This window comes from Arachis hypogaea, chromosome 7 (genome assembly GCF_003086295.3).
Source record: "Arachis hypogaea cultivar Tifrunner chromosome 7, arahy.Tifrunner.gnm2.J5K5, whole genome shotgun sequence".
NCBI lineage: Eukaryota > Viridiplantae > Streptophyta > Magnoliopsida > Fabales > Fabaceae > Arachis > Arachis hypogaea.
Window position 1 is genome coordinate 17,216,608 of NC_092042.1, and position 144,179 is coordinate 17,360,786.

At 36.5% G+C, this 144,179-nt stretch overlaps 3 protein-coding genes, 2 long non-coding RNA genes and 4 pseudogenes across 9 annotated transcripts; 6 read left to right on the forward strand and 3 right to left on the reverse strand.

The window, feature by feature from the left end:
- Window positions 1-1,658: 1,658 nt before the first annotated feature.
- On the reverse strand, window positions 1,659-4,780 carry LOC112702674 (uncharacterized). The gene is made up of 4 exons (XR_011863790.1): window positions 3,834-4,780; window positions 3,695-3,766; window positions 3,296-3,449; window positions 1,659-1,870 (listed from the first exon to the last, which is right to left on the reverse strand). It is a non-coding gene; the product is annotated as an uncharacterized lncRNA (long non-coding RNA).
- Window positions 4,781-22,773: 17,993 nt separating this feature from the next.
- Window positions 22,774-25,834, forward strand: LOC112701220 (uncharacterized; annotated as a pseudogene).
- Window positions 25,835-28,295: 2,461 nt separating this feature from the next.
- LOC112701221 (uncharacterized) lies at window positions 28,296-61,171 on the forward strand (annotated as a pseudogene).
- An 806-nt stretch (window positions 61,172-61,977) lies between these two features.
- Window positions 61,978-79,589, forward strand: LOC140174302 (uncharacterized; annotated as a pseudogene).
- A 3,907-nt stretch (window positions 79,590-83,496) lies between these two features.
- Window positions 83,497-89,680, forward strand: LOC112701222 (uncharacterized). 3 transcript variants are annotated; one of them, XM_072199235.1, is made up of 11 exons: window positions 83,518-83,949; window positions 84,145-84,544; window positions 84,636-84,880; window positions 85,325-85,410; window positions 85,496-85,681; window positions 85,761-85,928; window positions 86,074-86,292; window positions 86,901-87,072; window positions 87,155-87,325; window positions 89,113-89,275; window positions 89,471-89,680. In XM_072199235.1, the coding sequence occupies exons 3-9, from the start codon at window positions 84,745-84,747 to the stop codon at window positions 87,244-87,246; spliced, it is 1,059 nt and encodes a 352-aa protein (XP_072055336.1). In that variant the 5' UTR covers window positions 83,518-83,949; window positions 84,145-84,544; window positions 84,636-84,744; the 3' UTR covers window positions 87,247-87,325; window positions 89,113-89,275; window positions 89,471-89,680. The 3 variants fall into 3 exon arrangements, with proteins under 3 accessions (XP_072055338.1, XP_072055336.1, XP_072055337.1); XM_072199237.1 differs by lacking the exons at window positions 89,113-89,275; window positions 89,471-89,680 and adding an exon at window positions 87,472-88,070 and having other exon boundaries at window positions 83,497-83,949; window positions 84,135-84,544; XM_072199236.1 differs by lacking the exons at window positions 89,113-89,275; window positions 89,471-89,680 and adding an exon at window positions 87,472-88,070.
- LOC112702676 (uncharacterized) lies at window positions 89,499-93,058 on the forward strand (annotated as a pseudogene).
- Window positions 93,059-94,290: 1,232 nt separating this feature from the next.
- Window positions 94,291-99,705, forward strand: LOC112702675 (uncharacterized). Of its 2 annotated transcripts, none has more exons than XM_025753807.3 (4): window positions 94,291-94,692; window positions 95,200-95,273; window positions 95,564-95,735; window positions 96,740-99,705. In XM_025753807.3, exon 4 carries the CDS (start codon window positions 97,024-97,026, stop codon window positions 99,418-99,420), a length of 2,397 nt encoding a protein of 798 aa, XP_025609592.1. In that variant the 5' UTR covers window positions 94,291-94,692; window positions 95,200-95,273; window positions 95,564-95,735; window positions 96,740-97,023; the 3' UTR covers window positions 99,421-99,705. The 2 variants fall into 2 exon arrangements, with proteins under 2 accessions (XP_025609592.1, XP_025609593.1); XM_025753808.3 differs by having other exon boundaries at window positions 94,300-94,633.
- A 1,788-nt stretch (window positions 99,706-101,493) lies between these two features.
- Window positions 101,494-104,226, reverse strand: LOC114924210 (uncharacterized). 2 transcript variants are annotated; one of them, XR_011863793.1, is made up of 5 exons: window positions 104,148-104,226; window positions 103,670-103,921; window positions 103,531-103,602; window positions 103,132-103,285; window positions 101,494-101,705 (listed from the first exon to the last, which is right to left on the reverse strand). It is a non-coding gene; the product is annotated as an uncharacterized lncRNA (long non-coding RNA). The 2 variants fall into 2 exon arrangements; XR_011863792.1 differs by lacking the exon at window positions 104,148-104,226 and having other exon boundaries at window positions 103,670-103,970.
- An 8,746-nt stretch (window positions 104,227-112,972) lies between these two features.
- Window positions 112,973-115,000, reverse strand: LOC140174303 (zinc finger BED domain-containing protein RICESLEEPER 3-like). Its single transcript, XM_072198730.1, has 3 exons — window positions 114,904-115,000; window positions 114,325-114,556; window positions 112,973-113,792 (listed from the first exon to the last, which is right to left on the reverse strand). The coding sequence occupies exons 1-3, from the start codon at window positions 114,998-115,000 to the stop codon at window positions 112,973-112,975; spliced, it is 1,149 nt and encodes a 382-aa protein (XP_072054831.1).
- Between the last annotated feature and the right edge of the window lie 29,179 nt (window positions 115,001-144,179).

Consider the following 144,179-nt stretch of genomic DNA (forward strand, 5'->3'; position numbering starts at 1 on the left):
AGATCCGTTCAAGTGACAATCTGGCAGATTTATTTACAAAGTCACTCCCAAAATCCTCCTTTGAAAGATTGGTACATGAGATTGGGATGCGCCGATTTCGAGACGTTAAATGATGTCGGCAAGAGGGGGAGACTGTACTCTTTTTTCCTTGGTCAGGTTTTTTCCCATTGGGTTTTTCTTGACAAGGTTTTTAATGAGGCAGTCCCCATCACTAAAGGATATTGTACTCTTTTTCCTTCACTAAGGTTTTTTCCCACTGGGTTTTTCTTTAGTAAGGTTTTAATGAGGCAATAATCCTAAATGGTCATCCAAGGGGGAGTGTTATGACGAGGATGGATAAGGGTGATGGATGCCCATTTATGAGGGCACATTTTCCCTATGTTGAAAGAAATAAATGAAGTTTGAAATGTAAACTTTGTATGCCTATAAATACATGTGCTGAGGCAAAGAGGAATACACACAGCAATAAAAAGAAAGCTAATATACTCTCTCTCTCTCTTCTTACTAATACTTCTCTCTTTTATGTTGCAATCAAATACCCTTCTTCTTATATTACTATTACAATTCTTTCTCTTCTTTTATTTTATAAGTATTTTAAATTCTATTTTCTATTACTCTTTACATATAATATTAATAGCAATATTAACCATCTTTATTATATTGAGATAGTATCAAATGCAAATCTCTCTCTCTTTATTTTTAATACTTTTTCTTATCTTTGTATATATATACACAATACAACATATAATATTATTATATATATATATAATAATTATTGAGCTAATTATATTAATAATAAAGTCTTCTATTTATACATCTCTATTTTATATCTTTTATTTATTTTATAACATCTTTAATCAATATAAGCTCATGTATTCTCTTTTCTATCTAGAATACATTTTTTTTTTCAATAGGCATTTTCTTTAGGGGTTTTGATGAGACATGTTATGTTTTTGGACAAGAGATGAGATTTTTGAATCTTGATGATATTTTGTTTTTCTTATTAGCTTACCCAATTTGACTTTAAGCCGATCATTATTTTATTAAAAAATATCTCTCATCAATATATACTTCTAATCATAATAATAATCAATATCAAATTTAACGAACTACATATATGCAAATCAGCAAATGGAATAAAAGTAATAAACTAATAATATTCAGATGCAATATTGACAACTTGATAGTAATTTTCGTTAGTTTAAATATATAAACAAATGACATAAGCACTTTGGATCCGATACTAGGTGATTGTCTCCTCAAGCTTATGTAAACAAGAGAGGAGATATTATAATAATATCAGCTCTTCTATAGCATTCAGTATACAAGACAACAGTCTTATTTATAGCTATGCTAAGATTGTGATACATCATATATGCTGCCGTGATGAAATATAAATCAAAAGAAATGCAACCTCACGGGAAAATCTCACGAGCTTGTCATGTTTTAATTTTTTTTAACCTAAGCATCACAACCCGCAAGGTCATATGAGATTTTTAGCATCTGAGTATCCATATCCATGAATGTACTCAAGCTTATAAACCAAGTCAATTACTACAATGCTTCATAATATCTAAATTAAAATGAAAATGAGAGAAAATTGACATGCAAATATTGGAATCCTAGGCAAAAATAGAAGTTTATCCAAAAACAAGATAAAAGAGAAACATTTTTTTCTTAATTATTCAGATTACTATAGCCTCCTACAAACCTTGGCCAATCCAGGTGACTCCAAGAGTATGTTACGTTTATCGTAAATAACAAAGCAAGCCTCATCCTTCTCTATTTAAATTTCATCAAAAACACACTAGGATGAACAAGAGATTTCTCATCAACTCAAATTAAGACCCCCACCTGAATATTCCACTTCCTGTAGATAAGCAGAAGCAAGGTTATAATAGGCACACAGAACAAAGAATACTGAATACATAGAATAGCATCACAACGATGAACATGGTGCAACTAAATCACAAAAGATTGGAATCAGGAGAGTATCAATCATCATAGATCTATTTTCAACATCAATAATCACATTTTAAATTGAAAAAATATCAATATCCAGTTTTACAAAGTGAACTTAAAAGAGCATGTAGAACCTCATAGAATCTGTTTCGTTTCATCTTTTGTTTTTTTAAATCCAATCTACAGTTTTTGTATATTGATGATGCTAATATCGACACCACAGAAAGACTTGGAAGCATAACTTAGTTAATCCTGATAACAGTTTCAGCCTATAAAAGGAAAACTGACTTAATTTGTAGAATCAAGAAGCATGTGAGAAGAGAAGAGAGGAGAAGAATGAAGGAACTAGCAAATTTATAATTTAACAAAATTCATTACCAGCACTCTAACAAACACAATAGAATGGGTCCAAGGAAATGAATCAGTTTCTATAATTAAACCTTGAACAGAGAAAAGATAGCATGCCTATCTTTTTAGGCTATCGTTTTAAGATGGCTCAACACATAACCTAGACCAAAATAGAAAATATTATGGAAATGTAATGAGAAAAAAAAAAAAGAAAAGAGAATTATCATCAATTCCAGAAGAAAATGACTTCTAATAAAGGCTTTTACATTAGGCCATGACTGGTTAAGTTTGAGGAAAGACCAGAAAAGGGAAAATAAAACAACAAAATATCAAATCACCAGAGATAGGGAACAGGATCTATAGGGTCAAATATTCAGCAAACGCATTTCCAACTACAACTCAGTCTACTAGTTTCAGATATAAATTACTATGGCCTTCAGTTGGTTAAATTTATTCCTTGCAAACATTTCCATCATCAAATGATATGATGAATAGATAATCCTTTAAGCGAAAACAATATGCACATTTACTGGCTTACTGCTAATAATTAGCAACATGCATAAGAATTAGGAAAGTGAAACAAAAGGATACAGTACACAAACAGAACAATGCATTATAAAAATGATACTGATATACCCTATCATGGCTGGAGCAAATTATCAATCCACATAAGAGAAGGAGGGGAATAATAGACATAATGGAATTCTAATACAATGCTCTAATCAGAGTCAGTAGTTACAAAAGTTTTCTGTTATTGTAGTTAGATAGGCATCACGTACAACCATGGTTTTAAATTGCAGCTGACGACCACAATTGCAGGTGCAACATTACTGTAGCAATACTCTCCACATCTGCGTTGCAGCGGTTTTTCCCGCAATTTTTGGCATCACGGTGCAACTGCAACCAGAGTCACAGCTAAAAGCATGCACTAAACTAACACATGCTTTACATCATACAGGATTCAATTCAAGGATCTGAATCTTACTCTTGCCAACGCTTTGCAAGGCGCTGATAGGCTGCCAAAGAGCTGAGAAGGTGATAGCAATGCTGAACAGGTGCACTGTACTTCCAGCCAACCACATCATAAACCCCATCATTAGCTAGTTCTTGAAAGGGGCTTGTGCTACTTCCCAAGCTTTCTGTCATGTTCCCCAAAATGTAAAACTTTCTTTTAAAAAGGATCTATAACTTCCACGCACTATCAAATTCTTAAACAGTAATTCAATCGTAAACTACTTCCACAGTTAGAATATGCAATACTATTTCAAAGTGAATGTTGATCCAGATCCAATAGCATAGTATAAGCAATAGTTAAAGTAAATAAGTTCTTAGCAACCAGATTATTACCCAAAATTGAAAACTAAAATGTTAAAAAGAGGCGAACCTGTGCTTTCCAGTTTGATTCAGCATCCTTCTTCTGGCGACTGAGGGTTGAATCGTCCTACGAAATTTAACTCTTTTTTTTTTTTTTCAGAAAATTGCGTTCTTAATTTTTAAAATTAATGTCAACAAAAAAAGAGTACCTGATCAATGGAAGCACGAGAGAAAGCGGGAGGATCAGGAACGTCGCGAGAGGAAGGAGAGGTTGAATTGTCGGAGAAGTCAACGGCCCATCTTCGAGCGTTGGATCCCATGACTCCCTTTCCTTTATCCATTCGATGATTCACTGATTCAGTGGTTTTAGTAAAGAAGAGAATGGAGGACCTTTCTCGATGATTGATTAGGGCTTCCAACCCAAACTTCAATCTTCAATTACTGAAGGCTACTCCTTACTCCTAATCATAAGTACTAATTCTTATTATTATTTCCATTATACTAATTCTGGGAAGAGGTATACTTTAAATTTGAAAATATAATAAAATAATAAGATAAAAAAATTACTATTAAATTTTTAATTTTTATTATATATCAATCTCATTATGTTAACTTAAAACTAATTAAATATTTGCTTTTTATTTTACAAAATAAACTCTCATTCACTATTGCTACTAAATTATTTTTTGAAATATTTGACAGAAATTAAGTTAGGGTTTCTATCTTAATTATGAGAAGATTAAATAAGATTATTAATCTTAGTTTCTTATAAAAATTAACAAATTTTGTTGAGAGAAAAGGAACTGTGCAAACAAAATGTGTTTTGCTTTAGTTTTTATTTATGTTGTTTAAATATGTTTAGTTATTCCCTTGTTTGTATTATTCCTTTTCTCTTGGCCTAGTAAATATTTTAATCCAACAAATAATACAAGAGAAGACAAACATTAACTAAAATCTAAATAAATAAAAAATATATTTAAATAAAAAACAACAAACAGAAAATAAGAGAGTGATACAATAAGAAAGGGAAATAAATGTTAATTCTTTTTATACATGGATTAAAATATAGTCTAATCTAAGACAATAACAATTCATACATGGAAAGAGTAATACAACTTAACAATTTAATTCACATAATTTTATCTATGCAGGTCACACAAATATACAAGTTTTTATAATTTATATTCGACTTGATTTAGAGAGTAAATCAAAATTTTTTTTATCATTTCAATTATCGTTATTTGAGTAATAATCACCTCAAATAGGGAATAATTTTGCATTTTATTATAAGAGAATAATCTCCTATAATCTTCTGAAGTTACTCTCTAAAAATGATTAAATTTTATCTAAAATTCTATAAATATTTTATCAGATATTTTTTTAATTTAATTTTATTTTAAACTACTAAAACTCTTGCTAACTTAAACATTAAAATCTCAATAAATATTTTTCACTCTGTTAGAGTGGTTACCAAGTTTTATAACTTTGTTATATTAAATTTATTTAGTAAAAAAATTGGTATTTTTTTGTGTCAATAGTATAAAGAGAAAGTCTAAGAAGCAGCACTTTCATTAAAATTTGGCCAACACTTAATCATTAAAAAGAAAATGAGAAATCTTATACTATTAAATATCATCTCACACCATTAAAAATATTGATGATGGCTAATTGATAATTAAACATCACAAATTTTGTTAGTCCCCTAACACTCCTCATAGTATAAATTTTATATTTTCGCTCGCATGTCTTATTTTCTAATAATGATATCAAAACTCTAGGTTGAGTTCTGGCTAATTTGTTTAAAAATATTTTTTATGGAGTTTGAGATTCAATAATTCAATAGCCGCATCAATTTTAAAATTTATAAAGTTCATACGACGATAATGCTTACATAATAAGGTGTTAATGGAGTACTTGATGACAAAGAAAAAATCTAAAATTGTTAAAGATAATGCAAAATAAAAAATAATAATTACAAAACTCTTTCCACCATTCATTTAGCATTATAGGTGATATTTTACAGAAAGTCTTTTTAGAAAAAATAAGTGTTGTTCTATGGATCAATTAGAGTTATTACACATGACCAAGATGATAATCAATCGTCTTGGTGTTTTACAACGTCTTTATATGTTTTGTATAATATAAGAAACTTTAGTAAAATCACATATTGCTAAGTTCATATATTTAGTGACGGAGTTGAATAATACGGATAAGATTTTCTTTGAAAAACAACAAGCTATGATATTTTATTCATTACCTCATTTATTCGAATATTTTCGTAAAATGTTCATTTATGGTCATAAAAATCTAAATATTGATGAGATTAATGGAGAGATAGGAATGATCATTATGATTCTACAATTATTTTGGTTAGTAGAGATAATGGAGAGATATTGGATCTAATAACAATAACAAAAAAAAAAAAATCTAAATTTGGTTTTAAATATTATGATGGAAGATGTAGATATACCAACAGGGTCATTGAAAGAGAGATTATTCTAAACTAAAAAAAATCACTTAAATATTTTGACAAATATTATTAGAGATACCGAAGATATTTTCTAGATTTTAACCAGATTAGTTGATTATTCGTAAGGCCTTGATTTTGATGTTTCTATTAAATAAATTTATGTATTAATATTTTATTTTAGATAGAGCTTTTGAAGATATTATCAAATTAATTTTGAAGTGAAGATGGTGAGGAAGTTAAAACCAATTTGAATTGTTAAAGAAGATTCTAAAATAATCATAAAATCAAGTAGTTAGTATCTAGCCACACATGTCATATTGTGATATATGGTCAACAATATACAATTTGTATTATCCAACTTATATACAAGTTATAAAGAAAGGATAATTATAGAAGAATCAAGAATCAAGAATCAAGAATTAAAAGTTACATGGCTAATAGAGTTGCATGGCTAATACAGTCTTGATTTCTCCACAAAAATAATATAAATAGGTAGTTTGACCATCAAGTTTAGATGTATTATTTTAGTTAATTATCGGTCATAATTAGCGAGTGTTTGGAGAAAATTATTAGTTTTTTTTGTGTTTTCACTTTTATTCAGTGTATTAAATTATTAGTCACTCTTTTAATTAATTTTTTTATATTTTATGTAATTTTTTTATATTTAGATTGAGTGTTTTATTTAGTTTAATATTTTAAATATAATTAGAACTTAATTTTAGATAAAATATCACAAATGGCCACTTTATATCTTTGAATTGAAAATTTAATTTAGATAAAATGATTATCCATTTAGAAATTTTTAAAAAAATTATTTTAAACAAAATAATTATCCAATTTTATAATTTTATTATATCATATTTATTTAATAAAAAAATATATATTTTTTTATGTCAATAATGTAAATTTCACGCTTTCGGTCGCATGCTTCACTTTCTAACATCATTGTCTCCAATTTCTCCACGGTACCCGAAATTCACCACTGTTACAGGCCTACAGGCCAGTGAGACCACAATCACAACCACAACCTCCACCTCCAACTCTTTTCTGTGTCCAAGGTGAGAATCGAAAATCTTCAACACCTAATTGTCATAATGCATTTTGATTAATTAATTATTTCTATAATATAATAATTACCAAGAATTAAATATATTTTATTCAGAGCACATATATAGTTATGCTCTCTTTTTTTTTCACCCGGTCGTAGGTTATATAATACATATACTGATATACACTTGTTGCTACTCTTTACACTAATGACACATATTTTCTCCCGCATAATTGTATTGAATTCTCGGATTTAATATACACAATTAATTAGTAAGCTTGATTCTTATAACATCATGAGGTTAACTCTGCATCATTCCTTAAAAACTTATCCGAAATGTTTGCTACTTGCTAGAGTAAATCCTGCAAAGACTTGTATTTACAACACAACCATATGATAATAATGGATGTTTATTATTAATAATGAAATGTATAATAATAATATAAACAAATATCAATGAAAAATGAAAGTTATACAAAAAAAAAAGGGATAAAAATATAACCTGAATGCATCCACAGATGTAAATTGCTAAGTACTTGCTACCATATATATGTATATCAGCTACCATTGCGACATGAATATTCAATAACATGCCCAATGTAGCTATCAATGGAGCAGTCCAAACTATTGAAAGAGCCATATTAAATATAGTATTCATCCTAGTTATTTAAAACATTTTTCAGTCTAGTCATAATTTCCTAATAATAATCAAACAAAAAAAAAATTGTAATCAATTATTTTGAAGTTCTTATAGTTTCATTTAGATTTTAATTAGGTCTCTAGATTGCACAAATAATTTTAAAAAAAAATACTACAAACTTTTAAATTATAAGTCCATAATAATTTGATGTTTATTATTGTGATATATTAATAATGAACATAATTCTCTCAAAAAATGATAAAATAATCGGAATAAATCTTTTTATATAAAAAAATTTACTTTGCTTGATTGTTGTTATTATGTGTAATTTTTACAATTTTTTATGAGTTTTAGATTGAATGACATAGTTTTATGATCAATGATAAAAATTTGTATACAACTAATATATAAACTATGTACAGTTTTTTATTAATACTATTTAAACACTAAATACTTTAATATTCATATAAAAATATAGCATATATATATTAAATTAATAAAACAAGAAAGAACGTATTAATTGTTTTTTTTTTACTGGAAACGTATTAATTGTTAAGAAAACACTAACGTTAAATAAATTCCACTATAAAAAAGTGAATGCATAAGATAATTGAAAATTTGTACTTATTTCAAGTTATCAAAAGTAATCTAAAATAACGCTTGACCAAATACTATTTGCATTTTGCAATAACAATTTTTGTTGTGATGATGAACTTGGATATTTGAAAATAGGTTCAATTTCCACTGCATTTAACGGCCATGCTGCAAGGAAGTAAGAAGAGTATAAGAAAATGCATTCACTCATTGAAACTAATTAACAGAAAATAAGTGAAAATCCAAACCTAGCCACCAAAAGCCAAGAAGACAATAGAGACCAATACACCCAAATATCTTTTGCATGTCAACTTTGTTCCTTGATCCAGCATAACTCTTCAGAAGCACTGCAATTAATTCACCAAATAAATTAATACATTGTGATTAGTGTTAACTATATGTGTGTATCTTTATAAATTAGAAGTGAATTTGATGTTATAAAATTGACCTACTTGGTTGAAATTATCCGACCTTATTTAGAGGATTAATCCTCAAATAGTTTTTGTGAGACTATACGCACATCAATTTAATTAAGGTGGACACTTACGCAAATAATAAAAAACCGCAAGACAATATAACAGTTTTCAACTAATAGATTTATATAAAGACAAGTGCATATGAATTTCATTTTTAATTAATTGTTATTTCTTTTAAAAACTAGTTTGAGACATCTAATTTAAGAACTATTTTTGTCACCCTTAGTTAGAGTGTGAGTCATCTAGACATTTGCACACCTGTGTATAAGCCACAACATACTGCTAAAAATAGAGCGATGTCTCCAGCTATGGAATAAATTCTAGTCTTCCTAAGCCACAAGAATAAATTTCCATTTTAAGAAATTCAAACAATAATGACAACATATATAATATAAAGATAAATGTTGAAGTTGCAGCAAAATTAGACTGATGCACTGTTAGGCCAACCGTGAGGAGCTCTCGACTACCAGGGAGACTTCGGGGAGGAATCAAGCGAGAGAACATAAGATGAGATGACACCAAATCCAACTCAAAACCTTAAGGTGTTAAGTTAATGGGTCTTTAATCTTATAAACTCCTCACTCTTCCTTACTTTCTTTGATGTTGGACTAACTTCATGCACTCCTCACACTTGTAACATTAATAATCTCCCCCTCAAGTGTGAGCCTCCACATCAAGCATCAACTCCCCCTCTTTCTAGCTCCTCCACCACGAGTATTCATCCATAACACCACCGCAAAACACCGCGGGACACGCCGCCCGGACCACCTTTGCCGGGAAGACTTTCGATGCTTCACCTTGAATACCCCTTAAAACCAGACCGATTAAACCATTGGCACTGATACCACTTGTTGGGCCAACCGTGAGGAGCTCTCGACCACCGGAGAGACTTCGTGGAGGAATCAAGCGAGAGAACATAAGATGAGATGACACCACATCCAACTCAAAATCTTAAGGTGTTAAGTTAATGGGTCTCTAATTTTATAAACTCCTCACTATTCCTTGCTTTCTTTGATGTGGGACTAGCTTCATGCACTCTTCATACTTGTAACATTAACAATCTCCCCCTCAAGTGTGAGCCTCCACATCAAGCATCAACTCCCCCTCTTTCTAGCTCCTCCACCACGAGTATTCATCTATCACACCGCTGCAAAATACCGTGGGACACACCGCCCGGACCACCTTTGCCGGGAAGACCTTTGATGCTTCACCTTGAATACCCCTTAAAACCAGACCGATTAAACCATTGGCACTGATACCATTTGTTGGGCCAACCGTGAGGAGCTCTCGACCACCAGGGAGACTTTAGAGAGGAATCAAGTGAGAGAACATAAGATGAGATGACACCACATCCAACTCAAAACCTTACGGTGTTAAGTTAATGGGTCTCTAGTCTTATAAACTCCTCACTCTTCCTTGCTTTCTTTGATGTGGGACTAACTTCATGTACTCCTCACACTTGCAACATTAACATGCACAACACGTGGGGCAGTTCCGTAGTAGGTCATCTTCCATAACGGCCCATGTTTCACCAAAAAGCTATAGCTCCTTGGGAGTTGATTGAATGGCCAAGGAGTGTGATCGGTCCATAAATCAGTAACAAACACCTATGTCACGAAATCCACATTGAGAACACAACTAGGGACAGGAGAAGAAAGAACAGAAACTAAAAAGAACACATGTAATCTCATACCCAACAACTAGATTACTAAATTTTCCATCAATCCATCCCACAAAAGAAAATGCAAACGAAAAATATGAACACTCATTTTATACTCCAAATAAAGTTTACATCAATTAGTTCCTCAGTTATGAATGTCATAAAAAGTGTTTGGCAGTTTGTTCATCAAGAAAAGAGATAGTGGCATCGGTTTATTTCCTTTCTTAAAATTATGCCCTGATACCAATCCATTTGCTCAATCAAAATGACCCTACTATAGTACAAAGTGGAATCATTTTGATGCCAAATCAGAAGATCCATCAACGTTCTAATTTCTCATTATTAAGGAAGAACAATGTTGATGTCATTTTCTGTAATTTAAAGTAAAGGTATTTCAACACCGACTTCCTTTTGAACAGTCAAAGTGAAGTCAAAGCATGTATTTTGTTTGTATTTTTTAATGAAAAGAGAAAGATAAGCATTCCAATGAACACTTTACAAAAGGAAGATGACTCTTCCTTTGAAGGAAAGGCCTATTATTAGCATTGTAAACCAAACCTCATTAAAAATGTGTGTTTTCTCTTAACACAGAAAGTAGAATAATTATAAGGAGATGCAGAATAATGATCCTTCATACAGGAGCAAGAAAACCATTAAAAGAAGAGCTATCTATAAACCATAGCTTTCCAATCTCTAAAATATGTCTGAGAGGGGAAGTCTCTAATCAAGCTTTACACCAAATAGATGCCAAATATCTAATCCTATACCATAAAGCATGCTTGTCAAAGTAGGGGAAAATATAGAAGTAACCTTGTAATCGTCCTAAAATTATTCATACATAAAAAGAAACCAGTAAAAAGTTACAAAACTAGAATAAAGTTAGTTAACAGTAAAGTGAGAAAAAAGAATGATCAAAGTAGAATAGTTCTAGCCACCAATTAACTTGCTTACTAAAGCATCTTAATTTCTTCTTCTAATTAGACAAAGTAACCAAGTGCAAGGTGAAAGTGTTACGCACATGTGTATCAAAATTAGTTAGAGATATCTAATCATGTATTGTTACATCGATAAGAGTGTTCGACACAATCAATCACCATTAAATTCAAGAAAGAAAGAAAGTAACCTGGTAATGATCGCCAAATTCTTCATAGAAAGCAGCTTTGATAGCTTCAGCAGAAGCCTTATGTCCACCACCAGTGTCACTCATGAGAATCAAAACCTTCTTGGGACCCACACCTTCTCCACCATTAAACTACAATCCTTCACCTTCCACAACACCGTTGCTATCATCTTCCCTGACTCCATTTCCATTCCCATCGTCACCACTCCCAACACGCCCTCCATTCCCATCACAACTTCTATTGCCATTGGTGCCTTGGAACGAATCAATCCTCAACCAAGCAAAGTCATTCGGAACACTATCATAGTAGAACGCAACTGCACGGTTGAAGTCGTTGACGAAGGTAGCGAAGGCGAAAGCCCTGACCTTCAAAATGGTACGTTTTGGTGCACGTGCGTTGAAGTGGAGGAAGGAAGAAGAGGAGCAGGTGTCTGGTCCAGGGGGAGTGGAATTGAAGGTGAAGCGACAGATTTGAGTTCCTAAATCGAAGGGGATTATGCATGATGAATAGTAAAAGTGTGAAAAAATGTGTGAATATTTCTATTTTAGGATAATGTTACAGGTTGTAGAAGGAAAACTGATAGTCTGATACTTTGATGTTGGAGAAACACAGAAAGAGGGGCACGAATTCCATGAACTGTGCGTGTTTGACTGACCAGTGCACATAGCGCTTAATTTTGGCTGATTTGTGCGCCTAATGATTAGGGCTGTTGGATCTTTTTTGTTTTTTAATTTAAGGATAGAGATAATTCTGTTACTTCTCTTTTTTAATTAGTTAGTGAATATTTTTTGTTGTTTTTGTGTCAAATAAGTTCTTTTATAAAATTTATTTTGTTGTTGGTTATTTTTCTTAAATCCCTAAACTATCTGAATTTATATAGAAAAAGTTTATGATTTTTTAAAATAAAATTAATTATGGTTAATGATTGTGTATTTCGTTAAATAAGAGACAACGGAGTCAGACTAGGAAGGAAGGAGATGCGTCGTGAACGAGGTTTAACGCATACAAGAAACACTTTGATGTTTACGTTTCCGTCACTGACCATCATTCAAGTTGCAGGAAGTTTTCCTCGTGGAATCACGGTGCAAAGTTGCCTACTCTCTGAATGGCGCACCTACCGCGATTCATGCATTCGGAGGATGACTAGACATTAGTGTCATCGTTGGAACGGAATTCAATTCCTATTGGATAATAAGGAGCGTTGTTTCGGGTAGATGTCTGACTTTGCCGGAGACGATCAACAACGAATGAGAGAAGCGGAATGGAGATGGTGGGCGAGAGACTGGCGAAGGAAAGTCAGAAGATATTTTGGGTCGGGCGGGTCATGCTGGCACACGGTTGGGTTGAACTTGGTTGCATGCAATACCTATCTAAAAAAATAATGGACCTGTATAGTATAATTTTTTTTATATGGAGATGTATGTTTTTTCTGAAACAAATGTTGGGTGATGGGTTGGGTTATTGATAATGTTGTTAAAACTAGACCAATCTTTTAGTATGATCCTCTTTGCTATACCAAAAAAAAAAACTCACATGCTTGAACAAAGAAGAGAAAAACCAAAATAGTTATTTCATGTATAATTAGTAATTGAACAATTTAACACCAGTATTAAATTATTGCAAGATATAATAATTAAAATATTCTATAAAACCAACTTAGTTGATTAATGTAAGATTTTATCATATGTGCACTAAAAATTGATGATGGTTTATAAAATGAATAGAAAAATTAAATAATGAACATGCATATATGTACCAATTGAATATGGGATTTTATTCGTATAATATAAATGGCAACAACTAGTTTAGAGATTCTTTATTTGTCCGTTAAAATTCAGTATTTAGTGAAGGATTTGTTATTATTTAATTGCACTAATTGATTTATTATAACGTCTGAGATAAGTACTTTGAAATTTTTTTAAATCAGTCCTTCCGTATTCTTTGTTCATCCAAGTAATTTAATTGGAAAGATGTTTCTCTTTTATAATTTGACATAATATTAGGGTATGCTAAAAAGGATAATATGATGACATTCTTTTGTTTTATTATCTAGTGTAAAATAATAGTATGTTAAAAAATATATAATTTTTGTTGGAAGGCTAGAAAATATTCTTGACAATCAAATGTGTTGCTTGTGCTAATATAGGACACGACAAAATGTTAATAGTTAACTGCATCGGGATTAAACAATGTGAATACTTATTCTACATAATTACACGATTTGTTTTTCGCAATAAAAACAAGGTTATATTGGATGTCACATAACCTTCCATACTTAAAATAGTTAAGTTTTGCAAACAAAAGGATCGGGGGATAGGACATCTATATAGAAGTGCTCCTTGGGCCGAATATATACTGACTACTCAGCATAGAATATTAATCTTCCGAATCAAAATGAAAATAACTCAGAAAGTTTCATCTTGTGGTGTAATACTACTTTGCCCAGAAAGGAAGGATAAACCGATAAACAGGTTTTTGATCATGCACACGTAAATAGTTGCCGATATGTTCCGGAGTCATGATTTGGGAATGGTAATTGGCACCAACGTAACATAAATCCCTAATTATCAGTAAGTTAAAATAATTTAAGATAACAGACTTAAGAACGAACTAAAAGTAGATATAATTATTGTCTCCAAGTTTTAAGTAGCATTCCAGAAAATCAAAAGGGCGACTAAACAAACTAAACAAATAAATCATTCATACAGACCTCGACAAAAAACAACATAACATAAAGATATCAAACATATGCACCAAGTCAAATACCTCCGACATCGTCTTCATTCTGCCTGGCGGGCTCCTGATCGTTGCAGCTATGTGCCGTCTGCTCCGCTTCAACACCAGTGCCACCAAGCAAGACTTTACGCTTGTCCTCCAAAGCATCGACCCTGTGTGCTAGTCCATGCCACTTTGCCCCCTCATGCTGTTCCCATTGATGAAGCTTGGCGATCTCTGCCGTCAATGTATCTGCTTTTTTATCCATTTGGTGAACTGTCATTTTATTCTTGTGCCACGCCATCCGCAACATCATTTCCAGTCATAGCCATGCCTTCTCTCCTTTCTCCACTTCCATCTCCTTTGTCTTCAACCTGGCATCGACGGTTAACTGCGTGACCCTCTCCACCCTGAGTTGTTCTGCAGTCGCTTGAAGTTTAGCCTTCAAATTCTCCTTCCTTTTGACCAGTGCGGCCTCAACGAGATCACAGATTGCGCATTTTTCATCTCTATGGATGATGTCGATCAGATCAGCGATCGACAGTTTTGCGAGGTCGTCAGCACTAATGGTATGGTCCGTGACGGATTCCTATGACATTCTCTCAGAAGAAGACGACGACGTATGGCCGACGATGACGATGCTTCAAGCAACGATTTTTCTTCTGGTGACTGATGAAGAGATAATTTGATGGTAAAGAATTTCTCAAATGAAATCTCGTTACAAGTATAGTTCTAAACTAACAAACAATCTTCACATCTAAATTTAATTTGTTTGTCACAAGTACAAACCCCAATAAAAATAACCGAAGTATTTAAACCTCGGGTCGTCTCTCAAGGAATTGCAGGGAAACATGCTCAATCATTGGTTATGGATTGTATCTTTTGGGGAATTTGGAGTAAGGGACAATAAATGTAAATTGCAAGAAAGTAAATGAAACTCAAATGATGAGAAGGTCCTGGCAAGGGTTGATCATTAAGGATCTCTATCCTTATTACTAACCACAACATGATAATTGCAAGGATCAATCCCATTAAGTAATCCTCTAACAAGTAAAGGAAAGTCAAATGAGCTTTATCAATCCTAGTCCATAAGTCCTAGCTACTCACTAATTGAATTAATGAAAGCTAGAGTCAATGGATATCAATTATCAAACATTTGGACATTAGTAACTCAAGGGTTCCTAAGTTACCATCCCAATCCAATAACATAAAAACCTACTCTAACATCCTTCCAAGCATTTTGTCAAACACTTGGAAGGCATAAAAGGAAAGCATAGTAGATTGCAAGAATTAATAAAATCTACTACTACCTAATACAAATAATCAACAACAACAACTAAAGAAGGCAAAATTAACATGAAATACCTCAAATTGCATTAAAGGAAGTTGAAATTGACAAGAGTGTTCATAACATAAAACATAACCAAAACGAAAAATTAACAAGAGAAGATAGAAAAATCAAGACACTACAACAAGGAATTGTAAAGAGAAAGTAAATGGCAACAAGAAATTAAATCTAGATCTAAGAGAGATTAACCTAATCATAACCTAATTCTAGAGAGAAGATGGAGCTTCTCTCTCTAGAAAACTAACTAAAGACTCATCATAACTACACTAAATGCTTCCCCCCTTGACCCATCATCAATTCTGCATAAAATAGCCTCAGAAAGGAGTTCGATCTGGGCCTGGGAAGCTTAGAAATCGCCCCCAGCATTTTCACTTTAATGAGGTCACGTGCGAGCTGTGACGCGTACGCATGGGTCACACGTACGCGTCACTTGGCATTTTCCTCTCACGCGTACGCGTCATGTCACGCGTCCGCGTCGCCATGCGACTTCATATTCACGCGTGCGCATCGATGAATGCACTATAAATCCTTAATTTTTCATGAATTCTCCACTTTGCATGCTTTTCTCTTCACCCTTTTGATCAATTCCTAGCCTTTTCAACCTGAATTCACTAACAAACACATCAAGGCATCTAGTGGAATCAATGGTGAATTAAAATTAGCAATTTAAGGCCTAAAAAGCATGTTTTCACACTTAAGCACAAATTAGGAGAAAGTCATGAAACCATGCCTTTTCATTGAATAAATATGAAAAAAGTTGATACAATCCCCTAAGTTAAGCACAAGATAAACCCTAAAAATGGGAGGATATAAGTGTGACAGTCTGGCAGACAGTAGTGAGAGCAGAGGAGGGTGACCGAAAGAAGGGGCGGGAGAAGGAGAGGCAGAGAGGTGAGAGAAGGAGTTACGACAGAGAAGAACTGAAGAAGGTGTTATGAGAAATAGGGTTTGTCAATAACATACATACATACATACATACATATATACATACATACATACATATATATATATATATATATATATATATATATATATGCTTCTCCTTCTGTAGTAAGGAAGACCTTATGACTATCAAGCATCCGATTTCGTTTTCTATTGAGTTAGGAAATGCAACAGGTCTACTAACATCAAAGAGAAGGGTTGGACTCATCGATGGTAGGAAAAGCTGAGATAGCTGTATCCGAAATATCATACATACATAAGATGATCTTACTCTGATCAGACCGAGGCGAAGACAGACAGAGAAGGTGGTTATCCTATTTTTATGATATCTTACCCCGGCATATAATAAGGCTTATGCTACTTCTTTAGCAAAGTTGCCGTATACACACTAGAAAGAGTTGGCGAAAGCCAGGGATTCCAATCTTGAAAGCATTAATTCTATTAAGCAACGGGCAAAGAAAGAATGTTTGAGCTGAGACGGATAGATTGAGAATGTCTTAGAAGAGAGATGATAAGCCCCTTCTTCCTATGAGGGGTGAAGAAGACCAATTGTTGCTATCTCCTTAGCTCAGATTGACTTTCTAACCTTCCTTGATTCAGAAAGCTTATCATTGAGGGGCAGGGAAGTCAGATTAATGCGTTCGGATGGCTAAGATCACTCGCCAAAGAATAGAGGAGAGTTAAGAGGTTTGAATCCGGAGACAATGCCATATAAGACAACTCAGGTAAGCAATTCTAAAGGCCGAAGTCTTTGAAAGACCTTACTGCTAAAAGGTAGGCAAGTAAGTAGGCTCTGAAAGCCGGATTCTATTCAGCAGGTGCTAACAGCTATATCCTAATATTGAGTTTGACATCGCCCTGCCCTTCTATGCCATGGATTAAGAGTTCTATGGAGTTAAGAGTCCCCGGAGTTTAGTGTAGTTAGATTGCCGTTGCCATAGCAGCAGGAGAGAAGTCTAACTTCAAACCTCCAAGAAGCCTGGGGAAAAAAGCCATGGATTCTCTTATTCTTCCTTCACAGAACTTCCTAAAGGGAGCCGTTGAATTACCAGAAGTGTGATCCCTAAGGAGGAAAGCCGGACTTTCACTTTACTGATATGAAATTCGTCTTTCTATTTTGATTAGAATACCAGCCCTACTGGAATCTTTTCTATTTACAGGTCTGCATGCATCTGAGAAGTCCAGTCAGGCAGAAAGGAAGAAAGAACAACCATAACTTTAACGAGAAAGAAATCCGGGGCGAAAGAAAGTCATCCTTTCTTACCGGAGCAAGCGAGAATTCCTAAGATAGACTTAGACGTCCTGTCAGAATAGATCTTTCCGGGGGATTCCGACCTCCCCCTCAGAATGAATGAAATGACATATAAGAAAAGATGATCGCTACTTATGATGAAAGGCCATAAAAGCCCAGTCCTGCATCTGAAAAGCTAGGAAATTCAGTTTGATCTGACCTAGGCTGATCCGTATATGACCTTGTATTCTCATTCAAGACCTGGTGGGGAATCCCTACCAGAAGAAGATCCTGTAGGCGAGGCAGTAACTAAGGAAAAAAAAAGCCAGTAATCCCTAAGAATCTCTTATCCTTTTCCCTGGGAACGAGGACTAGTTCCAGAATTCAGGAAAGCACTAAAACCGGAGATTGAGCTCCTCTAAATCCGATAAATCCGAAGTCAGGAGTTAACTCCTTCGAAATAGTAGTTTCCCTGGGAGAGAGTTCCATTGATTTACCGATGCAGCAAAGAAGGAAATAGTCTGATATCGTTCGTGAGAAATAGCCATTCTTTACTCTTCATTCGCGGGAAGGTAGTTCTGAGGCATAGCTTAGGGGGAATGCTAGAGGAGGAAAAGGTCTTTATTCTCTCTTTCAGTAAAGACCAATCGTAGGCAGGGGTTACGTGGTAGTAATTAGTCCTACTAGCCCTACTGAAAGAAAGTTTACATGTTGGGCCAGGCATAGTTTACTTACTAAGCCCGATAAGACCTCTTACTATTACTAGCTAGACTGTTTACCTACCAATAGATAGGCATGCGCATACTGGTTTACCTAGACTTAAGACTGTGAGATTCTATTCTTAGCCATATTCTTAGATATTTCCTAGGAGAAAAAAGCTCTATACACTGACTAGCGGAGATTGACCTTACCCGCATTGACTTACTTACCATACTGTACTTACCTTACTGCACAGACAATACAGAAGGTTTTTCCTTCTTTAATCTGTCCCTCATCTCTGTCTTCAATGTCAGGTCAACAAGTTCACTGCCCTAAACCTAATACAAGGACAGACTGTTCTAAGAGTTTCTTTGTGCATATCCCTATAAGAAGAAGTTGAATTAGGTAGTAGCTTCAGCGCTTTATACTCTCTCTCAAACCTGAACTAAGTCCAAACAGTTCCCTGTAAGAAAGCCTATCTCAGGATACTGACATCAAGAAGTTCCACCTAATCTAAGGACACAGAGTTAACTAACAGACCTGTAAGAAACCTCATCTAAGTCCAATTCATTCCAATAGTTTATTAAGGTTTTCCTTTTTCTCTGTCTCAAATCTCTTTCATCCAAGTAACCCCAGATTTCCAGATATTAGGAACTACGGAATGAAGTCTTATTGGAACTAGCGGGACTCATACAATCTCAGGCTTTGGCTCGCTCCTCGCTTTTGTTCAATTAGAAATATAAGATAAGTACAAGTTTGATAGGGAATGAGCCCTCAAGAATGGGACGGCAGCGGACCGCACTCAGAGACAATTTGGGCTTCATCTTGGTTTCGGATGGCAAGATGCTTTGCCGTGCAAAATCTATGTTGTTGGCTACCTTCTTGTGGGCTAGTTGAGACTTGTCCTACTTGTTGGCTACGTTCAGCAGCTACAGAGCAGTCTTTCGAGTTCGGATTAGTTGATGGCTTGGTTTGAGCTTGGTGCACGGTTGAATGAGGTATTCAGGGGCGCGCTTCTTTCAGAGACTGAGTTATCAGCAAAACATCGGGATGCTAGGAAACTTCCAGTATATCCTTCTTAGTCTTTGGTTACCCATGTGAACCTACAGGACATGTTGGCAAAGAAAACGCCAAGTGGCAAGTGGTGAGGGGAAAAGCCTAAAGATCTGAAGCTGGATGCTAGCAGCAGGGGAAAGTAGATAGGCATTGCTTCCAAGGGAGGTTAATAACAGGGTTTCTACTTCAATACTGGACTACGGCTCAGTTAGAAGCTAATGTTGCTGAATCCCTTCCACGGCAGAAGTTCCCGGGATCAGTAGATCTTCAGCTCAGGGTGATTGGAGGATTGATTTACGGTTGCTTTGATCTATAGTACCTCTACCGGCTTGCGTAAGTCCAATATAACTCCAGAGAGCAAAGAAAGGAATCAACAGCAAGATCATCTTATGATCTTTGCGCCTACTTCATCTTACTTAGGCTTCGGGAAGTTAATAAAGACTTTAATTAGGTCTGGCAACGCATTCTATATCTCTTTTTAAGTCAATGCAGGTATGAAACTAGAATGAACTCCTGTACGGCGGCGTATTAGCCTAAGCAGCCGCTTGATTTAGTGTTACCCCTTAAACAGCATTTACTACGAAGTAGCTTCCCACGTAGGCTAAATAATAGGCTTCTTTAGGTCTGGAGTCCCCGATCTCGGAAGGGATTGAACCATAAGGCTAGTCTTAGCAACAGCAAGAGAATGACTTACCTCCGGCTTTCTCGGTCGGGCTGGTAACACAACAGAAATAAGAAAGAGGAAGCTTCTATTCTGACTTTCTGGCCTAGCGCATTAAGAGCTTAGAAGGACTTAGATGACGGATGCTGTATAGCTGCTCTTTCGAGTTCGTAGTGCCTACTACCCAAATCTCAAATATATAGAAGAAGTCAAGGCCAGAAACATCAATTCAGACTTTCTTCCTTCTGAAAAAGATAAAGAGTCTGACTTCGTTTACCAGGCTGCCCTCTCCTTTGAAGATGAAACAGGGGCTTGAAAAAGACTTAGAAGAAGCTAACTTGTGATCTTTCTAAGAAAGGAAGGGCTTTCTTTCATACTTTACATTCCTGGGGAAACTCTAGAGTTTAGTTTTTCATCCTTAGTTACAGCCTTTTCTGCCTTCTTATGGCTGATCCTACCTCCACATTCTGACCAGATTAGGCCTATAGCAGAAAGATCAAAGCTTAACTATCAAGACTATAGGTCCCACAAAGAAAAACTCCAAACTACCAATAAACCTAGACCTCAACCTTAAAGAACATAAAGGCTGAATGAGAAGGCAAAGCTAGCAGCCTCTAAGTCATTCTCAATCCCAGGGGCCAGTCAGAAGTTTCCGATTCCTATTTAGATAGTGTTGAAAGGCCTTCCTTTATGGATTCTTCTGTCTATTGAGTCCCCATCCAGTCAGCGACTGACTAAGATTCAGTCTCAAGCTCGGTATGAAATGCCACTCTTAGTGAGTAGGCTAGCTAGGACAGTTAAGACTTTGATCTTGATACTAGCCCCCCCATGAACAAAGTCCTGATACAGAAAAGCCTAAGATTCCTCTGTCTATATACACTGAGACGCCCTTTCAGTAGAAAACTTGTAAGTATTTATTTAGTTAGAGTCCAGCTGTGATTGAGACAGAAAAGAATGGTTTAGACTCCTATTTACCGGGTATTTAGAAAGGAAAGTCTTTGAAAGCCTTTACAGCAGTGGGATATGCAGCAGTAAATTTAAGTAAGTCAGGGATTTCCTTCTCCTCAGCTGTGTCGGATGCAACTGATGAAAGACCAGCAAGAAAGCAAGCAGTCATTACTTACTATCAAGTCCGGAAGAAAACCATTTGGAAGGGACCGGAAAGCCTAAGAATTTACTAATCCCGCCTTTGATTCACTTTCCACGCACTCATATTATCTTCGCCTGTGAATCACCTCATCATCAAAGAGATTATCTTAAAATGCCCTTCAAATCCCTCCGGGTAATTAATTAATTCCGAAAGCCCTTAAAGCGCAGTTCCTAGTTCCTGCCTAGTCCCTAACTTCCTCGAGTGCTACACTACAGGTTATATATATATATATATATATATATATATATTATATATATATATATATATATATATATATATATATATGTATCTGAGGGATATTTTTTACATTTCCTATACATTGACTGTGCGTTACTAGTGGAAAGTTGTTTCGTATTCTTTTTTTGTAATTAGCATGTTTTAACTTTTTTTATCTAACATTTAAGTTTTCAAAATATTAATTAATCACTTTTAACATGTGTAAAAAATTTATTTCGTTTATTTTTGAAAAACTAAAAGATGAATTTAAACTACTTTAGTGAACAAAAAAAAGAAAAAATAACCGTTATTCTATGATTAATTCAAATAAACAATTAAATTAAGAACAATAAAACATTAAAGTAGATTAAACCATTCAGTACATGAACAGTCAAACAGAAACATTAAATTATTGCTTTGTAAAACCAAAGTATTTAAATATGATAGAACAGAAGTATAAATAGGATAGATATGGCACGTTTTTAATTAAATATAACACATACTATTACGATATGTTTAAATTATAATAATATAATATTCTGTGCTTTTATTAATATCTGGTTTAACTTAGAAGCATCCGTAAAGAAAGAAAATGTCTAGGGAAACGTATGTGGCATTGAACCCCCTAATGCCAGCATATTAAAATTTTTAAAAGATATATTAGGGACAAAGAGAGCACATCGTTGGCGCTCGTCTCTCCTCTTGATATTCTCCAATAATCCCACCCCCTATGGCTTGCAAATGGTTGGAACATCCAAGAAGAACAAAAAGAACATAAAGAAAGGGACCGTATCCGTTGAGTACCAATGTCCGCTGAATCTTCTTCTGTGTGACATGTGGGTTAAGATTGCCATGAATGTTGCACCGAATTCGATTCAGGATCTGTTCAACATGCAGGCAACTTGCAAAGTGTTTCTGGATGCAGCGAGGTCCGACTTTGTCTACAAGCATGCATCGATGCTGGAGTTACGGATTGCGTCCTTTTTATATTACGCTTGCCGGCCTGCAAAGAGGTTCATATATTGCTACGCGAGAGCAGAAAATCTGGTTGCTCTACTCTGGGTGGGGATGATTGATTTCTTCTGAGTTGGCCATTCCATCGGTGGAATGGAGACTCTAACTATGGCTGCAACAGAGGGTGACGTTGAAGCCTGTTACATGTGTGCGATGCTGCTACTATCTAATGGTAAGAAAAATGAAAAGCTCATTCGAAGGGGACTTGAATTTTTTGAAACTGTATGTGCTTCTGGGGTAGTCGAAAGGTGCAGACAGGTGTTCAGTCAGTTATTCTAGCCGCGGTGGGTGGAGGTGAAACCGACAGATCCTGGACAACACGTGGTTTGTCTGTCAACAAGTTGCCCTACCCGCAACACCATGGGTGTTGTGGAAGATTTGTCCCGTGTCTCGTGTGTGCAATGACTGGCCATAATTTATGGTTTGTTTTTCTTATTGTGTTAAATTAAGATACTATTATAGTAGTACCGAGTACCGACTAAGTGACTATTGTTCAAATGTTATTAAGATACTAGGTGACTATTGTTATAAAATTTGCAGCTGATTTTAGAGGGATGTAATTCAAAATCCCAGCAATCAACGATGTTGTTTCGGTGTCATCATGAGCTGTGAGCCTAGCGCAAAAAGACAATACCACAATCGCAGGGCGCATACTCCATCTTCGATTCTTCTTTCTATTTCATCCAAAGCTTCCATTAATTGTGAATCGCACCAACCAATCCTTTTCAAATTCAAAAATATAGGTACCTGCACTTCTTCATAATTGAATCAAAGTTGGTTTTGTATTCTTCATGTTGTGAAAAACATTACCTTCCTGCATCTTACGGCACTGAGCTTCAAATTGTGAAAGAGTTTACAATATAGATTATTGAGCTATTTCTATGATTATTCTTTATGTTGTGTTGATCTGAAATTGTGCTCTTCATAATTGCCGGCAAAAAGTTTTGTTTCTAATTTTGGGGATCAAGGTTAGGGTAAACGTGAAAATCATAGTTTTAGGTTTTCAGGGGAATTGCGTGTTACTGCTGATGATAATGGTCAGAACTTCAATTTTGGTAGTCTTGATACACCAAGTGATGATGAAGAGGAAGATGATGGTGATGGTGATGGAAAAGGTTCTAGTGATGGTGATGATGAAGGTTTTGAGTTTATGAGCTCCTCTAATAGCAATGATAATCGTGCTTATGGAGAAAGTATTAGTAGAGTTGAAATTGATGAATATGAATTCAGACATCCTTTGGTTAAGGAAGTTTGTAGGTTGATTACATATAGGTCATCTTAGAACCCTAGACTTAAAGGATATTTCAGGTACTTGTTAAGAAGATTGAAGCCCCCACATGTTTGTGCTGTCTTATGCTCTCAAGAAGACGAACAAATTTCTTTGAATTTCTTCTATTCGGTTGATCTGCAGTGGCGCTACAAACACGGCGCTATTGTTTACTATACATTGTTAGATGTTCTTAGCAAGACTAAATTGTGCCAGGGTGCTAAGCGAATTCTTAAGCTTATGTTGCGCTGTGGAATCAAATGTTCCTCTGAAGCTTTTAGCTATGTGATGGTGTCTTATAGTCGAGCAAGCATGTTGAGGTAAGCCATGCAAGTTTTGACCGTGATACAGAAAGCTGGATTTGAACTTAATTTATCTATATGTAACTTTGTTATCTATACTTTAGTTAAGGGTAGCAAATTGGAGAAGGCACTGAGATTCTTGATCAAGGGTTACTGTGATCTGAATCGAGTTAAAGATGCATTGGAGCTTATTGGGAAAATGCCATCCAAGGGATGTCCCCCTGACATGGTTAATTATTATACTGTGATGGCTTTCCACTGCAAGAAGAAAATAATTGAAGAAGTGAAGCTGCCGATGGAGAAAATGGTGGTGAATAGTGAATTAATTTCAGATCAGGTTACATATGATACACTTATTCACACGCTATCCAAGCATGGACATGCAGATGATGCTTTGGCTTACTTAAAAGAAGTAGAAGACAAGGGCTTCCACATTGATAAAGTTGGGCATAATGCAGTAGTTAACTCCTTTAGTAAGAATGGAAAAATAGATGAGATAAAGAGTTTAGTGAACGAGATGTACTCGAAGGGTTGTATTCCAAGTGTTGTGACATATATTGCTATTATTGATAGATTTTTTTGCATGGGGAAGATAGATGAAGTGAAAAAGATGTGGTAGCAGATGTACAAACATGGGTGCAAGCCAAATACCGTTTTATACACAATTTTGTTAAATGGCCTGTGTCACAATGGAAAATTGTTAGAGACAAAGGAGATGCTGAATATAGGTAAGAAGCATTGGTGGATGCCAAATGCCATAAGTTACAGCGTTGTGATGCATGGTTTTCGTAGGGAAGAAAACTTGTCCACAGCTTGTGATTAGGTTAGAGAAATGGTTGGAAAGGGATTTTTTGCATCTCCAGTTAAAATTAACCTGTTAATACAGTCCTTGTGTCTAAATCAGGAAGTATTTGAAGCTAAAATATTTTTAGAAGAATGCATGAATAAAGGTTGTGCCATTAATGTCGTAAAATTTACTAAAAGAGATGTACTTCATCAACAAATATCCTAATGTTGTCACATTTACAACAGTGTTTGATGCATTGGGGAGGATATATAGGTAGATTGGACGAGGCTGTTAAGTTAATAACGAAGATGCTATGTAAAAGTTTGGATCTAACTCCGGTAATATATAGGACAGTCATCCACTATTATTGTAAATGGGAGCAAGTGGATGATATGTTGAAATTATTGGAAAAAATGCTTGTTAGTAAGCCATTAAGAACATTATACAATCAAGTAATTGAGAAGCTTTGTGCTTTTGGAAAACCTGAGGAGGCTGAGAAGCTTCTAGGAAAGGTTTTGAGAACAACATCAAACCTTGTTGTTAATACATGCCATGTTCTCATTGAAAGCTATTTGAATAAAAGGCTTCCTCTATCAGCAAATCGAGTGACTTCTAGAATGTTTAGCCGTAATTTGATTCCTGATTTGAAGTTGTGTCAGAAAGAAACTAATGTCGGATGGAAAGTTGCTTGAGGTTGATAACCTTATGTTGCAACTTGTTGAGCTTAGAATACAACAAAATGTGACAAATTTGTGGTATGTTATCACTTTCTTTCGTTGGAGATCCAATACATCTTGCATTTTATTATGGTAAGGCCATTCTTTGTTCTAGAAAAAATGGTTCTGATTTTTGAAAAAGCAAAATTCATTCATGTTATCTTAACTATAGTTTAGATAATTGTCTTTTTTAAGTTTGACACATATGTATTTCTCTTTTATGATGATGATGATAGGCATATCAATTTCATGCTAGTGTTGTGCTTTATATATTTCAGTTTGATAACAAGAATTTAGGGGTAGAGTATGCATCTTTTTCTGAATATTGTTTACATGATATATTATCTTACAAGATGTGCATGAAAATAAATCCTGACAATCGCATGCTTCTTTCCCAAACAGAGTTCTCCCAATCATTTCGAAGAGAACTTAGCACATTGACTACTCTTGTTGCTGAAATTGTTTCCTCATTTGAAGTCCCTAGGATCTCTTTCTTTGAAAAATTTTTAGCATTTGAATAACTAGCCATCTTGGTTACCAAGCTGCTAATTAGATTAATTTTTTTTATGAATAAACTGGAAAAATCACTTATTCTTCTCTTTTTTTTTTATCTTTCTACTCTCTACAAAACTTTTTTTCTACCAATGCCAACTATCTTTCATTTCCATAACCATTAAAGGGTAATATATATAATGTATGTAGAGTATATTTTCATATATAAATATGTGTGTAAATAACATTTCATGTTAATGAAAGGCAATGATGGATACTTTTAAGGTACTATTTTGTATAATTCCTTTTGACTGATGGATTTGCTCAACAGCTAAATTGAATATGCAAGACACATTTTGCAATAGAATTGTGTAGATATTGTGAAATAATGTGCTACCTACTCACATGCTATTTGGTGTGCACTCTCAAGTCTTAACCAGGCCAATCTCAGTTAGTTTCGCTTTTTTAAAATTGCTTATAAATAGACCTATGTATTTGACTGCCTTCTCATGTCCAGACATGAAATTTAAAAAAATATTAACTAGCTTACAAATTAGATAGGAAAAAGAAACTAGAGAGATGGAGTTGAAAGACACGATGGTAATGAAAGTGGTTGTGATTATTCTATTACTTTTAGCAATCATTACCATTGTTGATGCTTGCAAAATCCAATTCTGGTCTCCTTTAAGAAGGTGCTACATTCAAATAGAGGTGGCAATCACTTTGTCAAATCTAAATGCCTTTCACATACAACTGTATGGATGTTGGATATCACTGTTACCAAACTTGCAATAGTTGTCATTACTCTCATTTCCTCAAAAGTGTCAATATTTAGAAGAAATGGAATCTTGCTATCCCCTATGTACAATCTAGATGACTGATTAAGAATATCAATAAAGTTTAAATTAAGATACTATTATAGTAGTACTGAGACCCGACTAAGTGACTATTGTTGAAATGGTAGTTAAGGCATGCATTTCAAATTTTAATTTTTAAGATTTCGAGTTTTTATATTTTTATTTAAATAAGACCGGTTCAACCTATTGAACCAAAAATCCAGTGGCCCAGTAATATTTAGTTATTAGTGGTGATAAAAAAATTGTATGGTAAATAAATAATAAAAATATAAAATTAAATTATTATCTCAATTTTAAATCAAATTAATTTTTACTTTACATAACAAATTTGTATAATAATACTTCATTTTCAATTCATCTCAAATTAAATTAAATTGTGGGTTTAACAAGGTTCAGGTCGAAATGGATCCAAAAACCTCTTTGGACTTCTGTCACAACGGTGCTAATTCTCATTCATCCGTGCCCTTTGTTGCTCTCATTCAGAAGTTGATGAAAAATGTCGGTCCTTAACTTGCAATCACGTCAAATTGTTGTACTGATGCATTAGTTAAGTTGGGGAATAGTCACCCTACTCTTTATGTTGTTTATGAGTCTTTTCTTAGTGTAGTTTTTTATTTTTTAAATTTGCAGCTACTTTTAGAGGAATGTAATTCAAAATTCCAGTAATTAACGATGTTGTTAAGGTGTCATCATGAGCGGTGATCCAATCGTAGAAAGATAACAACACAGTCGCAGAGCGCATATTGCATCTCTGATTCCTCCCTCTATTTCATCCAAAGCTTCTATTAATTATGAATCGCATCAACCAATCCTTTTCAATTGGAAAAATGCAGGTACCTGCACTTCTTTATAATTGAATCAAAGTTCCTTTTGTATTCTTCATGTCGTGAAAAATATTGCCTTCCTACACCTTATGGCACTGAGTTTCAATCCATTGCAAAAAGGTTTCCAATATAGGTTCTTGATGAGCTATTTCTATGATTATTCTTTATGTTATGTTGATCTGAACTGTGCTCTTTATCATTGCTTGCAAAAAAATTCTATTTCTAGTTTTGGAGCTCAAGGTCAGGGTAAACGTGAAAATCATAGTTTTAGGTTTCGAGGAAAATTACGTGTTACCACCAATGATGATGGTCAGAACTTCAATTTTGGTAGTTTTGATACAATGAGAGATGATGAAGAGGAAGAAGACAGTAATGGTGATGTAAAAGGTTCTAGTGATGGTGATGATGAAGGTCTTGAGTTTATGAGCTCCTCTAATAGTAATGACAATCATGCTTATGGAGAGAGTATTGGTAGAATTAAAATTGATGAACATGAATTCAGGTACCCTTTGGTTAAGAAATTTGTAGGATGATTACGTATAGGTCAGTTTGGAACCCTAGACTTGAAGGATATTTGAAGTACATATTGAAAAGATTGAAGCCCCTACATGTTTGTGCTATCTTACTTTCTTAAGAATATGAATGAATTGCTTTAAATTTTTTCTATTGGGATGATTGGCAGTGGCGCGACAAACACAATGCTATTGTTTACTATACATTGTTAGATGTGCTTAGCAAGACTAAATTGTGTCGGGATGCTAAGCGGATTCTTAGGCTTATGATGTGCCGTGGAATCAAATGTTTCCCTGAAGCTTTTGGCTATGTGATGGTGTCTTATAGTCGAGCAGGCATGTTGAGGCATGTCGTGTAGGTTTTGACTGTGATGAAGAAAGCTAGAGTTAATTTATCTATATGTAACATTGCTATCTATGTTTTAGTTAAGGGTTGTAAATTGGAGAAGGCACTGAGATTCTTGAATCGAATGGAGCTGGTTGGAATCAAACCTAATGTTGTCACTTATAATTGCTTGATCAAGGGTTACTGTGATCTGAATTGGGTTAAAGATGCATTGGAGCTTATTATGGAAATTTCATCAAAGGGATGTCCCCCTGACAAGGTTTGTTATTATACTGTGATGGTTTTTCTCTACAAGGAGAAAAGAATTGAAGTGAAGCTGTTGATGAAAAAAATGATGGTGAATAGTGAATTAATTCCAAATCAGGATACATATGATACGCTTATTCAATGCTATCCAAGCATGGACATGCAGACGATGCTTTGGCTTACTTAAGAGAAGGATATTATCACTTTTAGTAATCATTACCATTGTTGATGCTTGCAAAATCCAATTCCAGTCTCCTTCAAGATGGTGCTGCATTCAAATAGTTGTGGCAATCACTTTGTCAAATCTAAATCAAATTATGTGTTTTGATAATTGTTTTTGCATAGAGTCAACGCCTCCCACATGCAACTGTATGGATGTTGGATATCATTGCCACCAATCTTGCAATAGTTGCTATTGCTCTCATTTTCGCAAAAGTGTCAATATTTAGATGAAATGGAATCTTGCTATCCTCTATGTACAATCTAGATGTCTAATTAAGAATACCAACAAAGTTTAAATTAAAATACTATTGTAATCGTATTGGCTAATTTTATGTTTATTAAGATACTATTGTAGTAGTACCGAGTACCGACTAAGTGACTATTGTTCAAATGTTAGTTAACACATGCATCTCAAATTTTACATTTAAGATTTTAGCTGTTTATATTTTTATTTAAATAAGACTGGTTCAACCTGTAATCTACCGATTGAACAATAAATCCAGTGACCCAGTAATATATAATTATTAGTGGTGATAAAAAAATTGTATGGTAAATAAATAATAAAAAATATAAAATCAAATTATTATCTCAATTTTAAATCATATTCATTTTTATTTTACATAACAAATTTGTATAATAATACTTCATTTTCAGTTCATTTCAAATTAAATTAAATCGTGGGTTAACAAGGTGGTGCACGAATTTGTGATTCGCACAACTAACCAGCAAGTGCACTGGGTCGTCCAAGTAATACCTTACGTGAGTAAGGGTCGATCCCACGGAGATTATTGGTTTGAAGCAATCAATGTTTATTTTATTAATCTTAGTCAGGAGGCCAATAAGATTATTTGGATTTAATTGTAAGAAGTCAAAGTATTTAAAATTGTAAGAAAAATAATAGAGAATAATAGCGTTACTTGTTGTGCAGTAATGGGGAATATGTTGGAGTTTTGGAGATGCTTTGTCCTTTGAACTTCAACTCTTCCTTGAAATCCTTCAACACACGCAAGGCTCCTTCCATGGCAAGCTCTATGTAGGGTGTCACCGTTGTCAGTGGCTACTTCCCATCCTCTCAGTGAAAACGTTCCTATGCTCTGTCACAGCACGGCTAATAATCTGTCGGTTCTCAATCAGGTTGGAATAGAATCCATTGATTCTTTTGCGTCTGTCACTAACGCCCAGCCCTCAGGAGTTTGAAGCACGTCACAGTCATTCAATCCCAGAATCCTACTCGGAATACCACAGACAAGGTTTAGACTTTCCGGATTCTCATGAATGCCGCCATCAATCCGGCTTATACCACGAAGATTCTGATTAAGGAATCTAAGAGATATTCATTCAATCTGATGTAGAACGGAGGTGGTTGTCAGGCACACGTTCATGGATTGAGGAAGGTGATGAGTGTCACGGATCATCACCTTCTTCATAATTAAGCGCGAATAAACATCTTAGATAAGAACAAGCGTGTTTGAATGGAAAACAAAGGAATTGTATTAAATCATCGAGACGCTGCAGAGCTCCTCACCCCCAACAATGGAGTTTAGAGACTCATGCCGTCACAAAGTATGTAATTCATATCTGAAAATGTCATGATGTACAAGATAAGTCTCTAAAAGTTATTTAAATAGTAAACTAGTAACCTAGGTTTACAGAAAATGAGTAAACTGAGATAATTGGTGCAGAAATCCACTTCTGGGGCCCACTTGGTGTGTGCTGGGGCTGAGACTAAAGCTATCCACGAGTTGAGGTCTTTCTTGGAGTTGAACTCCAAGTTATGACATGTTTTGGGCGTTCAACTCCGGATCATGACGTTTTTCTGGCGTTTAACTCCAGACAGCAGCATGTACTAGGCGTTCAACGCCAAGTTACGTCATCTATCTTCATGCAAAGTATGGACTATTATATATTGCTGGAAAGCCCTGGATGTCTACTTTCCAACTCCGTTGAGAGCGCGCCAATTGGACTTCTGTAGCTCCAGAAAATCCATTTCGAGTACAGGGAGGTCAGGATCCAACAACATCAGCAGTCCTTTTTCAGCCTAACTCAGATTTTTGCTCAACTCCCTCAATTTCAGCCAGAAATTACCTGAAATCACAGAAAAACACACAAACTCATAGTAAAGTCCAGAAATATGACTTTTGCCTAAAAACTAATAATATTCTACTAAAAACTAATTAAAACATACTAAAATCTACATGAAATTACCTCCAAAAAGCGTATAAAATATCCGCTCATCACAACACCAAACTTAAACTGTTGCTTGTCCCCAAGCAACTAGATGAATAAAATAGGTTTTAACAGAAATTAAGAAGTAATAATATTTTAGAGTTTTAAATGAAGCTTAGAGTCTTATTTAGATGAGCGGGGCTTGTAGCTTTTTGTTTCTGAACAGTTTTGGCATCTCCCTTTATCCTTTGAATTTCAGAATGATTGGCATCCATAGGAACTCAGAATTCAGATAGTATTATTGATTCTCCTAGTGTAGTATGTTGATTCTTGAACACAGTTATTTTATGAGTCTTGGCCGTGGCCCTAAGCACTTTGTTTTCCAGTATTACCACCAGATACATAAATGCCACAGACACATGACTAGGTGAACCTTTTCAGATTGTGACTCAGCTTTGCTAGAGTCCCCAGTCAGAGGTGTCCAGATCTCTTGAGCACACTCTTTTTGCCTTGGATCACGACTTTAACCACTCAGTCTCAAGTTTGTAACTTGAACCTGCATGCCACAAGCACATGGTTAGGGACAGCTTGGTTTAGCCGCTTAGGCCTGGAACTATTTCCTTGGGCCCTCCTATCCACTGATGCTCAAAGCCTTGGATCCTTTTTACCCTTGCCTTTTGGTTTTAAGGGCTATTGGCTTTTTCTACTGCTCCTTCTTTTTTTTTTTAATAGACTGCTTTTTCTTGCTTCAAGAATCAATTTCATGATTTTTCAGATCATCAATAATATTTTTCGTGTTCCTCATTCTTTCAGGAGCCAATATTCATCAAATTCAAAGTACAAGTTATGCACTGTTCAAGCATTCATTCAGAGAACAAAAAGTATTGTCACCACACATAATTAATTATAATTTTTATTATTAAGAACTCGAAAAATACAGATTACTTCTTTATTCTAAAAAAAATCTACTACTTTATTCATGCCTGATGATGATGAGAAAAATAAATTATAGCTTAATTGGAAATAAAATCAAAATAGATATATACTACTACTACTATATATCTCCTAAGGTAAATTTCTAAAATAATAACGCTATCACTAAGTTAAACAGAAAAATTGGAACTCAACAACCTGTTGTTTTTGAGGAGTAGATGTTCCTCTAATCTGTGGGGTGTTGTTCAAGGATTAATTTTTGGCGCTTCAGCTCCCTTAGATCACGCCCTTGCTCTTCCTGTTCCTTAAGCAGTTTGCAAAGCATGCTACTTTGATTATTCTGTTCTTCCTTTATTTGGTCCATAGCTTCTTGCAATTTGGAAATAGAAGCCTCAAGATGTTCCCAATATTCGAATTGAGGCAGTTCTGGGAGGGCTTCCTGTGCTCTCCTCTTGGCTGAATCATCTTGTTGCTGTTGTCTGACCATTGATATTCCAGTGATTGGCCTTTCAACTGGGATATACTCTGTTATTCCCATCTTCACTCCAGCATCTTTTCAGAGCATAGAAATTAGGCTGGGGTAGGCCAATCTGGCGTCCTTGGAGTTCCTGTTTGCTATTTTGTATAGCTCACATGAGATCAGTTGATGGACCTCTACTTCTTTTCCCAACATGATGCAGTGAATCATTACTGCTCTTTTAATAGTAACTTCAGAGCGGTTGCTGGTGGGCAATATGGAACGCCCTATGAAGTCTAGCCAACCTCTGGCTGCTGGTTTTAGATCTTCTCTTTTGAGTTGAACTGGGATGCCAGTCGTGCTGGTGGTCCACTTGGCTTCAGGGATGCATATATCCTCCAGAATCTTGTCCAGACCTTTGTTCACCCTCATCATTCTCCTATTAAAAGAGTCTGGGTCATCTTTCAGTTGAGGAAGCTTAAATATCTCCCTGATCCTGTCAGGATGGGTATGAACAATCTTCCCTCTAACTAAGGTCCGATGGTCAAAGAGAGCAGCTCCAATTATTCTTTGCCTGTCTGTCTGCCATAGATTAGCGTAGAACTCCTGAACCATATTCCTTCCCACTTTCATTTCAGGATTGGCCAGAATTTCCCAATTCCTGTTTCGAATTTGCTCTTGGATCTCCGGATACTCATCTTCTTTCAGATCAAATTTGACTTCCGGGATCACTGATCTGTGACTCATTATTTTGTAATAATGGTCTGAATGTTCTTTAGTTAAGAACTTCCCTTGATTCCAAAGTGGCTTTGGATTGCTTTCTTTCTTTCCTCTTGGGGTGGTTTGCTTTCCTTTAGGAGCCATGATCTTTAATGAATATGTTTTTGTGATCACGGATAAACACACCAAACTTAGAGCTTTGCTTGTCCTCAAGCAAAAGAGAAGAAAGAAGAGGGAAAAGAGGAGAGCAAGTGTGGAATGGTGATGATGAGAGGGGCGCCGAATTCAATATATAGGGAGGGGGTGGGAAATTTTCGAAAATAAGAAAGAGATAAGATAGAAGATATGATTTATAAAAGATAGATATGATAAGAAAAAGATATAGTTTAAAAAGAGAAAGATATGAATGATAATTTAAAAGGTAAATCTGAAATTTTTAATTTTGAAAAAGATTTTAAAAAGATAATTGAGTTTTGAAAACAAACTTAAAAGAGTTGGATTGGATTGGAAAACGATTTGGCTTTATGGATTAAGATATATTTAAAATTTTAAAACATGGATTTTTAGAAATTAGGGATTTTAGAAATTAGGATTGAAATTTTTGGAATTGAAAGATGATATTTTGAAACATGTTTATGCAAGAAATCATGAATTGAAACATAAAAATTTTGAAAAATTAATAAGAAAAACGAATTTGTACCTCCTCCCACCATCCTGGCGTTAAACGCCCACATGATGCATGTTTTGGGCGTTTAACGCCCAAATGCTGCTTCTCCTGGGCGTTCAATGCCCAGCTAATGCATCTTTCTGGCGTTGAACGCCAGGAAGTCCTTTGTCACTGGGCGTTTTTCTGAACGCCCAGGATGCTAACAATCTGGCGTTAAACGCCCAGAAGGTGCTTCCTTCTGGCGTTCAACGCCCAGAGGATGCTCCTTTCTGGTGTTTAACGCCCAGAGGATGCTCCTTTCTGGCGTTTAACGCCCAGATGGCTACCCTTACTGGCGTTGAACGCCCAGTGGGTGCTTCTTATGGGCGTTCAACGCCCAAATTGTTTCTTACTGACTTTTTCATGCCAGTGAGCTTCCAATTTTCCCTGTAACTCTGTGACTTCAATCAATTGCTAGTTCACCTTTTGAAGATACTCTAGCATCTACCTGTAAAACTTGATCAATTAGAAAAACGAATAAAATTAAATTTTGTGATTTGGCTGGGTTGCCTCCCAGCAAGCGCTTCTTTTATGTCATTAGCTGGACTGTTACTGAGTTTCAATTAAGTCTCAGTTTTGAGTAGTCTTACTCAAAATTACCTTCAAGATAATGTTTAACTCTTTGTCCATTAACAATGAACTTTTTGTTAGAGTCATTATCCTGAAGCTCTATGTATCCATATGGTGATACACTTGTAATTACATATGGACCTCTCCACCGGGATTTTAATTTCCCGGGGAATAATTTGAGCCTAGAATTAAATAGCAGAACTTTCTGCCCCGGCTCAAAGACTCTGGATGACAATTTCTTATCATGCCATCTCTTTGCTTTCTCCTTGTATATTTTTGCATTCTCGAAAGCATTGAGTCTAAATTCCTCTAGCTCATTTAACTGGAGTAAACGTTTTTCTCCAGCTAGTTTGGCATCAAGGTTTAGGAATCTGGTTGCGCAGTAGGCCTTGTGTTCCAGTTCCACTGGCAAGTGACATGCCTTTCCATACACAAGCTGGTATGGAGAGGTCCCTATAGGGGTCTTGAACGCTGTTCTGTATGCCCACAGAGCATCATCCAAGCTTCTTGCCCAATCCCTTCTACGGTTAATTACAGTCCGTTCCAGGATTCTTTTAAGTTCTCTATTTGAGACTTCAGCTTGCCCATTAGTTTGTGGATGATATGGAGTAGCTACCCTGTGGCTAACTCCATAACGTACCAGAGCAGAGTAAAGCTGTTTATTGCAGAAATGAGTATCCCCATCACTGATTAATACTCTAGGGATACCAAATCTGCTGAAGATGTGTTTCTGGAGGAATTTTAGCACTGTTTTAGTGTCATTAGTGGGTGTTGCAATAGCCTCCACCCATTTGGATACATAATCCACTGCCACCAGAATATAAGTGTTTGAGTATGATGGTGGGAAAGGTCCCATGAAATCAATGCCCCATACATCAAACAACTCAATCTCCAAGATTCCTTGTTGAGGCATGGCATAACTGTGAGGCAGATTGCCGGATCTTTGGCAACTGTCACAATTAAGTACAAAAGCTCGGGAATCTTTATAGAGAGTAGGCCAGTAGAAGCCACATTGGAGAACTCTTGTGGCTGTTCGCTCACTCCCAAAATGTCCTCCATACTGTGATCCATGGCAATGCCATAGAATTTTTTGCGCTTCTTCTTTAGGTACACATCTACGGATTACTCCGTCTGCACATCTCTTAAAGAGATATGGTTCATCCCAAAGATAATACTTTGCATCTGTGATTAATTTCTTTGATTGCACCCTACTGTACTCTTTGGGTATGAATCTCACTGCCTTGTAGTTTGCAATGTCTGCAAACCACGGCACTTCCTGGATGGCAAACAGTTGCTCATCCGGAAAGGTTTCAGAGATCTCAGTGAGAGGGAGGGACGCCCCTTCCACTGGTTCTATTCGGGACAGGTGATCTGCTACTTGATTCTCTGTCTCTTTTCTGTCTCTTATTTCTATATCAAACTCTTGCAGAAGCAATACCCATCTTATGAGTCTGGGTTTTGAATCCTGCTTTGTGAGTAGATATTTAAGAGCAGCATGATCAGTGTACACAATCACTTTTGATCCTACTAAATAGGATCTGAATTTATCAATGGCGTAAACCACTGCAAGTAGCTCTTTTTCTGTGGTTGTGTAATTCTTCTGTGCATCATTTAGAACACGGCTGGCATAATAAATGACGTGCAGAAGTTTGTCATGCCTTTGTCCCAACACTGCACCAATGGCATGGTCACTGGCATCACACATCAATTCAAATGGTAATGTCCAGTCTGGTGCAGAGATGATTGGTGCTGTAACCAATTTAGCTTTCAGAGTCTCAAATGCCTGCAGACACTCTTTATCAAAGATAAATGGCGTGTCAGCAGCTAGCAGGTTGCTTAGAGGTTTGGCGATTTTTGAAAAATCCTTTATAAACCTCCTATAGAATCCTGCATGCCCCAGAAAGCTTCTGATTGCCTTAACATTAGCAGGTGGTGGCAATTTTTCGATCACTTCTACCTTAGCTTGATCCACCTCTATTCCCTTGTTCGAAATTTTGTGCCCAAGGACAATTCCTTCAGTCACCATAAAGTGACATTTTTCCCAGTTTAAAACCAGGTTAGTCTCTTGGCATCTTTTCAGAACAAGTGCTAAATGGTTAAGGCAGGAGCTGAATGAGTCTCCAAATACTGAAAAGTCATCCATGAAGACTTCCAGAAATGTTTCCACCATATCAGAGAAAATTGAGAGCATGCACCTCTGAAAGGTTGCAGGTGCATTGCATAGGCCAAATGGCATCCTTCTGTATGCAAATACTCCAGATGGGCATGTGAATGCCGTTTTCTCCTGATCCTGGGGATCTACTGCAATTTGATTATAACCTGAATATCCATCCAGGAAGCAGTAGTACATGACCTGCTAGTCTTTCTAGCATCTGGTCTATGAATGGTAAAGGAAAATGATCCTTTCTGGTGGCTGTATTGAGCCTTCTATAATCAATGCACATACGCCACCCTGTAACTGTTCTTGTAGGAACCAGTTCATTTTTTTCATTATGAACCACTGTCATGCCACCTTTCTTAGGGACAACTTGGACAGGGCTCACCCAGGGGCTGTCAGAAATAGGATAAATAATCCCAGCCTCTAGTAATTTAGTGACCTCCTTCTACACCACTTCTTTCATAGCTGGATTCAGCCGCCTTTGTGGTTGAACCACTGGCTTGGCGTCATCCTCCAGTAAGATCTTGTGCATGCATCTGGCTGGGCTAATGCCCTTAAGATCACTGATGGACCACCCAAGAGCTGTCTTGTGTGTCCTTAGCACTTGAATTAGTGCTTTCTCTTCCTGTGGCTCTAAGGTAGAGCTTATAATTACAGGGAAGGTATCACCTTCTCCCAGAAATGCATATTTCAGGGATGGTGGTAATGGTTTGAGCTCGGGTTTAGGAGGCTTCTCCTCTTCTTGAGGGATTTTCAGAGGTTCTATTATTCTCTCTGATTCCTCCAAATCAGGCTGAACATCTTTAAAGATGTCCTCTAACTCTGATTCGAGACTCTCAGCCATATTGACCTCTCTTACCAGAGAGTCAATAATATCAACGCTCATACAGTCATTTGGTGTGTCTGGATGTTGCATAGCTTTGACAACATTCAACTTGAACTCCTTCTCATTGACTCTTAAGGTTACTTCCCCTTTTTGGACATCAATGAGGGTTCGGCCAGTTGCTAGGAAAGGTCTTCCTAGAATGAGAGTTGCACTCTTGTGCTCCTCCATTTCCAGCACCACAAAGTCAGTAAGAAAGGCAAATGGCCCAACCTTGACAATCATGTCTTCAATCACGCCTGATGGGTATTTAATGGAGCCATCAGCAAGTTGAAGACATATCCTGGTTGGTTTGATTTCTTCAGTTAAACCAAGCTTTCTGATAGTAGATGCAGGTATTAGGTTGATACTTGCCCCAAGATCACATAAAGCTTGCTTGGTACAAGTATCCTCTAATGTGCATGGTATCATAAAGCTCCCAGGATCTTTAAGCTTCTCAGGTAAGCTTTTCAGAATGACTGCACTGCATTCTTCAGTAAGGTAAACTTTTTCAGTTTCCCTCCAATCCTTCTTATGACTTAAGATCTCTTTCATGAACTTAGCATAAGAGGGTATTTGCTCAAGTGCTTCTGCAAACGAAATCTTTATTTCAAGAGTCCTGAGATAGTCTGCAAAGCGGGCAAATTGCTTATCCTGTTCCGCTTGGCGGAGTTTTTGAGGATAAGGCATTTTGGCTTTGTATTCCTCAACCTTAGTTGCTGCAGGTTTATTACCTACAGGAGTGGATTGGGAAGCCTTTTTAGAAGGGTTGTCATCAGCACTTGCATGTGACTGATCCCCCACTGGCATTTGAATGCCAGGGGTGGAAGCTGGAGTGGCGTTAGACGCCACCTCCTTGTTTGTTACTGGCGTTTGAACGCCAGAACCATGTTCCCTTTGGGCGTTCAACGCCAGATCCATGCTTGTTTCTGGCGTTGAACGCCAGGAATGAGCATGGGCTGGGCGTTCAGCGCTAGCATTATTCCTCTCTGGGCTCTGATTGTCCTCAGAGGGATTTTGATTGGCCATCTGTTCATTTCTTAGCTTCCTGCTGCTTTGAAGTGAGGTATTTAATGTTTTCCCACTTCTTAATTGAACTGCTCGGCATTCTTCTGCTATTTGTTTTGACAGTTGCTTTTCTGTCTGCTTTAATTGCACTTCCATATTCCTGTTAGCCATTCTTGGTTCCTGTAATATTTCCTTGAATTCGGCTAGCTGCTTGGTTAGAAAGTCTAATTGCTGATTGAATTCATTAGCCTGATCCACCGGACTGAGTTCAACAGTTACTGTTTTAGCTTCTTCTTTCATAGAAGATTCACTACTTAGGTACAGATGCTGATTTCTGGCAACTGTATCAATAAGCTCTTGAGCTTCTTCAATTGTTTTTCTCATATGTATAGATCCATCAGCTGAGTGGTCTAGAGAAATCTGAGCTTTTTCTGTAAGCCCATAGTAGAAGATGTCTAATTGCACCCATTCTGAAAACATTTCAGAGGGGCATTTTCTTAGCATCTCTCTGTATCTCTCCCAGGCATCATAAAGGGATTCATTATCTCCTTGTTTGAAGCCTTGGATGTTTAGCCTTAGCTGTGTCATCCGTTTGGGAGGGAAATAGTGATTCAGGAATTTTTCTGACAGCTGTTTCCATGTTTTTATGCTGTTCTTAGGCTGGTTATTTAACCACCTCTTAGCTTGATCTTTTACAGTAAATGGAAACAGTAATAATCTGTAGACATCCTGATCCACTTCTTTATCATGTACTGTGTCAGCAATTTGTAGGAATTGTGCCAGAAACTCTGTAGGTTCTTCATGTGGAAGACCAGAATACTGGCAGTTTTGCTGCACCATGATAATGAGCTGAGGATTCAGCTCAAAGCTACTAACTCCAATGGAGGGTAGACAGATATCACTCCCATATGAAGCAGTAGCGGGGTTAGCGTATGACCCCAAAGTCCTCTTGGACTGTTCATTCCTACTTGCTTCCATGATGGAATACAAGAGAGATGATATGTATGTTGATATTATTTATTTTATAATAGTGGAATAAATAAAAATGGAATGTATAAAAAATATTTTGAAAATATTTTGTGAAAAAAAATTTTTTCGAAAAAGTTTTGAAATTGAAATCTGAACTTTATAAAAAAAATTTCGAAAAATTAGTTCAAAATTAGTTAGAAAATATAAATTTTTTTGAATTTTGAATTTTATGATGAAAGAGAAAAACACACAAAAGACACAAGACTTAAAATTTTTAGATCTAGTGCTCCTTATTTTCAAAAATTTTTGGAGGGAAAACACCAAGGAACACCAAACTTAAAAATTTTAAGATCAAGACACAAGAAAAACTCAAGAACACCTTGAAGATTCACAAGAACACCAAGAACAAAAGGAAGAACACCAAACTTAAAATTTTTTAGAAAACTTTAATAAAATTTTCGAAAATTATAAAAAGATTAACAAGAAAACACCAAACTTAAAGTTTGGCACAAGATTAAATCCAAGAAAAATTATTTTTGAAAAAGGTTCCAAAGGGGATAACCAATTATCAAGAACAACTTAAAAATCAAGGAAGAACCAAGAACACTAACACGAGATTTTTAGAGAAGATATAAAATATGCAATTAACACCAAACTTAGGATAAGACACTAAACTCACGAAAGATTAACAATTAATTAAGAAAAATAATATTTTATAAAAGAAACTATCCTATCAAAATTTGATGACTCTATAACAACAAAAATAAATTATTCCTAATCTAAGAAATAAAATAAACCTTCAATTGTTCAAACTCAACAATCCCCGGCAACGGCGCCAAAAACTTGGTGCACGAATTTGTGATTCGCACAACTAACCAGCAAGTGCACTGGGTCGTCCAAGTAATACCTTACGTGAGTAAGGGTCGATCCCACGGAGATTATTGGTTTGAAGCAATCAATGTTTATTTTATTAATCTTAGTCAGGAGGCCAATAAGGTTATTTGGATTTAATTGTAAGAAGTCAAAGTATTTAAAATTGTAAGAAAAATAATAGAGAATAATAGCGTTACTTGTTGTGCAGTAATGGGGAATATGTTGGAGTTTTGGAGATGCTTTGTCCTTTGAACTTCAACTCTTCCTTGAAATCCTTCAACACACGCAAGGCTCCTTCCATGGCAAGCTCTATGTAGGGTGTCACCGTTGTCAGTGGCTACTTCCCATCCTCTTAGTGAAAACGTTCATATGCTCTGTCACAGCACGGCTAATCATCTGTCGGTTCTCAATCAGGTTGGAATAGAATCCATTGATTCTTTTGCGTCTGTCACTAACGCCCAGCCCTCAGGAGTTTGAAGCATGTCATAGTCATTCAATCCCAGAATCCTACTCGGAATACCACAGACAAGGTTTAGACTTTCCAGATTCTCATGAATGCCGACATCAATCCGGCTTATACCACGAAGATTCTGATTAAGGAATCTAAGAGATATTCATTCAATCTGATGTAGAACGGAGGTGGTTGTCAGGCACACGTTCATGGATTGAGGAAGGTGATGAGTGTCACGGATCATCACCTTCTTCATAATTAAGCGCGAATAAACATCTTAGATAAGAACAAGCGTGTTTGAATGGAAAACAAAGGAATTGTATTAAATCATCGAGACGCTGCAGAGCTCCTCACCCCCAACAATGGAGTTTAGAGACTCATGCCATCACAAAGTATGTAATTCAGATCTGAAAATGTCATGATGTACAAGATAAGTCTCTAAAAGTTGTTTAAATAGTAAACTAGTAACCTAGGTTTACAGAAAATGAGTAAACTGAGATAATTGGTGCAGAAATCCACTTCTGGGGCCCACTTGGTGTGTGCTGGGGCTGATACTAAAGCTATCCACGAGTTGAGGTCTTTCTTGGAGTTGAACTCCAAGTTATGACGTGTTTTGGGCGTTCAACTCCGGATCATGACGTTTTTCTGGCGTTTAACTCCAGACAGCAGCATGTACTTGGCGTTCAACGCCAAGTTACGTCATCTATCTTCGTGAAAAGTATGGACTATTATATATTTCTGGAAAGCCCTGGATGTCTACTTTCCAACGCCGTTGAGAGCGCGCCAATTGGACTCCTGTAGCTCCAGAAAATTCATTTCGAGTACAGGGAGGTCAGGATCCAACAGCATCAGCAGTCCTTTTTCAGCCTAACTCAGATTTTTGCTCAGCTCCCTCAATTTCAGCCAGAAATTACCTGAAATCACAGAAAAACATACAAACTCATAGTAAAGTCCAGAAATATGACTTTTGCCTAAAAACTAATAATATTCTACTAAAAACTAATTAAAACATACTAAAATCTACATGAAATTACCCCCAAAAAGCGTATAAAATATCCGCTCATCACAAGGTTTAGCTTGAACAATCCAAAAACCACTATAGACTTCTGTCGCAACCAAGATTATGAAAATCGGACCAGTCATCGAACCATTTTTGTTACTAATTTACTGGTCTAACCCATTCAACCGTGGTTCATCTAGAATAACCGTTTTATAATTAAATAATAAATAAAATATAGATAAATACACTACAAAAAATCTAATATAACTCCTAAATTATCATCAAAATTTTAAACACTTACATTTCCACCTTCTTAGCCTACAAATCCTAATAAGTAATGAGTTAACCATTTAATGCTCATCAATATTGAAGTATTTAAATTCTTCCTTCATGAAATAATGAAGAAGACATTTGATCCTTCATGCAGTCTATGTTCTAAAGTACAAAAATTGTGTATTCGTAATAATAATAGAAGCTCAATGAGAAGAAAATCTCCTATGACAGAAATGGTATTACTACAGCCGCATCTATAGTTCCAAAACTTTTAATAAGCTCAAAATGGAGTGTGCCAAAACAAATATTCTTCTAATGAAGACCAAATGATGTGAAGATATAAGAGAAAAAATGTATCTTCTATAATAATCTATGCTGCTCTCTAATTATACAATGTCTTAGCTAGTACAATTTGAGTGTAAACAAAGTTGATGCACCTTTTAGATCATGATCTTGAACTTGTTGGAGGCAATTAGCTTCTGCTTTTATTGTAGCGTCATCTATCTTAAATAAAACTGCTTCATCACTCCATAACAATTAACAATTAACTTTATCATGTTAGATGATGTTATATATGTATCAACTAGAAACAAATCGAACTTGGATGAATAGTAGCCATAAATCAATCATAATACATATTTAATTATTTTAGCTTTGTTGTTGGAATTAACAGGTACACAATAACAATTAGGAAATAAACAAGAACAAGGCCTGAATAGAAAATCCAGCAAATTAAATCGCAACAATCTGTAAAACCCGGTTAATTAACGGCTAATTAACCCATAAATGAGAATTTATCCTAGAAAGTCTAAAATATGATTTTTGTGGCTAAATGTGATAGAGGAGATTGAGACGAGAATTTTGGTACCAATTTTATAGAATTCGGACCAAGATTGGACCGAACGGGCCAAACCGGGCCAACCAGACCCAAAGTGGGCCCTTGGCCCAACATAACTAAACCAAAACTCTAGTTTTCAACACTCTCTCTCCTCACAACACTCAAACTCACGCTGAAATTGAAGAGAGGGGAGGAAGAACACTCTCTCAAGTTCTTTCTCTCACTTGATCTTTAAACCACCATAACTTTTGATCTAGAGCTCCGATTGTCGCACCGTTTGCGGCCACGCGTTCACTGCGGAGAGCTCTACAAAACCCATACAATTAATCTTGAGGTAAGTCACGTTTTGTTCTTCGAAATTCCAGCCTTGTTTTCGAGTTTTATGAGCAAAAATGTTGAGATTTTGGGCTCTTTGATGTTATAGGACCCAACTCTCTTGAAGGAGAAGGTTAATCTTGTCTCCTTGGACCTTGGGTATGGTAAGATTCTCAACCCTAGTGTAATTTTGTTGTTCTATGATGTTTGGGTTTTGAGATATTGTGTATGGGTATGATGGTTGTGGCTTAGGTTGTGTATGTGTGGATATTGGAGCTTGATTGGTGATTTTGAAAAGCTTAGAAAGGGTTTGGTGGTGAAAAATCTGTTCTTGGAGGTTTTGAGGCCTTGAGAGCTTGTGGATAAGTGGTTTGGAAGTACTCCGATTGGGCTTGGAAAATCGGCTAAGGTATGGTTTCGGTTTCCCGTATCTAATATGTAATGTGGTAGGAAATACTTAGGCTAGAGGCCCTAAGATAGGCATTGAATGGTTGATGTTGTTGAATGTTTGATATATATGATGTGGTCATATATGTGATGATTATTATTGATGCCTTGGTGGTATGATGTATGAGAAATATGCATGTGGTGATATATGCTTGATGATTGGTTATGGTTGAATTGTGGGTTGAACCATGTTGATGGTGAGTATGATATTAATTGTGTACAATGATGATTTATTGGGATTGGTGTTGTGGAGAATTTGGCATGAGGAAGAGTATATGATATGTCAATGTGTGTGAGTTTGAGCCACTTGGGTGAAGTTGGGTAAAATGATGAGATAGTGATTTTGGTAATTTGTGGTAATGTGTCAATGTATGAGTTGAAGATGCTTGATGTTGAGTTTGATATATTTTGATTGATTTCAAAGAAAAGGGATGAAATTGGCATGTTTTGATTGATTTTGAAAAGAGTTGAAAATGGCTTGTATTGAAAATGGCATATTGTGGTTTTGTATGAAAATATAGTTTTCGGGCATACTTTGGTGGGACATAACTTGGACTACGGATCTCCGTTTTGTGCCAAATCTGTTTAAAAATGAAATTGGATCCCGGAAGTCCATGCCGTTTGGTGGACGAAATTGTGATCCATATTCTCTTCAAGTTGTTTGTCTTTGTATGAAATCATTATTATAGCACTGGTTGAATTCACAACTCCGTTCAACTAACCAGCAAGTGTACTGGGTCGTCCAAGTAATAACCTTACGTGAGTAAGGGTCGAATCCACAGAGATTGTTGGTATGAAGCAAGCTATGGTCACCTTGTAAATCTCAGTCAGGCAGATTAAAATAGTTTATGGGTTTTCGAATTTAAAGAAGAAATAATAAAATAGAATATAATAAAGAGGGATAGAACACTTATGCAGATTCATTGATAGGAATTTCAGATAAGCGGATGGAGATACTGTAGAGCTCTCGGACGCCTGCCCTCCTACTGCTTCTACTCAATCCTTCTTACTCCTTTCCATGGCAAGCTTTGTATAGGGGTTCACCATCAACTGTGGCTACTTTCTTCCTCTCGGGGAAATACCCTGTGCGGCTGTCACTCGCACAGCTAACCAGTCTGGAGGCATCACCCATGGCTAATGGCTACATCCCATCCTCGCAGTGAAAACTAATGCACGCACTCTGTCACAGTACTGCTAATCACCGGTTGGTTCCCGCTCCTACTGGAATAGAATCCCTCTTTTGCGTCTGTCACTAACGCCCAGCAGGTTAAAGTTTGAAGCACGTCACAGTCATTCATTACCGGAATCCTACTCGGAATACCACAGACAAGGTGAGACTTTCCGGATTCCCAGGATCCTACTCGGAATACCACAGACAAGGTGAGACTTTCCGGATCCTCATAAATGCCGCCATCTATCTAGCTTATACCACGAAGATTCTGTTGGGGAATCTAAGAGATATGCATTCAAGCTCTGTTGCATGTAGAACGGAAGTGGTTGTCAATCACATACATTCATAAGTGAGAATAATAATGAGGGTAATTTGACTCATCACATTCATCATGTTCTTGGGTACGAATGAATATCTTGGAATAAGAATAAGAGAGATTTGAATAAAAGAAAATAGAACTTCATTAATACTTGAGGTACAGCAGAGCTCCACACCCTTAATCTATGGTGTGCAGAAACTCCACCGTTGAAAATACATAAGCAAAGAGTTCAGGCATGGCCGAATGGCCAGCCCTCTCTAACGTGATCACAGGATTCAAAATACAATCCAGGATGTCTAATACAATAGATAAATGTCCTATATATACTAGACTAGCTACTAGGGTTTACATGAGTAAGTAATTGATGCATAAATCCACTTCCGGGGCCCACTTGGTGTATGCTTGGGCTGAGCTTGATCATTCCACGAGCTAAGGCATTTCTTGGCGTCAAACTTCAGGTTATGACGTGTTTTGGGCGTTCAACTCCGGATAATGACGTTTTTCTGGCGTTTAACTCCAGACAGCAGCATGAACTTGGCGTTTAACGCCAAGTTACGTCGTCATTCTTCGAATAAAGTATGAACTATTATATATTGCTGGAAAGCCCTGGATGTCTACTTTCCAACGCCGTTGAGAGCGCGCCAATTGGAGTTCTGTAGCTCCAGAAAATCCATTTCGAGTGCAGGGAGGTCAGATTCCAACAGCATCAGCAGTCCTTTTGTCAGCCTTCTTCAGAGTTTTGCTCAAATCCCTCAATTTCAGTCAGAATTTACCTGAAATCACAGAAAAACACACAAACTCATAGTAAAGTCCAGAAATGTGAATTTAACATAAAAACTAATGAAAACATCCCTAAAAGTAGCTCAAACTTACTAAAAACTATATGAAAACAATGCCAAAAAGCGTATAAATTATCCGCTCATCACAACACCAAACTTAAATTGTTGCTTGTCCCCAAGGAACTGAAAATCAAATAGGATAAAAAGAAGAGAATATACTATAAAGTCCAAAATATCAATGAATATTAATTTAATTACATGAGCGGGACTTGTAGCTTTTTGCTTCTGAACAGTTTTGGCATCTCACTTTCTCCTTTGAAGTTTAGAGTGATTGGTATCTCTAGGAACTTAGAATTTCAGATAGTGTTATTGACTTTCCTAGTTAGGCATGTTGATTCTTGAACACAGCTATTTTATGAGTCTTGGCTGTGGCCCTAAGCACTTTGTCTTCCAGTATTACCACCGGATACACAAATGCCACAGACACATAACTGGGTGAACCTTTTCAGATTGTGACTTAGCTTTGCTAAAGTCCCCAGTTAGTGGTGTCCAGAGCTCTTAAGCACACTCTTTAGCTTTGGATCACGACTTTAACCATTCAGTCTCAAGCTTTTCACTTGGACCTTCATGACACAAGCACATGAATAGGGACAGCTTGATTTAGCCGCTTAGGCCTGGATTTAATTTCCTTGGGCCCTCCTATCCATTAATGCTCAAAGCCTTGGATCCTTGCTTTAAAATTTTCGCCACTTTTTTTTTTCACTGCTTTTTCTTGCTTCAAGAATCAATTTCATGATGTTTTTCAGATCATCAATAACATTTCTCTTTGTTCATCATTCTTTCAAGAACCAACAATTTTAACACTCATAAACAACAAGATCAAAAATATGCACTGTTCAAGCATTCATTCAGAAACAAAAATTATTGCCACCACATCAATATAATTAAATTAAATTCACTAATAAATTCGAAAATTATGTACTTCTTGTTCTTTTGAATTAAAACATTTTTCTTTTAAGAGAGGTGAAGGACTAATGGATTTTATTCATAGCTTTAAGGCATGGTTACACACTAATGATCATGAAGTAGAAACACAAAAACATAGATAAACATAATACTTAAAAACCGAAAACAGGAAGAAAATAAAGAACAAGGAATGAATCCACCTCTAGTGGCGTCTTCTTCTTGAAGGACCAATGATGTTCTTCAACTCTTCTATGTCCCTTCCTTGCCTTTGTTGCTCCTCTCTCATTGCTCTTTGATCTTCTCTTATTTCTTGGAGAGTGAGGGCGTGTTCATGGTGTTCCACCCTTAATTGTTCAACATTATGGCTCAAGTCTTCCAAAGAGGTACTAAGTTGCTCCCAATAGTTGTTGGGAGGAAAGTGCATTCCTTGAGGCATTTGTTGATGATGAACTTCCTCATGTTCTTCTTGAGGGCCGTGAGGAACTTCTCTTGTTTGTTCCATCCTTTTCTTGGTGATGGGCTTGTCTTCTTCAATGGAGACATCTCCATCTATGATAACTCCGGCTGAATAACATAGATGGCATATGAGGTGGGGGAAGGCTAGCCGTGCCATGTATGAAGGCTTGTCAGCTATTTTGTAGAGTTCATTAGAGATGACTTCATGAACCTCTACTTCCTCTCCAATCATGATGCTATGAATCATGATGGCCCGATCCACAGTAACTTCAGATCGGTTGCTTGTAGGGATGATGGATCTTTGGATGAACTCCAACCATCCTCTAGCTACAGGCTTGAGGTCCAGTCTTCTTAGTTGGACTGGTTTGCCTTTGGAGTCTACTCTCCATTGGGCGCCTTCCACACAAATGTCCATTAGGACTTGGTCCAACCTTTGATTGAAGTTGACCCTCCTTGTGTAGGGGCGTTCATCACCTTGCATCATGGGTAAATGAAACGCCAACCTCACATTTTCCGGACTGAAATCTAAGTATTTCCCCCGAACCATTGTGAGATAGTTCTTTGGATTCGGGTTCATACTTTGATCATGGTTCCTAGTGATCCATGCATTGGCATAGAACTCTTGAACCATCAATATTCCAACTTGTTGCATGGGGTTGGTTATGACTTCCCAACCTCTTCTTTGGATTTCATGTCGGATTTCCGGATACTCATTCTTTTTGAGCTTGAAAGGGACCTCGGGGATCACCTTCTTCTTTGCCACAACATCATAGAAGTGGTCTTGGTGGCTCTTGGAGATGAATCTCTCCTTCTCCCATGACTCGGAAGTGGAAGCTTTTGCCTTCCCTTTTCCTTTTCTTGAGGAAACTCCGGTCTTGGGTGCCATTGATGGTGAATGAAAAATAAAAAGCTTAGGCTTTTTACCACACCAAACTTAAAATTTGCTCGTCCTCGAGCAAAAAAGAAAAGAAGAGTAGAAGAAGAAGAAGAGAGTTTGGGTAGAGAAGGAGAGGAGGGGGTTCGGCTATATGAGAGAAGAAGGGGATGTGTTTGTGTGAAAATGAAGAAGAAAAGAGAGGTATTTATAGGGAGGGAGGAGGGTTAGGTTTCGGCCATTTTGGGTGGGAAAGGGTGGGAAATTGAATTTGAATTTTATGAGGGTAGGTGGGGTGTATGGGGAAGAGGAGGTTGATGTGAATGGTGCATGGGGAAATTGGGAAGAGGAATTGAGGTGATTGGTGAAGGTTTTTGGGAAGTGTGACATTGAAAATGAGATTTGGATTAGGAGAGTGTGATTAGGATTAAAAGAAAAGGTAGGTGGGGATCCTGTGGGGTCCACAGATCCTGAGGTGGGGATCCTGTGGGGTCCACAGATCCTTAGGTGAAAAGAAATACCATTCCTTCACCATATAGGCGTGTAAATTGCCTTCATGCATCATTCTGGCGTTCAAACGCCCATTGGTGCATGTTCTGGGCGTTAAACGCCCATGTGATGCTTGTTTCTGGCGTTGAACGCCAGTTTCAAGCTTGTTTCTGGCGTTCAGCGCCAGATTGTCCTCTGTGTGCGCATCCTGGCGTTAAACGCCAGGATGTAGCTTGTTCTGGGCGTTCAGCGCCAGAAAGATGCTCTGTTCTGGCGTTGAACGCCAGCTAGATGCATCTTCTGGGCGTTGAACGCCAGCCCGTGCGTCCTCCAGGGTGAAAATTTTTTTCTTCTGTTTTTGACTCTGTTTTTAATTTCTTTGATTTTTTTCGTGACTCCTCATGATCATGTACCTAATTCAACACAAAAATAACACCAAAACAAAATAAAATAAAATTAGATAAATAAAATTGGGTTGCCTCCCAACAAGCGCTTCTTTAATGTCAATAGCTTGACAGTGGCTCTCATGGAGCCACAAGATGATCAGGTCAATTTAGTGTGTTGTCTCCACACCAAACTTAGAGTTTGGATATGGAATTTGAACACCAAACTTAGAGTTTGGTTGTGGCCTCACAACACCAAACTTAGAGTTTGACTGTGTGGGTTCTTCTTGACTCTGAACTGAGAGAAGTTCTTCATGCTTACTCTCTTTTGTCACAGAGGGATGACCATGTGCTTGAAACACAAGGTATTCCCCATTCAATTGAAGGACTAACTCTCCTCTGTTGACATCTATCACAGCTTCTGCTGTGGCTAGGAAAGGTCTTCCTAGGATGATGCATTCATCATCTTCCTTCCTAGTATCTAGGATTATGAAATCAGCAGGGATGTAAAAGCCTTCAACTTTTACTAGAACGTCCTCCACCATTCCATAAGCTTGTCTCATTGACTTGTCTGCCAATTGTAATGAGAACAAGGCAGGTTGTACCTCAATGATCCCCAGCTTCTCCATTACAGAGAGTGGCATAAGGTTTATCCCTGACCCAAGATCACATAGAGCTTTCTCAAAGCTCATGGTGCCAATGGTGCAAGGTATTAAGAACTTGCCAGGATCTTGTTTCTTTTGAGGTAGAGTTTCCTGAATCCAAGTATCTAAATCACTAATGAGCAAGGGAGGTTCACTTTCCCAAGCCTCATTACCAAATAGCTTGGCATTCAGCTTCATGATAGCTCCTAGATATTGAGCAACTTGCTCTCCAGTCACATCTTCATCCTCTTCAGAGGAAGAATAGTCTTCAGAGCTCATGAATGGCAGAAGGAGATGTAATGGAATCTCTATGGTCTCTGTATGAGCCTCAGATTCCTCATGATCCTTAATAGGAAACTCCTTCTTGCTTGAGGAACGTCCCAGGAGGTCTTTCTCACTAGGATTTTCGTCCTCCTCCTCCTTGATGCATTCGGCCATGTTGACTAAGTCAATGGCTTTGCACTCTCCTTTTGGATTCTCTTCTGTATTACTTGGGAGAATACTGGGAGGAGTTTCAATAACTTTCTTACTCAGCTGGCCTACTTGTGCCTCCAAATTTCTAATGGAGGATCTTGTTTCATTCATGAAACTGAAAGTGGCTTTTGACAGATCAGAGACTATATTAGCTAAATTAGAATTATTTTGTTCAGAGTTCTCTGTCTGTTGCTGAGAAGATGATGGATATGGCTTGCTATTGCCTAGCCTATTGCGTCCACCATTGTTAAAGCCTTGTTGAGGCTTTTGTTGATCCTTCCAGGAGAAATTTGGATGATTTCTCCATGATGGGTTATAAGTGTTTCCATAAGGTTCACCCAGATAATTAACCTCTGCCATGGTAGGGTTCTCAGGATCATAAGCTTCTTCAGAAGCTGCCTCTCTAGTACTGTTGGATGCATGTTGCAATCCATTCAGATTTTGAGAGATCATGTTGACCTGTTGAGTCAACACTTTGTTCTGAGCCAGTATGGCATTCAGAGCATCAATTTCAAGAACTCCTTTCTTCTGAGGTACCCCATTATTCACGGAATTCCTCTCAGAGGTATACATGAACCGGTTGTTTGCAACCATGTCAATGAGTTCTTGTGCCTCTTCAGGCGTTTTCTTCAGGTGAATAGATCTACCTGCAGAATGGTCCAGTGACATTTTCGAAAATTCAGAGAGACCATAATAGAATATATCTAATAGGGTCCATTCTGAAAACATGTCAGATGGGCATCTCTTGGTCAGCTGCTTGTATCTTTCCCAAGCTTCATAGAGGGATTCACCATCTTTTTGTTTGAAGGTTTGAACATCCACTCTCAGCTTGCTCAGCTTTTGAGGAGGAAAGAATTTATCCAAGAAGGCAGTGACCAGCTTATCCCAGGAGTCCAGGCTATCCTTAGGTTGTGAATCCAACCATATTCTAGCTCTGTCTCTTACAGCAAAAGGGAAAAGCATGAGTCTGTAGACTTCAGGATTAACTCCATTCGTCTTTACAGTATCACAGACTTGCAAGAACTCAGTTAAAAACTGATAGGGATCTTCAGATGGAAGCCCATAAAACTTGTAGTTTTGTTGCATTAATGCAACTAGTTGAGGCTTAAGCTCAAAGTTATTGGCTCCAATGGCAGGAATGGAGATGCTTCTTCCATCAAACTTGGATGTTGGCTTTGTGAAGTCACCAAGCATTCTCCTTGCATTATTATTATTATTATTTTCGGCTGCCATGTCCTTCTCTTGTTCGAAAATTTCTGAAAGGTTGTTTCTGGATTGTTGTAATTTAGCTTCTCTTAATTTTCTCTTCAGAGTCCTTTCAGGTTCTGGATCAACTTCAACAAGAGTGCCTTTTTCCCTGTTCCTGCTCATAAGAAAGAGAAGAAAACAAGAAAAGAAAGAGGAATCCTCTATGTCACAGTATAGAGATTCCTTTATGTTAGTAGAAGAAGAAAGGGGTATAAGAAAGAAGAAGGAAGAATTCGGATTTTTGGATGAAGAGAGGTGAAGAGAAGTGTTAGTAATTAAATAATTAAATAGAAGAAGAGAAGAGAGGGAGAGAAATTCGAAAATAACTTTTGAAAAAGGGGTTGGTATTTTCGAAAATCAAAGACAAAATATAATTAAAATTAAAATTTAAAACAAAAAGAAATTTTTTTTGAAAAAGAGAGGGAGAATTTTCGAAAATTAGAGAGGGAAAAGTAGTTAGGTGGTTTTGAAAAAGATAAGAAACAAACAAAAAGTTAGTTTAGTTGATTGAAAAAGATTTGAAATCAAATTTGAAAAAGATAAGAAGATAAGAAGTTAGATAAGATATTTTGAAATCAAATTTTGAAAAAGATAAAATTTTTGAAAAAGATAAGATAAAAGATAAAAAGATATATTTGAAAAAGATATTTTGAAAAAAATTTAATTTTAAAATTGACTTAACTAACAAGAAACCACAAGATAAGATTCTAGAACTTAAAGATTGAACCTTTCTTAACAAGAAAGTAACAAACTTAAAATTTTTGAACCAATCACATTAATTGTTAGCTAATTTTCGAAAATTTGATATAAAGATAAGAAAAAGATTTTTGAAAATATTTTGAAAAATAATTTTGAAATTTCCGAAATATAAAAAAAATGAAAAAGATATGATTTTTGAAAAAGATTTTGAAAAGATAAGATTTTTAAAATTGAAATCTTGACTTGACTTGTAAAAAAAAAACAACTAATTTTTAAAAATTTTTGACCAAGTCAACCCAAAATTTCGAAAATTTGGAGGGAAATAAGGAAAAGATATTTTTGATTTTTAAATTTTTAAAGAAAAACACAAAAATGACCCAAAACATGAAAATTTTGGATCAAGACACAAGATGCATGCAAGAATGCTATGAATGTCAAGATGAACACCAAGAACACTATGAAGCTCATGATGAACATCAAGAACATAATTTTAAAAAATTTTTGATGCAAAGAAAACATGCAAGACACCAAACTTAAAAATCTTTAATGCATGGAAAATATGAATGCAAAAATGCACATGAAAAACAAGAAACAACACCAAACAAGAGATCATCAAGATCAAACAAGAAGACTTGTCAAGAACAACTTGAAGATCATGAAGAACACTATGAATGCATGGATTTTTTTTCGAAAAAATGCAAGAAAAATTTTGAAAGCATGCAATTGACACCAAACTTAAAAGTTAACACAAGACTCAAACAAGAAACACAAAATATTTTTGATTTTTATGATTTTCTAATTTTTTTGTATTTTTATTGATTTTTTTCGAAAATAAAGTTTAGAAAAACGAAAAAATAAAAGAAAAATTTTTGAAAAAGATTTTTGAAAAGAAAATTACCTAATCTGAGCAACAAGATGAACCGTCAGTTGTCCATACTCGAACAATCCCCGGCAACGGCGCCAAAAACTTGGTGGACGAAATTGTGATCCATATTCTCTTCAAGTTGTTTGTCTTTGTATGAAATCATTATTATAGCACTGGTTGAATTCACAACTCCGTTCAACTAACCAGCAAGTGTACTGGGTCGTCCAAGTAATAACCTTACGTGAGTAAGGGTCGAATCCACAGAGATTGTTGGTATGAAGCAAGCTATGGTCACCTTGTAAATCTCAGTCAGGCAGATTAAAATAGTTTATGGGTTTTCGAATTTAAAGAAGAAATAATAAAATAGAATATAATAAAGAGGGATAGAACACTTATGCAGATTCATTGATAGGAATTTCAGATAAGCGGATGGAGATACTGTAGAGCTCTCGGACGCCTGCCCTCCTACTGCTTCTACTCAATCCTTCTTACTCCTTTCCATGGCAAGCTTTGTATAGGGGTTCACCATCAACTGTGGCTACTTTCTTCCTCTCGGGGAAATACCCTGTGCGGCTGTCACTCGCACAGCTAACCAGTCTGGAGGCATCACCCATGGCTAATGGCTACATCCCATCCTCGCAGTGAAAACTAATGCACGCACTCTGTCACAGTACTGCTAATCACCGGTTGGTTCCCGCTCCTACTGGAATAGAATCCCTCTTTTGCGTCTGTCACTAACGCCCAGCAGGTTAAAGTTTGAAGCACGTCACAGTCATTCATTACCGGAATCCTACTCGGAATACCACAGACAAGGTGAGACTTTCCGGATTCCCAGGATCCTACTCGGAATACCACAGACAAGGTGAGACTTTCCGGATCCTCATAAATGCCGCCATCTATCTAGCTTATACCACGAAGATTCTGTTGGGGAATCTAAGAGATATGCATTCAAGCTCTGTTGCATGTAGAACGGAAGTGGTTGTCAATCACATACATTCATAAGTGAGAATAATAATGAGGGTAATTTGACTCATCACATTCATCATGTTCTTGGGTACGAATGAATATCTTGGAATAAGAATAAGAGAGATTTGAATAAAAGAAAATAGAACTTCATTAATACTTGAGGTACAGCAGAGCTCCACACCCTTAATCTATGGTGTGCAGAAACTCCACCGTTGAAAATACATAAGCAAAGAGTTCAGGCATGGCCGAATGGCCAGCCCTCTCTAACGTGATCACAGGATTCAAAATACAATCCAGGATGTCTAATACAATAGATAAATGTCCTATATATACTAGACTAGCTACTAGGGTTTACATGAGTAAGTAATTGATGCATAAATCCACTTCCGGGGCCCACTTGGTGTATGCTTGGGCTGAGCTTGATCATTCCACGAGCTAAGGCATTTCTTGGCGTCAAACTTCAGGTTATGACGTGTTTTGGGCGTTCAACTCCGGATAATGACGTTTTTCTGGCGTTTAACTCCAGACAGCAGCATGAACTTGGCGTTTAACGCCAAGTTACGTCGTCATTCTTCGAATAAAGTATGAACTATTATATATTGTTGGAAAGCCCTGAATGTCTACTTTCCAACGCCGTTGAGAGCGCGCCAATTGGAGTTCTGTAGCTCCAGAAAATCCATTTCGAGTGCAGGGAGGTCAGATTCCAACAGCATCAGCAGTCCTTTTGTCAGCCTTCTTCAGAGTTTTGCTCAAATCCCTCAATTTCAGTCAGAATTTACCTGAAATCACAGAAAAACACACAAACTCATAGTAAAGTCCAGAAATGTGAATTTAACATAAAAACTAATGAAAACATCCCTAAAAGTAGCTCAAACTTACTAAAAACTATATGAAAACAATGCCAAAAAGCGTATAAATTATCCGCTCATCACCGTTCGAAGAACGGGTGAAAAACGATTTAAAATGAGGAAGTTATGTCCGTTGGAAGATTGGGGTTTAAATCTGTGAATTCTGCAGCTTTTAACTTAGAAAATTTTTAGCAGAATAACCCCTTGCGCGTAGGCGCACTTGACGCGTATGCGCCGATCTTCCAGAAAGCGCCATCCACGCGTGCGCGTGATGTGCGCGGGCGCGCCGATTGTGCTGCACCCAACGCCCAGCCATTTTCCAGAGAGTTATGCCAGAACTGTGCTAGTGGTGTGCCTGGAGCACGAGAACACCCACGCGTACGCGTGGTTGACGCGTGCACGTCGATTGGCAAATTTTTAATCCACGCGTTAGCGTACATGACGCTTGCGCGTCGATGAGTTTCTGAGGCCATCCACGCGTGCGCGTGGAGTGTGCGTACGCGTGGCCCTGTTTTCATCCCAAAGTTAATTTTTGAGTTTTAAAAGCCAAATCTCATACTTCTAAGCCTCCGATCTCACCATTTATGTTTTAAATCATTATGATATGCCTAGCTATTAGAAAAGGAGCTAGTGAATGTGGTAACTTGCGAGTGAAGCAAGGGAAAAATGAATGATCAATGAGGATCAATGATAATTATGTGAGATGTGGAGGATGGTGGTGGAAGTGCTTGTTATGCCATGGGCCGAAAGGCTGTAATTGTTAATGAAACGGCTGGTTATGAATTTAACCATGAGTCGGAATGGCTGTGTATGATTATAAACATTGGTTGGTTCTGGATTGAACTGTGAGCCGGAATGGCTGTGTATGATATGAATATTGGCTGGTTCTGGACTGAACCGTGAGCCAGATGGCTGATATGGATGTTGATCCATGGATGAGAATTAATGCATGTATATGCTGAATTATTGATAATTGTGATTTGCACTTCCACTATCTGAGATACGAGTTTCCCTGGGTAGTAGCAGTGGCTAGCCACCACGTGCTCCAGGTTGAGACTTGATACTCTGTTGACCCTATGTCGTAAGTGTGGCCGGGCACTGTGAAAGACCCGGATGAGCTCGCCCCCGTAAATATTCACCAGTGAAGGTGATGGATATAGATCATGATTATGATCAAGTTTATGATGAGTATAACTCGAGTTGGGGATGCGTGACAGAGGGACAGTCCAAGGGTTAGCTACCAGGACTTGTCGGGTTGGCTCTATAACCGACAGATGATATCATTAGCCACTAGGGACAGGCATTCATCATATGCATAATATATGAATTGTTTGAGATTGCCTACTTGACTGCATATTACTTGCTAATTGTCTAAATGCCTTAACTGTTCCTATTTGTATATCCTTTGTTTGATATAACTGTGTTTGCCACATTATGCTCCTGTTGGTGGTTGGGAGGTTTGAAGGAATTGGAAAGGGAAGTATTAGTTAGACTGAAGAATCTTTAGTCAGATGCCCTTATATGGTTTAGCTTGTTTATAAGCTTTGATATTATCTGGAGGAAGTTCTAGGATTGCCTTTGGCTTTCCTCTATTATTATGTATTATATATGTGGAAGCTATTACCATGCTGGGGACCTCTGGTTCTCACCCATGCGGATTTTGTGGTTTTCAGATGCAGGACGTGTGGTTTCCCGCTGAAACATGCTGGAGACTTCTAGATTTGCGAAGATTCCTTGTTTTTGGGGACTCTGTTTAGTTTATATGTTTTGCTTAGATACTTTTATCTCCATTAAATAATACAAACTGTGATTACTCCTCTTATGGGAGGTTTTGGAGAATAGGTTTTATGTATTTGTGTCCCTTTGGGTTTCCTTTGGGGTTTTCCTTATTTTATCATATGTATATATTGCTATACTCGGACCGGTTATCTTCGCAGCCGGATTTTGAGTCTTGATATTCCTGTTTTTGTCACTCATTTGTATATATATAATCACGCGTTGGTTATCCTTGTTCGTTACGTTATCGATCGGAGTGTTGCGCTTTCGAGTTGCGATTTTTGTTTACCCCTTTTTCTATAAAGGCTCCTAGTTATAATCAATCATTCATACTACTATACGTACTAAATTTTTAATTTAGAGGTCGTAATACCTTGCCATCTCTGAATTATGACTTAAGCATAAGACTCTGTATGGTAGGGTGTTACACAACCTTACAATTTAGCAAACTAAAACAACATCAGCCCAACGATTTAACAAAGTATCAATTTAACAAATTCAATAATAGAAGATCACAATAAAAACAAAAAAATTAAAGCCAAAATAACATAATCAAGAACATGATCCCCAATCCTAAACCAAAGTAATAACAACAATAATTGAAGAAAAATCACAGATTAACAATCCTACACCAATTAAAATAACCATTACAGTAACAGATGTGAGGGAGAATAGAGGGATGGACGTAGCAGAACTGGAGAAGAGATAGCTTGGACCATCGCGGAATTGGAGAAGGGGTGGCTTGGACCGCCGAAGAACTGGAGTTGCGAAGGGTAGAGCACGATAAAACTGGAGTAGAGGAAGGATGGAGCGTAGTGGAACAAAGCTGACGTGGCAAAACATTGCCTGTACGTCGGAGGAACAATGCGAGACAAGTTACAGTGGGAACGGTGGCTTCAAGGGGGTGAGGAAGGATGAGAAGTGGAGAGCTCGAGAAGAAGGAGAGGCAACTTAGTGGAAATTTGGTATACCGTAAATGAAAGAGAAGGAGGGGCAGAAGCGCGACAGAGATTGAGGCGAGGAGACAAGCACGACAGTGGTGGGTTGGAAGAAGCTGTGGCTGAGCAAACGAAGAGAAGACTACACTCCTTGCAGCGGCGGCAGTGGCGCTGTAAACTAGGGTTATGTTTTGGAGAGTGAAAGTTGAAGAGTGAGACAGAATGGGGAGTGAAGAATTAGGAATAGGAATGGCTCGAGGGAGGAAAACTGAAGACCACGTTGTGAGAGCTGAAACAATGACGTTTCAAGAGAACCGGCCGCATCTTGATTCGGTCTGACTGGCCGATGGTAGCCGGTTTAGCAGTTCATATGCGATTTTCAAATTGACAGTTTTTAGCATTAAACCGAATCGTATTAGTCTACGATTTCCAGTTGAACCGGTCCGACTACCCAATCCAGTCTAATTTTCAGAACCATGATCACAACGGTGCTAGTGATTCTCATTCATCCGTGCCCCTTATTGCTCCCATTCAGAAGTTGAAAAAAAAAGGCCAGTCCTTAACTTGCAATCATGTCAAATAGTTGTGCTGATGGATAGTTAAGTTTGGGCATAGTCACCCTACTCTTTATGCTGTTTGAGTCTTTTCTTAGTGTAGTTTTTTTTATAAAATTTGCTGCTGATTTTAGAAGGATGTAATTCAAAATCCCAGCAATCAACAATGTCGTTTAGGTGTCATCATAAGCGGTGAGCCCAATGCAGAAAGACAACACCATAGTCGCAGGGCGCATATTCCACCTCTGATTCCTCCCTCTATTTTATCCAAAAATTCCATTAATTGTGAATCGCATCAACCAATCCTTTTCAATTTGAAAAATGCAAGTACCTTCACTTCTTCATAATTGAATCAAAGTACCTTTTGTATTCTTCATGTTGTGAAAAATATTGCCTTCCTACACCTTATGGCACTGAGCTTCAATCTATTGCGAAAGGGTTTACAATATAGATTGTTGAGCTATTTCTATGATTATTCTTTATGTTGTGTTGATATGTGTTGATATGAATCTGTGCTCTTCATCATTCCCTTTAAAAAGTTTTATTTCTTGTTTTGGGACTCAAGGGCTGGGTAAACATGAAAATTATAGTTTTAGGTTTCCAGGAAAATTGCGTGTTACTACCGATGATGATGGTCAGAACTTCAATCTTGGTAGTCTTGATACACTGAGTAATGATGAAGAGAAAGAAGACGGTGATGGTGATAGAAAATATTCTAGTGACGATGATGATGAGGATTTGTAGAGTTGAAATTGATGAACATGAATTCAGGCACCCTTTGGTTAAGGTAGTTTGTAGGTTGATTACATATAGGTCAGCTTGGAACCCTAGACTTGAAGGATATTTGTGGTAATTATTGAGCAGATTGAAGCCCATACATATTTGTATTGTCTTACGCTCTCAAGAAGATGAACGAATTACTTTGTATTTCTTCTATTGGGCTGATCGACAGTGGCGTTACAAATACGATACAATTGTTTACTATATATTATTAGATGTGCTTAGAAAGGCTAAATTGTGCCAGTGTGCTAAGTAGATTCTTAAGCTTATGATGCGTCGTGGAATCAATGTTCCCCTGAAGTTTTTGGCAATGTGATGGTGTCTCATAGTTGTAGGCATGTTTTGGCATGCCATGCATGTTTTGACCATGATACAAAAAGCTGGAGTTGAACCTAATTTATCTATATGTAATACTGCTATCTATGTTTTAGTTAAGGGCAGAAAATGGATAAGGCACTGAGATTCTTACATAAAATGGAGCTGGTTGATATCAAACCCAATGTTGTCACTTATAACTACTCGATCAAGGGTTACTGTGATCTGAATCAGGTTGAAGATACATTGGAGCTTATTGTGGAATGCCATCCAAGGGATGTCCCCTTGACAAGGTTAGTTATTATACTGTGATGACTTTTCTCTGCAAGGAGAAATGAATTGAAGAACTGAAGCTGTTGATGGAGAAAATAGTGGTGAATAATGAATTAATTCCAGATCAACTTACATATGATACGCTTATTTACTCACTATCCAAGGATGGACTTGCAGATGATGCTTTAACTTACTTAAGAGAAGCAGAAGACAAGGGCTTCCACTTTAATAAGGTTGGGTATAGTGTAGTAGTTAACTCCTTTTGTAAGAAAGGCAAAAATAGATGAGACAAAGAGTTTAGTGAACGAGATGTACTCGATGGGTTGTAGTCCTGATGTTGTGACATGTACTGCTATTGTTGATGGATTTCGTCGCATGGGGAAGACAGATGAAGCAAAAAACATGCAGCAGAACATGTACAAACATGGGTGCAAGCCAAATACCGTTTCATAAATAGCTTTGTTAAATGGCCTATGCCACAATGGGAAATCGTTAGAGGCAAGGGAGATATTGAATATAAGTGAGGAGCATTGGTGCATGCCAAATACCATAAGTTATAGTGTTATGATGCATGGTTTCCATTGGAAAGGAAACTTGTCTGCGGCTTGCGATTTGGTTAGGAAAATGATTGGAAAAAGACTTTTTTCCAACTCCAGTTGAAATTGAATTGCTAATACAGTCCCTATGTCAAAATCAAGAAGTAGTTGAAGCTAAAAAAGTTTTAGAAGAATGCGTGAATAAGGGTTGTGCCATCAATGTCGTAAACTTTACTACTATAATTCACGGTGTTTGTCAGATTAGTGACTTGGAAGCCGCTCTATCAGTGCTAGAAGACATGTAGTTAATCAACAAACATCTTGATGTTGTCACACTTACAACATTGTTTGATGCATGGGGAGGAAAGGTAGATTTGACGAGGCTGCTAAGTTAATAACGAAGATGCTGGGTAAAGGTTGGGATCCTACTCCGGTAACATATAGGACATTCATCCACCATTATTATAAATGTGAGTAAGTAGATGATATGTTGAAACTATTGGAAAAATTCTTATTAGGAAGCCATTATAAACATTATACAATCAAGTAATTGAGAAGTTTGTATTTTTGGGAAATCCGATGAGGCTGAAAAACTTCTAGGGAAGGTTTTGGGAACAGCATCAAAACTTGATGCTAATACATGCCATGTTCTCATTGAAAGCTATCTGACCAAAGGGCTTTCTCTATCAGCAAATCGAGTGGCTTCTAGAATGTTCAACCGTAATTTAGTTCCTGATTTAAAGTTGTGTCAGAAAGTGAGCAAGAAACTAATGTCGGATAGAAAGTTTGTTGATGCTGATAACCTTAGGTTACAACTTGTCAAGCTTGGAATATAACAAAATGAGACGAATTTATGATATTAGCTACTACTCCAAACTTAAAGGTTGTGCCCATGGTGCTATGTTATCACTTCCCTTCATTGGAGATCCAATACATCTTGCATTTCAATGTAGTAAGGCCATTCTTTGTTCTAGGAAAAATGGTTCTGATTTTTGAGAAAGCAAAATTCATTCATGTATTCTTAAATATGATGTAGATAATTGTCTTTTTTAAGTTTCGCACATATGTATTTCTCTTTTGTGGTGTTGATGATAGGCATATAATTTTCATGCTAGTGTTGTGCTTATATATTTCAGTTTGATAACAAGAAAACAACAATTTAGGGGTAAAGTATGCATCTTCTTCTGAATATTGTTTAAATGATATATTCTCCTACAAGTTGTGCATGAAAATGAACTCTAACATTGTTGACAATCACATGCTTCTTTCCCAAACAGAGTTCTTCCAATCATTTGGAAGAGAACTTAGCACATTGATTACTATTGTTGCTGAAATTGTTTTCTCATTTGTAGTCCCTAGCACCTGTTTCATTGATAAAATTTTAAGCATTTGAATAATTGTCTATCTTGGCTACCAAGTTGCTAAATAGATTTACTTTTTTTTTTATCAGTAAACTAGAAAAATCACTTATTCTTCTCTATTTTTTTCTCTTTCTACTCTCTCTATATTACTATTTTTTCGCCAATGCCAACTATCTTTCATTTCCATAACTATTAAAAGGTAATATATATAATGTATGTAGAGTACATTTTCTTATATAAATTTGTGAGTAAATAACATTTCATGTTATTGAAAGGCCACAATGGATGCTTTTAAGGTACTCTTTTGTATAATTCATTTTTAGTGATGGATTTGTTTAATAGCTAAATTGAAGATGCAAGACACATTTTGTAATGGAGTTGTATAGATATTGTGGCATAATGTGCTACCTACTCACGTACTATTTGGTGTGCTCTCTCAAGTCTCAACCAGGTCAATCTCAGTTAGTTCTGCTTCTTCAATATCGCTTATAAATAGACCTATGTTTTTGAATGCCTTCTCATGTCCAGACATAAAATTTTAAAAATATTATTTAGCTTACAAGTTAGATAGGAAAAAAAACTAGAGAAATGGAGTTGAAATACAAGATGCTAATGAAAGTAGTTGTGATTATTCTATTACTTTTAGAAATAATTGCCATTGTTAATGCTTGCTTTGATCCAATCCCGGCCTCCTTCAAGAAGGTGCTACATTCAAATGGAGGTCGCAATCACTTTGGCAAATCTAAATCTTTTATGTGTTGTGATCATTGTTTTTGTATAGAGTCAATGTCTCTCACATGCAACTGTATGGATGTTAGATATCATTGCCACCAAACTTGCAATAATTATCATTGCTCTCATTTCCTCAAAAGTGTCAATGTTTAGTGAAATAAAATCTTGTTATTCTCCATGTACAATCTAGATGACTAATTAAAATACCAACAGAGTTTAAATTACTTTTGAATCTTTTTGTAATTTAAACAAAATCACTCATAAAAATGCTCGTGCTATTTTTATTTTCATCTTTTACTTTTTTTTCTCTTAATTTTGTCTTCTGTGTTTCTTTTTCTTTTTTCCTCTCAATATAGCCTTTTATGTTTTCATATTAAATTTGATCTCTTATATTTTAAATCTTTTGCAATTGGATCTTATTGATAAAGAACTAAGAGTATTAGAAAATATATATTAAAAGAAAAAAATATTATGATTCATAATATAATTAAATGAGGATAATATAGTATGTGAATAAAATTGAACTCTTAAAAGAGACAACTTCAAATCAAATAGTTAATTTATGACAATAAAATCTAAATACTAGTAAAAAGTTCAAACTACTTCTAGTATACAAAAATGAAAATTTAGCTATAGATAATAAAAAAGTTTTATGTTACACTCTAAATCGACATAAAATTCATCACACAATTTTTTCGAAATAATGCCAGTCAAGTGTTTTTGCTAATTAAGTCTAACCAAGTTGATTTAACATTAACAAAATTCAGTTATGAATAGTATTACTCCAAGTGTTATTATTTAACTTGATTGGACTTAACTCATAAGAAGACTTGGATGTACAGTATTACTCTTTTTTTTTGTGATTTGCTCAGTCCTATGATGAGTCGAATTGTGTATTTGCTTGGCATTCACTTCACACAGCTCGGCTGCTGTAATTTTATAGATCAAAACTTTTTAGACAATTATTAGGAGTTATTGATTTGGATTGATTGAAAAAGAAGTATAAATAGCAAATAGAGAGAGAAAATTATTAAAGTAATTTAACGTCTTAACTTGAAATTTTCAAATACACTATTTCTTTGACATTAATTTATTAACATAAAATACGAATATAAAAGAAATTCGATTGTATATTCTCACTTCATCAAAAGTAATTAGTTTTTAAATGTTATTTAATAAAATTCATGCAAATACATAAAATTATTTAAAATAACATCAAAATTAAGATTCATTTTTTCTTTATTAAGTAAGAGTGACACACTTCTTATTAATTAAACTAAACTTAGCTCTTAATTTATTGTATTTTTATATTAATGACTTGGATTTAGGACTTATTTGAATGTCATTGATAAAATTTTTTTTGTGTGTTTGCTAAATTTTTAGTAATAAAAATAAAAATATTAAAAAATAAAAAATATATTTTTTGAGAAGCTATAATTTATACTTTTTTAAATGATCTTTTTCTTTAAAAAAATATTTTCACATGATAAATAAATAAAAAGTATTTTTATATTGTTATATTCAAACATACTTAATAAATAAAAAAATATTTTTGTATGAAATATCCAAACATAAAATTACTTTTATTTTTTAAAAGATATTTGAAAAAAAAGATAATTTAAAAAAAAATCTCAAGAGCTCACATAAATAAGTCTTTAGAGCCTAGAATTTAATATTCAGATTCAAAATTTATAATTTAAGATATAGAATTCAAACTTAATGTTTAAGATTTTGAATTTAGAATTGAGAATTTAAGTCTTCGAAGAAGAAATGAGAAGATAAAGGAGTGAAAGGCTACTAAGAATGAAGTCCTAGTTTGATTTGTACAAAGGATAAAGTTGGAATTAATTAATTAAAATGAGGGTATTTAGGTATAAAATATTATTAAAATTTTAGTTCTCATTCTCAAAAATTTCAGTTTGCTGTGTCCCCATTTTTCGAAAGTATTGAAATACTGAAATTTTGAGGATGAAAACTGAAATTTTAATATCCGTCTCTAAACCAACAAACATAATACTGAATCTCAATATCCAATCTATATTGAATTCCAATATCCAATCTCGATCACATTACATCAAAACAAACCCACCCTAAAATTTGAAGACCGCTGCACTCGGAAAATTAAACTCGAAAAATATTTAAAAAAGAGAGAAATTTATAATGAAAAAAGAGTAATTATTAATGAGAAAAATGAGAGAATGTTTCCATTTCAAATATACATCGCATTCACATAGTAGCATTAGCAACCCACTTGGAGGAGCCAATAAGAAGGAAATAGTGAAGTGAAAAAAATGGCACAAACCCCCACTCTCTCTTTCCGCGGCATGGATTCGATACGCGGGAGACATGCGCACCGAAACGCCAAAAAGATAATTGACGCACCGATCAGCAAGGGAGGGTAAAATAAAAATGTTTATTTTTCTGGGGTCTTTTTCGCAATTGCATATAAAATAGATGGGTCACTGATAAGCGGATAATTTGTACGCTTTTTGGCATTGTTTTTAGTGTGTTTTTAGTAGGATTTAGTTAGTTTTTAGTATATTTTTATTAGTTTTTAGCTAAAATTCACTTTTTTGGACTTTACTATGAGTTTGTGTGTTTTTCTGTGATTTCAGGTATTTTCTGGCTGAAATTGAGGGTCCTGAACAAAAATCTGATTCAGAGACTGAAAAGGACTGCAGATACTGTTGGATTCTGACCTCCCTGCACTCGAAGTGGATTTTCTGGAGCTACAGAAGCCCAATTGGCGCGCTCTCAACGGCATTGGAAAGTAGACATCCTGGGCTTTCCAGCAATATATGATAGTCCATACTTTGCCTAAGATTTGATGGCCCAAACCGGCGCTCAAAGTCACCCTCAGGAATTCCAGCGTTAAACGCTGGAACTGGCATAAAACTTGGAGTTAAACGCCCAAACTGGCATGAAAGCTGGCGTTTAACTCCAGAAAAGGTCTCTACACGAAAACTCTTCATTGCTCAGCCCAAACACACACCAAGTGGACCCAGAAGTGGATTTTTACGTCATTTACTCATTTCTGTACACCCTAGGTTACTAGTTTACTATTAATAGGATCTTTTGACATTGTAATCAGTACCTCATGACACTTTACACGTTTTCTTTGTGTATTTTCCACGGCATAAGTCTCTAAACCCCATGGTTGGGGGTGAGGAGCTCTGCTGTGTCTTGATGAATTAATGCAATTACTACTGTTTCTCATTCAATCATGCTTGCTTCCATTCTAAGATAATACTTGTTCTTAACCCGGATGAATGTGATGATCCGTGACAATCATCATCATTCTCAACTATGAACGTGTGCCTGACAAACACCTCCGTTCTACCTTAGATTAAGTAGTTATCTCTTGGATTCTTTAACCGGAATCTTCGTGGTATAAGCTAGAACTGATGGCGGCATTCAAGAGAATCCAGAAGATCTAAACCTTGTCTGTGGTATTCTGAGTAGGATTCAATGATTGAATGACTGTGACGAGCTTCAAACTCCTGAAGGCGGGGCGTTAGTGACAGACGCAAAAGAATCACTGGATTCTATTCCGGCCTGATCGAGAACCGACAGATGATTAGCCATGCTGTGACAGAGCATAGGAATATTTTCACTGAGAGGATGGGAGGTAGCCATTGACAACAGTGAAACCCTACATACAGCTTGCTATGGAAGGAGTCTTGCGTGTTTGAAGAAGAAGACAGTAGGAAAGCAGAGATTCAGAAGATAGAGCATCTCCAAACCTCAACCTATTCTCCATTACTGCAAAACAAGTAACCATTTCATGTTCTTTTGCTTTTCACAATCAATCCTGATAATTTCTGATATCCTGACTAAGATTTACAAGATAACCATAGCTTGCTTCAAGCCGACAATCTCCGTGGGATCGACCCTTGCTCACGCAAGGTATTACTTGGACGACCCAGTGCACTTGCTGGTTAGTTGTGCGGAGTTGCAAAAGTGTGATTGCAATTTCGTGCACCAAGTTTTTGGCGCCGTTGCCGGGGATTGTTGAGTTTGGACAACTGATGGCTTATCTTGTTGCTTAGATTAGGACTGTTTTATTTTTGTTGGTTTAGAGTCTTTTAGTTGAGTCTAGTTTCATATTTTAAGTTTGGTGTCAATTGCATGCTTTTGTTTTTCTTTTAATTTTCGAATTTGCATGTTCTTAGTCCCTTTTTGATTCATAAAAATTCTAAGTTTGGTGTCCTCTTTGTGTTTTTCCCTTAAAGATTTTCGAAAAATTTGTGTTTGATTTTCTAAAAATTTTAAGTTTGGTGTCTTTTTGTGTTTTTCTCTTTCCTCTTTTCAAAAATCAAATCTTTTTCATAAAAATTTTTCAATCATATCTTTTTAATTGCTGTTTTCAAAATCTTTTTAATTAACTAATTGATTCAGTTCTCAATTTGCTTTGACCTTATTTTCTTTTTGATTTTCGAATTTTCACTTTAATTTTCTTTTGTTTTATTTTATTTTACCTTTTTTTGTTTAATTCAAAAAAAAAACATTTTATCCATTATGGACCTAAGTGGAATTGATCAGTCCAAAAGGACTCTGGGGTCATATGCTAACCCCATTACAGCTGCATATGGGAGTAGCATCTGTACACCTCCCATCAAAGCAAGCAGCTTTGAGCTAAATCCTCAACTCATTATCATAGTGCAGCAAAATTGCCAGTATTCCGGTCTTCCACAGGAAGAACCTACTGAGTTTCTGACACAGTTTTTACAAATTGCTGACACAGTACATGATAAAGAGGTGGATCAGGATGTCTACAGACTATTACTGTTTCCATTTGCTGTGAAAGATCAAGCTAAAAGGTGGTTGAATAACCAACCTACAGCAAGCATAAAGACATGGAAACAGTTGTCAGACAAATTCCTGAATCATTTTTACCCTCCAAAGAGGATGACACAGCTACGGCTGGACATCCAAGGCTTTAAACAAGAGGATAATGAATCCCTTTATAATGCCTGGGAGAGGTATAGAGGTATGCTAAGGAAATGTCCCTCTGAAATATTTTCAGAGTGGGTACAGTTAGACATTTTCTACTATGGGCTTACAGAAAAAGCTCATATGTCTTTAGACCACTCAGCTGGTGGATCTATACACATGAGGAAGACAATTGAAGAAGCTCAAGAGCTTATAGACACTGTTGCTAGAAACCAATATTTGTACTCTAGCAATGAGTTCTCTCCAAAAGAGGAAGTCATGACAGTAGTCACTGACCCTAGTCCTCAAGAACAGATAATTGAGCTTAATCAACAATTGCTCCTGATGACAGAACAGTTAGCAGACTTTAAAGAAATGCTCCATGAAACTAAAGTTGCTAACAAGAGCATAGAACTGCAGTTGAATCAAGCAAAACAGCAAATATCTAAACAGATAACAGAGGAATGTCAAGCAGTTCAATTGAGGAGTGGGAAGACCCTGAATAACACTGCTCAAAAGAGTAAAAAGCCAAACAAGGAACAATTGACAGAGGACAACCAAACCACTGTTCAAAATCCCTCTGAGGACAGTAAGAGCCCAGAAAGGAATGTTATTGGCGTTCAAACGCCAGAAAGGGAAGGAAAGCTGGCGTTAAACGCCCATTCCTTGCCCAGTTCTGGCGTTCAGACGCCAGAAAAGGGGGAAAAATTGGCGTTAAACGCCCAATTTCCACCCAATCCTGGCGTTCAGACGCCAAGGGGAGATCAGACACCTGAGCGTGCTGACAGTAATCCCTCTAACAAGGCTTCTTCAACCACTTCTGTAAGGAATAAACCTGCAGCATCTAAGGTTGAAGAATATAAAGCCAAGATGCCTTATCCTCAGAAACTCCGCCAAGCGGAGCAGGATAAGCAATTTGCCCGCTTTGCAGACTATCTAAGGAATCTTGAAATAAAGATTCCGTTTGCAGAGGCACTTGAGCAAATACCTTCTTATGCTAAGTTCATGAAAGAGATCTTAAGTCATAAGAAGGATTGGAGAGAAACTGAAAAAGTATTTCTCACTGAAGAATGCAGTGCAGTCATATTAAAGAGCTTACCAGAAAAGCTTCAAGATCCAGGAAGCTTTATGATACCATGCACATTAGAAGGTGCTTGCACCAAGACAGCCCTATGTGATCTTGGAGCAAGCATCAATCTAATACCTGCATCCACTATCAGAAAGCTTGGGTTGACTGGAGAAGTCAAACCAACCCGGATATGCCTCCAACTTGCTAATGGCACCATTAAATATCCATCAGGCATAATAGAGGATATGATTGTCAAGGTTGGGCCATTCGCCTTTCCAACTGACTTTGTGGTGCTGGAAATGGAGGAGCACAAAAGTGCAACTCTCATTCTAGGAAGACCTTTCCTAGCAACTGGACGAACTCTCATTGATGTACAAAAAGGGGAAGTAACCTTGAGAGTCAATGAGGATGAGTTCAAGTTGAATGCTGTAAAAGCTATGCAGCATCTAGACACACCAAATGACTGCATGGGCGCTGACATTATTGACACTCTGGTGGAAGAGATCAATATGACTGAAAGCCTAGAATCAGAGCTTGAGGACATCTTCAAAGATGCTCAACCTGATCAAGAAGGACTAGAGGAAGCAAAGAATTTTCGAAAATTCCTCAGGAGGAGGATAAGCCTCCCAAGCCTGAACTCAAACCACTACCACCATCCCTGAAATATGCATTTCTGGGAGGGGGTGAAACTTTTCCAGTAATTATAAGCTCTGCTTTAAATTCACAGGAAGAGAAAGCACTGATTCAAGTGCTAAGGACACACAAGACAGCTCTTGGGTGGTCTATAAGTGATCTTAAGGGCATTAGCCCAGCTAGATGCATGCACAAGATCCTATTGGAGGATAATGCCAAACCAGTGGTCCAACCACAGAGGAGGCTAAATCCTGCCATGAAGGAGGTGGTGCAGAAAGAGGTCACTAAATTACTAGAGGCTGGGATTATTTATCCTATTTCTGATAGCCCCTGGGTGAGCCCTGTCCAAGTTGTTCCGAAAAAGGGAGGCATGACAGTGGTTCATAATGAAAAAAATGAACTGGTTCCCACAAGGACAGTCACAGGGTGGCGCATGTGTATTGACTACAGAAGACTCAATACAGCCACCAGAAAGGATCATTTTCCTTTACCATTCATAGACAAAATGCTAGAAAGACTAGCTGGCCATGATTATTACTGCTTTTTGGACGGCTATTCAGGCTACAACCAAATTGCAGTAGACCCTCAGGACCAAGAGAAAATAGCATTCACTTGCCCTTCTGGCGTGTTTGCCTACAGGAGGATGCCTTTTGGTCTGTGCAATGCACCTGCAACCTTTCAGAGGTGCATGCTCTCTATCTTCTCAGATATGGTAGAGAAATTTCTGGAAGTCTTCATGGATGACTTTTCAGTATATGGAGACTCATTTAGCTCCTGTCTTAATCACCTAGCACTTGTCCTGAAAAGGTGCCAAGAGACTAACCTGGTTTTAAACTGGGAGAAATGTCACTTTATGGTGACTGAAGGAATTGTCCTTGGGCACAAAATTTCAAGCAGGGGAATAGAGGTGGATAAGGCAAAGGTAGAGGTAATTGAAAAATTACCACCACCTGCCAATGTTAAGGCAATCAGAAGCTTTCTGGGGCATGCAGGATTCTACAGAAGGTTTATAAAGGATTTTTCGAAAATTGCAAAACCTTTGAGTAACCTGTTAGCTGCTGACACACCATTTGTGTTTGACACACAGTGTCTGCAGGCATTTGAGACCCTGAAAGCTAAGTTGGTCACAGCACCAGTCATCTCTGCACCAGATTGGACATTGCCATTTGAACTAATGTGTGATGCCAGTGACCATGCCATTGGTGCAGTGTTGGGACAGAGGCATAACAAGCTTCTGCACGTCATTTACTATGCCAGCCGTGTTCTAAATGACGCACAGAAGAACTACACAACCACAGAAAAAGAGTTACTTGCAGTGGTCTATGCCATTGACAAGTTTAGATCCTATCTAGTGGGGTCCAAGGTGGTTGTGTATACTGACCATGCTGCTCTTAAATACTTACTCACAAAGCAGGATTCAAAACCCAGGCTTATAAGATGGGTGTTGCTTCTGCAGGAGTTTGATATAGAAATAAGAGACAGAAAAGGGACAGAGAACCAAGTAGCTGATCATCTGTCCCGAATAGAACCAGTAGCTGGGGCGTCCCTCCCTTCTACTGAGATCTCTGAGACTTTCCCAGATGAGCAACTCTTTGCCATTTAGGAAGCTCCATGGTTTGCAGATATTGCAAATTATAAAGCTGTGAGGTTCATACCCAAAGAGTACAGCTACGTGCAGAGAAAGAAATTAATTTCAGATGCCAAGTACTACCTCTGGGATGAACCATATCTCTTTAAGAGATGTGCTGACGGAGTGATCCGCAGATGTGTACCCAGAGAAGAAGCACAAAGGATCCTATGACACTGCCATGGATCACAGTATGGAGGACATTTTGGAAGTGAGCGAACAGCCACTAAAGTCTCCAATGTGGCTTCTACTGGCCTACTCTCTATAAAGATTCCCGAGAGTTTGTGCGTAACTGTGACAGTTGCCAAAGAGCTGGTAACTTGCCTCATGGATATGCCATGCCTCAACAAGGGATATTAGAGATAGAATTGTTTGATGTATGGGGAATTGACTTCATGGGGCCATTCCCACCATCATACTCAAACACTTACATTCTGGTGGCAGTGGACTATGTATCTAAGTGGGTAGAAGCGATTGCTACACCCACTAATGATACCAAGACCGTACTGAAATTCCTCCAGAAAAACATTTTCAGCAGGTTTGGCGTTCCCAGAGTGCTAATCAGTGACGGGGGCACTCATTTCTGCAATAGATAGCTACACTCTGCTATGGTTAGATATGGAATTAGCCACAAAGTGGCAACTCCGTATCATCCACAGACAAATGGGCAAGCTGAGGTCTCTAACAGAGAGCTAAAAAGAATCCTGGAACGGACTGTGATAGCCCGAAGAAAGGATTGGGCAAAGAGCTTGGATGATGCTCTGTGGGCATACAGAACAGCATTCAAGACTCCTATAGGAACCTCCCCATACCAACTGGTGTATGGGAAGGCCTGTCATTTGCCCGTGGAACTAGAACATAAAGCCTACTGGGCAACCAGATTCCTAAACATGGATGCACAGTTAGCTGGCGAAAAAAGATTGCTTCAGCTAAATGAGCTAGAGGAGTTCAGACTCAATGCCTTTGAAAATGCAAAAATCTATAAGGAAAAGGCAAAGAAATGGCATGACAAGAAGTTGTCAACCAGAGTCTTTGAGCCAGGACAAAAAGTTCTGCTCTTCAACTCTAGGCTCAGACTGTTTCCAGGAAAACTCAAATCCCGGTGGAGGGGTCCGTATGTGATTACAGGAGTGTCACCATATGGATATGTTGAGCTTCAGGATACTGATTCTGACAAAAGGTTCATTGTTAATGGACAGAGAATCAAGCATTATCTTGAAGGAAATTTTGAGCAGGAATGCTCAAAACTGAGACTTGAGTGATTCTCAGTGAAGGTCCAGCTAAAGACAGTAAAGAAGCGCTTGCTGGGAGGCAACCCAGTCATTAGGAGGTTATATGAATTGTTCTTACAGAGGCAAGCATCAAAAATGAAGGAATTCACAGAGTTACAGAAGGATTCAGCTCAAAAAGCAGAGAAAAAGAACTTACTGGCGAAAAAACGCCAGTAAGGGGCATTTTGGGCGTTAAACGCCAGAATGGGTATCATTCTGGGCGTTTAACGCCAGGAATGGTGCCATTTTGGGCGTTAAACGCCAGAATGGGCACCATTCTGGGCGTTTAACGCCAGGTGTGCAGCATCCTGGGCGTTCAGAAAAACGCCCAGTGATAAAGGATTTCTGGCGTTTAACGCCAGCCAGGGCACCTGGCTGGGCGTTAAACGCCCAAAAGGGGCATCAAGTGGGCGTTAAACGCCAGAATGGGTGCCATTCTGGGCGTTTAACGCCAGAAAGGTGGGGGGACCACAATTTTGTTTTCAAATCAGATTTTTTCAAACTTTCCTTTTCTTACCCATATTTTTCTACAAAAATACATTTCAATCTCTCATCATTTACTTTCAAATTTTCAAATATCTAAAATCACTCTTCAAATCTCTCAAATCATTCCCAAATTTTGTCAAAAAATCACCCTTTTTTTTCAATTTCTTTCCATATCTTCTCAAATCTCCTTTCAAATCTCTCTTTTTTTTTTGAAAACTCCCCTCCCCACCTTATAAATCCACGTTTGGCTCCCCCTTTCCACCACACCATTCGAATTTCCTCTTCCTCTCTCTCTCTTCTTTCTTTTCTTTTGCTTGAGGACAAGCAAACCTCTAAGTTTGGTGTGCTTTTCCGTGATCACTAAGCCGAGATTCATCAAGATCATGGCTCCTAAGGGAAAACAAACCAATTTAAGAGGAAAGAAAGAGACTAATCCAAAGAATCTTTGGAATCAAGAGAAGTTCTTAACCAAAGAACATGAAGACCATTATCACAAAATAATGGGTCTGAGGTCAGTGATCCCGGAAGTTAAATTTGATCTGAAAGAAGATGAATATCCGGGGATCCAAGAGCAAATTCGAAACAGAGGGTGGGAAGTCCTAACCAATCCTGAAATAAAGATTGGAAGGAACATGGTTCAGGAATTCTACTCAAATCTGTGGCTAACAGATAAGCAGAGAATGACTGGAACTGCTTACCATACCTACAGAACCATGGTCAGAGGAAAAGTTATGTACTTCCATCTGGACAAAATAAGAGAAATCTTCAAACTACCTCAACTGCAAGATGATCCTGAATCCTTTAATAGGAGGATGGTGAGAGCAGATAAAGGGTTGGATCAAGTTCTAGAGGACATATGCCTCCCTGGGACTAAGTGGATAACCAATTCAAAGGGTGTCCCAAACCAACTCAAGAGGGGAGACCTCAAGCCAATTGCAAGAGGTTGGCTAGACTTTATTGGGTGTTTCATATTGCCCACTATCAAGAGAGCAGTGATGATTCATTGCATTATGCTTGGAAAAGAAGTGGAGGTCCATCATGTGATTGCTTGTGAGATCTACACAATTGCAAATAAGAATTCCACTGAAGCCAAACTGGCTTACCCAAGCTTGATCTCCTTGCTCTGTAAAGAGGCTGGGGTGAAGATGGGAGTAGATGAGTTCATACCCATTGAACACCCAATCACCAAGAAGTCAATGGAAGGACAAATGCAAGACAACTCTATCAAGAGGAGGGCGCAGGAATTCCTCCCTGAATTCCCAAGAATTGACCACTGGACCAGCCTAGAAGCATCTATCTCCAAGTTGCAAGAGACTATGGAGCAACTGAAGGAAGAACAGCAGAATCAGAACTGCATGCTCTGCAAATTGCTGAAGGAACAAGAGAAGCAGGGGCGTGAACTCCAAGAGTTGAAACGCCAAAAGCTCTCCTCTCAAGTTGAGAAAGCATCCACTTCTCAAAATCAAGGTTGTTGAGTCCTAAATCTGTGAAAACCTCTATCATTAGGAGCCTATGTTTTTGCATTTTTTTTCTCTTTTATTTTGTTTTCTATTTTTATTTTTACTTTTTAGTCTCATCTTATATTTATCTTTGAGTCTTGTTCTTAATTCATAATTAATAAAATTGAAATTTTATGCCTTAAAGATATGAATGTCCTATGAATCCATCACCTCTCTTAAATGAAAAATGCTTTAATCACAAAAGAACAAGAAGTACAGGATTTCAAAATTTATCATTGAAACTAGTTGAATTAGTTTGATGTGGTGACAATACTTTTTGCTTTCTGAATGAATGCTTGAACAGTGCATATGTCTCTTGAATTTGTTGTTTTGAGAATGTTAAAAACTGTTGGCTCTTGAAAGAATGAGGAAAAAAGAGAACTGTTATTGAGGATCTAAAAAATCATTAGATTGATTCTTGAAGCAAGAAAAAGCAGTGGATACAAAAAAAATTTCGAAAAAAAAAGGAGAGAAAAGAAAAAGAAAAAGAAAGAAATAAAGTTGTGATCCAAGGCAACAAGAGTGTGCTTAAGAACCCTGGACACCTCTAATTGGGGACTTTAGCAAAGCTGAGTCACAATCTGAAAAGGTTCACCCAATTATGTGTCTGTGGCATGTATGTATCCGGTGGTAATACTGGAAGACAGAGTGCTTTGGGCCACAGCCAAGACTCATACACTAGCTATGTTCAAGAATCATTATGCTTAATTAGGAGAATCAATAACACTATCTGAGTTCTGAGTTCTTATAGATGCCAATCATTCTGAACTTCAAGGGATAGGGTGAGATGCCAAAACTGTTCGGAGGCAAAAAGCTACTAGTCCCGCTCATCTAATTGGAGCTATGTTTCCTTGATATTTTGGAGTCTATAGTATATTCTCTTCTTTTTATCCTATTTTGATTTTCAGTTGCTTGGGGACAAGCAACAATTTAAGTTTGGTGTTGTGATGAGCGGATAATTTGTATGCTTTTTGGCATTGTTTTTAGTATGTTTTTAGTATGATTTAGTTAGTTTTTAGTATATTTTTATTAGTTTTTAGTTAAAATTCACTTTTATGGACTTTACTATGAGTTTGTGTGTTTTTCTGTGATTTCAGGTATTTTCTGGCTGAAATTGAGGGTCCTGAGCAAAAATCTGATTCGGAGACTGAAAAGGACTGCAGATGCTGTTGGATTCTGACCTCCCTGCACTCGAAGCAGATTTTCTGGAGCTACAGAAGCTCAATTGGCGCGCTCTCAACGGCATTGGAAAGTAGACTTCCTGGACTTTCCAGCAATATATGATAGTCCATACTTTGCCCAAGATTTGATGGCCCAAACTGGCGCTCAAAGTCACCCTCAGAAATTCCAGCGTTAAACGCCGGAACTGGCATAAAACTTGGAGTTAAACGCCCAAACTGGCATGAAAGCTGGCGTTTAACTCCAGAAAAGGTCTCTACACGAAAATGCTTCATTGCTCAGCCCAAGCACACACCAAGTGGACCCAGAAGTGGATTTTTACGTCATTTACTCATCTCTGTACACCCTAGGTTACTAGTTTACTATTAATAGGATCTTTTGACATTGTATCTGTACCTCATGACACTTTACACGTTTTCTTTGTGTACTTCCACGGCATGAGTCTCTAAACCCCATGGTTGGGGGTGAGGAGCTCTGCTGTGTCTTGATGGATTAATGCAATTACTACTGTTTCTCATTCAATCATGCTTGCTTCCATTCTAAGATAATACTTGTTCTTAATCCGGATGAATGTGATGATCCATGACAATCATCATCATTCTCAACTATGAACGTGTGCCTGACAACCACCTCCGTTCTACCTTAGATTAAGTAGTTATCTCTTGGATTCTTTAATCGGAATCTTCGTGGTATAAGCTAGAACTGATGGCGGCATTCAAGAGAATCCGGAAGGTCTAAACCTTGTCTGTGGTATTCTGAGTAGGATTCAATGATTGAATGACTGTGACGTGCTTCAAACTCCTAGCAGGCGGGGCGTTAGTGACAAACGCAAAAGAATCACTGGATTCTATTCCGGCCTGACCGAGAACCGACAGATGATTAGCCATGCTGTGACAGAGCATAGGAACATTTTCACTGAGAGGATGGGAGGTAGCCATTGACAACGGTGAAACCCTATATACAGCTTGCCATGGAAGGAGTCTTGCGTGTTTGATGAAGAAGACAGTAGGAAAGCAGAGATTCAGAAGATGGAGCATCTCCAAAACCTCAACTTATTCTCCATTACTGCAAAACAAGTAATCATTTCATGTTCTTTTGTTTTTCCACAATCAATCTTGATAATTTCTGATATCCTGACTAAGATTTACAAGATAACCATAGCTTGCTTCAAGCCGACAATCTCCGTGGGATCGACCCTTGCTCACGCAAGGTATTACTTGGACGACCCAGTGCACTTGCTGGTTAGTTGTGCGGAGTTGCAAAAGTGTGATTGCAATTTCGTGCACCACCTACATACAGCTTGCCATGGAAGGAGTCTTGCGTGTTTGAAGAAGAAGACAGTAGGAAAGCAGAGATTCAGAAGATAGAGCATCTCCAAACCTCAACCTATTCTCCATTACTGCAAAACAAGTAACCATTTCATGTTCTTTTGCTTTTCACAATCAATCCTGATAATTTCTGATATCCTGACTAAGATTTACAAGATAACCATAGCTTGCTTCAAGCCGACAATCTCCGTGGGATCGACCCTTGCTCACGCAAGGTATTACTTGGACGACCCAGTGCCCTTGCTGGTTAGTTGTGCGGAGTTGCAAAAGTGTGATTGCAATTTCGTGCACCAGTCACCTTTTTATTTTTTAAATGAATATATTTAGCTTAGTTGTTAAAATTAGTTGGACACTCAGTATTTAGTTAACTATTACTGCCACTTCCCTCCTCCTGGTTTTCTTCCTCCTCTTTCTCTGCCGTCGAAAGGGCACCACCACTTCTATTATCTCCACTACCGACAACTACTAAAACCTTCCTACCACCTCTCCTACTCGCTCCTTCGTTGCGCTACCAACTCCTTCTCTTCCCCATTCAGCCATGGTGGCTTCGGCACTGTCTTCTCCAGCACGTCCAAAGTCCACTGCCCACACTCCGCCAAAAATTGCAACGACTCATCAGACGAGATTTGACGTCTTTGAACCATAAAATGCTCATTTTTTTGGTATTAAAAAAAGTGTCCAGTATGAACCTTTCTGTTAAGGCAAATCCAAGCACACTAACAACTTCACATTTGACCACGACGGTACTGATCTTTATTGTCGGTCTTAATGATTAGCGTTTGATGGCTTCGTTGTCTCCATCAATGGAAAGAAGGTACCCATTGTATTATTATCCTACACTTGATTTATAAATATCCCCTTTTGTTTCCCCAAATGTCATCAATTTTTGCTCAAGGATATCCCTAAATTTTGCGTGTTTCGCTGAATTACCGTATTGTTGTCATTTGGCAAAGCGTGGTCAGGGATGAAGATATCCTTGCAAGTGTGCATCTTGCCGACGAAGTAAAACTGTACGATGGAGCAGACCATAGAGTTGGATCAGTTGAGGGCAAAGGCTTTGCAGGGATGGAATCAGACGAGTATGAGTTACACGAAGATGAAACAAAACACGACCATCTTGGAGAGGCCGATGGCAACAATGGGATGTGGTTGAATTGGAAGACAATTTGGACGGTGTCGGAGGAATGCATGGCAATTTTGCTGATGATGACTTATACGCTGTTGATTCTGGCGAATCAATTAGTTCAATTGATTTTGCGAACTTGAGCAAGAAGGAAGTTTGCTGGTTTAATTTCACAGATGTCAACATTACATTTGAGTTCTACCAAGCATATGCAAAGCACCATGGTTTTGGCGGGAGACGTTCCAAGAGTGAAAAATATCGCCAAGTAAGGATACGGCAGGAATTCGTGTGCCACCGACAAGGGTTTAGATCGGTGAAGTTCTACTTAATTCTAAACCGGCAAAAGAGGCCAAGGGCCGAGACACAGTGTGGATGCCCTGCAAGGATGCATGTTAGCATGGACGATGAATCAGAGCATTGGTACGTTGCGCACGTTTCAAACGAGCATAACCACCCGGTTCTTGAATTGAAATTTTCTTCCATGCTCCCAAGCCATCGGAGAATGAACGAAGCAGACATTGAGCAGATGAACGACATGCACAAAGGGGACATTGCCGTATTACGAATCCACAATTTTATGGCGAGTCTAGCCGGCGGATATTATAATGTCCCCTACACAACAAGTAACATGTACAATGTAAATCGAATCAATAAAGGAAGGGTGGCTTAGATGCGAAATCGTGTTTAAGGTATCTCCGAGAGTGCAAGGCAAATGATCCAGCACTGTACTACAAAGAAGTTGTTGATAGGGAGGGTTTGTTACAATATTTGTTTTGGTGTGATGGCACCAGCCAAATTGATTGTCAGGTATTTAGGGATGTCGTTGCATTTGATGCAACGTACAAGAAAAATGTTTACCTTTCACCCTTGGTAGTCTTCTCTGGTGTAAATCACCACAACCAAACGATTGTCTTTGCTGCTGTGCTCGTGGCCAATGAGAAAGAAGATACCTATGTCTGGCTACTTCAACAGTTGCAAACTGCAATGAATGGGAAAGCTCCCATGTCCATAATAACTGACGGTAACATGCAAATGAAGTCTGCAATCAAGCAAGTTTTTCCAGAAGCGCACCATCGACTATGTGCTTGGCACCTCCTCCAAAATGCTACGAGCAACATCGAAAAGCCTAACTTCACCAGGATGTTTAAGGATTGCATGCTTGGTGACTACGAGGTCAGAACATTCCAGAGAAACTAGTTTGAGATGGTAGAGCAATTTGGCATAGGCAATAAACGATGGATACAAGATGTGAGGAAAGTTTTTTGCCGAATTTTGCACAACCTCAAGATGTGAGGGCTTGCACACCGTGATATCATGGTATGTTAAGTCTCGATACAGTTACACTAATTTTTTATGTCATTACCATCGATGCTTGATGTTTGTTGGTTCAAAGGAAGTGGAGGCTGATTTTGAGTGTGCAAAGGGTGACCCTGTTATGACCACTAACCTAAAACAGTTGGAGCGTTGTGTAGCTGAGAACAACACTCGGGCAATATTCTATTTGTTTGTTCCCATTCTTGATAGGACATGTGCAATGAGGGTGGTTGATTCTAAAGACAGTAGTTCATATTTTATCCACACCGTCTCTCGATACGGCACTTCAGGGAAAGATTGGTGTGTTGTTACAAGATATGAAATGAGTGAGGTTCGATGCACGTGCAAGAGAATGGAATGTTTCGGGGTCCCTTGCAAACATATAATTGTAGTGCTTGTTCTTAACAATGTTCATGAGATCCCAAAGTCTCTAATATTGCCGAGATGGACTAAGGATGCAAAAGTGGGGGCAGTGCAATCGATGGGCATAATTTGGGATTCTGTATAACTAACACAACACTGGTGCCTGATGAATTGGTACAGGAAAGTGTGCAAAATTGGTTGTTGCAGCACTGTAAAGTTCCAGTTTGCAAGAGACATTGTCATGTTGATGTTGAAGCACTTCAAGAATGAAGATGCAGCCGACAACAGTTTTTCACCTGAGGGGCCATCCAATGAAGGTAGCAGAGCATTAGCATAGAATCCCCGCAAGCACAAGACAAAGGGTAATGGTTCTAACGGTGGCAAGAAACCCCAACTTTGTCGTTTGTGCCGGGAGGTGGGACACAATAGGATGACGTGTCTAGACCGCCGCATATTAGAGTCATTTAGCTTAGTTGCAAATGACTTAGATTCCGTGGATACTAAAATTGTGGGTTAATTGTTTTTAAGCTGATTTAGTTACCTGTTATGCCTTAATAATTTGGTCTAATTATTTGGTTTTTACATTAGTGTCAGCTCTATGATAACCTATCCGGGGATCCGGATACAACCGTGGAGATTCCTTCATTATGCTGCTCTGATAGTGACATGTAGGCTAGGTTTGTTAACAGCGACTTCGATGGAACTAACACGTCCGGGCCAATCTTCTCTCTTGACGATTGAGTGAAAGAGGCCGATAGTCATCACCACCGTGGGCTGCAACGGTAGGTTGGTTGAACCTTTTTACATTCTCTGGTAGTTAGTAGCCACAAATAGAAGGTTTCCTGTTGTTGACCTTCCTAGAAAACTCCCACCTGACTTGCATAGTTAATTTTGTTCAATAACATATACATGAGGATATGTATCTCTTGTCCACGTTGAAAAATTCTTGGTTATGTTGGCATTCGTTGGTATCTGGTTGTGATATAGATTTAATTGATTTTAATCTTATATTTTCAGTAAAACCATAGAAGGGGTCTGACGACTGATTCCAGAAGCTGCCTGGTGATCCAGCATGCAAAATTATCTGAATCGAAGTGGAGATGTGAAGTGGTATTGTATGAAGAGCTGCAATGTTTCCTGACGAGGGAGTTTGCTATCACAATTACAATGTAGAGCCACAAATACATTCTCAAACCTAATGTATACAGTTGTATATATCATTCCTTGTTGACTTTTTTGTTGAACTGGACATGGTACTTAGGTGCTATTTTTTAACGTTTTCTATGTCAAGTGGATATTTAGTATGTAGTATTTAGCCTAGTTTTGCCTTTACATATTTACCTCGCTCTGGTTCTTTGGATTCTTTTGAATTGTATGCTTGAAGATAAATGAGAATAAATATATTGACATGCAACATTGTACTTTACGAATAGAAGTTAGAAAATAGCATGGATGGCGGGTACAAGGATGAGGGGATACAGGAGTTCTCAGTATATATGCATGCGGTAGTCTTCTAGCGCCAACCGCTCGAAGACACACACATGGTCGTGTCTTTATTGGCAGGCAGTTACTAGGACAGACCATCCTCTTCCAAAACACCCATTCGCCCTCCTAGGATAGTGCCTGTATTGAACGGTCCATGCCCCCTCTCGATGGTAATCAAAATTGGGCTATCCTCGTAAACTCCTGGCAGTAGCGGGACATTTGGCTGGAAACGAAAATATATTTTTTTATCAGATGATTGCAATGAAATAGGCTAGAACAAAAGCACCAGAAATAGTTGCTTGGTCACTGGAGAATGATTACTATTTTTTTGAAAAACAAGTATTGGAATCCCAACATCCATCGGAACCTAGCTCAAGTTGAAAATGCTCAAGATAGTTTTATGTCAATCTAATTGCCATTAAAATTAAATCTTTATATTTTTGAATTATCAATTATAGTCCAATGTAATGTAAATTTGTAAGGACTTTTATGTAGATTGTGACCACACTTACGAGGAAACGAGATGTCATGGGGTGGATGATTGGCATGACAAAGAATGAATTAGTCGTTCTGAACCCATCGGCTATATGCATTGTCCTGGGGGCCGTCGGGATAATTATGCAAGTGGAGTCCGTCCCTGGTTCATCACGGGCGACGTAGGTGATTTCCATTGTCTGCCTGTTGAAGAACATGACACACATGGTGTTTTGTATGTTGTGATAACGGAACAGCACCCGCCACTCATCCCTTAGGCCGTAGTGTTCCCTGACAGTGGCCCATCCTCCTTGAATCACGATCCTCCCATTAGGTTCCAAATTCAAGCCCACGCAATAAGTCTGTCCGGTAGGCAAGGTTAGCCTCAGTGGTCGCGGTAGGGACCGACCATAATCTTGCGAGAACCGTCGCGGGAGAATCTATTACAAATGGTGAGAAAAAAATCACTGTCATACACGGATTGACGAATGCAAATATTATACCAATGTAATTGCGTCTATACCAGCGTGTCAGGGTCGTTCACCAGGATTATTGAGAAGAATTGGACTGTGTGGGTGCCGTGTGTGGGTGTTGTTGGAAGACTTTTGTCTCGCAAGTATATAGTACAATGGATTAATCAACATAAAACACATACGACAATCAATATAAGGCATCAGTTTGTTGATGAGCACCGAAAATTATGTATGCATGGCAACATGATTAAAATTTGTCTTACCTTCCATAGTTGATTTTGCAGAAATTATGGCTATGAATGACCACATAGAGAAACTTTGGTTGGTGATATGAGAATAGTAGCATCGATCCGGTTTGAAGATGGTAGTGGTCGTAGAAGTTCCACCACCCTCGTGTGAAGCCGATTCAATGCGGATGCTCCTCCTCGACCCCCCATCGGATGCTCCACGACTGACCGTTTGTGGTGCATATCTCAATCGGGTTGTTCATGGTCCCGGATTAGGCTGGAGAACGTCAGCGGCATTCTCTGCACAATTAAGAACAAGAATGAAGTGGCTGTTATTTGTATAACAAAGAGAAGTTTGTGTAACCAATAAAACAAACATTGTTGGGCTAGGGTTTTGACTTCAGTTAGATTTGTTGGCTTGACCGAGAAAGAAAATGGGTTTGCTGGTCTTTTATAAAAACGATGGTCTTAAGGACAGTCCGAAAGAGAGAATGTTGGTGGATGGATGGTGTTCATTGTTAAGAGGTGAAGTATCTTCCCTTTAGCATCCAACATTGATGGAAATGATGTGTTGTCCATTTCCACGATAAAGTGGTAAGGACTCAGATGAAAACTGAACTTCTCTATCCCTCTTTTGACTATAAGAATCTCTTTGTATGTGGCATGGTAATGCTTTTCAGATTCTTTGAATTATGCACTGACATGTGCACAGTAGTGTCTTGTCCCATCAATCTCCTCAAGTAGAATAGCTCCCCAGTCATTATCGCTAGTATCAGTTTGCAGAATGCATTGTCTTTTGCTAGGGAATTTTAATGGAAGAGGGTTTTGAGCAACTTTCTTTAAATGCTTGATAGCTGCTGTTTGCTCAGGACCCTAAGGTGGGGGTTATTTTTTTAGCACGTTTGATAGTTGACTTGTGTGCCTTGTCACATATGGAAGAAAGTCACGGTAGTTCACAATACCTAAAAGCTGTTGGACTTGTTTTGTCGACAGGTTGTCATCAGAAAAATTTAACAGTTCTTTGGAAATATGATCTCCTGGTTGAAAAAATTCGTCTCAAAAGGTCGTTCCCAAAAATTTAATTTCGGCCTGTCCAATGTGACTTTTTTTTTGTTGATAATATGATTTCATATTTCTCAACAATGGTAGCAAATTGGACCAAGAGAGTTTGATGAGCTGGACTATCTTTTGAGAACAGGAGAATGTCATCTATGTAGATGAGGGCTGAATAGAGTGTGGGTATAAAAATTCTGATCATGGACTTTTGAAATAATGATGGGACTATCTTTAATCCAAATGGCATAACAGTCTATTGATATTGTGCATCAGGTATGCAAAAGCCTGTTTTGTATCTATTTTCATGATAAATACCAAGTTGGCAAAATCCAGCTTTAAGACTAAACTTGCTAAAAATTTTAGCATCGCTGAAACGAGAGGTGATGATGACATTGATTATAGACAAGTGAAAATTTGTCATCTTGCAAGAATGTATTTAAGGGTTTATAATTAATGACCAATCTATTTTTTTCTCAGATTTGTTCTGATTTTTTTTTTAACATAGAAGGCTTGACACATCCAATTATATATTGTGGGTTCAATCAATTCTTGGATCGGCAATGTAGCATATTCTTTTTTGGCTAGCTTTAAATCTTCAAGATTCATTACTGAATAAATTGCTTTTGTAAGATTGATATCTTCATTCCTTGGCCTTTAACATCATTTTAATTCACTTTTTTTTATAATTAATTTGCTAGGAACCAAACAAAAACGCTGGCTCTTGTTTTGATTTTGGCCCATTTAAAACCGACAACCACACAGTCAAAATGTTTCTCGTCATTTTGTATCTAATCCATTGACACTAAAGTCTATAACACAACCACCCGCCGCCCTCCGCCGTTCGTCGTCATAGTGGCGCCTCCAGAAGCTTCTCTTCTGTGTTGCCACCGTCGATCCGAATCGATTGACCGTTCTGAAGCTGGTACTTTCCAAATTTACAGTGAAGCTCCTAGGACCCCAAAACCCTAATCATATTGATCAGGTATTCACTCGCACACATCCGCTGTTAAAAGTCTTGCGTTGTGCTGAAATATTTGGAATTTTTCGAATGCAATAACACAAATGTTCACATAGAATAGAAATTATTGATGTAGAATTATACTAAAATCATTACATTAGATAGCATAGGCCTTACATTTTCTCCCGTTTTAGTAAAGATATATTTAGTTTTTCTCAGGTAGGGGGATTGGTGAACTGAACATAATATGGCTTCAAAAAGGGAAAGGGAAACTAACGAGGGGTTAGGGGAGGAAGAGCTTGATGCAGAGACTAAAAGGCAGAGAAAGGATGAGGAGTCTTCTCCTCCTTCTGCTGCTGCTTCCATTGCAAACCCTCTGTCTGGGTTGGCCAATAATTATGCCGACATCGATGAGGAGGAATATTATGATTGAAAGGGAAAGCTTTCTACTAATGAGAGGAGGAATGACGGGTCCCAGAAAAATGGGAATGGATATGAAGAGCTGGGTGATAGTGATAGTGATGACGATGATTCCAACGAACCATTATATGGTGGAAGATGCAGTCGACAAATTGAGTCTTGGAAGGACTGTCCTTACCTTGATACGGTTAATAGACAGGTATTCAGCTTATCCTGTTCTTTTGTATAGGAAGTCATTCTTTTGTATGCATATCATATCTGAGATTCTGAGCTATGATGATGTTGTGCAGGTTTTGGATTTCAACTTTGAGAAGTTCTGTTCTGTCTCTCTGTCAAATTTGAATGTGTATGCGTTCTTAGTTTGTGGGAAGTATTACCAAGGCAGGGGTAAAAATTCTCATGCCTATACACACAGCCTTGAAGCAGGACACCATGTTTATATCAATCTCCAAACTGAGAAAGTCTACTGTCTACCCGATGGATATGAAATTAATGATCATTCATTGGATGACATTCATAATGTCCTTAATCCAAGGTTAGTCTAATATGTTTTATTTTGGCTCTCTTGCAATGCACAATTATTTGAGAACAGATTTCTATTTATGATGCATTGGCTAATGGCTATTGGCCGCCGGGGAAAAAACTAAAAAAGGAGGAGGAGGTTTTTTGTTTCCCGTTCTGAAGGTTCAAAACTGATGCTATGAAAAATTCCAATATCAGATGCATGCTGTTATAAGATTTTAAAATTCACGTGTCGGCGTGTCCCGTGTTGTGTCATGTCGTGTCTCGTGTCCGTGTCAGTATCCATGCATCATAGATTAAACCTCAATTATCTAATATTAAGAATTATATTAAAACTAAATTTTTAGTGATTATTCTATATGATACCAAACTTTCTTCATCTAGTGATAATAAATTCTAAGTTAAGATTAAATACTAGAACTCATCTAAGTGCATTTATATGGTTCTCTGCCTGCAGGTTTACTCCAAAGGATGTTGAGCTACTTGACAAAAATAAGCAGTGGTCTAGGGCACTTGATGGTTCTAGTTACCTTCCTGGAATGGGTATACCTTGTCTTGCTTATTTATTATAACAATAAAATTTGCATTGTTCATTGGATTTATCTAATCCATTATGAAATGATTTCAGGTGGGACTCAATAATATTAAGGAGACTGATTTTGTGAATGTAACAATTCAGTCCTTAATGAGAGTTACCCCCTTGCGGAATCTTTTCCTTATACCTGAGAACTATCAACACTGCAAATCCCCACTTGTTCATCGATTTGGCGAACTGACAAGAAAGATCTGGCATTCACGAAACTTTAAAGGACTGGTTTGTTTTAGACATACTCATTACCTACGTGTGACTTTTATAATTTAATGCTTATCTCTGTATTTATCTGTGCCAACAGGTCAGCCCGCATGAGTTTCTACAGGCAGTGATGAAAGCCAGTAAGAAACGGTTTCACATAGGAGCTCAATCTGACCCAATTGAGTTCATGTCATGGCTTCTTAATACACTACATGCAGATCTTAAATCTTCGAAGAAGAATACCAGCATAATTTATGATTGCTTTCAGGTACTTTCTTATTGCTCTTATTTTCTTATCTTTCGGTTGAATGTTGCTGCTAGCTGCAACTATTTACTAAGTTCAAATATCAAAGAAAAAATATTTTTTTTAAAAAGAAAAATATCTACTGAAGTGGCATTTCATTTTTAAATAGGGCGAACTTGAGGTTGCAAAAGAGATTCCTAACAAATCGATCACCGATAAGAAAGAAAATTGTGAGGACCTAAACAAGAATGAGAAAAATTCAGATGGTGCTACAGAGAGAGATGCATTCGTCAAAGAAACTTCCAAGATGCCATTTCTAATGCTAGGATTGGATTTGCCACCGCCTCCAGTTTTGAAAGATGTGATGGAGAAAAATATAATACTCCAGGTACTGCTTCACTTAACTTGCTTACTTTGCTTTGTTCATTGAAATATTGTCATGAAAATAATTTACATTTAGGTCGTTGTAGTTTGAATCATAACCCTGTTGCTGGGAGACAAACAAGAATGGGGAAAGGAATGTTGTGGTTACACTGCTAGAAGGATAGTGTGAAACCTTGTAGCTTGTTGCTTATTAACATTTTTTTCTGAAAACAAGGTGCAAATTACACTCCTCTCTCCCGAGGTTTGGCGAAATTTAACCTTCCTTCTAAAGCAAACATTTACCTCTCCTGTATGTATGTATATATATATATATATATAACACTAAACACTCCTGTAGATATAATAACAATAACCTTCGAGGTCAATATAACCTGGACAAAGGAGGTAATGAAGAATTTCACTACACCATTCAAGGGAGACCAGAAAAATTTTCCCCTAAAAGAAGTAAATGAAAGAAGCAGTTTATGATATTTACTTAAAAATATCATAAACTGCTTCTCCCGTTTATGTAACTTATGTTATGTAACTTATGTTATGTAACTTATGTTCTCCCGTTTTCATTGACCGGGTTCTCAAGCACGGTCTCTTATGCTAACAAAGTTTGTTATATAGGTTCCTCTCTTTAACATTCTAAAGAAGTTTGATGCGGGGACTGTTACAGAGTTGGTTCGTCCCCACATAGCAAGAATGCGGTATCGGGTTACTAAATTGCCTAAATATTTTATTATTCACATGCGTCGATTTACCAAGAACAATTTTTTTGTGGAGAAAAATCCCACTTTAGGTAAGAATTTACTTACTGTAATTTTGTTCTAGTTGATGCCAGCGTGCTTATTCCAAGTTCATAATAAGAATTCTTGTTTCAGTCAGCTTTCCTGTTAAGAACCTGGAGTTGAAGGACTACATTCCCTTGCCAACGCGAAAGAAAATGAGAAATTGCGATCCAAATATGATTTAATTGCTAATGTCGTCCATGATGGCGAACCTGGTGAAGGTTTCTACAGGGTATTTGTTCAACGCAAATCAGAAGAACTATGGTAAGTTTTGTTTCTTGGCTAGACACAGAACATTCATCAGTCTATTTATCCTTTAGAACTCAAATTCATCAATCTGAATTTCTGTATCAATAACAGGAATTAATATCTTAATTTTATTTCTTTTTTTTTTAAAAAAAATAAAATAGGTACGAGATGCAGGATTTGCATGTCTCAGAAATACTTCCTCATTTGGTTGCACTTTAAGAAGCTTATATCCAGATATATGAGCAGCAACAAGAGCAATAAAATCGACACGAGTCCTGTTTTGCAAGCACCATAATCTGAAACTTGATTTTACTTGAGGGTTCAACGGCGTTTTTTAAAATTGACGGTTTTGGCATCTGACTGATCCATTTTTAACAACGGTTTATGGTTCAATCGGTTTGACCGGCCAGTCCGAACCGATTTTCAGAACATCGATTAAACCATATTCATAATCAACAAAACTCCTGCATATTCATAAACCAATTCAGAAATTAATTCCACATTTCAATTCAACTACTGTTATATTTATTTCTAATCAACTCATAAACCAATCAACAATAAAATTCACAGCAATGAATCAACCTGTGAAAAAATTATAAAAAAATTTAAATGCTCACCTGATCTTGTAGAGGCAGAAGATGGACAACAAGCAACAGTTCAGGCAGCAAAACCACCGAAGAGAGGCAAGGGAGGGACAGAGGCGCGGCGTGGCGAGACGCGAGCACTCACCAGGAAGCAGAGCTGCAGAAGAGAGGTAAGAGGCGAAAAGCGGAGCACACCAGGCGTTGAGTGTTGTGATGGCAGAAGACGATGATACGTTGCATGGCTGCAGGAAGCACAGCTCTAGCACTCACTGGCGGAGGCTCGGTGAGACGCTAGCAGCCGAGCACACAGCACAGACGGAGGAGAGAGGCGGGAGGCAACTCGTGAGCACTTGATGCGGAGTATCCGGCGAGAGGCGCAGCGACGGCAGCGAGCGTGTGGTGGCGGTGAACCGAGGTGAGCGGCCATCGCTATGCCTCTGTGGTGTGCCGTTGTCAAAAGAATTTGGGGTGAGGCAGTTTCAGAACTAGGGTTTTATTTCCTAAACGTCAAAACTTTCGGGGTTTTAATTAAAAAATTTTCGAACCGGTCCGGGTTTTTCAAACCAGCTGGTTCATCAGTTCTTGCAAAATCTGACTGAATCAAACCGATTCTCATCAATTTGCAAAAACTGATGAATCGGCTTGTTTGAGAAACTTGGACCGGTTCGAATATTTTTTAATTAAAACCCCTGAAGGTTTGACGTTTAGGAAAATAATCCTAGGCTGGTTCTGAACCCGCCTCATCCCAAGTTCTTTTGACAACGGCACACCACACAGTGGCGCAGCGCTGGCCGCTCACATCGGTTCACCCCCACCGTACGCTCGCCGCGGCTCTCGCCGGATACCCCACATCGTGTGCTCACAAGTCGCGTCCCGCCTCTCTCCTCTGTCTGTGCTGTGTGCTCGGCCGCTAGCGTCTCACCGAGCCTCCGCCGGTGAGTGCTAGAGCTGTGCTTCCTGCAGCCGTGCACAAATCGTCGTCTTTTGCCATCACAACACCCAACCGCGGGTGGTGTGCTCTATTTTTCGCCTCTTGCCTCTCTCCCTGCAACTGTGCTTCTTGGTGAGTGCTCGCGTCTCGTCGCGCCTTCGCCTCTTTTCCGTGATTGTTGCTGCCTGAACTGCTGCTCGTCGTCCATCTTCCTGAATTTTATTGTTGATTAGAAATAAATATGGCCGTGGTTGAATTGATTTCTGAATTGGTTTATGAATATGCAGGAGTTTTGTTATTATGAATTTGGTTTAATCAATGTTCTGAAAACTGGTTGAACCGTGAACAGTTGTTAAAAATGATCTGAATCGATCGACCGTTCTGCAGCTGGTACTTTCCAAATCTACAGTGAAGCTCCTAGGACCCCAAAACCCTAATCATATTGATCAGGTATTCACTCGCACACATCCGCTGTTAAAAGTCTTGCGTTGTGCTGAAATATTTGGAATTTTTCGAATGCAATAACACAAATGTTCACATAGAATAGAAATTATTAATGTAGAATTATTTTAAAATCATTACATTAGATAGCATAGGCCTTACATTTTCTCCCGTTTTAGTAAAGATATATTTAGTTTTTCTCAGGTAGGGGGATTGGTGAACTGAGCATAACATGGCTTCAAAAAGGGAAAGGGAAACTGACAAGGGGTTAGGGGAGGAAGAGCTTGATGCAGAGACTAAACGGCAGAGAAAGGATGAGGAGTCTTCTCCTCCTTCTGCTGCTGCTTCCATTGCAAACCCTCTGTCTGGGTTGGCCAATAATTATGCCGACATCGATGAGGAGGAATATTATGATTGAAAGGGAAAGCTCTCTACTAATGAGAGGAGGAATGACGGGTCCCAGAAAAATGGAATGGATATGAAGAGCTGGGTGATAGTGATAGTGATGACGATGATTCCAACGAACCATTATATGGTGGAAGACGCAGTCGACAAATTGAGTCTTGGAAGGACTGTCCTTACCTTGATACGGTTAATAGACAGGTATTCAGCTTATTCTGTTCTTTTGTATAGGAAATCATTCTTTTGTATGCATATCATATCTGAGATTCTGAGCTATGATGATGTTGTGCAGGTTTTGGATTTCGACTTTGAGAAGTTCTGTTCTGTCTCTCTGTCAAATTTGAATGTGTATGCGTGCTTAGTTTGTGGGAAGTGTTACCAAGGCAGGGGTAAAAATTCTCATGCCTATACACACAGTCTTGAAGCAGGACACCATGTTTATATCAATCTCCAAACTGAGAAAGTCTACTGTCTACCCGATGGATATGAAATTAATGATCCTTCATTGGACGACATTCGTAATGTCCTTAATCCAAGGTTAGTCTAATATGTTTTATTTTGGCTCTCTTGCAATGCACAATTATTTGAGAACAGATTTCTATTTATGATGCATTGGCTAATGGCTATTGGCCGCCGGGGAAAAAACTAATAAAGGAAGAGGAGGTTTTTTGTTTCCCATTCTGAAGGTTCAAAACTGATGCTATGAAAAATTCCAATATCAGATGCATGTTGTTATAAGATTTTAAAATTCACGTGTCGGCATGTCCCGTGTTGTGTCATGTCGTGTCTCGTGTCCGTGTCAGTATCCATGCATCATAGATTAAACCTCAATTATCTAATATTAAGAATTATATTAAAACTAAATTTTTAGTGATTATTCTATATGATACCAATCTTTCTTCATTTAGTGATAATAAATTCTAGTTAAGATTAAATACTAGAACTCATCTAAGTGCATTTATATGGTTCTCTGCCTGCAGGTTTACTCCAAAGGATGTTGAGCTACTTGACAAAAATAAGCAGTGGTCTAGGGCACTTGATGGTTCTAGTTACCTTCCTGGAATGGGTATACCTTGTCTTGCTTATTTATTATAACAATAAAATTTGCATTGTTCATTGGATTTATCTAATCCATTATGAAATGATTTCAGGTGGGACTCAATAATATTAAGGAGACTGATTTTGTGAATGTAACAATTCAGTCCTTAATGAGAGTTACCCCCTTGCGGAATCTTTTCCTTATACCTGAGAACTATCAACACTGCAAATCCCCACTTGTTCATCGATTTGGCGAATTGACGAGAAAGATCTGGCATCCATGAAACTTTAAAGGACAGGTTTATTTTAGACATACTCATTACCTATGTGTGACTTTTATAATTTAATGCTTATCTCTGTATTTATCTGTGCCAACAGGTCAGCCCGCATGAGTTTCTACAGGCAGTGATGAAAGCCAGTAAGAAACGGTTTCGCATAGGAGCTCAATCTGACCCAGTTGAGTTCATGTCATGGCTTTTTAATACGCTACATGCAGATCTTAAATCATCGAAGAAGAATACCAGCATAATTTACGGTTGCTTTCAGGTACTTTCTTATTGCTCTTATTTTCTTATCTTTCGGTTGAATGTTGCTGCTAGCTGCAACTATTTACCTATGTTCAAATATCAAAGAAAAAATATTTCTTTTTAAAAAAGAAAAATATCTACTGAAGTGGCATTTCATTTTTAAATAGGGCGAACTTGAGGTTGTAAAAGAGATTCCTAACAAAGGGATCACCGATAAGAAAGAAAATTGTGAGGACCTAAACAAGAATGAGAAAATTTCAGATGGTGTATGCTATAGAGAGAGATGCATTCGTCAAAGAAACTTCCAAGATGCCATTTCTAATGCTAGGATTGGATTTGCCACCGCCTCCACTTTTCAAATATGTGATGGAGAAAAATATAATACCCCAGGTACTGCTTCACTTAACTCGCTTACTTTGCTTTGTGCAATGAAATATTGTCATGAAAATAATTTACATTTAGGTGGTTGTAGTTTGAATCATAACTCTCTTGCTGGGAGACATATACAAGAATGGGGAAAGGAATGTTATGGTTACACTGTTACAAGGATAGTGTGAAACCTTGTAGCTTGTTGCTTATTAACATTTTTTTTTGAAAACAAGGTGTAAATTACACTCATCTCCCCTGAGGTTTGGCAAAATTTAACCTTCCTTCTAAAGCAACCATTTACCTGGACAAAGAAGGGGGTAACGAAGAATTTCACTACACCATTCAAGGGAGACCAGAAAATTTTTCCCTTAAAAAAAGTAAATGGAAGAAGCAGTTTATGATATTTACCTAAAGAAGATTTTGCTTATGCGGTAATACAGCTACAGTTTATGTTATGTAACTTATGTTCTCCCGTTTTCATTGACCGGGTTCTCAAGCACTGTCTCTTATGCTAACAAAGTTTGCTATATAGGTTCCTCTCTTTAACATTCTAAAGAAGTTTGATGGGGTGACTGTTACAGAGGTGGTTCGACCTCACATAGTAAGAATGCGGTATCGGGTTACCAAATTGCCTAAATATATCATTATTCACATTCGTCGATTTACTAAGAACGATTTTTTTGTGGAGAAAAATCCCACTTTAGGTAAGAATTTACTTGCTGTAATTTTGTTCTAGTTGATGCCAGCTTGCTTATTCCAAGTTCATAATAAGAATTCTCGTTTCAGTCAACTTTCCTGTTAAGAACCTGGAGTTGAAGGACTACATTCCCTTGCCAACGCCGAAAGAAAATGAGAAATTGCGATCCATATATGGTTAATTGCCAATGTCGTCCATGATGGCAAACCTGGTGAAGGTTTCTACAGGGTATTTGTTCAACGCAAATCAGAAGAACTATGGTAAGTTTTGTTTCTTGGCTAGAGACAGAACATTCATCAGTCTATTTATCCTTTAGAACTCAAATTCATCAATCTGAATTTCTGTTTCAATACTAGGAATTAATATCTTAATTTTATTTCTTTTCTTTCCTTTAAAAAAATAAAATAGGTACGAGATGCAGGATTTGCACGTCTCAGAAACACTTCCTCATTTGGTTGCACTTTAAGAAGCTTATATGCAGATATATGAGCAGCAACAGCAATAGCAATAAAATCGACTCGAGTCCTGTTTTGCAAGCACCATAATCTGAAACTTGATTTTACCCGAATAGAGATGTAGAGGTGTACGTGCTGGGGTTGGGATGAGTTGAATCCGGCATTATTTTTTTACTGGGTCATTTTGTAGAAATCAAATCAAAATCACTGAAAATAATTGGATATAAGAGTTGACCTCATATTAGACAATGCATTATGTAAGAATTCGGATATTATATTACTTATGTAGTAATGAAATTTTAAACAAAGAAAAAGTTTTTCGCCAGCATTTTAATTTCTTTAGTTTTGTAATTCAATAACACACTTTTAGCCTAATATTTTAAAATATAATTGGATAATTGTTGGTCAAAAATAATAAATTATGCTAGTCTTTTAACATTTTTTTTTCTATAAAATACTATTTCAACAACAAAAATAGTGTCAGCAAGCAGGCAAAATTCACTTGAAATTTGCAAATATGGCAAGTTTTCTAGCCGGTATTAATTAGCATTTACATGCTAAATTAATTTTACATCAACCAATTTGAGTTGGTCTAATAGTTAATTCACTAGTCCATTTAAGTAAGGAGTAAATGGACAATAGTACATATGAAAGAGTTTGGCATGGACAAAATCCTATATCAAAGTTCATAAATATAAAAGTATATCCGAAATATTGATTTTGAAAGACAAAAGTACACCTTAAGTTTTACAAATTCACTAACGGCAAATAACATTTCGGGTGCACTTTGATATTTATAATCTTTTTATATATATTTTTGTTCGTCGTCGTTGTGCCTCTCGCCGGATACTCTGCATCGTGTGCTCACAAGTTGCCTCCCGCCTCTCTCCTCCGTCTATGCTGTATGCTCGGCCGCTAGCATCTCGTCGAGCCTCTGCCGGTGAGTGCTAGAACTATGCTTGCCGGTGAGTGCTAGAACTATGCTTCCTGAAGCCATGCAGCGTATCGTTGTCTTCTGTCATCACAACACCCAACGTCTGGTGTGCTCCATTTTTCGCGTCTTGTTACTCTTCCTGTGCTTCATGGGGAGTGCTCGCGTCTCGCCGTGCTGGGCCTCTGTCCCTCCTTTGCCTCTCTTCCGTGGTTGTTGCTACCTGAACTGCTGCTCATTGTCCATCTTTTACTTCTACAACATCATGTGAGCATTTTAATTTTTTTTTTTATAGTTTTTCCATGTTGATTCATTGATGTTATTGCTGTGAATTTTATTGTTGATTGGTTTATGAGTTGATTAGAAATAAATATGACAGTGGTTGAATTGATTTTTGAATTGATTTATGAATATGAATATGGAGGAGTTTTGCTGATTATGAATATGGTTTAATTAATATTTTAAAAACCGGTTCGGATTGGTAAAATGTTAAAACCGTCAATTTTAAAAACCGCGTTGAACCGTTAAACTTACCAGAAACCGGTCGGTCGAATCAAACCATAATCCGGCCGGTTTTTTGAATTAGGAAGCAAACTGCGTCGTTTAGAAACTTCACTACTCCAAACCAACCCTAACCAAACTCTAGACTCCAGAACGCGCTCTCTGCCTCTCGCACTCAGTCCAGAGCTCCTCCCATCGAGCTCCTGTTCCTCCCTCGCTTCGTTGCAGCCACCGCCTGCTACCGCCGCCGTCGGAACTTCCAACTTCGAACAGCCACTGCCTGCTTCCTCACTTACCCTCCATCGCGCAGCAGCCATCGCAACCTTCCTTCCCCTCCATCGTGCAGCCACCGTGCGAACGTGGAAGCCTCCGTCGCGCAGCCACGGTCCCGCCGGCGCCAGCTCTGTTCCACCGTAGCCACTGTCCCGTTGGAAAGCCCGTTCGAAGGTACTCCTTGTCTCGGTGTTTCCCTCTTGCGTGCTCTGTTCAAGGCTTCTAGCTTCTAGGTAATTTTTTTTCAACTATAATTGAATAATTTTTTATAATTATTGTTAGTTATCTGTTCAAGCCCGTTCGATGGTTACTGTGAAGTTTTGTGAAGTGTGAACTGTGAACCGTGATTTCTTTATTTTTCTGTGAACGGAACTGTGAACTGTGAACTTTGTTGAATAATTGTTGAATAATTATGAATAATTATTGTTAGTTAAGTTGTGAACTTTGTTGTTGTTACTTGTTACTGGGTTGAAGAAAGTACTTCGAAAAATTGAGGGAAAAAAGTTTTTTCTGCACCAAACCCTCTCCTAAATTCTTTTTTTTTTTAATGCTCTGTTCAGAAATTATTGAATGATTATTGAATGTTTTGTGTTTTTGTTGAATGATTTTTTGATTCTTGATTAGCACTGGATGCTCTGCTGTGTTTGTGTACTATTTCTATGCTGTGTTTGTGATTTTTTTGGGTAATTCAACAGGTTAAAAATAAAGTTGCTGTTTAATAATATTTTCTTCAATTGTAGATTTCGGTAATTCAATAGGAAGCAGATATAAAAAGCAGAGCTTCAAGTCTGTGCGAGTTGCTGTCCATGTCCTGGTAAATCGATTGCAAGTTTATGTTATTTCCTTTAGTTTTAATGTTGGATTTTGAAACTAACCCTAATTTCTTGCTTCTCACGAATCAAAAATAAAAAATCAAAGAAATAGAAAAGAAGCAGGTATTATCAATTAAATTCAATTCTGAGTATTATTGGCTGGACAATTATGAGAACATTATTACTGTTTGTGAGCTGAAAACTTTAGATTTAATTGATTTTTGTCTGGTAATTATTGGTTGGACAATTATGGTGTTTAGGGTTTTTAATTTGTTCTGTTTGAAATATGAAGGATGAGCTTAAGGAGAAGCTTGCTAGAATCTATGATGTTAAGGACGCCGACATTGCGTTCGTGTTCAAGTTACACACCCATTTTGGAGGGGGCAAATCCACTTGTTTTGGTTTTGATTTATGGCACTGTTGAGAATGCTAAGAAGTATTAGCCTAAGTACTGACTTATTAGGGTAAGATAACTCCATTTTTTGTTCTTCTGAGGTGGTTTTTGTTCATGAGTGTAATTGCTATGGAATGAGAAACACTTTCATCCAATTAGAATGTATGTCTTTCAGTCTTTGTAAATTGTAAGACCGGTAAGTTAGTGCTTACTAATATTAATTGTTATTGAATGGGCTCTATGTATAACAATATAGTACTCCTTCAATTCTTGTCAGCACTGTTTTTAACATAATGATAATATGTGTATTTTATTAGGTGATATTGATGCTGATTTATATCAAAGTAGTGATAGTAGTAGTTTTTATGCTGCATCTTTTGATTTTTCTGCACAAGTAAAAAATCAATTTATGATGATTGATGATTTTATGTTGGCATTTCATATTTGGAGTTTATACTTTTTCTAAGACCTTAAGATTTTAGTTGGTGACATTTCATGCATTTTTTAAATTTAGATGATATTTTAAAGTTTATATTACTATAATTATATTTTAAAGTGTTTATTTATAATTTATTTATTATTTTATTATAAAACGATTTTTTCGGTTGGACCACAATTGAACCGGTTAGACCAGTAAATCAGTAAATTAGTGACTAGATCGGTTTATGATTGGTTCGGTTTTCAAAACCTTGGGTTTAATTGTTGAATATGCAGTGGTTTTATTAATTGTTGAATTGGTTTATGAATTGGTTTCATTGATTATGAATTTGGTTGATTGTTGATCATTGTTTCTGTAATGATGCTGGTTTGTTTTGCTATTGGTTACTTAGTTGATTGAATTCTTTTCTTCTATGGGATTTTAAGATGGTTTCATCAGAAACACCATCATCCCAAGAACACATCACATGAAGATAGATACCTAGATTTCGAAATTACTCCATGGACATAATTTATGGTTTGTTTTTCTTATTGTATTAAATTAAGATACTATTGTAGTAGTATCGAGTACCAACTAAGTGACTATTGTTCAAATGTTATTGAGATACTAAGTGACTATTGTTCTAAAATTTGCAGCTGATTTTAGAGGGATGTAATTCAAAATCCCAGCAATCAACAATGTTGTTTAGGTGTCATCATGAGCGGTGAGGCCCAGTGCAAAAAGACGATACCACAGTCGCATGGCGCATATTCCATCTTCGATTCCTCTCTCTATTTCATCCAAAGCTTCCATTAATTGTGAATCGCACCAACAAATCCTTCTCAATTTGAAAAATGCAGGTACCTGCACTTCTTCATAATTGAATCAAAGTTCCTTTTGTATTCTTCATGTTGTGAAAAACATTGCCTTCCTGCACCTTATGGCACTGAGCTTGAATCCATTGCGAAAGGGTTTACAATATAGATTCTTGAGCTATTTCTATGATTATTCATTATCTTGTGTTGATCTGAATCTGTGCTCTTCATCATTGCCTGCAAAAAGTTCTGTTTCTGGTTCTGGGGCTCAAGGTGGTAAACGTGAAAATCATAGTTTTAGGTTTCCAGGGCAATTGCGTGTTACTACCGATGATAATGGTCAGAACTTCAATTTTGATAGTATTGATACACTGAGTGATGATAAAGAGGAAAAAGATGGTGATGGAAAAGGTTCTAGTGATGGTGATGATGAGGGTCTTGAGTTTATGACCTCCTCTAATAGCAATGATAATTATGCTTATGGAGAGAGTATTGGCAGAGTTGAAATTGATGAACATGAAATCAGGCATCCTTTGGTTAAGGAAGTTTGTAGGTTGATTACATATAGGTCAGCTTGGAACCCTACACTTGAAGGATATTTGAGGTACTTGTTGAGAAAATTGAAGCCCCCACATGTTTGTGCTGTCTTACGCTCTCAAGAAGATGAACGAATTGCTTTGAATTTCTTCTATTGGGCTGATCGGCAGTGGCGCTACAAACACGATGCTATTGTCTACTATACATTGTTAGATGTGCTTAGCAAGACTAAATTGTGCCAGGGTGCTAAGCGGATTCTTAAGCTTATGTTGCGTCGTGGAATCAAATGTTCCTCTAAAGCTTTTGGCTATGTGATGGTGTCTTATAGTCGAGCAGGCATGTTGAGGCATGCCATGCAAGTTTTGACCGTGATGCAGAAAGCTGGAATTGAACTTAATTTATCTATATGTAACATTGCTATCTATGTTTTAGTTAAGGGCAGCAAATTGGAGAAGGCACTGAGAATCTTGAATCGAATGGAGCTGGTTGGAATCAAACCTAATGTTGTCACTTATAATTGCTTGATCAAGGGTTACTGTGATCTGAATCGGGTTGAAGATGCATTGGAGCTTATTGTGGAAATGGCATCCAAGGGATGTCCCCCTGACAAGGTTAGTTATTATACTGTGATGGTTTTCCTCTGCAAGGAGAAAAAAATTGAAGAAGTGAAGCTGTTGATGGAGAAAATGGTGGTGAATAGTGAATTAATTCCAGATCAGGTTACATATGATACACTTATTCACACGCTATCCAAGCATGGGCATGCAGATGATGCTTTGGCTTACTTAAGAGAAGCAGAAGACAAGGGCTTCCACATTGATAAGGTTGGGTATAGTGCAGTAGTTAACTCCTTTAGTAAGAAAGGCAAAATAGACGAGACAAAGAGTTTAGTGAACGAGATGTACTCGAAGGGTTGTATTCCTGATGTTGTGACATATACTGCTATTATTGATGGATTTTGTCGCATGGGAAAGATAGATGAAGCGAAAAAGATGCTGCAGCAGATGTACAAACATGGGTGCAAGCCAAATACCGTTTCATACACAGCTTTGTTAAATGGCCTGTGCCACAATGGGAAATCGTTAGAGGCAAGAGAGATGCTGAATGTAAGTGAGGAGCATTGGTGGATGCCAAATGCCATAAGTCACAGTGTTGTGATGCATGGTTTTCGTAGGGAAGGAAACTTGTCCGCAGCTTGTGATTTGGTTAGGAAAATGGTTGGAAAGGGATTTTTTCCAACTCCAGTTGAAATTAACCTGCTAATACAGTCTCTGTGTCAAAATCAGGAAGTAGTTAAAGCTAAAAGATTTTTAGATGAATGCCTGAATAAGGGTTGTGCCATCAATGTCGTAAACTTTACTACTGTAATTCACGGTTTTTGTCAGATTGGTGACTTGGAAGCTGCTCTATCAGTGCTAGAAGACATGTACTTAATCAACAAACATCCTGATGTTGTCACATTTACAATATTGTTTGATGCATTGGGGAGGATAGGTAGATTGGACGAGGCTGCTGAGTTAATAACGAAGATGCTGTGCAAAGGTTTGGATCCTACTCCGGTAACATATAGGACAGTCATTCACCATTATTGTAAATGGGAGCAAGTGGATGATATGTTGAAACTATTGGAAAAAATGCTTGTTAGGAAGCCATTAAGAACATTATACAATCAAGTAATTGAAAAGCTTTGTGCTTTTGGGAAACCCGAGGAGGCTGAGAAACTTCTGGGAAAGGTTTTGAGAACAGCATCAAACCTTGATGCTAATACATGCCATGTTCTCATTGAAAGCTATCTGACTAAAGGGCTTCCTCTATCAGCAAATCGAGTGGCTTCTAGAATGTTCAGTCGTAATTTGATTCCTGATTTGAAGTTGTGTCAGAAAGTGAGCAAGAAACTAATGTCGGATGGAAAGTTGGTTGAGGCTGATAACCTTATGTTGCAACTTGTCGAGCGTGGAATACAACAAAATGAGATGAATTTGTGATGTTAGCTACTACTCCAAACTTAAAGGTTGTGCCCATGGTGCTATGTTGTGGTAAAGCCATTCTTTGTTCTATGGAAAATGATTCTGATTTTTGAGAAAGCAAAATTTATTTATGTAATCTTAAATATGGTTTAGATAATTGTCTTTTTTATGTTTGGCACATGTATTTCTTTTTGGTGGTGATGATGATAGGCATATTATTTTCATGCTAGTGTTGTGCTTATATTTTCAGTTTGATAACAAGAAAAAAAGAATTTAAGAGTAGAGTATGCATCTTCTTCTAAATATTGTTTACATGATATATTTTTATCTTACAAGTTGTGCATGAAAATAATTCTAACATTGTGTTTCTGGTTGACAATCACATGCTTCTTTCCAAACATAGTCTTCCCAATCATTTGGAAGAGAACTTAGCACATTGACTATTCTAAGTCATAAGATGAGATGTGTTGTATTCAAACCTCAATGACGTTGTAAAAAGGGATGGGATTAAAATAAAACAAACAGATTTAATCATGAATGGATTGAAGTTTAAGGAAAAGAGTAGCAGGTCTAGAATAAGAGTGTGATTTGATGTGAAGAAGAAATAAAATTGAGATATCAGTATATTAAGATATATAGCACTTGTTTTTGTTGGCCAAGAGCCTTTGATTGCATCCAAGACCTCCTCATGACTTGATATGACTATGGGATCTACTTGTCTTTGTGGTTAATATACAAGTATGATACACTGCTTTTCCTCATAGGGGTGATATGAAATAAGACAGTAATTCACACATGAGAAGTACATGCTATTAGGTTGATGGTTATCATGAGATACGTTTTCTATTCATTTAATGAATGAGTTAATAGTCAAATTAATTTCTGAAAGATGAGATATTTTTTAAATTTGTCCCTAAAATATTTTGCAATTAAATTGGTTTTTTAAAGATTATGAATTAATTATATTTGATGATTAGATATATTTATGAAAATTTATTTAGTATCTTTTTTCTAATTATATAAACTATATTCGCAATGACCCAACAACTAAATTGATAGTTTTCATAAACAGATTTGGTCAGTATCCAATTGAACATGTTAGGTATTATGTATATTATCATTTAATATTCTACGTCATTAATTATTAGACAAAAATTATTAATGAAGTCACTCAAGGACAAATATGATTATTTCGTAATTTTTGAAAAACTAATTTGATTAAAAAATTTTAAAGACGAAATTAAAAAATATCTTATACTTCAAAAACTAATTTGATTATTAACTCTTTAATCAATATGAGCTCATGTATTCTCTTTTCTATCTAGAATACATTTTTTTTTTCAATAGGCATTTTCTTTAGGGGTTTTGATGAGACATGTTATGTTTTTGGACAAGAGATGAGATTTTTGAATCTTGATGATATTTTGTTTTTCTTATTAGCTTACCCAATTTGACTTTAAGCCGATCATTATTTTATTAAAAAATATCTCTCATCAATATATACTTCTAATCATAATAATAATCAATATCAAATTTAACGAACTACATATATGCAAATCAGCAAATGGAATAAAAGTAATAAACTAATAATATTCAGATGCAATATTGACAACTTGATAGTAATTTTCGTTAGTTTAAATATATAAACAAATGACATAAGCACTTTGGATCCGATACTAGGTGATTGTCTCCTCAAGCTTATGTAAACAAGAGAGGAGATATTATAATAATATCAGCTCTTCTATAGCATTCAGTATACAAGACAACAGTCTTATTTATAGCTATGCTAAGATTGTGATACATCATATATGCTGCCGTGATGAAATATAAATCAAAAGAAATGCAACCTCACGGGAAAATCTCACGAGCTTGTCATGTTTTAATTTTTTTTAACCTAAGCATCACAACCCGCAAGGTCATATGAGATTTTTAGCATCTGAGTATCCATATCCATGAATGTACTCAAGCTTATAAACCAAGTCAATTACTACAATGCTTCATAATATCTAAATTAAAATGAAAATGAGAGAAAATTGACATGCAAATATTGGAATCCTAGGCAAAAATAGAAGTTTATCCAAAAACAAGATAAAAGAGAAACATTTTTTTCTTAATTATTCAGATTACTATAGCCTCCTACAAACCTTGGCCAATCCAGGTGACTCCAAGAGTATGTTACGTTTATCGTAAATAACAAAGCAAGCCTCATCCTTCTCTATTTAAATTTCATCAAAAACACACTAGGATGAACAAGAGATTTCTCATCAACTCAAATTAAGACCCCCACCTGAATATTCCACTTCCTGTAGATAAGCAGAAGCAAGGTTATAATAGGCACACAGAACAAAGAATACTGAATACATAGAATAGCATCACAACGATGAACATGGTGCAACTAAATCACAAAAGATTGGAATCAGGAGAGTATCAATCATCATAGATCTATTTTCAACATCAATAATCACATTTTAAATTGAAAAAATATCAATATCCAGTTTTACAAAGTGAACTTAAAAGAGCATGTAGAACCTCATAGAATCTGTTTCGTTTCATCTTTTGTTTTTTTAAATCCAATCTACAGTTTTTGTATATTGATGATGCTAATATCGACACCACAGAAAGACTTGGAAGCATAACTTAGTTAATCCTGATAACAGTTTCAGCCTATAAAAGGAAAACTGACTTAATTTGTAGAATCAAGAAGCATGTGAGAAGAGAAGAGAGGAGAAGAATGAAGGAACTAGCAAATTTATAATTTAACAAAATTCATTACCAGCACTCTAACAAACACAATAGAATGGGTCCAAGGAAATGAATCAGTTTCTATAATTAAACCTTGAACAGAGAAAAGATAGCATGCCTATCTTTTTAGGCTATCGTTTTAAGATGGCTCAACACATAACCTAGACCAAAATAGAAAATATTATGGAAATGTAATGAGAAGAAAAAAAAAAGAAAAGAGAATTATCATCAATTCCAGAAGAAAATGACTTCTAATAAAGGCTTTTACATTAGGCCATGACTGGTTAAGTTTGAGGAAAGACCAGAAAAGGGAAAATAAAACAACAAAATATCAAATCACCAGAGATAGGGAACAGGATCTATAGGGTCAAATATTCAGCAAACGCATTTCCAACTACAACTCAGTCTACTAGTTTCAGATATAAATTACTATGGCCTTCAGTTGGTTAAATTTATTCCTTGCAAACATTTCCATCATCAAATGATATGATGAATAGATAATCCTTTAAGCGAAAACAATATGCACATTTACTGGCTTACTGCTAATAATTAGCAACATGCATAAGAATTAGGAAAGTGAAACAAAAGGATACAGTACACAAACAGAACAATGCATTATAAAAATGATACTGATATACCCTATCATGGCTGGAGCAAATTATCAATCCACATAAGAGAAGGAGGGGAATAATAGACATAATGGAATTCTAATACAATGCTCTAATCAGAGTCAGTAGTTACAAAAGTTTTCTGTTATTGTAGTTAGATAGGCATCACGTACAACCATGGTTTTAAATTGCAGCTGACGACCACAATTGCAGGTGCAACATTACTGTAGCAATACTCTCCACATCTGCGTTGCAGCGGTTTTTCCCGCAATTTTTGGCATCACGGTGCAACTGCAACCAGAGTCACAGCTAAAAGCATGCACTAAACTAACACATGCTTTACATCATACAGGATTCAATTCAAGGATCTGAATCTTACTCTTGCCAACGCTTTGCAAGGCGCTGATAGGCTGCCAAAGAGCTGAGAAGGTGATAGCAATGCTGAACAGGTGCACTGTACTTCCAGCCAACCACATCATAAACCCCATCATTAGCTAGTTCTTGAAAGGGGCTTGTGCTACTTCCCAAGCTTTCTGTCATGTTCCCCAAAATGTAAAACTTTCTTTTAAAAAGGATCTATAACTTCCACGCACTATCAAATTCTTAAACAGTAATTCAATCGTAAACTACTTCCACAGTTAGAATATGCAATACTATTTCAAAGTGAATGTTGATCCAGATCCAATAGCATAGTATAAGCAATAGTTAAAGTAAATAAGTTCTTAGCAACCAGATTATTACCCAAAATTGAAAACTAAAATGTTAAAAAGAGGCGAACCTGTGCTTTCCAGTTTGATTCAGCATCCTTCTTCTGGCGACTGAGGGTTGAATCGTCCTACGAAATTTAACTCTTTTTTTTTTTTTTCAGAAAATTGCGTTCTTAATTTTTAAAATTAATGTCAACAAAAAAAGAGTACCTGATCAATGGAAGCACGAGAGAAAGCGGGAGGATCAGGAACGTCGCGAGAGGAAGGAGAGGTTGAATTGTCGGAGAAGTCAACGGCCCATCTTCGAGCGTTGGATCCCATGACTCCCTTTCCTTTATCCATTCGATGATTCACTGATTCAGTGGTTTTAGTAAAGAAGAGAATGGAGGACCTTTCTCGATGATTGATTAGGGCTTCCAACCCAAACTTCAATCTTCAATTACTGAAGGCTACTCCTTACTCCTAATCATAAGTACTAATTCTTATTATTATTTCCATTATACTAATTCTGGGAAGAGGTATACTTTAAATTTGAAAATATAATAAAATAATAAGATAAAAAAATTACTATTAAATTTTTAATTTTTATTATATATCAATCTCATTATGTTAACTTAAAACTAATTAAATATTTGCTTTTTATTTTACAAAATAAACTCTCATTCACTATTGAAAATATGAATCCAACCTGAGCAGGAGGTAAGGATGAGACCCAGTCTGATTTGTGCGTAGGGAGAAGCCCCAATGCATTGAGCTGTAAGTATGAAACATTCACACACATATGATATTTGGATAATTGGACAATGTCAGTTTGATTATTTTACTTCAAAAAATTTGGTTAATGATTATGTTTATTAAATATTTAAAATTATTAAAATTTTAGCTATTGTAAATTTAAAAATTATAAATTTATTAAAATATTTTTAAAATTATATATAATTTTAATATTTAGTAGTTTAATCATTTTTTCAGAAAAAAAAAATGGCGAGCTACCTACCAATTTGCTACTAGACAGAGAAGGATAAAAAATTGGAATCGCCTCATTAGGCTGGACAAGTTAGTCCATTGTTTTCCCTTATTCATCAACTTAACATTTTTCATTCCAAATTTCTTGATCAATTTTTTTGTATATATTTTTTTTGGTGCACATAGATATTTTGAGGAATTTATTTATTTTGCAACCCAATTTGTCAAAAAAATGTCAAATTCTCCCATCATTCTCATATAGAATTCACTAGACATTAACTTTGTAAAATCTATATTTAAAGACTCATTCCTTAAACCAAAAACAATGTCATTAATATATATTAGAACAATAACAAATTGATCATTAGAACTTTTAATAAATAGAGTTGTGTTTATGGTTCTGTTTTAAAAATTATTTTTCAAAACAAAAGAGTTAAGTTTTTATACCAAATTTTAAAATTTTTCATAAACCATAAACAACTTTAGCAATTTTAAAAACATAGTAAAAAAAAATTTTGTTTTCAAAACTAGAAGGTTGAATCACATATACTTCCGATTCCTATCTATTAAAACATTAAGAAAAACACACTTTATGTCTATTTGGTATAGCTTAAATACTTGAAACACAATATAAGCAAGCAGCAACTTTATTGCCTTCATTTGAGCAATTGGGTTAAATGATTCATCAAAGTCTAATCCTTCTTCTTGATCATATTCTTGTGCAACAAGCGAACCTTGCTTTATTTCTCACAATCTTATCATCTTTTCCAAATTTGTTTTTAGATACCCATTTGGTTCTAGTGACAATCTTGCTATTTGAATCATGAACAAAAGTCCAGACCTTATTCTTTTTGAATATCTTTAGCTCACCTTTCATAACTTTAACTTAAGATGGATTTTCAAGAACCTTTTTAAAGATTTTTTCAATAATAAAATAAAAAATCTGTATTTTCTCAAACATGATTTTTGGACTTTAATTCTCAAAATACAATTTTTTTTTGCATTTAAACAAGTTCGCCAGACCCCAACGAACTCTATAAAAATTGGCAAGTTCGCCTAACTCCCGAAGAACTCTATAAATTTTATAGAGTTTGCCTAACCGCGGCGAACTCCAGTCAAATTTTTTGAAACACGTACTTTTAATCCATATCATTGTCTAGAAAATAGTATATAGATCTACAAACAGTATACATGAGTACACAAAAATACACAGACAACAAGCATGGCTTCTTCAAGAATTTTTTAAATTATAAATTTAAAAAATAAGCCATATTTAACAATGGAAACTATTGTTATCGTCTCTAAAATTACATAGGTACAATGAAATAAGCCATATTTAACAAAAAAAAATTAATTATAAATTAAAAAATCAATCATATTTAACAATGGCAACCATTATTATCGTCTCTAAAAATACATAGACACACTAGAATAAGCCATATTTAACCAAAAAAATTTTAATTATAAATTAAAAAAATAATTATTTCCCAAAAATAATCCACTTCAAATATATCAGATTGAAAAGTTAACAATGATAATCATTATCATCGTTTCTAGAGTACATAGGCTGTATTTGGTTCATATATGGGTTGAGACATAGACACAAGAACATAAATATTGAAGACATAGACACAATAATACACAAAATTTTTTTTTGTTCGGCAACTACACATAAGACATGACATTAAATTACAAATGTCAATATTATCCTTATAAAAAAACACCACTATCACCATTTTTTTCCTGTCATCACTACCATTTCACTGCTGCAATTTATAACTATTAGACTAATTAAATAATTCAATAAAATAACATAATACAAGATCATAATGTGTATTAATCTAATATCACTTTACATCTTAAAAAAAACAAGACAAGAGTTCAAATAAATCAAATTTCCTTTTTTTAACAAACAAATTCCAAATAAATTGATAACAATCTCCAACAAGAAAAAGGAAGAAAGACAAGTTGCTAAACTAGCTGCATGTACAATGGAAACATCAATTCATGCTAGTATAGACATCAATGCACGATAGTATGTAGAGGAGGCTGCAGTGATTTTTGTTGCAGAGGCAACAATGGCAGAGAAGGGCGAAAAAGATATAGACAAAGATGAAGAAGAGAAAAAGAAGAAAAAGGTCATGACGGTGTCGGTGACGGTGACAGCGTTGGCGACGACTACAACAATAAAAGATCTTGATATAGAAGAAGGAGAGATAGAAGAAGGAAGACCTGAGAGTGATGAACTGAACTGGGAGGGAAGGGAATGACGTAGAAAGGAGGGCAGATTCAGGAATTTTATAAATTTATTAAGGGTGATATTGTCCAAAAAATTATTATAATTTGTGTCCACATAAAAGGATCCATGTCTCACCATTTTGAGAAGACACAAATCATATGTCTCTAGTGTGTAAGTATGTGTAACCGTGTCCTTCTTATATTTATGTCTTACAAAACAAACACTGAACATGTACTATCGTGTTTGTGTCTTTGATGGACATGGATATCAAACAAACACTGCCTAAGAGTACACAAAAGTACATAGGATAACAATCCTTGTTATTTTTGGGAAATAGTTATTTTATTTTAATTTATAATTAAAAAATTCTTGTTAAATATGGCTTATTCCGCTGTATCTATGTATTTTTAGAGACGATAACAATGGTTGTCATTGTTAAATATGACTTATTTTTTTTAATTTATAATTAAAAAAATCATTGAAAAAGTCATGCTTGTTGTCTTTATATTTTTGTGTATTCCTATATACTGTTTGTAGATCTATATACTATTTTCTAGACAATGATATAGATTAAAAGTGCGTTTTTCAAAAAACTTGAGTGGAGTTCGCCGGGGGTTAGGCGAACCTATAAAATTTATAGAGTTCGCTGGGCTAGGCGAACTTGCTAATTTTTATAGAGTCCACCGGGGTCCGACGAACTTGCTTAAATGCCAAAAAAATTGTATTTTGAGAATTAAAGTCCAAAAATCATGTTTGGGTAAATATGAATTTTTTTTATTTTATTATTGAAAAAAAAATTAATATTTTGACATTTAATTATTGATATAAAGACAAAATTGCTTGATTCTAATCTTCTTGCAGATGATCTTGTTGTAATGTCTTGTGACAAATCACCTATGATGAATTAATTAGGATAATTCTACAAGAATTTTTATTCTCTAAGTTTTGAAGTAGTTGGATCAGGTTCAGATACTGATTCTGCAATTTTTGGATATTTTACAATCGAAGTATCTCCTACAGAAATAAGAGATAATTCTATTTTTTCTCTAGAATTTTTATTTGCATCAACATCTGCTAATCTAATTGCATTTCAAGGATTACACCGTGTCTAGAGTTATTTTCATCCTTTGTGTTATTTGTAATATTATCTATAGGAACACTAGAAATAGTATTAGTCTCACAAAATATTCTTCAGCAGTTTTGGAGTCTTTAAGATAAATTCTATAGGCTCAGTTAGTTATGAAATAACCAATAAATATCCTTTTATAGCTTTTTAGATCAAACTTTTTAAGATTTTTTTCGATTCAAAATAAAACATTTACATCCAAAGATGTGAAAATAATTCAGATTAGGACGGGTTCCTTTCCATAGTTCATAAAATATTTTCTTTAAAAACTTACGAATAATGGTTCAGTTAAAAAAATAACACGCAATGTTCACTACCTTAGCCCAAAGAAAATATGGAATGGTCACTTTCACATAATATAGTTTTAACGATTTTTTGAAGGCTTCTATTCTTTCTTTTCACTAAATCATTTTATTAAAGTATTAGACAAGAACAATTATATGTAATGTTATTCTTATCACAAAAAATTCAGAAAGATAGTTTTCAAACTTTTTTCATGATCACTTTTTATAGAAATAATTTTTAAATATTTTTTATTTTGAACTTTTTTGGTGAATATTTGAAAAGTTTGAAAAGCATTACTTTTATGAGCAATAAAAATTACCCAACTATATCTAGAATAGTCATCTACTATAACCATGCCAAAATTTTTACCTCTAAGACTGAGTTTTAGTTGGTCAAAAGAGATCAATATGCAAAATTTTAAAGGACGTTTAGTGGAGATGTCTTTCTTATATTTAAAAGAGATTTTAGTTTATTTGCCCATTTGATAAGCATCATAAGTGATATTTTTGTTAAACTTGATATTAAGAAGATCTCTCACTAAATTTCTTTTAACTAGTTTAGAGATTTGAAACATGCTTACATGTCCTAACTTCTTATGCCAAATTTATTTTTTAGAATTAATAAAAAAAGTATTTTATATTTGACTTTTTAGGCCATTTAAAGTTAACCATAAATATTGTCTTACCTTTTGGCTATGATCAAAATAAAATTAGAAATTTCATTAATCAGTTTGCATTCAATTTTTCTAAAGATTATCATATAACTATTGCCACGTAATTGACTTATGCTAATGAAGTTATTTGTTAATCCTTTAATAAGGAATACCTTGTCAATGCAAGATGAAAAGTACTTATCAATTTTTTCAATGACTATAATTTTTTCTTTATTATCATCTTCAAAAGTCACAATATTTTTTTAACTTGATGAAGAATATAGATTTTATGATCATATGCCTTGAGTATCAATTATGAAGATACCACATGTCTTTACTCCTATTGGATGCAAGACAAAGCTACAAAACTTTCAAAAAATTTTAGGTATCCAAACTATTTTATATCCTTTGATGTTAATTTTTTTTTATTGTCCAATAACATTATTATAATCACAAAAAATTATAAATATGATTATCTATTTTTTTTTTTGTAAATAAAGCATTGAGAAGAAGAGTATTAAGCTCAATTGCAATTGGAACAAGTGTTACTTCTCATTGGAATTTTAGAGTTGAAAGGAAGATTCTTATTTTTAAAAGAAATGACCATTTGATTTTTATAGAAAATTAGTTCGGTCCTTTTGGTTTTCGAAGAGGAGACTTCAACATCATTTTTTAAAACTGATTTTTCTTTCTCCACAGAACCAAGACCAGATTTTATGCAAAGAGACCTTTGATTAGCAAGAATTTTGTCCAAATTTTTAGAACCTTAAACAAATTTTGCTAAATCGATGTTTAAATTCTTAATTCTCTCTTGTAATTTTTCATTTTTAGCAAGAACATCACTTGTAGTAATGGCTGGATTTCTTATTTTTAAATCTTTTATTTTAATTTTCAAAGGCTCATTTTCTTGTTTTAAAACACTAGAGAATTTGACTTTGCTTAATCGCTCCTTGAACTGGCATTCTCAAATTTCAAGACTTTATTTTCTTTTTAACATTTGCTATTTTTTTTTAAAAATATTTACTAAATTTTCTGTTAAGTCATCAATAATAATATGTAATTGATCAATTAGCAGTTAGTATAATCTACTTCATTATAATCAATTTGATCATGTAAAATTCAGTTAATTTATGCCTAATTAACCCATAAATTAAAATATATTCTAGAAAGTGAAAAATAAGGTTTTTATGGTTTAATATGATAAAGAATTTTTTAAAACGAGAATTTTGACACCAATTTTAAAGAAATCGGCCCAAGATTGGGCCGAACGGGCCAAACCGGACCAACCGAACCCGTATTGGGCCCTTGGTTCAGCCCAATGCCCAATTAAATGAAGGGCACAACCCTTCTTCTCCCCCATTATTAACACACACGCTGAAAACACTTGGGGGAGGAAGGAAGAGCATGAAATCCTTGCTCATATTCATCTTAATTTTCCATTGTTGATAACTTTTGATCCGGAGTTCCGATTGACGCACCGTTTATGGCCACGCAGACCGCAGCGTCGAGCTCTACAAAACTCACACAAGCAATCTTAAGGTAAGTCACAGAATCTTATTCGAATTTTCAGCTCTCATTTTCGACAATTTGTGGATAAAGTGTTGAGATTTTTGAGTTTGCATGTTGTAGGCTCAAATTAACTTGAAGGGAAGACTTGTTCTTGCCTCTTTTGATCTTTGGGCTTGGTAAGTAACTCAACCCTAAGTTAAATGATTGAGTTGTTATGATTAGATATTGAATTTGTATGGTTGGATGTAAATTATGTGTGTTGCAAGGTATATATGTGAATGGATTGAAGTTGATGGAGATTTTGAGAGCTTGATGGTGATATACAAGCTGAAAATCTAATCTTGGAAGCTTTTAGACCTTGAAAAGTGAGAAAGAGTGGAAATTAGAGGTGTTCCGGGTGGAACGGGAATCGGCCAATATATGGTTTCGGTTTCCTGTATCAAAAATGTAATGTGGCGTGAAAACGTAGGCTAGTGACCCTAGGATAGGGCTTTGGAATGTTGATGTAGTTGTTGAGTAATTTGGATTGAATTAGATATGTATGAATGATGGTGTATATGATTGTGTGTGGTTGTATTGGTTGGTGAAGCATGAAATATGGCATGTGATGTGGATTAATATGCTTGGTTGATGATATGGGCTAAGGCTCTTGTTGATGAGCATGATAGAAGTGTAATATTGATGTGTGTATATATGTAGATAAGGAGATTGATAAGTTGAATATTTGTTGGAGATTGAGATGTGAAATGTTGATTGTGAAATGAAACTTGTTAAACTGAGAATTAGCTAAATATGATGGAATTGGGGATTGATGATTGACAGAGGTTTGGAAATGATTGATAATTGGAATGGTTGAGTTTTGGGTTAATTTGGTATGGACTGGTAAGAGTAAGTTTTGAAATGGGGAGTTTATGAGTTTTGGTAAAAATGGAATTTTGATGAACTTTAACGGATCATATCTTGAGCTATTGTTTTTGAAATTTGATGATTTTTATGTCATTTGAAAGATAATTTCATAAGCTTTAAAATGGTTTAAATTTGGTTGAAATATGAATTTTGTGAAAGGAGATATGATCGTTAGAAGTTCGAGCCAAAAATATGAATTCTGTAGCTTCTGCAGAATTTATGATTTCTGGTTTGTGTGCGCACGCACACCCCGCGGGAAATTGCACCTGTACGCACGCACAGCCTTGTGCGTACGCACACGTGAGGACATGGCTACTGATGGGAGCGCTAGCACGCCTTGTGCAAACGCACCACCAACGAAGGATTGCGAGCTGTGCGTACGCACAGGCCTGTGCGCACGCACAGGCCTGTGCGCACGCACAGGCCTGTGCGCACGCACAGGCCTGTGCGCACGCACAGGTTGGGAATGGCACACTGGTGGTGGCGCTAGCACACATTGTGCGCGTGCCCCACCCTGAAGATTTTGCTTTCTGTGTGTACGCACAGACCTGTGCGTACGCACACGTTTAAAAAATACTTCTGGGCGTGCGCACGCACACCCCTGTGCGTACGCACGCGACTCAGTCATTTTCTAAAGCTATTGCTTTCAAGACTTTCACATTCCCAACAAGCTTGTAATCTTCCGAAATGTCATTTCCCACTTATAAACCCCTAATTTTGCCCCTTAAGTCTTAAATTGGTATAGAATGCCTAGTGAATGAGAGTAACTAGGGGAGAGGGTGGCTTGTAGGTGAAGAAAGGGAATAATATGAAGAGTTATGATTAATGATGATGAGATGAGTTGTTAAGGAGGATGGTGGAGTGTTGTGTATGATGTGAGTCGAATGGCTGAGGGTGATATGAGACGGAGGGCTATATGTGATGATGATTAAGGCTGATTATGAATTATGAGTTGAAAGCCAGATGGCTGAGATGAATATTACTGTATGGCTGTGATTAAATGCATATATGCTGAATTGAATTGTTGATATTATGATTGTTTGCACTCCACCTATCTGAGATACGAGTTTTTCTGGGTGAAAGCAGTGGCTAGCTACCACGTGCTCCAGGTGGAGACTCGATACTCTGCTGACTAGGGCTGGCAATGGGTAGGATAGGGTAGGGTTTGGACCCTACCCTAACCTTACCCGCGGGTAGAAAATCTCAATAAAACTCTACCCTACCCTACCGCGGGTTGAGAATCTCTAAACCCGTACCCTACCCGCACCCTAAATTACAAACCCTACCCTACCCTACCCTACCCTACCCTATCCGCAGAAATATCAATTTTTTAAAAATAAATATAAAACTCAATCATTCTAAATTTCATACATATTAATAAAATAAAAAAATAAACAACTAAATTCAAATTAAAATAAAAGACAATAAAATCTTAAAGAAATTCAACATAAAATTACAAACATACATATTGTTATATTAATAAAATAAAAAACTAAGTTTAAATTAAAATTAAAAACAATAAAGTCCTAAACAAATCCAACATAAAATTACAAATAGCATAATTATCAAGTTCTTAATAAAATTAAAATGACATAAACAAAGATAAATGTCTTCAAATATTTCTTTTAATTCCAAGTTCTTGCGACATTATTCTTCCGTCAGTTTAGAAAATGCATCATCATCTTCATTAGCAGTTTGATAATTAGGTTTTTCACCTAAAAATCAAATACAACAATTTTATTATATATAATTTTAACATAATTATAATTTCTAAACAAATTAAAAAATTTGAAAACATAAATAACCTCTTTTATAATATTCTACCCACAACTAATTTTGATTGCACATAAGAGCTTCTACCGTATCTTCATGAAGACTACCACGATGAGTAGCAATTATACGGCCACTTGTGCTAAAAGAAGACTCAGAAGCAACAGTAGACACAGGAATGGCAAATATGTCTCTTGCAATTTTCTGAAGAGTTGGAAACCTAACTCCATTTACCTTCCACCAAGCTAATATATCAAAATCAGGAGTTAAAGGATGAACATCTTTCTCCACATAGTGATCGAATTCCGTCTTCACAAATGAACCTTTTTCCTTCTTCTTTTGTCTAATATACAATTGATAACCAACATCATCATATTCACCTGCATTAACCCTAAGCTCTTGTGTAGATTCCACATACATATTGCTTGAATTAGATGTATTCTTTTGATATTCATGAAGTAACTCATAATATGCCTGTTTGATTCTCTCAACTTTCCTTGTGCATTCATTAGAATCTTCACATACCCTAGCAAACTTATATTCAAGCCCATCAAGCTTATACCTAGGATCTAGAATTACAGCAACACCCATAATGCCATGAATGTCTTCCCAATACTTATCAAACTTTTTCTTCATCATACATGCCATGCTACTAATAACTGGGTTAGGAGAAACAACCCATTTTTCCAATCCAACATGTATCTCACATACTTTATTGAAGTAAATGTTGGTAGTTGGAACTTGAGTTCCAGAAAATAATTGAGTCACATCATAAAAAAGTTTTAATTTAGCACAAATTTCTTTTGCAAGTTTCCATTCCTCATTACTTGGCACATTTTTATAATTGGAGTCTTTTTGTTTTAGTCGAGCAAAGACATCTCTGTACAACCATGTAGTTTCTAACATCACATAAGTGGAATTCCATCTAGTTATACAATCAAGAGATAATTTTTTGGTAAAGGAAACACCTGACTTACTACACTAACTCACAAAAGTTTCATGTCTTTTACGAGTTGAAGTCTAATACACCACACTATTACGAATTTTCTCCATACTTTCTTTAACTAAATTGAAACCATCCTTCAAAATTAGGTTTAAAATATGAGCACAGCAACGCATATGCAATAACTTACCCCCTAACAATAAATAATTTGAGTCTAGACATCCCAACAATACATCAATCATAGTATCATTTGTAGAACAATTATCCAATGTAATAGTTGATAATTTTCTATCTAAGTTCCACTCCAACAAAACTTTCATTAATGCATTAGAGAGAACTTCACTTGAATGAGGAGCAGGAACATAAGTAAAGTTGAAAATTATTATAAATATATCAGATAAAAAAAATCACAAGTACATCAAGCATTAGAAAGCATATCTTATACTAGAAGCAAAGTTTAAGGTATTACCTAAATACCCGCATTTGTAAATTCCATGAATTATCAATGTAGTGTGCTGTAACAAGCATGTATCCTTTTTTCTGGTTGGAAGTCCACATGTCAGTTGTAATAGCCACTCGACTATCATTTACATCCATCATCTTGTTTATGTTAAGCTTCTCCACTTCGTATATTTCCAAGATATCCTTCTTGATTGTGTTTCGGCTTGGCATCTTAAACGTTGGTTGCATTGAAGCAAACACTTCTCTTGTTGCAACATGATCCACATATGACAAAGGATACTCATGCATACAAATGGACTTGGCAATCAATTTTCTTGTGTGAGATGCATCAATATAAAAGAATCTGAACTATTCTTTCCATGTCTTTGAAGAGATTCGGTAATTGTTGATTATCTTGAATTTGCTAATTTTATTCTCTTACAATAATGGAGCACATGTTTCTTCAAATTCGTACTCTCATTCCTTGGATTGGCACCAAGAACAGACTTACAATGGTTGCACTTTTCCTTCCACTCTTTTCCCTCTTTATATCTACTAAAGTATTGCCAATAAACACTTTTCAATAAAGATTTGTTGCTATTTTCACCTGAGGCAGACTCGTCTGGAACAAAATTAGCAGTTTCTTCAATAGGAGTTTCTTCTTGTTGTTCTTGAGCCACTACATCTATATTGGTACTATCCATTATTACCTACACAATAGTAAAATAAATAATTGGAGAGAGGGATCCGCGCTAGCCTATTTCGCGTTGGAAAACTCTACCGAAGTGTATGTGTTAAGGATATAGTCATTTCACCGATACGGATAACCGACTTGAGGAGGAAGACCCCTTTCATTTTTGAAGTACCTAGTGGCGAAAATTCGAAAGTAGGAAAAAGGCAAGATCAAAGTTCTTCCTTGAGGCCGGCTCAGCTAACCGATATGATGCCGAATTCCCGGCTCGCTTTTCTTTCGCGCCTTCTGTTAGGTGGGCAGCGCTACCCCCCTTTGTTTGCGTTGTCCTGCTTTCGCGGTAGAAGCAGGAATTAAAAATTCAAGCATGCTGAAAAATTATTAAGATTCAGAAAAATCATTTATACATAAAAAACTTAGGAATCCAATTTTTATACATAAAATTTATCAAACTAAATTTACCATTTATCTAGTCCACTTTCGCTCTTTCTTTCAATTACAAGTTTCTGTCCTTAAAAAAACAATATCCTTTTATAAAAATTGGAAATTTCTTTTATGACCTGACTTCATATTGAAAAATTTTGCCAAGTTCCGACTCCAACTTATTTGAGGGCCTTATTTTTTTCTCATCGTAAAATTAAATCTTTTTTAGTATAATATTTAAGAATACAATTTTCCAATATATATTGCATTCACATCAACTGTAAATCTAAAGCAACAAATTTGATCAATTTAAGCATTTACATTCCAAGAAAACAACACTAAGCTAGTTGGGCACAACAAGCATTGAATAAAACTAAATAATACAGATAATTATGGTGTAATGCAAAGGCATATATATACACATGGATATTGCATAAACTGTAATAGTAGGACCGAATAATTACATGAACTTGGTTTTTCTTTTTTTTTTCTCTCTTATTTTTGGTATAGCTACTTCCCTACAGCTACCAATCACATCATCTAATCAAACTCTAGCATGAAAAACTTATTATTCACCACTAGTAAAGTCCTAATTTTCACAGATTCAAATGCAAAGTACATACCAAGAAGAAAACAAAGCAGTAGCGTAGAGAGGAGAGAAGGTCACGAATCAGCGGCATTGCGAGGAGAGCACAGAGGAGGAAGAAGAGTGGTGGCAATGGAGGAACGAGGAACAAGGAGGGAGAGTTGGGGCAATAGAGTACTGAGGTCTGAGGCTTATGGCTTGGGAAGAAACTTGGGAAGAAACGGCGCTACCAGAGTACCAGCCTCCCACTTAGTCTTAGGGTTTCTAATGAGTGATTTCTGAATCTTGAATTATATATATGATTTTTATTTTTGTTTAATTTTTATTTTATGGTAATTTCATAAATATACAAATGCAATATATTATCAAAGTAAGTAACTAGTTTAGTGGTTAATTGCTACACATGAAGGAGGTTGAGGGTTCAACTCTCACCTCCTTCACTATGCATATAAATTTTTAAAAACATGTTATATATGGGGGTGCGGGTAGGGTAGGGTAGGGTACATCCTAAACCCGTACCCTACACTACCCGCAGGCCTACCCAGACCGCACTCTACCCTACCCGCAGTGGGTCGGATAGCCTACCCTACCCGAACGGGTTGGGCCGGATAGGGTACCCCGCGGGTAGGGTATGTATTGCCAGCCCTACTGCTGACCCTATGTCGTAAGTGTGGCCAGACACTATGAAAGTTCCGGATGAGCTCGCCCCCGTGAATATACACCAGTGAGGGTGTTGGATATGAATTATAACTATGTTTGTGGATAACTCGAGTTGGGGATGCATGACAGAGGGACAGTCCAATGGTTAGCTACTAAGACTTGTCGGGTTGGCTTTATAACCGACAGATGAGACTCATCAGCCATTAGGACAGACATGCATCATACGCATTATATGTGATTTGTTTGGAATACCTAATTGATTGCATTATTACTTGCTAATTGCCTAATTGCCTTATCTGCTTCCTACTTGTGCATTCTTTGCTTGATATACTTGTGTTTGCTTTTCCATTACTGTTGGCGGTTGGGAGGTTTGCAGGATTTAGAAAGGGGATATATAGTTAGACCGAAGATCTTTAAGTTAGTCGCCTATTTACATTTGTTATGGTTTAGTTATGTTTATACGCTTTGATTATAGATTGGAAGTTCTAGGATTGCCTTCGACTTTTCCAGGACATTACATGTTAGATATTTGGGCACTGTTACCATGCTGAGAACCTCCGATTCTCACCCATGCGGATTTTGTGGTTTTCAGATGCAGGACGTGAGGCTCTTCGCTGAGGCATGCTGGAAACTTCCTTTTGGCGGAGATCCTTAGCTTTTGGGTTTTTATTTTGATCATTATATATTTGTTTAAATACTCATATTCTCCACTGTATGTGTATATATATATATATATTGTATTGACTCCTATTATTTTGGAGAAACAGGTTTGTATTTTCGTCTGTTGGGTTCTTTTGGGATTCCCTTACTATATATATATATATATATATATATATATATATATATATATATATATATATATATATATATATATATGTATTTATGTATGTATACTGTATGCTCGGACCAGTTATCTTCATAAGCCGAGTCCCGAGTCTTGATATATGTATTTTGGCACTCTTTTGTATATCCCTTCGCTTTAGCTTAATCTCTAACTGTTCGTTTACGTTATCGATCAGAGTGTTGCGCTTTTGATTCATCGGTCTTGATTTACCCACTTTTCTTCAAAGGCTCCTAGTTATGAACATTTTTGCAATACTATACGTACTAAATTTTATTTTAGAGGTCGTAATACCTCGCCACCTCTGTTTTATGACTTAAACATAAAACTCTGTGTGGTAAGGTGTTACAGATCAACTATGAGATAATTCTGGATTTCATGGTTAGAATCTTCATCCTGAGTACCATTTTTGAGATCCTCCCATTATGTCATAAGAATCTTCTTCATCTCCTTTTTGTTGCTTTCCTTATTCTTCTTTTGCGGGCAGTCACATTGGGTAATGGCCAAATTCTCTACAATAGTGACAAATAACCTTACTTTGATCTCTTTTAAAGTTCCTTGAAAAATACTATTTTTTCTTTCATTTTTGCCTCCTCATCCTCTTAAGTCTTCTAGCAAAGAACACAAAATCATTATCAGTGAGATCATCTTTTGATTCTTTATCTTTGGAAGAGATCCTGGATTTCAGTGCAAGATCCTTTTTTTTTTGTTCATGACTAGTTGTTTGTATGTCAGCAGTTTTTCTCTCATCTCGTCGTAGGAGATTTTTTCATATCCTTTCAACAATTGCTATGTTCTTGGTTTTCCATTTTTTTGTGAGGCTTTTTAGAATCTTTTTTACGAGTTCTTCTTTAATGTGTTCCTTCCCTATAGCATCAAGATTTTTTATGATTATGGAGAATATTTCAAACATCTCGTCTAAAACTTCACTTTCCTTCATAAGAATCATTTTATACTCTTTCATAAATTTGTTAACTCAAATTTCTCGAACTTGTTCAGTTCCTTCATGAGTGAACAACATCTTATCCCATATCTCTTTTGTGGTTTTGCACCTTGAAACTTTTTTGAACTCTTCAAATCTAATTGCACAATGCATCAAATTAATAGCTTTGGCATTTAACTCTATTTTCTTCTTGTCTTTCTCATTCCATTCAATATCCTCTTTTGGAACAACATTTCTTTCTTCATTTAGTTTGGTAGGAATGTCTAGTCCATTGAAAATAATTTTCCAAATGTTGTAATTCATAGATTACACGAACAAAATAAATCAATAAATTTAAGAAATTATTTTTAAATTGCAAAGAGTAGAGAAGGAGAAGAGTGAAACCACGATATATCCTAGTTCAACCACAAAATGCAATGTGACCTACTTCCAGTTTCCACCACAATAATAATAAAATTTTCACTATAATCAATTTGATTACAAACACCAATTCCAAAAGACACAATTTTGTCACTTTATCTAAAACATCCTAAGCTTAGCAACTCACCTAGGTGCTAGCCCAACCTAGTTAAAAAGATCCAAGTGAACTCTAAACCAACACACATTTCAAACTCAAAATACTTAAACAAAAGAATTAAAATGATTTTTTTGTGAACTACTCTCTTAGCCATTTGAATCTTTCAAAGTAAACTTGAATCTAAACTAAAGAGAAACAAGAACACACTCAATAAACAAGGAATAAGAGCAATGTATATCAAATCAAATTTTGTTTGAATAGGTGCCTTCTTCCTTGGTTCAATCCTTTTATATCTCCTATTTGATGTGATGGCAATGCATAACTGCACATGTCTTCTCTTGAATTTGTAAATAACCTTCCAAACTAGAAATGTATGCGCAAGAATAGAGTCCTAAATGATCGTGCAGGGAATCCAAGGTAAAAGGTAAGCAATTATTAACCATTCATGATCCATGACAAGATTACAAATAAAATAAAGTTGTATTACGGTCGCGCCAATTGTAAATTCCCTTCTCTTCAAGATTGAGCGCAAGAGTTTCTTCCTGAATGAATAGGAATTGCATGATATGGTAAATGTCCTCCTCCTCAAGAGTATGAACTATCTTTGTAATTTTGTTTAACATAATGTATGCACAGTGATCAACCTCACTCGTGTACGTCAGACTCAATCTCTCAAGCTATGTCAAATGACACAAGCAATACTAATTTACAGAAAGGTTAGATAAAAAATAAAAGGTTTCTTTAAAAATCATTGTTGCTTTTATATAGATAATATGATTAGGGAAATTAGATAAAATTAGGGTAAATTTTCACTGCATGATTGAAAGATAAGATTGAAGTATAATCCTTTACTTGTGGATTGAAATATAAAGAAATCCAAAGTTTAACTAGAGCCAAGCCAGCAATCACAAAGGGCAATGCAGAAAAATAAAGCAGCTCCACTTGCCAACAAAACTGAGATTTCTGGATTCAATGAATTGATTATGAAATTAGACATGTCCTTCACAGATTTTCCATGCACAATGCATAGTAGCCAGTATCATGGTTATCTACTGTCAAATTGTCAGAACCCTTCCGATTAAACTACGATAGCAACATTTAAGACACCAGTTGGCCCCTCCCTACTAGACAATAAACATACATCCTAATTATCGTTTCTTAAAGGAAAAAGATATGCATAGCCCTCAGATCTGATAGCTATATAGAAATCAAGTGTAGCTTTTGAAACGGGCTTCATTAACAACCTTCTTGCACCATTGAATTAATTGATTATTATGATTATTCATTGCTATTATATATGGTAACACTCCCTCCAGACACACAAACACACCCACACATACGCAGAGATGGATTAAGAGAGAGAAAGAGAGAGAGAGAGAGAGAGAGAGAGAGAGAGAGAGAGAGAGTGGAGTCAATGGTGCACGTCCAACTAGAAAACAGAACCATGTAGCTACTCAATAGTCTAATTTCTCCATCATTGGGCAACATTAACATACACAAACAGAATCAACAGAAAATTATGTGTGCTAATTTTTTTTATGGAACAGTAATAATAATCCTAAAGGGGAAAACGAAGAAAAAGCCCTCATATCTCATAGCTTAATAGAGAATCATATGCGGCTTTAGACACCCGAATTCCATTCATAACCGTCTCTGTAGCTTTCACAAGATCAGTTCGGTTCTCAGAGCCATAAGAGAAAGACAGAGAGTGATAGAAAAACAAGAAAACAAAGAGAAAAAGAAAAAGAACATAGCATATTTGAGAGAGAGAGAGAGAGAAAGAGAAGTGTAGATCAGGTTATGAAGAAACACGAGTAGCCGCTCAACAATCTATGTGTGCATCATTGGGCAATCTATGAACCCTAAATTAGGGTTCGAACTACCAGATTTTCACCACTCAAACAAAGGTTCATGTAATTACTCAGCTAACACAATTATATGCGTAATGTGTCAACATTAGGGTACGGATTTTTTTTTGAAAATTTCAACAATCTAAAAAGTGAAAACAAAAACAAAATGGCAAAAAAAAATAACACAGAAATTTCACACATAAGAAAGAACCCGAGAGCACCTGAACAGATAAAAGTTTAGGCGAAAAGGTGCAGAGGATGAGAATTTGATTTAGCAACCGAGGGTTTGACCAATTTACAACTATATATGTATAATGTATTAGTGGGAACAAAGGAATTTACCAATTGGTCCCTCTCCACTCTCCAATCTCCACTCCCCTGTATGGTTTCCACTTCCAGTCTGGCAGTCTCCACTGTCTCCACTATCACCCCTATGGACTTTTCTCTTGTAGGGTTATCCACAACTACACATCTCCCAACTCATTTTTTGAATAACATCTATCATATTATTTCGGCCGAGCTTTTTTAATATTGCAGGAAATGAGTGATTTTTTTTGTTACACAATGTCATAGAAAAAAATTTTAATGTGTCCCAACAAACAAAAACATTATTGTTGTTTTGTATGTGTTTAAAATTGTTTAATCATGTAAAATCAAAATGACAGTGCCATTTTGTAATAAAATAATTATTTTAAAATTTTACAATTAGAAAACGACAAAGCTGTTTTGTGAATGATTTTTCTTTTTAAATAAAAAATGGAAAACAGTAATGATGTTTGTATAGGAGTGGCAAACGAACTAGTCTATTCTAAAAAATAATAAAATAAATATTGTCCAAAATATATAATCAAACATTTTCAAATCTCTAAACAATCAAACATAAAACATAATCTAAATTATAACTTAGAAAATCTTCAATTATCATATTCAAATATAGAGAAAAAAATGTCGGGCCCGCCGGGAAAGCCCGTCCCGTCCCACCGAAACCCGACAAAGCCTGCAGATTAAGCGGTGAGGGTTAGGCGGGTTTTTTAATCATGGCGGTTTCAAATTTTCAGTCCGACCCGCCTTTCTTGGCAAGTTACACGGGTTGAGTTGGCGGATTTCGATCTGTTTGCCACCTCTAGTTTTACATGTTATACAAATTTGAAAGTTAAAATTGGTCAAAACGGCGCTGATGGTTGGGACTATATGCGTCCCATACAAACTGTAAAAACATATCAAATCTCAAAGGTATAAATATGCTATCATCAATTTAATTTAATATAAGAAAAGTCTAAATGACAAAATACGTACCCGTCCGAAGAAAGATCGTCCTTCTCTTGGCGTCAGAGGTTATCTAATTTTATATTGCTCGATGGTTGGTTGATAATCATTCCATCTGGCATATCATGTTCATATTAGACAGTAATTGCTACAGCAAAAATAACTAAACCCGCAGCTTAGTTAAATTTTACTTGCGAGCGAGTGAAAAGTTGGTATCCATCGGCAAAGGCCCTATTGACGGCATCCGTATCTAGGCCAACACAAGGAGCAATGCCAGAGGACCATCCATGTCCTTGCAATCATACCTCGATGCCCGACATAAGGATCAACATGTATGTGCAAGGCAAGCAGAACTCCAACTAAACTTATGAATATGAGAAAACTTATGAAGCAACGATAAATACTTCCAGTGCATAATAATTTCAAACTTGTCACTAAATAACGTCATAACAAATAGACACATCGTGTGACATTTCACATAAATTTTCTTATTTACTTGATCAGTCAAATGTTGGTGCCGCTTTAGGGTGCGAAACCATGCCAGCTTGTTGATTCCGCTTCTTCTATGGTTGTTCAGCCTATGAGCACTACCAAATTGGGTCATGCACTCGTTCTCTAACCCACTTGTGCTGTGATCAATTGATCCAATCACTGGCAAGCTATCAGTTTGGAGTCTGAAAATCATGGTGACGTCCTCCAAAGTAATCGTGCACTTGTCGTGCGGAAGATGAAACGTGTGCGTCTCAAGACGACACCTTTCAACCAATGCGTCTATAGTCGTGGTGTGAGACATGATCCTCCTAATATGAGATATGTGATAAAAGCTGCTCTCTGCCTCCACCCTAACAGCATATGAGTCTATTTGGTGTAAATATCTAGTGTTTCTTGAACTCTAAAAATAAAAATATTAATTAACAGTCAATAACTAAAATCAGTCAATAACTATTATTACTAATAATATAAATTAATACCCAGTTCAATAACAAATATAATTAATAATTACTATATTATTCTTAAATTCTAATAATTAATTACCAAAAATATTTATTAATTATTAACCACTATAGTAATCCCAAAAAATAGTTACATATACAGGATGTCAAAAATATTTTATAATATGGTTCTCAGCATATGGTATGTCACGTTTTTCTATTTTCGTCTTTTCTAAATTTTATGATAAAAAAACACAAACAATTAATGATAACTATGATAACTATATCCTATTCATTGATGATTAATATTTTATAATCAATATTAATTATGATTTTTAATAAATTATTAAAATACTAAAAATAATTCAATTTTATTATTAAATATTTCCAAACGAAACTAAAATAACAAAAGTTATAAATTAACAATGATTAAATATTTTAATATTTTATTTCATGTAAAATAAATAAATTTCTAAAAATAAATTATAATAATTAATAATATCAACACTGATATATTTTATTAAATTTTTAAAACCTAAATCACTAAAAAACATATACTCACAGCTATTAAATAAATAATAAATTAATAATATACACTAATAACAATTAACTAACTAACACTAACACTAGTATTAGTATTACTACTATAACTACACCAAAAAAATTATATTTTTTAAAGGCTATGCTACACATTCAAGTATTTTTTTCATCCAAGTTTTATCCAAGTAAGTCCAACACCAACAAAAACTACTCTCATTAAAAGAGCGTCATTACACGCGCTTTATCTTCTTCTCCTCCCCCGTGCTTCTTCTTCGTCTTCTTCTTCTTCTTCTTTCAAATACACACATACGTCATCTTCTTCTTCGTTCAAATTCACGTATATCTCCTCCTCCTCCTCCTTCTTCGCGCACATAGATTCTTCTTCTGCTTCTCCTCCTCATCCTCCTCCTCTTCTCCTTTTTCGTTATCGTCATCGCCAACAACACCAACATTTTGCTAATGGATTATTTTTTTCAATCGAATTGAATGGAATGAAATTGTTAAATTGAATTGAATTGAATTGAATGGACACAGGTGTTTTGAATCTGAATTGAATTGATAATCTCTAAATTGTAGACAGAGGTGTTTCGAATTTGATTTTATATAATGGATTATATTTCGTTCATTCAGTACTATACAGTTGTTTCACCATGAGTATGTGTTCGGTTCATTATGCAGAAAGCTATTTGAATTTGATTTTATATAATGGATTATGTTTCGTTTAGTCAGTACTATACAATTCTTTCACTATGAGTACGTGTTCGGTTCATTATGCAGAAAGCTGTTCGAATTTGAATTTATATAATGGATAATATTCTATTTATTTAGTACTATACAATTGTTTCACCATAATAACATGTTCTATTCACTTCTATTCTGCACAATTCAAAACTCTTCCTCCTTACCCTCTACTGCTTTTTCACCAGGGAGAGAAGAAGAAAAAGACAAAAAAATACAACAGCAACAACTGTAAACTTAATTTAGTGGAAGCATTAATTAGGATCTTAAAAGTTTTATTTTCATACCTGGATTGGTTGCCATAATGAGTTTTGGTTACAGTAGAGTTGAACTTCAAGACTGGTTTAGAAGAATTTTGGTTACGGTAGAGTTAAACTTCAAGACCGGTTTCTCTTCCTTTTCTTTCTTGCAAACGTTCATCAAGATGGCAATTTCTCAGTATTTTCAGTGAGTGGAAACTATAAAAGATGTCGTGACTAGAGGCAGAGAGAGGACCACCTTTTATGTGTTATTACCTTCAAATCTAATGCGTCCATCAAATATTAGAATTAACGGATGAGATTAAGTCATTAATAATTTATAAATAATTACAATTACGCCACAACAGAAGTTTAAATTACAATAAACTTCCAACATTCTCCCACTTGGCCTAATTGTAATCATATTTTCACACGTTACATAATTGCTTTAATATGGTAAAATACTTTGTGTGAGTTATTACAGTCATGCATTTAATATGAAACACATTTCTTTCCATATACTACAACCAGTACTATTTTATTACACAAGTTACATAAATAACACAGAATTTTATATTGGTCTTATAAAGTTTCTAGATCATTATGTTATAACTCGTAAAATATTATTACTTTAACTAGAAACAACAAACTATCAATGTTTAGAAAATACATAAGTAAACATAGTGAGCTTAGAGTGTTAGCATCATTCAGAAGAATCAAGACCTATTCTATGTACATGTTCTTTAAATGTCTTTGGTTGCAATCCTTTAGTCAATGGATCAACAATCATAAGTTCTGTTCTAACATGTTCTATGGACACTCTTTGTTTCCGAACTTCCTCTTTAACGCCAAAATACTTTATTTCCATATGCTTGGCACCTTTAGAGTATTTATCTTTGGAGAAAAATACTGCTGCATAATTATCACAATAAAGTTTCAATGGCCTAGCAATTGAGTCAACAATGCCAAGTCCTAAAATGAAATTTTGCAGCCATAAAAGCTTGATTTATAGCTTCAAAACATGTTACAAATTCTTCCTCCATAGTAGATGTTATCACAACACTTTGCCTGGAGCTTTTCCATGATATGGCAACTTCTCCAAATAAGAATAAGTAGCCAAATGTAGACTTTCTTGTGTCAGCACATCCACCAAAATCTGAATCTGAATAAGCAATTAATTTTAATTGGCTAGACCTTTAGTACATGAGCATATAATTATTTGTACCTTGAAGATATCTTAAAGCCTTCTTTGAAGCTTTCCAATGATCCATTCCAGGATTACTTTGATACCTTCCTAGCATTCCTACTGCAAAGCTAATGTCCAGTCTTGTGCAAGTTTGCACATACATAAGACTTTCCACTACAGAACTATATGGAATTCCTTCCATTCGCTTCCGTTCTATATCATTTTCTTGGGTATTGCATAAGACTAAATTTGTCCCCTTTTTGAATTGGTGCAATTCTTGTGGAACACTTTTTCATATTGAACCTCTCTAGAACTTTATTTATATAGGCCTTCTGAGACAATCCTAACAATCTTAGTGATTTATCACAAAAAATTTCAATTCCTATCACATAGGATGCCTCTCCCATATCTTTCATCTCAAAGTTTCTAGAAAGGTATTCTTTAGTCTCACGCAACATTCCCAAATTATTTATTGCAAGTAAAATATCATTAACATATAAGACTAGAAAGATGAACTTACTCCCACCGACCTTTTGGTATATACATACATCAACAACATTTTCTTCAAAACCAAAAGAAAGAATAGTATTATTAAACTTAATATACCATTGTCGTGAGGCTTGTTTCAGTCCATATATTGATTTTTTAAGTTTACACACCATACGACATTTTCCTTCAGTTGGAAAACCTTCAGGTTGATCCATAAAAATTTCTTCTTCAAGATTACCATTCAGAAAGGCAGTTTTTACATCCATTTGATGTAGCTCTAAGTCATAATGAGCCACAAGTTCCATAATAATACGCAATGAATCTTTCTTAGAAATAGGTAAAAATGTTTCTTTATAATCAATACCATTCTTTTGAGTAAATCCCTTAGCAACAAGTCTAGCTTTATATCGTTCAACATTGCCTTTTGAGTCTCGCTTAACTCTGAAGACCCATTTACGACCAATACATTTAGCACCTTCTGGCAATGCAACAATATCCCAAACATTGTTATCTTCCATGGATTTTAACTCTTCTTTCATGGCATCAATCCATTTTTCTGAATCATCATTATTTATGGCTTGTGTAAATGAAACTAGATATTTAGATATTCCAATATCTTCTTCTTGTAAATAAGTCTCATAATAGCTTGGAATAGCTGATTTTCTTTACCTTTGAGATTTCTTCAATGGTATTTCTAGAGACTTATTTCTTTTTTATATTTGTGAGTTAGTTTCTTCATTGGGAGTATTATCATTCAAATCTTGTTCATCACTATTAATGTGTTCAACAATAGTTGGAACAACTCTTTGAGTATGTGTGGATAAAGAAACACTAACATGTATAGGAACATTAATGTTAATTTCTTTTATTTTATATTTTGATGATTTCCACTCCCACTAACTTCACCATTTTCAAAGAATTTGGCATTACCAGTTTCTATAATTCTTAGACTATGGTTTGGACAATAAAAAATATACCCTTTAGACTTCTCTGGATAGCCAATAAAATAGTCACTCACTGTTCAAGAATCTAATTTCTTTTCTTGTGGATTAAATATTGTTGCTTCTGTTGGACAACCCCAACATGCAAATGCCGTAAACTAGGTTTCTTATTAGTCCATAAATCAAAAGGAGTCTTTGGAACAACTTTACTAGGAATTCTATTTAGCAAATACATGGCAGTCTTTAATGCATACATCCACAAGAATTTGGGTAAAGAATAGTTGCTCATTATACTTCTAATCATGTCCATTAACGTTCGATTATGCCTTTCTGCCACACCATTTTGTTGCAGTGTGTATGGCATTGTGTATTGTGCACATATGCCATGTCTTTCTAGAAGTTTTTCAAATGGACCAAGACATTGTCCTGTTTCATTATATTTTTCATAATATTCACCACATCTATCTGACCTAACAACATTCACCTTTTTGTCTAATTGTCTTTCAACTTCTTTAATATAAATCTTAATAGCATCAACTGCTTGAGACTTTTCTTTAAGCAAATAGACATATCCATAAGGTGAAAAGTCATCAATAAAAGTGATGAAATATTTTTCTCCACCAATAGATGGAGCATCAAAATGTCCGCATACATCAGTGTGTATAATTTCAAGAAGCTGACTACTTCTTGTGGCACATTTCTTGTTTTGTTTGGTTTGTTTTTCCTTAATACAATCCACACATAAACCAAGATCGATAAAATTTAGATTTTGTAAAATCTCATTCTTTACTAATCTTTCCATTATTTTCTTGGATATGTGACCCAAGCGTTTATGCCACAAGAATGTAGAACTTTCTTTAGGCTTATTTGGCCTAACTACATTATTATGGTACTCAATAAGCAAGAATTTAGAAAATTGATCAAGAAGTTTCAATCTATATCAGCCATCAATTAAAATATCATAACAAAAATATTAGAATTTTTAAATAAATTAAAACAACTATGTCCACCATTAAAAGAAAATCCACAATTGTCCAACTTTGAAACAGAAATTAAATTCCTAGACATTGAAGGTACATAAAGAGTCTTAGGTAAATCTAAATGAAAGCTTCTATCCAACACCAAACGATAAGTTCCTATTCCTTCAATTGGTGCTTTCACATGGTTTTCCATGTAGAGGAACATCTTACTTTGGCTTGTGGTTTGGATCATAAGAAATCCCTACATTACATTAGATACATGAGTTGTAGCTCCAGAATCAAGCCACCAAGAATTATGAGGAATATCAATTAAAATTGATTCATAAGTACATACATATGTTTCAAATATACCTTTCTTTTCGAACCATGCCTTACGTTTAGGACAATCCTTTTGGAAATATCCTTCATTCTTACAAAAATGACACTGTTTTGTATTGGCATGTCCTTTCTTCTTAAAATTCTTGAGCTTTGTCTTTAATCTTTTATGATTTGCCAGCTCCTTGAACCAAGTTGACAGTATGACAACCACAATTCTTAAGTCTATTTTCTTCCTGTATGAGCTTTTCAATCAATTTATTAACGTCCCATTTTTCCTTCATGACATTATAATTAATTTGAAAAGCTTCATAATCAGAAGGTAGTGAGTTCAGAATAAACTGCATCATAAGGAGTCATCAACTGTCATATCCAGTGACTTTAATTTTGCAGCAATATTAGTCATCTCAATAATATGCTCTTGCATGCTCTTAGACCCATCAAACTTCATGGCCGTGAGCTGTGACATTAATGTACTAGCGAGTGACTTATTAGCAAAACGGAAGCAATCTTCTACAAACGCAAGATATTCTTTAGCACTTTCGCCTTGTGGAAGGGTAGTCTTAATATTGTTTGCAGTAGTCATTCGCAGAAACATAAGGCTTAATCTATTAGAACGTTTCCATGTCTTAAGTGCATACTTTTCATCTTCATCATATCACCAGGGACAATGGATTTCTCTTCCAAAAGTGACAAGTCAAGATCCAAAAGATCTAAATAGAATTTCACTTGTTCACTCCATTCAAGAGAAGTTTAAGCCATTAAACATGGTAACAGATGAAAGCTTGTGAATGGATTGACATACCTGTCATTTAATCATACAATACTCATATTAATTTTAATTTAACATAACAAAGCATATTATAGTTCACCTTTGGATAAAACTCTATAATATACTAACATACAAAATAAATGTCAGATTTATCATACTTGAAGATTAAAATTCTCTACCAAATATATATACTATCTTTGGACAATATATATATCTGACTCAAGAATAATAAATTTTCTCTTCCAATTCTATTAATAATAGAACAGAATTTCCTTTGGGTAAATCTAATTCTAAAATTAATTAACACATTATTAACTATACTGGCATTTTACGTTATAACTTGGTCACTTTGGTGTACACAAGTAGCAAATAGTCAAAATAAACTTAATACTATAAATAAAATATTTATAGGTTTTTCATAAAACTAGAGTACACTACGTACTCAAAATAAATTCATAATTGTCATTAACACTAAACATAAACTCAAGATTAAATTCATACATGAGTATAATTTATGGTCAAATTAAAATATTCGGAAGAAAAGGGATAAGTATTGTTTTGGTCCCTAATGTTGAGGGTCAGAATCAAAACCGTCCCCAACGTAAATTTTGATTTAGAATCATCCTTAACATTTTTTCTCGTATTAAAATCGTCCTTTCAACTTTTTCTGGACAAAAATGCCCTCCACTACCATTAGCACCTTTACTTCCACCACCACCAGCGCACCTTTACCTCCACCACCAAGAAAAACAACATCAATGAAATCAACACAAATTCAACAAATCAAGGAATAAAAAATTCAACAAATCAACATAAATTCAACAAATTCAACAACCAAATCAACACACAACAACAATAAAATCAGAAAACCACGAATCAAAATCAGAAGCAGAGAGGCAGTCACAGAAGCAGAAGTAGAGGCAGTCACAGAAGCAAAAGCATAAGCTCAACAGAGGCAGAAAATAGAAGCCAAAGTGAAGAAGAAGCAGATGCAGAGGAAGAAGCAGATTTAGAAGAAGAAGCAGATGTAGAAGCCGAAGCAGAACCACCGACACTTCCCCGACGGCAGCTCGTGGGCGAATCAGCGGCGACGGCTCAGCGGCGTGGTCTCCCGATGGCAACGCGACGGCAGTGGCAAGCCCTAGTAGCACCGACGCATCTCCTTTCCCTCTTCTCTTCTCCCCCGTCACAGCCCCTCTCTCCTTTCTTTTTTCGGCGACAGCGACGACAGCTCCAAGCTTCGCCAGTGTCGTCCCCCTCCCCCACTTCCCCTTCCCCTTCCCCCTCTTCCTTTCCCCTTTCCCCTTTCCCTCCATCCCCCCTTCGCGTTTCCTCCCCTCCCCCAAAATGCGTTCTTTTATTTTATTTTTTTAATTTTATAATTTTTTTATTAAAATATGGGTAGTTTAGGAATAAAATTAAAAATTTTATTAAAAATGACGATTTTAATACGAAAAAAATGTTAAGGATGATTCTAAATAAAAAATTACGTTGGGGATGGTTTTGATTCTGACCCTCAACATTAAGGACCAAAACAATACTTATCCCCAGAAGAAAACATATAAAACATATACAACTACAAATATGCAGCTTTGATGACATGAAATTTGAAACCTACTTAATTAAAATCCTACTATAAATAATTAATCAGATACATTGTGGACATCATAATTAAATCAGAGAAAATGACATACTTTTAAAACACATGCTCTGATACCACATGTAAACTTAATTTAGCGAAAGCATTAATTAGGATCTTAAAAGTTGTGATTTTCATACCTGGATTGGTTGTCATAATAAGTTTTGGTTACAGTAGAGTTGAACTTTAAGACTGGTTTAGAAGAGTTTTGGTTACGGTAGAGTTGAACTTCAAGATTGGTTTCTCTTCCTTTCCTTTCTTACAAACATTCATCAGGATGACAGTTTCTTAGTATTTTCAGTGAGTGAAAAATGTAAAGACATTGTGTCTAGAGGCAGAGAGGGGACCTGCTTTTATGTGTTATTACCTTTAAATCTAATGCGTCCATCAAACATTAGAATTAACGGATGAGATTAAGTCATTAATAATTTATAAATGATTACAATTAGGCCACAATAGAAGTTTAAATTACAATAAGGAAGAAGAAGAAGAAGAAGAAGAAGAAGAAGAAGAAGAAGAAGAAGAAGAAGAAGAAGAAGAAGAAGAAGAAGAAGAAGAAGAAGAAGAAGAAGAAGAAGAAGAAGAAGAAGAAGATAGTAGGAAAAGCGCGTGACCTAAAATTGTTTGAATGAACTTGGATGTCGAAATTGCTTGGATGTGGAGAATATCTCATTTTTTTATTTATTTCTAATCAATCAACAAAAAATATAAACTATTTTTTTGGTACTGAAACTAAAAAATCAATAATAATAATAATAATAATTAACTACAACTATTGATAGTCTACTAATAATAAAGGGCAAGTAATTTTTTGTTCTTAAGGTTTGAGGTGAAAATCAAAATCGTCCCTTACCTATTTTTTGGTTTAAAATCATCCTCAACACTACATTTAGTATTAAAATCATCATTTTAAAAAAATAATAAATTCTAGACAAATTTACCCTTCATTAAAATCATTTTTTTTATCATTTTCTTTTTTTTCAAAAAAAAAAACTATCATCTTTGAAAATCATCAACATAGACAAAAAAGAAAAAAATAATTCTATCATTATCCTTCTCCTCCATCTATCTCCATCATCATCATCCACTTCCATGAAATCCACCCACCACCACATGCACCCGATCACCCACAAACTTTCATCCTATTATTACATAGAAAGATATATCAGAGAGAGAGAGAGAGAGAGATAGAGGGAGAAGTAAAGAATAGAGAAAGATGGCGAACAAGGGAACTCCTTCGTAGCCACCACGCCGCCACTATTGTCAGTGAGTTCTACCACGAACGAGCGAGCTCCTTCGTAGCCACCACGTCGTCACCTTCACTCATTCACACCCTCAAAGAAGAAAGAAAAAGAGAGGGAAAGAACGAAAGCAGTGAAGTAGAGAAGAATTATATGTGGAAAGCCAACACATTCACAGCAACAATAACAACACAATTAATTTATTTAATTGAACAAAGAGACATGTTTTCAGAGGAAGACGAAGAGTCTTATGGATCTGGAGAAGGGAGAAAAACAGAGAGAGCCTAATTGTAGAGAAAAAGAGACGATGTTAGTGGTGACTCCTCAATTGCTGTTGGTGTTATTGCTACAGCTTCTGCGTCATTAACCAAAGAAGGAGAAGAGAGGAAGTAGTAGGAAAAGTGGTGCCGTTGGGCGCTTCTTAACTGCATCGCTACTGTTGTTGCAACTTGCACTGCATTGATTTGATATGCTATTGATATTGCCGGAAAGGTCGTTGAAGTGTGATGCGTGTAACACCCTACCACACAGAGTCTTATGCTTAAGTCATAAATTTGAGGTGGCAAGGTATTACGACTTCTAAAGTAAAATCATATATATAATATAGGTGAAATGGAATTTTAACTAGAAGCCTGTGAAGAAAAGTTAAGCAAAGCATTGAACAGAAAAATTGCATCACTTGCTTAAGCGATAAATATGAGAGAAGAATTCCAAAGATACATATAGCAAGGCTTCTGACTCAGCTCGCGAATCTAGAACCGGCCAAAGCAAATATATACATATACATATTATATATAACCCAAAATAGTAACCCCAAATATATGACAAAACACCTGTTTCTCCAAGTCAACCTCTAGGAGGGACAAAATACAAAATACAAGGGTGGAAAATCTATATACATATATACAAAGCATAAAACAAAATACATTAATCCCAAGATAACCAACTTTGCTTGCAGAGGAAACTCCAGACGCTCACTGATAAATGTCAACCTGCATCTATCACTCACCGAGGTGAATATCGACCTGCATATGAAAATAACAATATCGTATGGGGTGAGAACCAGGAGTTCTCAGTATGGTTAAGGTGCCCACATATATAATAAATAAGGTCTTGAAAAAGCCAGATGCAATCCTAAAACTCCGACACTCAAATTATAAATCTTAAAGGTAATAAATTATAAACCATAAGCAAGTGTAGATATCTAAGGTTTTTAAGGTTCTAATTCAATCCTAAGTTAATCCCTCAATTCACAATCCACTTGCTGTCTCATAAAACTCTAACTCTACAATTCACCTTCTACCTCCTCTAACCTTCCAAATTCACCAGTGCACAGAGAAACAATACAAGCAGAGGCAAACACAGGTAGAATATAAATACAGCAGGTAACAACTTAGCAAGTAAGCAAAATAATCACGTAAGCAACTCAATTAATGCATAAGCAAACAAAACATACAAATGCATATGATGCATGCCTGTCCTATGACTAATGATATCATTTGTTGGTTATATAGCCAACACAACACGTTTTGGTAGCTAACCATGGACTAAAACACCCATTGCAGAGCAAGTGGGTTTGAGCTACAACCTCTTGCTACTACCCGCTTAACCCAGAGCCAGTGGAATAACCACTACTGCGGTTACTACCCAGGCAGGTGTTTAAAAGCTCAACCTGGAGTAAGTTGGACAAACTACAATCCTTGCTACTGCTCAAGCGTCACAATCTCTGACCTGGAGCAAGCGGGACAAACAACCATCCTTGCTACTGTCCAGGGTCTCAAACATACATTCATTCAGTTTAAATCAAGCATCATCATTATCAAATCTCAACCATTAACCTGGAGCAAGCGGGATGAACCACTGTCCTTGCTACTACCTAGGTATCACAAACATACATTCATTCAAAACTCTATAATTAAATTTATTTTTCATAATTCTTCTTTCCTAGCTCATACCCAGAGTAAGCGGACTTCGCCACTGCCTACTACCCGGGTACACACTTCTCATTCGCAATTCACCACCTTTCAAACTTTCTTCATCTTCAAGTTACTACTTCTTCCGACCTTCTACTCGCCATTTAACATACAACTGAGGTTTATGGGATAAAAGAGTGCAAATAGAGGTTTAGAGGTTCCAAATTAGGTTTTAGAAACATAAGATCAAGTGTGCTGAAAACAGGGGTCACGCGTACGCGTAAGCCACGCGTACATTTTCCCATGCCCACATATGCAAGCTCCTTGCTCGCGTACGCAAGATGCCCAACCCGAAAAGGTTGGTCGCGTCGCGAATAGTGGTCGCGTACGCAAGCTATGCAGAACAGCAAAAATGATGAATGCTGCAGAATTTTCAGTTTTGCATTCCAAACTTCCGACGCGCATAACTTTTTCGTTTTAAAATATTTTGAAGGTTGTAGAAGGCTTAGAGAAGGGGGGTTGAATCTATGGTCTTCTTTTAACTTTAATTTATTAACCCCTTAAAACAAACTTTCAATCTAAAACTGTTTGAACTCAGCAGCAGAAAATTTATGAGACAATTTCATTTTGTCTCATGAATATCAGAAAATAGAACAAAGTAGGAAAGAGATAAGCTGATACCATCATGTATCCTAGTTCAGTTGCCTTGTGCAATGCAATTGGTGCACAAAAATTACAATCACACTTTGCAATTCCGCACAACTAACCAGCAAGTGCACTGGGTCGTCCAAGTAATACCTTACGTGAGTAAGAGTCGATCCCACAGAGATTGCCGGCTTGAAGCAAGCTATGCTTATCTTATTATTCTTAGTCAAGATATCAATAATGGTTCTTAGTTTTAATTGCGGAAAATAAAAGAGCATGAAATAAATACTTGTTATGCAGTAATGGAGAATAGGTTAGAGTTTTGGAGGTGCTCTGTCTTCTGAATCTCTGCTTTCCTACTGTCTTCTTCTTCACGCATGCAAGGTTCCTTCCATGGCAAGCTGTATGTTGGTGGATCACCGTTGTCAATGGCTACCATCCGTCCTCTCAGTGAAAATGGTCCATGTACATTGCTAATCATCTATAGGTTCTCACTTGTGTTGGAATAGGATCCGTTGATCCTTTTGCACACTGTCACTGCACCCAACATTTATGAGTTTGAAGCTTGTCACAGTCATCCCTTCTGAGATCCTACTCAGAATACCACAGACAAGGTTTAGATTTTCCGGATCTCAGAAATGCTGCCAATTGATTCTAGCTTATACCACGAAGACTCTGGCTTCACGAATTTGAATGCTCTGTTGTCAGGAGAAGTAATCAAACTCATGAACCAGAAACCCAAGAGATACACATTCAATCTAAGGTAGAATAGAAGTGGTTGTCAAGCACGCATTCATAGGTTGAAAATGGTGATGAGTGTCACAGATCATCACATTCATCATGTTGAAGTGCGAATGAATATCTTAGAATAGAAACAAGCGTGATTGAATGAAAAACAGTAGTAATTGTATTAATCCATCGAGACACAGCAGAGCTCCTCACCCCCAACCATGGAGTTTAGATACTCATGCCGTAGAAGATACAAAATTCAGATGTAAAAATGTCATGAGTTACAAAATAAATCTCTAAAAGTAGTTTTTATACTCAACTAGTAACCTAGGTTTACAGAAAATGAGTAAACTAAGAGAGATAGTGCAGAAATCTACTTCCGGGGCCTATTTGGTGTGCGTTTGGGCTGTGCATTGAAGCTTTCACGTGCATAGGCTATTCCTGGAGTTAAATGCCAGCTTTGGTGCCAGTTTGGGCGTTTAACTCCAACTTTTATGCTAGTTCTGGCGTTTAACGCCAGAAAATGGCAGAGAGCTGGCGTTTTGACGCCAGTTTATGCTATCAAATCGCGGACAAAGTATGGACTATTATATATTGCTGGAAAGCCCAAGATGTCTACTTTTCAACGCAATTGAGAGCGCCCTAATTGGGATTCTTTATCTCCAAAAAATCCATTTCGCGTACAGGAGGGTCAGAATCCAACAGCATCTGCAGTCCTTTTTCAGCCTCTGAATCAGATTTTTGCTCAAGTCCCTCAATTTCAGCCAGAAAATACCTGAAATCACAAAAAAACACACAAACTCATAGTAAAGTCCAAAAATGTGAATTTTTCATAAAAAATAATAAAAACATAATAAAAAGTAATTAAAATATATTGAAAACTACCTGAAAACAATGCCAAAAAGCGTATAAATTATCCACTCATCACAACATCAAACTTAAATTGTTGCTTGTCCCCAAGCAACTGAAAACAAATAGGATAAAAAGAAGAGAATATACCATAAATTCCAAAATATCAATGAAGCTTAGTTCTAATTAGATGAGCGGGACTAGAGCTTTTTGCTTTTGAATAGTTTTGGCATCTCACTTTATCCTTTGAAGTTCAGAATGATTGGCATCTATAGGAACTCAGAATTCAGATAGTGTTATTGATCCTCCTAGTTTTAGTATGTTGATTCTTGAATACAGCTACTTTATGAGTCTTGGTCGTGGCCCTAAGCACTTTGTTTTCCAGTATTACCACCGGATACATAAATGCCACAGACACATAACTGGGTGAACCTTTTCAGATTGTGACTCAACTTTGCTAAAGTCCCCAGTTAGAGGTGTCCAGAGTTCTTAAACACACTCTTTTGCTTTGGATCACGACTTTAACCACTCAGTCTCAAGTTTTTCACTTGGACCTGCATGCCATAAGCACATGGTTAGGGACAGCTTGATTCAGCCGCTTAGGCCAAGATTTTATTCCTTTAGGCCCTCCTATCCATTAATGCTCAAAGCCTTGGATCCTTTTTACCTTTGCCTTTTGGTTTAAAGGGCTATTGGCTTTTTCTGCTTGCTTTTTCTTTTCTTTTCTTTTTCGCCATTTTTTTTCGCAAGCTTTGTTCTTCACTACTTTTTCTTACTTCAAGAATCAATTTTTGATTTTTCATATTATCAATAATATTTCTCTTTTTTCATCATTCTTTCAAGAGCCAACAATTTTAACATTCATAAACTTCACTATAAAAAATATGCACTGTTCAAGCATTCATTCAGAAAACAAAAAGTATCGTCACCACATCAAAATAATTAAACTAATTTCAAGGATGAATTCAAAATTCATGTACTTCTTGTTCTTTTGCATTTAGAACATTTTTCATTTAAGAAAGGTGAAGGATTCATAGGACATTCATAGCTTTAAGACATAGACACTAGACACTAATGATCATGTAATGAAGACACAAACATAGATAAAACATCAAGCATAGAAATCGAAAAAACAGAAAAATAAGGACAAAGAAATTAAAGAACGGATCCACCTTAGTGATGGCGGCTAGTTCTCTTTCTTGAAGATCCTATGGAGTGCTTGAGCTCCTCAAAATCTCTTTCTTGCCTTTGTTGCTCTTCCCTTTCCTCTTTCTAGAGGTTTCTCCGGCCTTAGGTGCCATAAATAGTTATGAAAAAATGAAAAGCAACGCTTTTTACCACACCAAACTTAGAAGGTTTGCTCGTCCTCGAGCAAAAGAAGAAAGAAGGACGGAGAAGAAGAAGAAATGGAGGAGATGGAGGGGGTGAGTGGTTTGGCCAAGGGGGAGAAGAAGTGGTTGTGATGTGTGAATTTGAAGGATGGATGGGGGGTTTATATGGGAGTGGAAGAGAGGGTAAGATGTGATTGGTGAAGGGTATTTGGGAAAGAGAGATGGAGGTGATTGGTCAAGGGTAGTTGGGGAAGGGTGTTAAAGGAAGGTGTGAAGAAGAGAGAGAATGAGTTGAGGTTGGTGGGGATCCTGTGGGGTCCACAGATCTTGAGGGGTCAATGACTTCTCATCCCTGCTCCATTTAGGCATGAAAAATGCCCTTAGAGTGCAATTTCGGCGTTAAACGCCAGATTACTGCCTGTTTTTAGCGTTTAACGCTAGCTTTTCTTCCCTTTCTGGCGTTTAATGCCAGTTCTTCTTCCTTTTCTGGCGTTTAACGCCAGCTTGTTGCCCTATTCTGGCATTAAACGCCAGTCTAGTGCCCTTTTCTGGCGTTAAACGCCCAGAATGGTGCCAGACTGGGCGTTTAACGCCCATTCTGCTACCCTTACTGGCGTTTAAACGCCAGTAAGCTCCTCCTCCAGGGTGTGCTATTTTTAATGTTGTTTTTATTTTGCTTTAATTCTGCAGTTATTTTTGTGACTCCACATGATCATCAACCTAAAGAAAACATAAAATAACAATGGAAAATGAAATGAAAAAGTAATTAACATAGATAAATAAGATTGGGTTGCCTCCCAATAAGCGCTTCTTTACTGTCAATAGCTTGACATTACTGAGCTTTATAGTTTGCAATGTCTGCAAACCATGGAGCTTCCTGAATGGTAAACAATTTCTCATCGAGGAAGGTTTCAGAAATCTCAGTAGGAGGGACGGACGCTCCTGCTATTGGTTCTATCCGAGATAGGTGATCAGCTACTTGATTCTCTGTCCCTTTTCTGTCTCTTATTTCTATATCAAACTCTTGCAGAAGCAACACCCATCTTATGAGCCTGGGTTTTGAATCCTGCTTTGTGAGTAGATATTTAAGAGCAGCATGGTCATTGTACACAATCACTTTTGATCCTACTAAATAGGATCTGAACTTGTCAATGGCGTAAACCGCTGCAAGCAACTCCTTTTCTGTGGTTGTGTAATTCTTCTGTGCATCATTTAAAATATGACTGGCATAATAAATGACATGCAGAAGCTTGTCATGCCTCTGTCCCAATACTGCACTAATGACATGGTCGCTGGCATCACACATTAGTTCAAATGGTAATGTCTAGTCTGGTGCAGAAATGACTGGTGACTAGCTTAGCTTTCAGAGTCTCAAACGTTTGAAGGCACTCTGTTTCAAACACAAAGGGTGTATCAGCAGCTAGCAGATTGCTCAGAGGTTTTGCAATTTTTGAAAAATCCTTTATAAACCTCCTATAGAATCCTGCATGCCCCAGAAAGCTTCTAATTGCCTTAACAATGGCAGGTGGTGGTAATTTTTCAATTACCTCCACCTTAGCTTGATCCACCTCTATTCCTTTGTTCAAAATTTTGTGTCCAAGGACAATTCCTTCAGTCACCATGAAGTGACATTTCTCCTAGTTTAAAACCAGGTTAGTCTCTTGGCACCTTTTTAGAACAAGTGCTAGATGGTCAAGATAGAAGTTGAATGAGTCTCCAAATACTGAGAAGTCATCCATGAAGACTTCCAGAAATTTCTCTACCATATCAGAGAAAATCGAGAGCATGCACCTCTGAAAAGTTGCAGGTGCATTACACAGACCAAAAGGCATCCTTCTATAGGCAAATACTCCAGATGGACATGTGAATACTATTTTTTCTTGGTCTTGGGGATCTATTGCAATTTAGTTGTAACCTGAATAGCCATCCAAAAAGTAGTAGTAATCATGACCAGCTAGTCTCTCTAGCATCTGGTCTATGAATGGTAAAGGAAAATGATCCTTTCTGGTGGCTGTATTGAGCCTTCTGTAGTCAATACACATATGCCACCCTATAACTGTTCTTGTAGGAACCAGTTCATTCTTTTCATTATGAACCATTGTCATGCCTCCCTTCTTGGGGACGACTTGGATAGGGCTCACCCAGGGGCTATCAGAAATAGGATAAATAATCTCAGCCTCTAGTAATTTAGTGACCTCTTTCTGCACCACCTCCTTCATGGCTGGATTCAGCCGCCTCTGTGGTTGAACCACTGGCTTAGCATCATCCTCCAATAGGATCTTGTGCATGCATTTGGCTGGGCTAATGCCCTTAAGATCACTTATGGACCACCCAAGAGCTGTCTTGTGTGTCCTTAGCACCTGAATTAATGTTCTCTCTTCCTGTGGCTCTAAAGCAGAGCTTATGATTACCAGAAAAGTGTAATCTTCTCCCAGAAATACATATTTCAGGGATAGTGGTAGTGGTTTGAGCTCGGGTTTAGGAGGCTTCTCCTCTTCCTAAGGAGTTTTCAAAGGTTTTTTTATTTTCTCTGGTTCCTCCAGATCAGACTGAACATCTTTAAAAATGTCCTCTAGCTCTGATTCGATACTCTCAGTCATATTAACCTCTTCCACCAGAGAGTCAATAATATCAATGCTCATGCAGTCGTTTGGGGTGTCTGGATGCTGCATAGCTTTGACAACATTCAACTTAAACTCATCCTCATTGACTCTCAGGGTTAATTCCTCTTTTTGGACGTCAATGAGGGTTCGTCCAGTTGCTAGGAAAGGTCTTCCTAGAATGAGAGTTGCACTCTTGTGCTCCTCCATTTTCAGCACTATAAAGTCAGTGGAAAAGGCAAATGGCCCAACCTTGACAATCATGTCCTTAATTACGCCTGATGGAAATTTAATGGAGCCATCAGCAAGTTAAAGACATATCCAGGTTGGTTTAACTTCTTCAGTCAAGCCAAGCTTTCTGATAGTAGATGCAGGGATTAGGTTGATACTTGCCCCAAGATCGCATAGAGCTGTCTTGGTACAAGTATCTTCTAATGTTCATGGTATCATAAAGCTTCCGGGATCTTTAAGCTTCTCTGGTAAGCTTTCTAGAATGACTGCATTGCATTCTTCAGTGAGAAAAACTTTTTCAATTTCTCTCCAATCCTTCTTATGACTTAAGATCTCTTTCATGAACTTAGCATAAGAAGGTATTTGCTCAAGTGCCTCTGCAAATGGAATCTTTATTTCAAGAGTCCTGAGATAGTCTACAAAGCGAGCAAATTGTTTATCCTATTCCGCTTGGCGGAGTTTTTGAGGATAAGGCATCTTGGCTTTATATTCTTCAACCTTAGTTGCTGCAGGTTTATTTCCTACAGAGTTGGTTGGAGAAGTGGTGGACGAAATTGTGATCACCATTCTTTAAATTGTTTTCATTGTAAAATTATGGAATTTAGAAATTGGCATGAGTGGACACAACTCCGTTCAACTAACCAGCAAGTGTGCTGGGTCATCCAAGTAATAAACCTTACGTGAGTAAGGGTCGATCCCACAGAGATTGTTGGTATGAAGCAAGCTATGGTTACCTTGTAAATCTCAGTTAGGCAGATAAAATAGTTTGGGTTTCGAAAATAGAAATAAGAGAATAGATAATAAAAGGGATAGAATACTTATGCAGATTCATTGGTGGGAATTTCAGATAAGCATATGGAGATACTGTATGGCTCAAGGACGCCTACTTTCCTACTGCTTCAACTCAATCTTTCTTACTCCTTTCCATGGCAAGCTGTGTATAGGGGTTCACCATCAGCGGTGGCTACTTTCAATCCTCTCGGGAAAATGGTCCTCTGCGGCTGTCACTCGCATGGCTAATCGTCTGGAGGCATCACCCATGGTTGATGGCTACATCCCATCCTCGCAGTGAAAACTACGCTCACGCACTCTGTCACAGCACGGCTAATCACTGGTTGGTTCCCGCTCCTACTGGAATAGAATCCCTTGATTCTTTTGCGTCTGTCACTAACGCCCAGCACTTGCGAGTCTGAAGCACGTCACAGTCATTCATTACCGGAATCCTACTCGGAATACCACAGACAAGGTGAGACTTTCCGGATTCCCAGGATCCTACTCGGAATACCACAGACAAGGTGAGACTTTCCGGATCCTCATAAATGCCGCCATCTATCTAACTTATACCACGAAGATTCTATTGGGGAATCTAAGAGATACACATTCAAGCTCGGTTGCATGTAGAACGGAAGTGGTTGTCAATCACGTGCGTTCATAAGTGAGAATGATAATGAGGGTTACTTATCATCACATTCATCATGTTCTTGGGTACGAATGAATATCTTGGAATAAGAATAAGAAAGATTTGAATAAAAGAAAATAGAATTGCATTAGTACTTGAGGTACAGCAGAGCTCCACACCCTTAATCTATGGTGTGCAGAAACTCCACCGTTGAAAATACATAAGTAAAAGGGTCAGCATGGCCGAATGGCCAGCCCCCTAATCTGAGAACTAATCGTCCCAAGATGTGATCCTAAGATCTAAAGTGATCAAAAGATGTCTAATACAATAGTTAAGTGTCCTATATATACTAGACTAGCTACTAGGGTTTACATGAGTAAGTAATTGATGCATAAATCCACTTCCGGGGCCCACTTGGTGTATGCTTGGGCTGAGCTTGATCAATTCACGAGCTGGGGCTTCTCTTGGAGTTGAACTCTGAGTTATGACGTGTTTTGGGCGTTCAACTCCGGATCATGACGTTTTTCTGGCGTTTAACTCCAGACAGCAGCATGTACTTGGCGTTCAACTCCAAGTTACGTCGTCATTCTTCGAATAAAGTATGGACTATTATATATTGCTGGAAAGCTCTGGATGTCTACTTTCCAACGCCATTGAGAGCGCGCCAATTGGAGTTCTGTAGTTCCAGAAAATCCATTTTGAGTGCAGGGAGGTCAGATTCCAACAGCATCAGCAGTCCTTTTGTCAGCCTTTTTCAGAGTTTTGCTCAAGTCCCTCAATTTTAGCCAGAATTTACCTGAAATCACAGAAAAACACACAAACTCATAGTAAAGTCCAGAAATGTGAATTTAACATAAAAACTAATGAAAACATCCCTAAAAGTAGCTCAAACTTACTAAAAACTATCTAAAAACAATGCCAAAAAGCGTATAAATTATCCGCTCATCACAACACCAAACTTAAATTGTTGCTTGTCCCCAAGCAACTGAAAATTAAATAGGATAAAAAGAAGAGAATATACTATAAATTCTAAAATATCAATGAATATTAATTTAATTAGATGAGCGGGACTTGTAGCTTTTTGCTTCTGAACAGTTTTGGCATCTCACTTTTTCCTTTGTAGTTTAGAGTGATTGGCGTCTCTGGGAACTTAGAATTTGGGATAGTGTTATTGACTTTCCTAGTTAAGCATGTTGATTCTTGAACACAGCTACTTATGAGTCTTGGCCGTGGCCCTAAGCACTTTGTTTTTCAGTATTACCACCGGATACATAAATGCCACAGACACATAACTGGGTGAACCTTTTCAGATTGTGACTTAGCTTTGCTAAAGTCCCCAGTTAGTGGTGTCCAGAGCTCTTAAGCACACTCTTTTGCTTTGGATCATGACTTTAACCACTCGGTCTCAAGCTTTTCACTTGGACCTTCATGACACAAGCACATGGTTAGGGACAGCTTGATTTGGCCGCTTAAGCCTGGATTTTATTTCCTTGGGCCCTCCTATCCATTAATGCTCAAAGCCTTGGATCCTTTTTACCCTTGCCTTTTGGTTTTAAGGGCTATTGGCTTTTTCTTTTTCTTTCTATTTTTTTTTCGCCACTTTTTTTTTTTCGCCAGCTTCTTTTTTCACTGCTTTTTCTTGCTTCAAGAATCAATTTCATGATTTTTTTCAGATCATCAATAACATTTCTCTTTGTTCATCATTCTTTCAAGAGCCAACAATTTTAACACTCATAAACAACAATATCAAAAGACATATGCACTGTTCAATCATTCATTCAGAAAACAAAAAGTGTTGTCACCACATCAATATAATTAAATTAAATTCAAGGATAAATTCGAATTTTATGTACTTCTTGTTCTTTTGAATTAAAACATTTTTCATTTAAGAGAGGTGAAGGATTAATGGAATTTATTCATAGCTTTAAGGCATGGTTACATACTAATGATCATGAAGTAGAGACACCAAACATAAATAAACACAACATTAAAAACCGAAAACAGAAAGAAAATAAAGAACAAGGAATGAATCCACCTTTAGTGGCGTCTTCTTCTTGAAGGACCAACAATGTCCTTAAGCTCTTCTATGTCCCTTCCTTGCCTTTGTTGCTCCTCCCTCATTACTCTTTGATCTTCTCTTATTTCTTGGAGAATGATGGAGTGCTCATGATGTTCCACCCTTAATTGTTCCACATTGTGGCTCAAATCTTCTAAGGAGGTGTTAAGTTGCTCCCAATAGTTGTTGGGAGGAAAGTGCATTCCTTGAGGCATCTCAGGAATTTGTTGATGATGAGCTTCCTCATGTACTTCTTGAGGGCCGTGAGGAGCTTCTCTTGCTTGCTCCATCCTCTTCTTGGTGATGGGCTTGTCTTCTTCAATGGAGACATCTCCTTCTAT

Bases quoted from the DNA above. Each gene is read 5' to 3' on its own strand.
- LOC140174303 (XM_072198730.1), bottom strand. From the start codon at position 115,000: ATGGATAGTACCAATATAGATGTAGTGGCTCAAGAACAACAAGAAGAA. The intron at 114,557-114,903 runs GTGAAAATAGCA...CAACAAGAGAAG, and splicing joins TCCAGACGAGTCTGCCTCAG to TGTTTGCTTCAATGCAACCA. The intron at 113,793-114,324 runs GTAATACCTTAA...ATGGTTGTACAG, and splicing joins TTACAAATGCGGGTATTTAG to AGATGTCTTTGCTCGACTAA.
- LOC112701222 (XM_072199237.1), top strand. From the start codon at position 84,745: ATGCCTATACACACAGCCTTGAAGCAGGACACCATGTTTATATCAATC. The intron at 85,682-85,760 runs GTTTGTTTTAGA...CTGTGCCAACAG, and splicing joins CACGAAACTTTAAAGGACTG to GTCAGCCCGCATGAGTTTCT. The intron at 85,929-86,073 runs GTACTTTCTTAT...ATTTTTAAATAG, and splicing joins TAATTTATGATTGCTTTCAG to GGCGAACTTGAGGTTGCAAA.
- LOC112702675 (XM_025753807.3), top strand. From the start codon at position 97,024: ATGGCACTGAGCTTGAATCCATTGCGAAAGGGTTTACAATATAGATTC.